Source organism: Labeo rohita, chromosome 5, assembly GCF_022985175.1.
Source record: "Labeo rohita strain BAU-BD-2019 chromosome 5, IGBB_LRoh.1.0, whole genome shotgun sequence".
In the NCBI taxonomy this organism is placed as follows: domain Eukaryota; kingdom Metazoa; phylum Chordata; class Actinopteri; order Cypriniformes; family Cyprinidae; genus Labeo; species Labeo rohita.
The window spans coordinates 13,806,469-13,942,468 of record NC_066873.1 but is presented as its reverse complement, the minus strand read 5'-3'; the positions used below and the strand labels follow the sequence as shown (position 1 = coordinate 13,942,468).

The 136,000-nt window shown below is 35.3% G+C and overlaps 11 protein-coding genes across 14 annotated transcripts; 5 read left to right on the top strand and 6 right to left on the bottom strand.

Moving 5' to 3' along the window:
• Positions 1-8,679: 8,679 nt before the first annotated feature.
• ptrh1 (peptidyl-tRNA hydrolase 1 homolog) lies at positions 8,680-13,091 on the bottom strand. The gene is made up of 5 exons (XM_051108867.1): positions 12,667-13,091; positions 10,399-10,618; positions 10,201-10,300; positions 10,060-10,105; positions 8,680-9,982 (listed from the first exon to the last, which is right to left on the bottom strand). Exons 1-5 carry the CDS (start codon positions 12,838-12,840, stop codon positions 9,722-9,724), a joined length of 801 nt encoding a protein of 266 aa, XP_050964824.1. The 5' UTR covers positions 12,841-13,091; the 3' UTR covers positions 8,680-9,721.
• A 3,080-nt stretch (positions 13,092-16,171) lies between these two features.
• inpp5e (inositol polyphosphate-5-phosphatase E) lies at positions 16,172-26,104 on the top strand. 2 transcript variants are annotated; one of them, XM_051111233.1, is made up of 11 exons: positions 16,172-16,525; positions 18,383-19,229; positions 21,799-21,922; positions 22,007-22,104; positions 22,180-22,304; positions 23,151-23,270; positions 23,387-23,494; positions 23,580-23,741; positions 23,857-23,972; positions 24,056-24,192; positions 25,790-26,104. In XM_051111233.1, exons 2-11 carry the CDS (start codon positions 18,439-18,441, stop codon positions 25,923-25,925), a joined length of 1,917 nt encoding a protein of 638 aa, XP_050967190.1. In that variant the 5' UTR covers positions 16,172-16,525; positions 18,383-18,438; the 3' UTR covers positions 25,926-26,104. The 2 variants fall into 2 exon arrangements, with proteins under 2 accessions (XP_050967190.1, XP_050967189.1); XM_051111232.1 differs by having other exon boundaries at positions 16,172-16,553.
• Positions 26,105-26,900: 796 nt separating this feature from the next.
• On the bottom strand, positions 26,901-34,407 carry pmpca (peptidase, mitochondrial processing subunit alpha). The gene is made up of 13 exons (XM_051111037.1): positions 34,340-34,407; positions 33,835-34,037; positions 33,665-33,744; positions 33,475-33,557; positions 33,283-33,377; positions 31,575-31,675; positions 31,230-31,493; positions 31,062-31,154; positions 30,851-30,969; positions 29,856-29,946; positions 29,723-29,785; positions 28,317-28,461; positions 26,901-27,907 (listed from the first exon to the last, which is right to left on the bottom strand). Exons 1-13 carry the CDS (start codon positions 34,384-34,386, stop codon positions 27,738-27,740), a joined length of 1,554 nt encoding a protein of 517 aa, XP_050966994.1. The 5' UTR covers positions 34,387-34,407; the 3' UTR covers positions 26,901-27,737.
• Positions 34,408-40,312: 5,905 nt separating this feature from the next.
• On the top strand, positions 40,313-59,788 carry LOC127164798 (hemicentin-1). Of its 2 annotated transcripts, none has more exons than XM_051108876.1 (20): positions 40,313-40,393; positions 44,090-44,271; positions 45,246-45,509; positions 47,489-47,640; positions 48,140-48,293; positions 48,404-48,593; positions 48,748-48,842; positions 48,938-49,124; positions 49,671-49,768; positions 50,821-50,974; positions 51,058-51,176; positions 51,382-51,573; positions 51,659-51,772; positions 51,892-51,947; positions 52,184-52,304; positions 52,408-52,888; positions 55,009-55,169; positions 55,281-55,350; positions 55,455-55,653; positions 56,494-59,788. In XM_051108876.1, the coding sequence occupies exons 2-20, from the start codon at positions 44,157-44,159 to the stop codon at positions 56,917-56,919; spliced, it is 3,348 nt and encodes a 1,115-aa protein (XP_050964833.1). In that variant the 5' UTR covers positions 40,313-40,393; positions 44,090-44,156; the 3' UTR covers positions 56,920-59,788. The 2 variants fall into 2 exon arrangements, with proteins under 2 accessions (XP_050964833.1, XP_050964832.1); XM_051108875.1 differs by lacking the exon at positions 40,313-40,393 and adding an exon at positions 43,907-43,967.
• Positions 59,789-61,479: 1,691 nt separating this feature from the next.
• ptgs1 (prostaglandin-endoperoxide synthase 1) lies at positions 61,480-94,165 on the bottom strand. The gene is given in 13 exon segments (XM_051111013.1): positions 61,480-62,722; positions 70,325-70,472; positions 72,674-72,960; positions 79,036-79,078; positions 79,080-79,262; positions 79,265-79,285; positions 83,915-83,998; positions 86,611-86,792; positions 86,973-87,116; positions 90,780-90,920; positions 91,647-91,763; positions 93,646-93,735; positions 93,827-94,165. Coding segments are annotated over 13 exon segments (1,794 nt in total). The 5' UTR covers positions 93,834-94,165; the 3' UTR covers positions 61,480-62,375.
• Positions 94,166-96,554: 2,389 nt separating this feature from the next.
• lhx6b (LIM homeobox 6b) lies at positions 96,555-99,875 on the top strand. The gene is made up of 7 exons (XM_051108839.1): positions 96,555-96,666; positions 96,789-96,920; positions 97,080-97,201; positions 97,643-97,863; positions 98,643-98,737; positions 98,874-98,969; positions 99,057-99,875. The coding sequence occupies exons 1-7, from the start codon at positions 96,664-96,666 to the stop codon at positions 99,201-99,203; spliced, it is 816 nt and encodes a 271-aa protein (XP_050964796.1). The 5' UTR covers positions 96,555-96,663; the 3' UTR covers positions 99,204-99,875.
• A 2,573-nt stretch (positions 99,876-102,448) lies between these two features.
• Positions 102,449-111,995, top strand: krt1-c5 (keratin, type 1, gene c5). 2 transcript variants are annotated; one of them, XM_051108837.1, is made up of 10 exons: positions 102,449-102,551; positions 102,818-103,253; positions 103,343-103,425; positions 103,536-103,692; positions 105,168-105,332; positions 105,467-105,592; positions 108,530-108,747; positions 108,869-108,894; positions 110,818-110,929; positions 111,226-111,995. In XM_051108837.1, exons 2-10 carry the CDS (start codon positions 102,861-102,863, stop codon positions 111,266-111,268), a joined length of 1,323 nt encoding a protein of 440 aa, XP_050964794.1. In that variant the 5' UTR covers positions 102,449-102,551; positions 102,818-102,860; the 3' UTR covers positions 111,269-111,995. The 2 variants fall into 2 exon arrangements, with proteins under 2 accessions (XP_050964794.1, XP_050964795.1); XM_051108838.1 differs by having other exon boundaries at positions 102,474-102,551; positions 102,821-103,253.
• A 1,834-nt stretch (positions 111,996-113,829) lies between these two features.
• On the top strand, positions 113,830-115,618 carry zbtb26 (zinc finger and BTB domain containing 26). Its single transcript, XM_051108989.1, has 2 exons — positions 113,830-113,920; positions 114,257-115,618. The coding sequence occupies exon 2, from the start codon at positions 114,263-114,265 to the stop codon at positions 115,496-115,498; it is 1,236 nt and encodes a 411-aa protein (XP_050964946.1). The 5' UTR covers positions 113,830-113,920; positions 114,257-114,262; the 3' UTR covers positions 115,499-115,618.
• A 3,994-nt stretch (positions 115,619-119,612) lies between these two features.
• On the bottom strand, positions 119,613-123,059 carry zgc:101858 (uncharacterized protein LOC449555 homolog). The gene is made up of 8 exons (XM_051111018.1): positions 122,800-123,059; positions 122,521-122,691; positions 122,225-122,403; positions 121,633-121,726; positions 120,575-120,644; positions 120,099-120,135; positions 119,943-120,006; positions 119,613-119,846 (listed from the first exon to the last, which is right to left on the bottom strand). Exons 1-8 carry the CDS (start codon positions 122,821-122,823, stop codon positions 119,688-119,690), a joined length of 798 nt encoding a protein of 265 aa, XP_050966975.1. The 5' UTR covers positions 122,824-123,059; the 3' UTR covers positions 119,613-119,687.
• Positions 123,060-123,231: 172 nt separating this feature from the next.
• On the bottom strand, positions 123,232-126,426 carry ppil3 (peptidylprolyl isomerase (cyclophilin)-like 3). Its single transcript, XM_051111019.1, has 6 exons — positions 126,315-126,426; positions 125,924-125,998; positions 125,727-125,820; positions 125,487-125,554; positions 124,246-124,364; positions 123,232-123,565 (listed from the first exon to the last, which is right to left on the bottom strand). Exons 1-6 carry the CDS (start codon positions 126,315-126,317, stop codon positions 123,439-123,441), a joined length of 486 nt encoding a protein of 161 aa, XP_050966976.1. The 5' UTR covers positions 126,318-126,426; the 3' UTR covers positions 123,232-123,438.
• Positions 126,427-126,672: 246 nt separating this feature from the next.
• Positions 126,673-133,545, bottom strand: lrrc8ab (leucine rich repeat containing 8 VRAC subunit Ab). The gene is given in 5 exon segments (XM_051111074.1): positions 126,673-128,504; positions 128,506-128,667; positions 130,273-132,394; positions 132,507-132,795; positions 133,384-133,545. Coding segments are annotated over 3 exon segments (2,391 nt in total). The 5' UTR covers positions 132,388-132,394; positions 132,507-132,795; positions 133,384-133,545; the 3' UTR covers positions 126,673-128,390.
• Positions 133,546-136,000: the final 2,455 nt, after the last annotated feature.

The following is a 136,000-nucleotide window of genomic DNA, read 5'->3' as shown; positions in this document are numbered from 1 at the left end:
AGAGAAATAAACAAGATTTTAGTACAGTTATGGATTTTTTTTTTTGTATTTTAGTATGCAAGTTAAAATTCTGTAATGTGTTGTGGTTGCTACCCAAACATTACTGTCATTACCAAAAATGTGCAGTTACGACCAAAACATGGGATGTTTTGTCAAAAATAAAGTATACTGAATTATTAACTAAGATGTTATGATAGTGTTTGGTTCAGTGTATATTCAAACTAGTTTGATATCTGTATGATCAACTTTATGCCTTTGACAAAGAAAGACTGGATTCAAAATACAACAAATCTCATAAATCACACTTGAAATATTGTTAAAATCGAAATTGTCATTGGTTTACTTCTAAATTGTTTTAATAAAATAGCAAAAAAAAAAAAATGTTTACAATTTATAATAAGTCAATGTAACCCTTCGTATTAAATTATTACTGTGTTCTGGTAGTGACAAATTTGGGGAGACGAAAAATATTCCAAAACCTTCTGAAAATACAATATGTGAATTACCTGCGCAATTACTAGAAATGTGTTCCTTGGATATTATACAATTTGCATACATACAAAATTTGAAGAAAAAGAGGATCTTTCCAGCTCTGACTTTGAACCAATTCTACAGTGTCCCATATATGACCATTCCAAGTCCCTTACTGTGTGAACACATAACTGTTGAACACGGACAGAATGACACAAAAGCCCCCAACTCCCTCTGACAGCCCGCCTTCCTCCACTTACCAAAGGATATTAAATGTTTCTCAGCAGGAAATGTTAGCAGGTGTTAGGTGGTCTGGCAAGAAGGACACAGTTACTCTGAGCTGGACATTAAGCCCTTTGAGCCCATGTTGAATTTTAGTGGATAAGCTCTTAAAGCTTTCCCTACCATTTCACCTGCACACAAAGCACTAATACCCACTTTGATGACTTCATCTGTCCCATCCAGTATACAGAGAGGAAGTGTAGTGACGAGGCCCTCACCTTGGGTGGTGTCAAAGGAAGGATTTTCGACTGTTACAAAAAGCAACTAGATAATAACAGACCAACCCCCCTCCCTTCCCCAAACCTCTGCTCTTAGCTTGACCCCCGTGCTCCCGTTCGCACGCTCTCCGAGGCGACTGCCCTCGCTTGGCCACTGGCCCCTTCAATCGGACACCTCTCCATTCTGTCCTAAATCAGGTCTAAAAAGGCACAACATCACCCCCTCTGTCGCTACCCTCTGGTCCGGCTACAATGCCCCCCCTCTCACCACCCCCCTCAACATCTGTGAGCACCCCTCTGTCTCCTCATTTTCTCCCTAACCACCCCATTATTGGCTGTCTTTCACTTGTAAATGTGGCCAGCCACAGTGCTGATGAGGCTTTCATCTGCATGGCCCGGGTCAGGCCGGAGTTAGCGGCCGGCTGAGGGGTGGGACAGAGGATGCGGTGGGCCTTGTGTGGCCCACAGATGAAAAACAATCAGCACACTGAGTGAAGGCCTTTTGAGGTGCATTCAACTGAGACGCTCGGCTAAACCAACTTTTGCCTCTTTCTGGCTGTGCATCAGTTACTTGGTTGCGTTTTGTGTAGGCTGTTTCATATAGTGACTCTATATTGTGGTTATTAACAATATGCTTGTTAATTAAACAGTGTTTTAAGAGAAAGTACAGCCTGAAAAAAAATGTTTCGGCTCAGCACAATAAATTTAACGCAACAGTTTGCATCAGTCTTTTTGAGTTACAAGAACTTCTCATTACACTGGGTTAAAAAACAGTGCTAGGTGAAATATGGACAACCCAGCAACTGTGTTGTTTTGACCCAGAGGTTGGGTTAAATGTTTAACCCAGCCTTCTGGGTAGTTTTATTTAACTCAACTATTGCTTAAAAGTTACTGTATGTCTTGCTTAAAATGAGCTCAATATAGGTTGGAAATGAACATTTATTAATATGTTCCATAAGTGAACATTTATTAATAAGTTGAATAAATAATTAAATTATTATATAGTTCATTTTAAGACAGCCATATAGTAAACTTTAAACAACAGTTGAGTTAAATAAAATTACCCAGAAGGCTGGGTTAAATATTTAACCCAGCCACTGGGTTTGTCCATATTTCTCCCAGCGCTGGGTTGTTTTTAACCCAGCATTTTTTAGAGTAAATTTAGTTTACCAACAAATTTATTTGTGTTTAAAAAGTTAAGTTGTTCCAACTAATTGTCTGGAACTAATTAATCTTATCAATTTCATTTAAAATCAACACCTAGCATAGCACATGCTAAATGTAATTTATTTAGCATGTAAATTTAGCAAAGTAAGATTTGCCAACATACCAGAAACATTTTCAAAAATGTTAAACATAACACTTAAAGTAACACTTTATCAATATCAAACATACATGTAAAATAACACTTAATTTCAATATTTTTTTTCTTATTCATGTTATTTTAGTATCATTGAGATTCTAGTTTTTATACATTTTTAATTTTGGTTTTTAGTTTTATATTTTCATTTTAATTTCAGTTAAATCTTTAGTAATTTTGTTGTATGTTTTTGTCATTTTTAGTAGTTTAGCTTTTTTTGTTGTTGTTGTTGTTGTTAATTTCTTATTTTAGTTTTAGTTATTTTAGCTTACATCAAGTTAAACTAAATTATAATGTGAAATGTTGAAATTAAAAAAATATGTATATATTTAATTATATTTTATTTTTTTATTTTAATTCAGGTATTGTACAAGTAACAGAAGTAACCAAGAAACATTTAATGATGTTGCTACTCATAAAATTTACAAATGGCTGCGCCATTACGGGAAAAAGTAAGGTATGTTTATTTATTATTTTTATTTATTTATTTGTTTGGTCTACGTGTTTCTTGGCAAAGTGAACACATTAAGGGAACGTTACATTTTATAATTTTGCAGACATTAAGGGAACATTTCTGTCTGAATTTTAGCACAAAGTAGCACATATTAATGTTTTAAAAACTTTACATGAATGTCCAGCGTTCCATGAACAATGTATAAATAAGGTTTATGTGAAAACAACACCATGTTATGTTCTTAAAGACCTGATAACTTTGAACAAACAATCTGTTAAGGTTAATGGAAGCTCATAACTTGGAGAGAACCTTGCCAAAATAGAAAAAAAAAACCTCTGAGATTTCAGTTTAAATTACACACCATATTAAGTTAATGTAATGATCAAGTTTGTGTCAACAAAACTCATCAAAGTAATGTTTGCAACTTAAAAGGTTTAATTAAATCAATAAATTAGAATTTTTAACTTTATGCATGGATGCATTTCATTAGGTTGTGGTAACAGGTCCCCTGAATGTCTTTTTAGAATGCAGTTTTACCATCCATGCTAACCATTTAAGATGTTAAATACTCAAATACATCTCACTTTCTGTCACTGCAATTTCAAAAGTCAATATTTGCATCATCTCATGCTCTTGTGAGATTACTTTTGGACTGTGTGTCTCTTCATCTCTGTTTTCAGCCAAACAATGGGTGGTTACCGCAGCAATGGAGTCTCCAGGACAACAGGTGAACAAAGGGCGAGAGGAGGGGGGAATGCTGGGAGAGGGGTGGAGGAGGCACCAGGGATGCCCTTGGCCTCTGTGTGGTCAGTGGGGGACATGGGCCTCTGGAGGATGTGTAAGAAAATGTCTGTCCAAAATCTGTCCTTCTTTGCAAGCATGAAATGATTGATAATCCTCTAACTTACTAAGACTCTGATGCTGACACTGTCAGGTCTTCCCTTCGCATGATGTATGGCCTCATTTGCTTCCATGTGAGGTAGTTGCAATGATAAGTGCAAATTCCACTAACACAGCATATAGTCTTTTATATCAGCTCAGTGACTCCATTCTGAACCTGGGAACATGAACCTCACTCAACAGTGCATGAGAAACACTCTTGGGCCAGTGGATCGCTTTCAGACAGAGGAAACTAAAATAAAATAAAATTGTTTAGGTTTAGCAGGCATACCTTTTCATATTTGGCAGAGGTGTCTAAAAATATGCCTGCTTTACGAAACAACAAAGACTCAGTTAATAAACAAAAATGTACTTGTGCTAATCAGGCTAATATGAATAGTAATATTAGGGTTTTTCTAAATTATATTTAAATTAGATAAATAACATAAGAGTGGGTGCAGCCATTTATAAATGTTATGGGTCTGGCTTCGGGTCTCATTTGTTTCCAGCTATTTTTATCTGTACAAAACAGCTAGTTTTGCTGCTTGATATCGTTTTGCAGATTGATGTGTCTTACTATATTATTTTGATGTATTGTCTTAATTATGAAAACAATGGTTTGTAGTGCAAACAGTTTTACCATTTACAGCAGGTTGTAATTCTTCTCGTTATTTTCCTATAGCAGCTAATAAACCGGAAGTCTCACCTATAGGCTTACTTTCAAGTTAAAGAAAAAGGTGGATAATTATTTTTACATTTTATTTATTTTTTAATGTCAATTTCAGGGTCTTTCAGGATTATATACTATTTAAATAATAATAGCAATTATTATTATTATTATTATTATTTAAAATTCTTTATTGTAACCTTATGAAACCATTTATTTTATTTTATTTTATATGGTTCAAATGTAAGAAAACGGTTTAAATAACCCTTAAACAATTTAACGTATTGTACCAGCTTTTTAAAAATGCGTTTCAGCACATGCACTGATTTCATATGGAAAGTAAAATAAATAAATAAATAAAATCTAATGCAAAAGGACAACAACTATGTATTCGTTTAATGCTCTGCTCGTGCTGATTTTAAAAGATCAAAAGATTTGACCTGTGTGTAAAACTAATCTTGTTTAATCCTATTGGATTAACACGCCATTTCTTTGTTATCCTAAATTCTGTAGCAGACACCTCAGACACTGAGAAGAAATCTGACAAAATCGTAAAATCCTGTCAGATCATTTTAAACTAACAGAATCAATGCAGTCACAAATACAAACTTTATTAAACTTAATCGACAATTCAGTTAATTATTTTGAGAAGCATTTTTCGTTCTGCTTTACTAAACAAAACTGAATAGAATTGTAGAGGTAAAACGTATTTGTGTGACAAATATGTACATTTTATTATAGCTATTATTTGAAACATCTGATGATGTTGTGCAGAATTCACATTATTTTAGATAACATTTATGCTATGCAAACGTGCCAATCAAAGCAAATCTACCAAACACAATTCTAATGTGAAATTAAAACGTAGCTATATTAATAAAACAAACCATAAATTATATACATAATTTCATGCAGTGTTTACGTATAACTAACGTTAAAGCTAAACCATTTTCTATTGTTAATTCATCACATGACAACGAAAAATACAGCAAATGTAATCTTTTTATTGAATTTAAAGCCAATTAAAATCAACTCAACTAAACCGTTTTTTCTTCAACGTTGCATTTTAAATCGTCAACTTTAAACAGCTCTTCATTCATAAAATCGATAATATTAATAAAAGCCACTGATAGAGATGCTGATGGAGACGCGTGGGAGCCTCCAGCAACAGATGTCCAGGCACAATTCTCGACTGATCGCTTGACATTTCACAAGAATTGCGTTTGGACAATCAACTGCTTGAGCTCATATTTCCATAAACAGCACGGATGTGTGAATATTTACTGTATGGGATCCGTGCGTTTGGGTCCTCGTGTGTTTCTGCTCTTCAAAGGCCTTGAAGCACATTGTTTTTTCTTCCCATAATTCAGGCGTGCAGGCTTTCAATATATCGGCCGTATTTCATAAATTCCTTGGCGGTAAAATTACATCATAATATTTTGCGTTCCACTTTTTTTCGTTATCTATAAAAATGTCAGAATAGCACAGGACAAAATTGACGCTCAAAATCCTACTGTCCGTCTGAGGCTGTAATGTTGCTTTAAGACTGTACGTTCTTTTACTAAAAACAATAGCATATTTCCACAGAGCTATTTTGTGCGGTTACTAAAATAACAACAGCAAAATAAAACCAGGTCTTACCTAGCTGAGATTAACCGAAATAAATCATACAATATTATCAATTAATTCGTTCCGGCGAAATATAAATTAGCAATAGTCATTCACAAAATAATCGAGGAATGTGCTGCTCTGTCGATGTGCTCGCGGATCATTAGGAGGTTGTGCTGCACCATCACTAGACACTTTCTTCAGAAGCCACTGAGGCAGCGATTCGCCATGTCTGCACCTGTGAGATGTTTCTGATCAAGTATGGAAGACCAAAAAACGAGCAAAAAAAGAGAAACATCCTGATGTGCGTCAAATTCCTCCAGAGGTCTCGTTCCGCGGTGCTACGGGTCTCCAACTTCAATGCGCAAAATAAATAAAGTTCTTCAGCGTGTTCGAGACGCGACGTGCGTGACCCTCACAATGCACGTTGGTGAGGATCGAAATTCATTTATACACAGCCTTTTATCACTCCCATCCAGGGGACTGTTGTAAATGAGGAGCAAAACACACTGGCGGCGTTTTTGGCTAAAGGATGCGCGGAGGCTCGCCTGACAACTGCGCAGCTTTCTAAATAAACGGCGAGGGCGAGAGTGGGGTCGGTGGACGCTTGGTACGAGATTTGAATAACACACCAGTGAGTGATAAATGGCCATTGTGGTGAGAAGGGGATGAGTATCCACTGTCTCAATCGGCGTACTGACCAACAGCTGCGCTGGGACCAGCGACCTCTTAAAGAAACAACACTCTATTTTTTGCCCATTGCAATTACAATCCAACAGTGTCTACAGTGGCATTACGCATTGTGTCCTCGATGACGTTTCCCTTCTCTCAAAAGCCACTCGTGTAAGGGATTACCTGGCACTTTACCACAAAGGCATCGTTCATTAACACTTCATGAGTAAAATGTTTTTACAAGCTGAAAATACTAAAGTATAGTTAAATAACAATTGCGTATAAAAATAAGAACCACTGTAAATATTTTCATTCGTATGACAGGTTTCTAAACGTATTTTCTACTTCTAATTAAAAAAAAAAAAATCAAGGTAGGTTCATTTCTCTATACCTTCCTACAAAAAAATCTATTGAACATTTATATTGGTATATTTCTCAGGAAAAAATACAGGCGTTTCATGTAAGGCTTTAATTAATAGGCTTATAATCAGGAGACGAAACCTTTTTTTGGCCAACAAATACTGTGTTGTGTAATTTTATATTATTGTTTTAACTATTTTCAGAATTCACCAAAAAAGATAAAAAAAAAAAAAAAAAAAAAGTAAAAAAAAACTAAAATGAGTTTAAACAAAAAAACACTCATTTGTGTGAAATGACTGAGATCTAGTTTAGGCATTGTGTGTTAGGAGGTATTACTTTAAATATTTTTGTAAAACAGGAAAGACCCCCTAGGAGGCTTAGAACATTACCCTGAATAAATTTGCACTTTTATGTGAGCTGTGTGTCCAGCCGTGCCAGTAACCTCTGACCTTAAGTATTGTTTGAGCTGAGAGTGGACCAAGAAATCCTGACCATTCAGAGAAGCTGGGAATGGTCCATTGTAAAGGTTTGCTCAGGGAAAGAGTATTTGTCAGGGTAGCTGGAATGTTGAAAATCTGCTGCAAGTGATATTGTCTTTGAAGTGTTTTTTCTAATACCTCTCTTATCTTCATATGGCACAGCTTTGATTTGTAGTACTGCTTTCAGCTGAATGCTATTATTATTTTACTTTCTGTCCATGTCTCTTTTTAATCAGTTTATGAGTTGGAACCTAATTTAATAATTGTGCTTAGCCCAAAGAAGAATTATGACATGTTTAAGTAATACAACTTTTTGCCTAGACAGCCTATAAAGAGCTGGCAGAAAGATATGAAACACCTCCAGTGTATTATATATGCACTATATATGAGTTGCACTGATTGTGTTTTGTCAATGCAGTGTTCATTCATTATTTGACTAAATAAGTGATTCATTCAGAACTACAAAACCATTGTTCATATCACTATAAAATGTCTACTGCAAAAATGTTAAATACTGTTTTTATTACATTTATATTAACTGATTAAATAATATATTTATAATGAGGTTTAGTTATAATTTGGTCAAATGCTTGTATTTAGATTTTTCTTTCTAATTTAATGCAGCATTTTCATTGCAAATTATATCAGCATAATTAAAAAATGTAATTGAAAAATTAAATTAAGTGAAAAATGTCACTGAAAAATTTAATTAAATCTCAGTGTTGTAGTTTGCAAGTTGTCTTTGATGATAGCAGCACTTGAGCTACATGAACTCCACAAGTTTATGTCCTTTACAATTTGAGATGATCCAAAAAGCATCTGGAGCTTCAGTGGAAGAACATCTCTATAGTCTCTATAGTCAATATAAAATGTTGCTTTATTTATTTATATCATGTTTGTTTGTTTTAAAACAAATACTTTTTTTTTTTTGTTTAAAATGCATTTAAAATGGATTTAGCAGATGCCTTTAACCAAAATGACTTATAAAATATAGAGAGGAACAAAACAGATTTAAGTCCTATTTTTCAGCGTATTCTCATATGTAATATTCAATAAATTTCTGAAGTAACAGTTCTCTGAATCACAAATGTTTGAAGTGTTTGGGAACCGCTGATTGAACATAATAATGGGGAAATATTTTTAAAAAGCAAAACACCACTGAATAATGAATAAATGAATAAATCTAAAAATACCCAATCACATAAAATGACACTATGGAGATCATAGTGAGGTCAGTCTTGTCCAGGTTTTAAACCAGGGTTTTCCAACCCGTTTTTTCACACTGACACAAAGTTATGTGAAAACATACTGATATTTATTGTAATAATAAGCTTTCAAAATTTCAGTACATTGCATTTCTGTTATTTATTTTCTTAGGGTTATTACACTACTAGTCAAAAGTGTTTAATCAGTAAGATTTTAATGTTTTTAAAGAATTCTCTTCTGCTCACCAAGCCAGCATTTATTTGATGCAAAATACAGCAAAATCAGTAATATTATGAAACATTTTACTATGTAAAGTAACTGTTTTCTATTTGAATATATTTTAAAATGTAATTTATTTCTGTGATCAAAGCTACATTTTCAGCATCATTGCTCCAGTCTAGCATTGTAATATGCTGATTTGCTTTTCAATAAACATTGTTTAAAACACAATATTTAAAACAGTTGAGTACATTTTTTCAGGACTGTTTGATGAATAGAAAGATCCAAAGATCAGCATTTATCTGAAATAAAAAGCTTTTGTAACATTATACACTATACTGTTTAAAATAACATATTTAGCAGGGATGCTTTAAATTAATCAAAAGTGATGATAAAGACATTTATAATGTTACAAAAAAATTCTATTTCTGATAAAAAAAACTGGTAATATGCATTTTAAAATTATATTATTTTAATTATCAATTTGACATGTTTTGTTGTTGTTTTTAAGCATTATACATTTTTTTTTTTACTTTATTTAATACAGCATTGATATTCCTATTACAATTTGATGAATTTTCTGCAGTTCCTGCAGGAACCTCTAGGGGTTTGCAAACCTAAATTTGGAAAAAAAAACATAATATACCCAATATACTGAACTTCAAAATATGGCAGAGACCTAACAAAGCTCAAGTCCTTTAGTACAGAGTTATCAAAAATTACTATGCATTTAAGTCAGTTTTGGTTTTGTCCTTCATGACAGAGTCCTTCCCTCTTCCTCTTAACAAAACTCAGCTCCTTCACAAAATAAATTATTAGTTATCAAAAGTGTGTAGTAACAGGAAGTCAGCTCTGTTTCTGCTCTTCTGTGGTGTCTTGAGGCGGTGAAAGTGTCCTTGCTTTATTCTTGCGTGCCGCTCTTCTTCCCTCTGCTGGTGAAGTCTGGGGTTGCAAGTCTGTGATATATGTCAGCAGAACATCTACACTCTGCTTCATGACAGAGTCTAGAACTTTTTGTTCCTCTTGTGAAAAACGTCCCAAAACATAACGGTCGACAGCCGTTTTACCTGACGGTCGCCCAATACCAATGCGCAACCGTGGCATCACCTGCGAGAACAATCAGCATGTGTTGTTATAATCTTTTCCAGCAGATGTATTGCTCTATAAAATATTTGCTAACTTACATCAGTTTGAAGGCAGTCCACACATGATCTTACACCATTGTGACCCCTGAAAATATGGATCAATTACAAATAAACTCAACATACATATTAGGAAGAAAAGAAAATACTGAAACAAAAATCTGATGAATAGTTTTAATTTACCTTGCACTTCCACCATGTTTAATGCCGAATTTCCCTAGAGGTTTGTCAAGCTCATCATGAATCAAGAGAATATGTTCAGGTGAAATGAAATATTTGCTAGCTGAAAAAAATAAAGAAGAAACAATTTCATATTTCCAAAGACTGATAACAGTGGAAAAGTATTACAGTGTTATTATAGCACAATTCAATGCGTCACACCTGCTTTTGCCACACTCACGCCATTGACGTTCATGAGCAATTTGGGTCGAAGAAGAACCAACTGGATATCCTCAAAATGTGTCACAATGACCTCCCCGGAAACTTGTCTGTCAGACCTCCAGCTATCCGGCGTTCCCAAACGTTCAGCTAATGTTGTGAGCACAGCCATACCAACACTATGTCGAGAGCCATTCATGCCAGGGTTTCCGAGTCCGACAACCTGAAACAGCAATACACTATGTGATTCGGTTATAGATTTATATACACACTTAATTCATTAGTTAGTTCCTTTTTTACTCATATATAACGACTCATCAGAATGGCCACTTTATAGTTTAATATAATCTTCTACAACCCCAAATCAGAAAAAGTTGGGACAGTATGGAAAACGCAAATAAAAAAAGAAAGTAGTGATTTCTAAATTTACTTTGACTTGTATGTCATTGCAGACAATATGAACATAAAATATGTCATGTTTTGTCTGGTCAACTTCATTTCATTTGTAAATATACGTCCTTTCCTGTCATTCTGACCCGCAACACATTCCAAAAAAGGTTGGGACAGGAGCAATTTAGAGCTAGTAATCTGGTAAACTGGTTAAACAATGATGTGATTCCAAACAGGTCATGTCAACAGGTGATTGTAATTATGATTTGGTACAAAAGCAGCATCCAAGAAAGGTCTAGCCCTTTAGGAGCAAAGATGGGCCGAGGATCGCCAGTTTGCCATCAAATATGTGAGAAAATTATTGAAATGTTTAAAAACAATGTTCATCAAAGAAAGATAGGAAGACATTTGGATATTTCACCTTCAACAGTGCATAACATAATCAAAAGATTCAAGGAATCTGGAGGAATTTCAGGCGGCACTACATCAAAAATTGTCATTCATCTATAAGCGATATCACCACATGGGCTCAGGACTACTTTGGCAAACCTTAGTCAAGTACCACAATACGTAGTTACATCCACAAATGCCAGTTAAATCTGTACTGTGCCAAAAGGAAGCCCTATGTTAACAGTGTCCAGAAGCGCCGTCGACTTCTCTGGGCTCGGAGGCATCTGGGATGGACCATCACACAGTGGAAACGTGTACTGTGGTCAGATGAATCAGTATTTCAGGTATTTTTTGGGAGAAATGGACGCTGTGTGCTCCGGACCAAAGAAGAAAAGGATCATCCAGACTGTTACCAGCAACAAGTCCAAAAGCCAGGGTCTGTCATGGTATGGAGTTGTGTCAGTGCCCTTGGCAAAGGTAACTTGCACTTCTGTAATGGCACCATTAATGCTGAAAAGTACATAGAGATCTTGGAGCACAATATGCTGCCTTCAAGAAGACATCTTTTCCAGGGACGCGCATGCATTTTTCCACAAGACAATGCAAAACCACATTCTGCACACATTACAAAGTCCTGGCTGCGGAGGAAGAGGATACAGGTACTTGACTGGCCTGCCTGCAGCCCCGACCTGTCTCCAATAGAGAATGTGTGGCACATTACGTGTTTATTTTGAGGAAAAAAAAAAATCATGAGGAACACATTAAATAATGTGCTGTTGTATTGTCTGCAATGAAATACAAGTCAAAGTAAATTTAGAAATCACTACTTTCTTTTTATTTGCGTTTTCCATACTGTCCCAACTTTTTCTGATTTGGGGTTGTAAAATGTTTATTGTGTTAAATGACTAAAGTTGCTTGTAATATAAACAATGTTACTAGATGGCTAACAAATGGAATACTGCCCTTACAAAAATTAACCATGGTTTTACTACAAATAAAGACAAAAAACCCACAAGATTATTGTAGTTAAACTATGGGAACCACAAATTAACCATGTTTTTGCTACACTAGCTATAGTTTAACCATGGTGGTACTTATAGTAAACGTGGTTACACAAATGGTAATAAAATATGGTTATTACACTTTAACTACAATAAAACAATGGGTATATTTAAGTTAGTGTGGTTATATAAGTAATGATATATTTATTACTGTAGATACCTGTCACTACTGGGAAAGCAACTCTCAAATAAAAAAATACTAGTTTGTATGAGTACACGTGCAGTGATCAACTAAAAATAGTCTAATAGTCTACTGTAAGAATTAGCTACTAGAATATAAAATAAGTACTTTAACGAACAACTGTGTAGTGATATTGAAAAATACACTAGAAAACAGGGACTAGTTACAGGAATCTATTTTTAAGGAACACAGGTTAAAACAGTTTATCATAACATGTTATAATAATACGAAGTAAACTATCTGACGTACCATTTTCCTTCTATTACAGGCAGCTATCGTGTGTCCAGCCATCTTCGGCGATGGCAGCGCGCTCATCAACACTCGATTGATCAGTTTTGTTATCATCCGCCTTATAAGAGCCATTGGTAGTTTGAAAGCTTTTGTCACAACCGCCCAGATGTCACGCACCTTGGTGTTACTCATTGTGAGTCATCATGAGGTTAAAGTTTCCATACTGTTACACTGTTTCGAAGGCGACTTTCATCAGACAGATCTCAAATGGTGGAATATATTACGGATAAGCTTATCTCCAAAAGCACAGCTACGGCAATTTATATAACAGTATAACCTATCAAGCATATAAATAGATTTGAAAACGTTTCGTTTGCGATACGATTGCGATTCATTCGTGTGAATCAGTGGACCCTGTAGACAAGGACCTACGCGCTCTCTGATCCACGTGTAAAGCGAGATGCCAGATTTCACTTGTAAAATCCCCCTTAACGAGCACATGATCATGGGAAAGTGTAACATTTGCTTCGGTCAAACCCGCAGCGATTTAAAATATATGTCAAAATGAAACAATAAATGATGTAGGTGGTGATATCAGTTTGTGTCTTAAACCATTTTAGAAATTGCATTCATATACGTGCTTTCATATATTTGGCAACGCTAGGTCGACTGACCATAGAGAAGCGAGTTTTTAGTCATTACAAACCCATAGCGCCATCTATCTTGATAGTGGAGAGAAGCCTTTTACATACAGGCATGTTATACAGTATAAATATTTAATGCATATAGATATAAATGAATATAACGAATATGTCTGAAATTTTCATCTCACGTAGGCCTAGGAATTACTGAATAATAACCCCATGGTTTACAATAAATTATCACCCTCATGTTGTTCCAAACCACTAAGACCTTTATTCATATTCAGATCACAAATAAAGAGATTTTTATTGAATTTGAGATCCCGATAGGACCCGATAGGAGGATCAGAAAGCTCTTGGATTTCATCAGAAATATATTTGTGCTCTGATGATGAATCTGAGGTCTTACAGGTTTGGAACAACATGAGGGTGAGTAATTAATGACAGAATTTAATTTTTTTGTGAACTAACCCTTTAATGACGTTTTTATCTTTGGTCTAATGTGGCAAGTAACGGTTATCGCCTAAAAATGTTATTTTTAATGAATTTTGTATGTTTGTAAGTGTCCACAGTTCAGTGGCTAAAATTTATGTAACAAGTTGTCATTTTCAAAGTATGGTTGAATTACAGTTATGGTCAAATATGGCAAATAAAAGTTTAATTAAAATACTGTGTTTGTGTTTGTCATTTAATTTTGTTATATTTATTGTAAAGTACAATGGTAAATACAATTAAAAATATATAAGTAAAAAAAAAAAGTAAATATAGGATATTTGTATGTACAAAATATAAATTAAATCTCAATTTTTTGTTTCGGATTTACTATTGAATTACTATTGCATTGCATAAAGATTTTAATTATATTTACTCAATTTTATTTAAAAGATTAATTAATCGAATTAGTTGAATCTACTTAATTTGTTTAGTTACATTTACTTGATTCTTAAAGTATATTTCAATGATTTCACAACTTTTAAATTTACTTAATATTTTTCAGTGTAAAAATGTTTCACCAAAAAAATAGATCATAGTAAATAGTTTATACAGTGTACATTTTAAAATTACCACACGGTCTTACTGTATCGTTTCACTTTAAAATAAAAACAATATTTTTTACTCACCAGTTCTAAAAACTTTAATGTGTTTTCAAATCAAACAGACAAATAGACACCAAAAACTATGATGAAACATCTGTATTTTCTAGAGAAACAGTTAAACGGTTAAAAAACAAAAGTTAGCTCACAGAATCAGTTTCTGTTTTTGCATTCCTTCTGTACCTTCTGCACTTTTTATGTCTATAATAATTAAAATAATAATAATAATAAAATACAATTAACCTCAAATATGTTTAAAATTACTAAATGCCACAAATTACTAATTAAGAAGAACTGGAAATTACTATTTAAAGCTGTAAATGAAGTTCAGAAGTAAGTTTAGAAGAACTGATTCAGAAGAAAGAGCTGTTATTCTAAAGATATTATGCTTATTTAATAGTGTTAAAAAATGTGTACAGATAAGTGTACAAAAAGCATTATTGTGTTGGTGTGCAATATTGAAATTGAGGAGGCAGACATTTTCTCAAATTAAATGCTAACTGATGAACAAACTGTGTAGGCTGGCAGATTTTAAACTGATACCTGTAATTTTAAATTATACATTCAGGAGATTAAGTTTTTATTCACATATGAAGAAAAATATGCAAATATAGATTAGAAAAAAATATTATCAGATGACTGTCAACCACAACAAGGAACTTTTAAATTATTAAATGCAAATGCTCAAACCACCAGCGTCTCTCTGTCGGCAGAATCCGCAGGTGTCTTGTTGGGTCCGGTCGGAGGGGAGGACTGCATCATGTCCAGTTAGAGTCAGGTGTGTGTCACCCCATCATCATCTTCTTAAACAGTATTTACAGGAGAATTGTCTAAAGACAGACAGGAATGCGGTCTGTCTGGGACACTGAACCCCAGTTTGCGGTGAACTTCTGAAAGTCTTGTTTGACTGAGGTCGTCACAAGGTCACTGGGTCAAGTGTGCTCTGGTTGTTTTGATCATGTCAGTTACTGGGCTGCACTTGCCAGACTGAATGCATGTGCGTCTGTCTGCACCTATCAACATTTAAACATTGTAAGACCTCTGAGACTATGTACCTGACACCTTTTCGACCAAAAACTATCATGCTGTAATGTGTCACTGACAGTCGCCTGTGCTATACAGTTCAAAGAACACTGCTTGACTTTTTAGCGGGGGATACACATTATTTGTAACCTGTGATAGTTTTTTCAGGATTCTTTGATGAATAAAACGCTTAAAAAACAGCATTTATTTAAAACAGAAATATTTTCTAACAATATACACTACTGTTAAAAAGTTTGGGGTCAGTACATTTTTATTCTTTGATTATTTTTGAAAGAAATTAATACTTTAATTCAGCAAGGATGTGTTAAATTGAAGACTTATATTGTTAGAAAAGATTTATATTTTGAATAAAAGGTAATAACTTTATTCATCAGAGAATCCTGTAAGGTTTCCAAAAAAGTATATGGCAGCACAGCTGTTGCCAAAATTGATAATTCTAATAATAAATCAGCATATTATGAAGACTGGCATAATGGCTGATGAAAATTCAGCTTTGCATCAGAGGAATAAATTATATTTTAAAGTATATTCAAATAGAAACAAGTATTTTATATTGCAAAAACATTTTGCAATATTACAGTTTTTTCTGTATTTTTGAGCAAATAAGTGCTCATAAATTTATGAGCATAAGAGACTTATTAAAAAAAAAAAAACATTAAATATTTTTTATATTATTTTATGTATATTCAGCAAAATATATTTTTTCCAGTAGGCTGCTTTAACTCACTAGTAGTATAATACTTTTCAAACTAACAACACGAGAGCTAATGAGAGCTAAAAGTTTGGATCTAAACACTAGAGGGCAACAGAGCGTTACTGTCAAAAAGATCTGTTTGAATGCCAAACATTTTTAAACTATTTTTTATTTATTGTTATTATTATAATAATAATTATTATTAATACATAACACATCCTTCACAAAAAAATATCAGTATAGTGGGCTGATTTTTAAAACACTAAATTTGGTTTCCACAGTCTTGTTTGTGAAAGAGAAAAAAAAGAAATGCAAGATGGCGCTGTTTCATAATACACTCCCGCTGACTGCCAGCACACCCTCTTGATTAGTTGTTGGTTGCCTGGCGTTGCTAAGGAAGTCAAGTAAGTTTGCTTCTTCAGCGAACTGGAGGTAACGGAGAGCTATTTCAAGCTCAAAATATGTCATTTTATTTTTCACACAAATGTATATTTATGTTTTACGAAGATAAAAACATTACATCATGAGTGTAGCGGTGCCTAACAGATGCGTGACCATCGTATGACATCAGTGAATTTAACATCGCTGTGAGGGGCAAAGATTTCAGTCAGCTGGAGTCACTTATCAGAATAGTTCACTATTCGTGATTTTAGTCTTAGTTTAAGTTCACGCTTGCCCGGAGGTTATTTTTTAATAATAGTTGCGTTGTACAGTAAAGTTGTTAGTAGTAGCCTATTGGTTGTTGTTGATAATATTGTTAATTTACGACGCCCACTTAATACATAGATGTCTGTTGCTAAATAGACATTTTCATAGATGTTTAAACGATTATCAATCCGTTGATGTTTTTCATAGTTTCATGTAGAATTGCAACAACTAACTGTTTATGGATTGTCTGTGTTTCAGTAAAGCAGTCCTCCACTTACCATCTATGAGCTGCTAACATCAAATTGTTTTACTGTAATATTACTTAAACATCTATTAATTATATTAAGCCGAAATGTGTGCTAGATGGTCAGCAGACATGTTAAAATAAATTAGAAATACTTTACAAGATGTATGTTTCTGATCTACCTTTTTCTAATTAAGTACAATGTAATTTAATACAATGTATTAGATTAAATTTATTAGTAATTTAGTACAATGACAAATAAGAGTAAAACTGTATCGTTAAAAAAGTCTTATAATATAATATTGTATGATACGAAGCATGAAAATATGTATACACTACCAGTCAAAAGTTTTAAAAAGATTTTTAATGTTTTTTAAAGAAGTCTGAATGTTTAGCATCATTACTGCAGTCACGTGATCCTTCAGAAATCATTCTAATATTCTGATTTGGTAATCCAAAAAGCATGTATTATTTATATTATTATTGTTGTTGTTATGTTGAAAACAGCTGAGTAGAATTTTCAGATTTCTTTCAATAAAAAGTTCAGAAGAACAGCATTTATCTGAAATAGAAATCTTTTGTAGCTTAATTGTCTTTATTATCACTTTTGATCAATTTAAAGCATCCTTGCTAAATAAAAGTATTAATTTCTATCATTTTGTCTAAAAAATAATACTGAAAGCTTTTTATTTCTAGATCTTTCTATTCCTCAAAGAAGGAAGAAAAAATGTACTCAGCTGTTTTAAATATTAATAGTAGTAAAAATAACAATAATGTTTCTTTAACAGCAAATCAGTATATTAGAATGATTCTGAAGGATCATGTGACACTAAAGACTGGAGTAATAATGCTAAAAAATTAGCTTTGATCACAGGAATAAATTACATTTATAAAATATATTTAAATAGAAACAGTTATTTTAAATACTAAACATATTTTAAAATGCTACTATTTTTGCTGTACTTTGGATCAAATATATGCAGGCTTGGTGAGCAGAAGAGACTTCTTTAAAAAACATTAAAAATCTTACTGTTCAAAAACATTTGACTGGTAGTGCATGTAAAATGTGTATTTAAGGAAGGGATCCCTTGCAGTATGTAAAAATGAAGAAAACAGCAACAGCAGAACAACTTACATTTTTCTGCTGAAATTTAAAATTATTGAGACTTTTTAAATTTGATATTTATAGTTTAACATTTATATTTTAAGCCACAATGCATAATGTAGACCTGCACAAAATATAGAATGTGCATACTGGGCAAGATTAATATCGCTTAATTAAGCAATATGTGAAATATTGTTTAATGGAAATACGTAATTGACTTATGAATCAGAAGTCATCAAAATAATCCCCTTTCTGTCTCAACAGCATGTAATCATCTGAGTACCATGGGACTTGTTCACATCTAAAACCAAGTCAATAGGATGAGTGAGCATGGAGACAGCATCGTCCCGTTTAACCCTACAGAACTCAAATCAGGAGAAACAGCTTGTAAAACAGACATTACTGTTCTAAGTGTAGACCTGAGGACAGACAAGAGCAACAAGGAGGAGCTCAAAGACATCAAGAAGCCATATGAAGGTACCAAACTACTTCAGGATGAGCATAACAAGGATGCCAAGCTTAGTCCGTTTCAGCCTCGTCCTCCCTCTCTTCCGAAACCCGTGGGATTGGGAATGGGGGGTAAAAACATCTCATTTGATGATAAGGTGAGGGGGAGAAGATTAAGGAACAGCCAGGAGAGTCTCACCGACCCGGGCGAGACAGGTTCTTCCACCGATTCGCTTAAAGAAGACATCTCTTCAAATGGCCAAGGCCTTGCATCCGGGCGTCCACTCGATCTCCCACCCATGGAGACACCGTCGTTCAGGATTAGGAACGGTAGCTTCTCCGAGACGGACAATGAGCATAGTGAGCCAAATAAAGAGCGTTTGAAACCGTCCCGAATTATTCTGTCCCCACTGCAGCCCACTGGCACATATCCTCCTCTGGAGAACAACGCAGGTTCCACGTCTTTAAGGACAACTAATCGGATTGACAGGGATTGCTTGGATTACAGTGCGGTGGGGAGAAGGGGGCGGTCGGAGAGGCTTCAGAGGAATCTGAGCGATAGCCGGCTGTTGGACACCATGGTGTCAGACAATGTCTCTGTCCATTCCATGAAGTCCACCTACAGCGTTCTGAACCCCATCAGACCCCGCGATGTGAGGAACAGGTGAGTGTTTTTTTTTTTTTTTCTTAATTTGTTTCTTCTTTTCTACAGCTTGTTTGGATCTCCATCTTCAACTTCAAGATCACATGATCATGGGCTGATGTGGCATCTTCATTACCTCCTAAAAAGAACCTTTTTGTTTATGTGAGCATTTTTGTGTAAATGCATGAACCATATTATGTTTTAAGTTTCACAAGGAAGTAGATCATGATTAATGTTACTGCAGGAATGAGCACAGGCGCTTGCCAGAGTAAGTTGCTACTTACAGAATCACCTGAACAGCTTTAGTTGTGGGAAGTGAAAAGTGAAGCTGGACGTTTATAGAGAGACTGGAGAGGAAGGGTGAAGCAGTGTGAATGCAAAGGGGATTAATGGATCAGTGAGATGCTAGTTCAGCAACTGTCAAACTGCATCAGGAGAACATACATTCAAGTTCTGCTTGAAGGTGACATTATATATGTATGGGCAATATGAAATACAAAATCTAATTATTAGACCATTTATATCTTTAATAAGGTGATAATTCACTCAGAAATGAAATTGCCATCATTACGTCTGTATGTCATTTTTAAACCTGTATGGCAGTGGTTCCCAGCCAGGTTCCTGGAGGTCCCCCAACACTGCACATTTTGCATCTCTCCTTTGTCTGACACACCTGTTTCAGGTCTTGGACAGAGATTGTCGACTATTGGGAGATGAGAGTCTGTATTACTACTGGAGAAAGTGTAATGGCCAACTTGGACCACGTGTGTCTTGATAACCAATCACATTACAGCCTTGATGTCATTGAATTTCAGTTCAGAGTTGTGCGACACTCATTCGCCGTTTACAGATATTATAGGAATGAATGGGAAATGCCGTAAGCTGAATGGCACCTGTCACAAAAAGTCCAAAACCTCTATTAAAACAACCTTTTTTGGTATAAGCTCTAAAAATAGTGCAATCCAAAACTATTGTTTTGTGTAAAACGTGTTGAAGATTAGCCAATAGGCTGTCAGTTTAATAAATGGTAAGCTATTTCCTCAAAATAGCTGTTTATTTAACGTAGTGAAGCCTCTCTTCCATTGACATCTATTCAAAAAAAAAAAAAAAACAGTGTCTGGTCTCCTTTCCTGCACTAGCTGATATGTTTTTTTTGGCTAAAGGTTGCAAGCTTGCCTTCCAGTGGCGTTGTCTTGGAGTCTCTACTAATGAGCTGATGATCTGAATCAGGTGTGTTTGATTAGGAGACATGGAAAATATGCAGTGTTGGGGGACCTTCAGGAATGTGGTTGTGAATCACTGCTGTATGGTTTTCTTCTGTGGAACATCAGTGGAGATGTTTTGAAGAATGTTCTCACTGTTCTTTTCCATCCATGAGATTATATTGTGATTGAGGGAGCATACACAAGACAATTGAAAAATATGGCCAGTAATTGAGGTAATCAGTGTGTAAAAGGGAAATGAGCATGAACGATTAAATACCCAGTCCATATTATCTACTGTATACAATATTAGCTCATACCAATAAATGAAAAATTCTCTAATGTTGACTGATAACCAATAAGTTTCTGATATATCAGGTAACCGTAATTGTATTGTTTTTTTGTTTTGTTTTTTAAAGTAATTGTTTATACCAAATATGAATCTCATGAAGTTAGTGTTTTTAAGCATTTTACATTTATTCCAAAAATAATAACTCAAGGCAGTAACAGTTTAAACTATGTATTTTATTTGTGAACTTATTTTTTAATTTTTTTGGATTATCAGTTATCAGAGCTCAGTAAATATTGGTCACAGACACAGAGACTTACTTTAAATTTTTACCAAGCTGATTACTCACTAAAAACTCCCACAGATCATGTTTTCAGGCCGTGTCAGGCAGGGTTGCCAGGTTCTCAAAACAACACCCGCCTAATTGCTACTCAAAAGTAGCCCAATGGCGTTTTGAGGAGGGTCCCCCGTTAAAAATTGTCTTCTGGGGGGTAAAATAGACATTTTTTTAGGCCGGGTTTCCCTTGTAAAATGAGTGTTCCAGGGACTAAATATTATGTTATTGAGGTCGCTTCAACCCGTGGATATGAAAACAACCAGCGGCAGCAGTGTTAAAGTAGCCCAATTCCATGGGAAAACTGCAGACTTGGCAACACTGATTTCAAGTCTTGTTTTGACATAAGAAAGTGGTTATATGTAAGTGTGTGAGTTGTTTACTTACTTTTTAAAATTAGTCTTCACCTCAACGCCATTATATTGTTTATTCAGACCGAATAGACGAGAGAAATGCGGACTCCCGCTGTAAGTTTACCTGCTGATGTTGCTGTTGGACAGTGTTACTTTAGAAGTGATTGGTACACTTTTTAATGTCGTGTTTTGTAATATTGGTGTTGTTTTACTTTTGTACAATAAATTGTTTTGTCATCCAATATTTTGAGGAGGCACTGCTGCTCTTGCCTCCTTGGAGGAAACGGGATATATATGCCCACACACATCAAAACATTTGATTATGTAACAGATGCTAGAAGGAGCTTGTCTCAAATCTTTTTTTCTTATTTATTGTTTTCCTAAAAAATTTCCTGCCTGCTTATTGTTTTAGGAGCTTTCTGGAGGGCAGTGTTTTGGGTAACGGTGCCTTGCTGGGGGCAGAAGAGCTAGACCGCTACTTCCCGGAGAGACGGCTGGGTATCTACGTCGCCACATGGAACATGCAGGGAGAGAAGGTGTGGACCAGTGCTGTCATTTCTAATGAATTGTTTGTTTAAGTGCATAGCAGCTGTAGCCTTAGCTCTTACTCTTGGTCTCAGGGGCTTCCATACAACCTAGATGATCTGCTGCTCCCAACCGACACAGACTTTGCACAGGACGTCTACGTTATAGGAGTTCAGGAAGGATGTCCGGACAGGTAAGATATATATTTTTCTTTTTTTTTTTGTCTTCTGATACTCAGCCCATTTACTCTCTTCATGTTTGTCCACAGGAGGGAGTGGGAGATCCGCCTGCAGGAAACTCTTGGACCATATTACGTGATGCTGTATGCTGCAGCCCATGGGGTTCTCTATCTCACTATATTTGTCAGGAGAGACCTCATATGGTTCTGTTCAGGTAAAGCTTGTTTTTTTCCCCTTCAAATTAATATGATATATGTTATGAACCTCTGTTCAAAAGTTTCGGGTCAGTAAGATTTTTTTAATGTTTTGAAAAAAGTCTGTCATGCTCACCAACGCTGCATTTATTTGATCAAAAATATAGTAGAACAGTAATATTTTGAAATATTATTAAAATTTTAAATAACTGTTTTCTATTTGAGTACATTAAAATGTAATTTATTCTTGTCATTATAAAGCGGAATTTTCGGCATCATTACTCTTCCAGGCTTCAGTGTCACATGATCCTTAAGAAATCATTCTGATATGCTGATTTGGTGCTCAAGAAACTTTAGTGTTATTATTGTTCAATTATCAATGATAATATCAGTGTAAGTTCAAAAGAATAGCATTTATTTGAAAAAGATATTTCTGTGACAAGACATAGTCCTGTCACTTTTAATTTGATCTATTTTGATTTCTTTATTGTTACTTTGCTAAATAACATTTCTTTTTAACAATATATAATGTAATGTAAATGTAGTGTAATATAATATAATATAATATAATATAATATTATGCAATATAATATTATAGCAATGCATATCACTAATCAAAAATTGTTTTGATATATTTACGGTAGGAAGTTTACAAAATATCTTAATGGCACAAGATCTTTACTTAATATCCTAATGATTTTTGGCATAAAGAAATCAATAATTTTGTCCCATACAATGAATTGTTGACTATTGCTACAAATATACCAAATATGCTGCTTAGAACTGGTTTTGTGGTCCATATAATATAATATAATATAATATAATATAATATAATATAATAATTTGGTCTTTTTCTGCCACTACAGAGGTGGAACATGCTACAGTCACAACTAGAATTATATCTCAGATTAAGACTAAAGGAGCTGTGGGTATCGGCTTCACTTTCTTTGGGACGTCCTTCCTCTTTATTACATCCCATTTCACCTGTAAGTGGAATATTTCATGAAAATCTTAAGTAATTTAATAAATGTTTATAACGACTATTGCATTCGATTTATGCCCAGCTGTTAATAAAACGCAATCATCTTTGTATTTGTTTCAGCTGGAGATTCCAAAGTATATGAGAGGATCTTAGATTACAACAAGATCATAGAAGCTTTGGCTCTTCCTAGAAACCTTCCTGATACAAACCCTTACCGCTCCACAACTTGTGAGTGTTTCTGCACTTGTCATATTTAGATATTTTATTATGTATTTATTTTCTTGTTTATTCTCCCTTCTTTGTTTATTCTCAGCTGATGTCACAACCCGCTTTGATGAAGTCTTCTGGTTTGGAGATTTTAACTTCCGCCTAAATAAAGCCAGAGGAGAGGTGCAAGCCATTTTGAATCAGGATGTGGGCGCAGATATGAGCCCACTACTACAACATGACCAGCTGTTGAGAGAGATGAAAGAAGGCAAGTTAGATGCAAAATTACAGTCCTGCGTAATTAATGCATATGTTTCCTTCAAAGAAAAAATATTCATTCTTTGTACTCTTAACAGGAAGAATATGTGTTTGTGCATTTATAGGTTCCATTTTTAAAGGATTTCAGGAAGCATCTATTCACTTTCCTCCCACATACAAGTTTGACATCGGTTGTGATGTATATGACACCACCACAAAGCAGAGAACACCCTCATATACAGTAAGCTTTCTTGCAGATTGCATGAGAATACATCACTGTATACCCTTTAGTACAGTTATTGATTTTTCCTCATTTGTTGACAGGACCGGATTCTTTATCGAAACAGACAAGCAGATGACATTAAAGTGATCAAGTATACATCTTGCTCGTCCATCAAGACATCAGATCACCGGCCTGTCATCGGCATGTTTCAGGTCAAACTTCGTCCGGGTAGAGATAAGTAAGCATTTTTTTTGCCATGAATTTTACAGTAGCACTTGCACTTGTTTCTTCTAATTGAGTAGTCATCTAGAAAAGTAGTTGTAGGTTGGTTTATCCGAAAATGAAAATTCTGTCATCATTTAATCACCCTCATATTGTTCATCTTCGACTTTTGTTCATTTTTGAAACACAAGATATTTGATACATGAAGATATTTTTAATAAAGCCTGACAGATTTCTGTCCATCCATGCCATTGAAATGTTCATGATTCAAAAATTTCATAAAGACATTGTAAAAGTAATCCATATAAATGAGTGGTTTAATTCCAGTCTTCTTAAGAGACATATAACTGATTTAATTTAGGCTCATATTTACTCATATTTAACCCTCTGAATGGTACGAAACTTAGTAAGATTTTGGCACTTACTATGTGAACACACACACAGACAAAAAAAAAAATCATAGACATGATTTGAAAAGGTTAAATGATTCTGAAAAAAAAAATCACACTTTAAGGAATTGGAAACTAATTTCACCTAGTGGAAATGTGTGGTACTGCGACCAAACAAAACCTTAAAGCTCATTTTTTGATGACGTCAACCTTAAATTTGAAACACATTTTGTTTGGATTTTTGGTTTAGATTTTCCACAGCTGTCCCACAAATTCTTTGGTTTCTCAGCATTTTTGTGTATTTGAACCCTTTCCAACAATGACTGTATGCTTTTGAGATCCATCTTTTCACATTGAAAACAACTGAGGGACTCATATGTAACTATTACAGAAGGTTCAAACGCTCACTGATGCTCCAAAAGGAAACACAATGCATTGAACAGAATGAACGTGTACATTTTTCTAATTTTGCCTAAATATACTTTTTTTTCATTTTGTACTGCCCTTCAGAAGCTACAGAAGATACTTACATGTTTCCCAGAAGACAAAATAAGTTAAATTTACAGATCTTCAAATTCAAAAGCTTTTCACCCCAGGCTCTTAATGCATTGTTTTTCCTTCTGGAGAATCAGTGAGCGTTTTAACCTTCTTTACTAGTTGCATATGAGTCCCTCAGTTGTCTGCAGTGTGAAAAGATGGATCTCAAAATCATACAGTCATTGCTGGAAAGGGTTCAAATACACAAAAATGTTTAAAAAAAAAATCTTATTTTTGTAAAATAATTAACATTTTGCAGATTCTGCAAGGTGTATGTAAACTCACGACCTCAACTGTAAGTTGGAAATTTCATTTTCAAGTCTGTGCTCAAAAAGTGTTTAATGGCTAATGAATGGATCATAACTGTTGCATAAATATAATTTAGTGCCATAATATCCCCTACAAATACAAAACATTAAATTAAAAAAATATTATTTTTATTAATATTAAAATATTATTGAAAAAAATGTGGTTATTTTTGACCTCCTGTTACATTTCAAAGCAAATGACATGTAAAAGGCACACCTACTATCACCCTACAAAACAAACCATGCAATTTATTCTAGTAAACAAGCAATTTATCAATTTACAAAATGGAATGTAATGCTTTTTGGTCTGTTTATGTTTCATGGTACGTTTTTCATGTATGTTTGATAAACCACTAAATCAGTGTATCATCCTCCCCAGCATTCCTTTGGGTGCTGGGCAGTTTGACAGGAGCCTGTACCTCGAAGGAATCCGAAGGAGAATCACCAGAGAGCTGAAAAAGAGAGAAGCAGCCATGAAAAACCAGAATAACAGCACGGTTTGCACCATATCCTGATCTGGGGCCAGTGTGCGACAGCCATAGGGTGCTAAAACTGATCATTTCAAACCGAGGTACTGACTTGGAAAGCTGGACTTTCAGGACCAAAGGATAACTCGGTACTACGGATGTCAAGTGCACAGTCCCTCGGCTGGACGTTTAGCAGCTAGTGTTGGAACTATAAAATATTATATAAATCTGTAAATTATACTGACCGGAGTAAACGAAGTTAACTGTACTGTACATCCGTTATTCCTAATTCGTTTTTTGTATTATTTCATATTCCGGTATTTAACTTGCAAGCCGAAAACAGTCTGTTCTGTGTATGGTTGACAAACAACTGATAGTGTTTCATGGCCTTGTTAAACCATTAGCTCACCTTTAACTGATACTGTAAACACATACCAGTACCAGGTAGCTAATCCTGCTTGTTTTATTGGCTCCTGTGTCTCATTTTTGACAAGTTACCTAACAACATGCTAACAGTTATACTCCTTTATAAAGGGAAATGTACTGTAGCATCATTACCAGCAAAATGAGGGAGAATTTGTGTTAGCAGCGGTTTTTATTTATGGATTGTCATCTATAGGTCAATACGGTATCATGTAGAGTGTGCAAAATCTAAGGAGGCACAGACTATACTTGAGTTCACTGCCTTAAAATAGCAAAAAAAAATCAGCTTACTTGATGTCAAGTGCGATATACGTATGAGAGCAGGAACGACCATAGTATTGGTATTGCTTGCGCATGGATCTCAGTGACTGTGGTGTAATAGTAAGTCACGCATTCACATCATGAATTTCAGTTCTGTTTGTACTGAAAGTGCCTGCGATCTTTCTCATGATTGCCTCAGTGACTTCAAATACATTCTGCTGTTTAAAACCAAATAATAGCCTGTTATAAATGTTTGTTTACTATGTAAAGTAATACAAAAACTCAAACTTGTGGTGTTATTTCTTGCTTTCAATTACACATTCTGGACCAAAGAAAAAATACACAAAAGATCACTTTTATTTTTTAAGGGAAGATAAAGGTTTTTGCTTATGACAGATTCAACCATTGCCATCACAGGCGACAATGAATAAAATGGATCAGTAAACTTGTACACATGAAGTACAAGGGAATAAATATATTCTTGAAGGGTAATCCAACACAAACAGCTAAACATACATTATTTTGAAAAAAAAAAACCCACTGTTAATTAGTCATCAGAGTTTCACGTTAACAGTGATTTAGCAAGAGAACAGAGGATTATTATTATATACACTGTTTTCACTGTTAGGGTAAGGTTGTGTGGAGCTTTCTGAAAAATGACATGATGTGTGGAATATCATTTGGGTTTGTCCAGCTTTACACAGGAAATCAGACTATGAACAACAATGCAGAAATGTGAACAAATAGCATGTAAAATTGTGTGAAATTAGCACATTATTTTTCTTTTAAATGAGAGTTCAACAACATCATGTAAAATAATGCAATGGTGTGTGAATCTACACTCAGCTATCACCCCAGCATTTAAAATTTAAGGGACAGAAGATGTTTTGAAGAACCAAATCCACTGGAGTCCATTGATTTACACTGTATGAACAAAAAAACCCAGCACCTTTCAAAATATCTTCTATGTTCCACAACAGAAAGTCCTACAGTTTTTAAATGACATGAAGGTGAGTAAATAATGACAATTTTTGAATGAACTACCGCTTTAAAGTCACGTTTTAAACGGGTGAAATGCAACCACAGTCTTTCTAACATTGCACTTAAATTCCATTCAGTAATATTTGTTGGGACAGTTCTCATGTTTGCCTCTAGATGGCGCCAGCTGTCTGTCTCCTATCGGAACAGGCGGTATATGCGAGGCAGACGTCCGTCTTTACTCGAGAGAGCGGCTTGAATGTCCTCGTAGGAGGGCAGCTCTGTCAGATCTCCCAGCGCTGCTACCGCAGGCTTACTACGCAGCATTTTTGTTGTAACTCTCTTTATGTCACTGGCTGTAACGTTACCTAAAACAAAGGAAAAAAAAACCTGTTAATTTACATCTTTAGCAAAGAGTCTCCAGGAAAGAACATTTTTTAATGTAAATAACAGATCATTTCACTAGATAAGACCCTTCTTCCTCGTTTACAACCGCATTTGGGATCGTTTGGAGCCGCATTTAAATTGCATTTTGAAAGTTCAAAATTGGGGCACCATATCAGTCCATTATATGGAGAAAAATACAGAAATGTTTTACTCAAAAAACAATTTCTTTACGAATGAAGAAAGACATGACCATCTTGGATGACAAGGGGGTGAGTACATTATATGTGAATCTTTGTTTTGAAAGTGGACATCTCCTTTTAAATGAATAATTTACAAGCTAAAATAAGCGTTTATACAGGCTGTATACTCCGCAGTACCAGCAGTACTTACTGATGAGCTCACACAGTTCATGCGGCAGCTTCCTCTTGCCTGTGGCAAGTACTTGTCGACCTACATCTTCAAAGATGACCGGTCGTGATTCCAGATTCATCATGAGCATGGATTTCAGCTGTGTCTTCGCTCTCTCTAGCTCCATCTGCACAAGTGAGAAATTTCAGGTTATGTACGCAACAAATTTACTGTGAGTAACAACCACGCCCTTTTCACAAACTGTGATGATGTGTGATTACAGTTATAAACATAGTAAATCTAGCAAATTTGTAACATTTTAATTTTTTGAAATGTAAGATACATTAATTATACATAAGACTATACTTTGTTATATTACTTAGTCATTACATTTCAGAAAACAATGTTCAGACCACTCAGTCAAGCTCTTAAACAGATAGTTTACCCAAAAACAAAAATTCAGTCATTAATTACTCATCCTCATGTCGTTCCAAACCTGTAAGACCTTTGTTCATCTTCAGAACACAAATTAAGATTTTTTTTTTGATGAAATCCAAGAACATTATATTATGGTTGAACCACTGATGTCACATGGACTATTTTAATTATGTCTTTACGACCTTTTTGGGCCTTGAACGTGTCAGTTGTGTAAGTGTCTACGCAGGGTCAGAAAGATCTCGGATTTCATCAAAAATATCATAATTTTTGTTCTAAATTTGCATCTCCAGTATATGTATCTTGAAATATTCATTTTTTTTTGCACTGCATGCAGCATTTACTGCCATGATTTGTGACCCTGGACCACAAAACCAGTCATAATGGTCACTTTTTTGAAATGAGATTTATACATCAAATAAATAAGCTTTTCATTGATGTATGGTTTGTTAGGATACAACGATATTTGGCTGAGATGCAACTATTTGAAAATCTGGAAACTGAGGGTGCAAAAAAAAAAAAAAAAAACTAATTACTGAGAAAATCGCCTTTAAAGTTGTCCAGATGAAGTTCTTAGCAATGCAAGTTTTGATATATTTACAGTAAGAAATTTGGAACATGACCTTTACTTAATATCCTGATGATTTTTGGCATAAAAGCAAAAAAAACAAACAAACAAAAAAAAAAAAGATAATTTGACCCATACAGTGTATTTTTGGCTACTGCTACAAATATGACTAGTTTAATAATCCAGGGTCACAGTTCAGACTTTTTGCCATGATTTAAGACTTTTTTTAAGGCCTTAATTTGTGGAAGTGTGGATTAAAACATTTTAAGATCCACAAAAACCCTGTTGTATCATTTGCTATTGTAGAAAATAGAAACAAAAAAGAAATATTGTAGTTTTCATTCACCACCATAGATGTTTACCCAACTATGAAAGCTTTGCTTCTGAGAACCCTGGAAATGTAAAAATGGTCCATAGCAAAGGAAAAACAAAAGGAAGGTCTTACTTCTCCTGCTGTCCCAGTCATCTGAATGAACTCCCTTGTAATGATCTCCACCATTTCTCGCACCTAAAAAAAATAGTTTAAAATAATGCAGTGTATAGTAGTAATATTTAGCACATAAACCTAACTACAGTACCTGTCTAGGGTCTGCACTTGCATGGATACACAGCAGACCACTATCTTCATAGCTGTGGTGGTACGACGTAGCATTGTACATCCAGTGATGCCTGTACAAATGACAACAAATTGCTGAAAACACATTAATTATGTTTTTTGAGGGAAACATTTCAGGATTTTTCCATGGACTGATATGGTGCCCCGAGTTTGAATTTCCAAAATGCAGTTTAAATGCGGTTGTAAACTATTTTCCCAGCCAAAAAAAGAAGGGTCTTATCTAGCGTAACGATCTGTTATTTTCATAAAAATAAAACAATTTACATACTTTTTAATGTTAAGCTCTCATCTTGTCTCACTCTGCCTGGACTGTTTTTTTCGATTCATGACAGTTAGGGTATGTCGAAATACTCCCATCTCATGTTCTCCCTCAACTTCAAAATCGCCCTATATGGCTGTTTTACCTTTTTTGTTAAGGGTGTTTGATCTTCTTTGCATGTTCACTTTGCAAAGACGTCAAAGTGTCAAAACGTCTGCAGTGATGTAGATGATTTTGAAAGGATCGTTTGAAGTTGAGGGAGAAAATACGATTGTAGTTTTTCAACATACCCTAACTGTCTTGAGCCAGAATACACAGTTCAGGCAGAGCAAGGCAAGACAAGCATTTGAGATTAAGAAGTATATAAATTGTATGATTTTTATGAAAATAACCGATCGTTACACTAGATAAGACCCTTCTTCCTCGGCTGGGATCATTTACAACCACATTTGGGATCGTATGAAGCCGCATTTAAACTGCAATTTGGAAGTCCAAAATCAAGGTACCATATCAGTCCATTATATTGAGAAAAATGCTGCAATGTTTTCCATAATTTCTTTACGACTGAAGAAAGAAAGACATGAACATCTTGGATGACAAGGGGGTGAGTACATTATATGTGACTCTTTGTTTTGAAAGTGGACTTCTCCTTTAATAACAGCAGAGCATTTGTAAAGCATGAATAGATGATGCCACACCTGTTGAGTACATTAAGGTAGAGACGGGTGAACATGCCTTTTCCAGGCCCTCCGGCAGAGAAGGAGCCTCCGCCTCCCATCATCATATTGAGGACTGCAAAAGGGATGAAGTCATCCTCCTAAGTCACAAACAAAAAAGACTTGTGTCAGCACACAGCCAGTTACAGCAAGCATGAAATTGAACTGATTTGCTTTAATGCATGTAACAAACCAAAAAGGAACAGCTCTGCAGCCCAATCATGATGTGTGTTAGTTCAGGAATGGGTGTTGGACCCAAACTCACATCTGACATGTCCTTCACCATCTGACAGAAGACAAACAGCTTAGATTAAGCAATTCAGGAATCTTTAAAATACCAAATGATGTCAAATTCACTCACCTTAACAATGCCACCTGTGTATTGTGCTACAGATCGGTCGACGTTGGCAGGTGTGCTCACACCCCATACTGGTTTAACATTTAGGAGATACTTCCGAGCACACTGAACAAGCTGTTCATGTTCAATCCCAACCCCGGCCAGCACCATACGCTCTGGACAGTAATAGCTCTGTAGGTACTTATGAAGCAGCTTCCTGTCGATCTTCTCAACATTTTCAGCAGGGCAGAAGCGAGGCAGGCCCACGGTGTTGCCCCTGTATGCAGCCTAAATATTGAAGAGTTAATCAAATAAGACTTACAAACTCCTTTTAATGACCTGCAGCCAAAAGTATTTAGTCATACTCACAGCATGAATCATTTCTGTTAGTAAAGGCTCAGGGTCAGGTCTCATGTTCAGATCCTCCAACTCAAACCGAACAGCCATTCTGGTCATCTCAATCTCCTCATCTGAAGACATAAATGACAAAAATCTGGAATATAAAAACTTTTCAGTCTTTTGAAGTCTCTTACGCTAACCAAGGCTGCATTTATTTGATTAAAAATACATTAAAACAGTAATATTGTGAAATATTATTAGAATTTAAAATAGCTGTTTTCTATTTTAATATGTATTTAAAACATAATTTATTAATGTAATGGCAAAGCTGAATTTTCAGCCTCATTAATCTAGTATTCAGTTTCACATGGTCCTTCAGAAATCATTCTAATTTGGTGATTTGGAGGCTCAAGAGACATTTTTTTTTTTGTGTTGCTTAATATTTTTTTGTGAAAACTGTACTGCATTTCATCAGCATTCTTCAATGTATAGAAAGGTCAGCATTTATTTAAAATGTATTTAAAATGTAAATGTCTTTACTGTCACTTTTCATCATTTTAATGCATCCTAGCTGAATAAAAGTATTAATTTCTTTTTTCCTCTCACTTACTTGGGGTTTTCAGCACTGATAGCATATTAGAATAATTTCTGAAGGATCACGTGACAATATAAACTGGAATATGTTTTTTAAAAACATTTTTAAATACATACACTACAGGTCAAAAGTTTCTGAACAGTAAGATTTTTAATGTTTTTGAAAAAAGTCTCTTCTGCTCACCAAGATACAGTAGAGTACAGTACATTTATTTGATCAAAAGCACAGTACATTTTCAAATATTTTTACTTTATAAAAATTTATTCCTGTAATTTCAAAGCTGAATTTTTAGTGTCATTACTCCAGTCGCATGATCCTTCACAAATCATTTTAATATTCTGATTTGCTGCTAAAAAAAAAAAAAACGTTAAAAAAAAAAAAAATATTATTATTATTATTATTATTATTATTATTATGTTGTTAAAAAAAATGCAGAGTAGGTTTTTTTTAGGTTTCTTTGATCAATATAAAGTTCAGAAGAACAGCATTTATCTCAAACTGAAATCTTTTGTAACATTATAAATGTCTTTATCATCAATTTAAAGCATCCTTGCTAAATAAAAGTATTAATTTCTGTAATATATATATATTAACGGACTCCAAGCTTTTGAATGGTATGGTGTATAATGTTACAAAAGCTTTTTAATTCAGTTAAATGCTGATCTTTGGATCTTTCTATTCATCAAAGAATCCTGAAAAAAAGTACTCAACTGTTTTAAATATTAATGATAATAATAATAATAATAAATTGTTTATTCAACAACAAATCAGCATTTTAAAATGATTTCTGAAGGATCATGTGACACTGAAGACTGGAGTAATGATGCTGAAAATGTATCTTTGATCACATGAATAAATTACATTTTAAACTACATTCAAATAGTAAAATAATATTTTAAATAGTATAAAAAAATATCACAATATTACTGTATTTGCTGTATTCTGGATCAAACAAATGCAGGCTTGGTGAGCAGAAGAGACTTCTTTAAAAAAACATTAACAGTAAAATCTTTTGACTAATAGCATATATAATATTAACATTACCAATTATGTCAAATGTTTGACCGGTAATGTATCTTTAATGGTTTCAAAGATTCAGTAACATGAACTATTCACAGAATCAGTTGTGTTTCAGATGCTCACCTAATAAACGGGGCTGTAGAACCGCATCTGACAGGAGGTTCACTACAGTATCCAGACCCTTCACTTCAGCTGAAACCGCATACATTGTTGTATCCCTGTAAATGACAGAATGAATAAAGCATGATGAATACAATGAGGTAAACAAAAAAGAAATGGGGGAAAAAAATAAAATAAATTTGTATTTGGACAGACCTGGATGTTTGGCAGTCACATATGCCTCCATGTTTTTCAAGTGTTAGAAGAATTTCATCTTTACTTCCAAACTGGGCTGTAGACTTAAATCAAAGATCGAATTAGATTGGTTTTGTGCATTTAAATCAGTGTCAAAGCAATTTAGTAAAAAAACAATTCACTAAATACAGCTCAAAAAACACTGACTTACAGAAAATGAGAGCTTTTCCAAAAAGTGTGCAATTCCACTGGGATATTTTGCTTCATGACGTGAGCCTGAGTTTACTAAAACTAAAAACAAGCAGGTGACATGCAATCCTCAGTATTCTGTTCAGCTCATTTAAATCAAACAACAGAGCACATGCTATACATTGTACTTACTTCCAACTGTACAGAATTGACCAAATTTGTTCTGAGATGCAACTTTAAGTCCGTTTTCTAAGGTGGTGATTTTAGTCTCGTATTTCTCATGGCCGTCCACAGAGGCGAAGACAGGTTTGGGAATCCCGGGTAGCGGTGTGGACAGAGACACACTGGGATACACATTGCCACTGCTGTACTGCCTGCATACTGCGATGCCATACCTGCAGAAATCACATACAGACTGTACTAACCGCTTCTACAGGTATCTCAGCATTAAACACACATGACAACACTGTTAAATCACGAGCGATAATTATAACATATCCACACCGGTGATTGTAATATTAGCTGTCAACACAGCGTGAAGGAAAGCACGCGAGACTTTGAAGTTTATCACATGTACGTTATCGCTATAACAAACGTACAGACTGAATCTAAAAAGTCAGAGCAAACATGCGGCTCCGGCTCTAATATGTGATGCACATGCTTACAGTACGTGAGTAATAATGACATTAGATCAAACCTCTGTGCTCGGCTCAAGCCCCTTAATCTTGACATGTGAGCAGCCATGTTGGATTCTATTTGACCATGAACGTTACCCGGAAATTATTATTAACACTTCCTACTCTACTTCCTTTGTCGTGTTGCTATGATCTTACAAACAAATGGAAAAAAAAAAAAAAAGGAGTTATCTAAAGTCCGTCCGGTACTTTGATGGTAAATATAAAACAAACTGGTATTTGCACAGTAACAACTATAATATTAGACCGCAAATATTATACATATTACCTTATTATACATACTACATAATAAACATGTAGGGGGAACAGGGTCTAGTTTTTGCAGTCTTACTGCTTTTTAATATTTAATAACTGCTTTCTATTTGAATATATTTTAAAATGTAATTTATTCCTGTGCTCAAAGCTTTTTAGCATCATTACTCCAGTCTTCAGTATCACATGATCCTTCAGAAATAATTCTAATATGCTGATTTGCTCATTATCAATATTTAAAACGGTTGAATACATTTTTTCAGGATTATGTGACGAATAGAAAGATCCAATGATCAGCATTTATCTGAAATATGATGCTTTAAACTGATCAACATGATGATAAAGACATTTATAATGTTACAAAAGATTTCTAGTTCAGATAAATGCTGTTCTTCTGACCTTTTTTTCATCAAAGAAACCTTAACAATTTTTACTCAGCTTTTTGCAACATAGTAAAAAAATATAAAAGTAAATCAGAATACTAGAATTATTTCTGAAGGATCATGTGACTGGAGTAATGCTAAAAATTCAGCTTTAAAATCACAGGAATAAATTTCACTGTTATTTTAAATAGTAAAAATATTTTTTGTATCCAATAAATGCAGGCTTGGTGAGCTGAAGAGACTTTTTTAAACCATTGAAAAACGTACTGTACAAAAACGTTTGACTGGTAGTGTATATATATATATATATATATATATATATATATATATATATATATATATATATATATATATATGTAATAAATAAAATACTTTTCCCTGATGTGTAGTAGCAGTGGATTTTTTGACAACTATTTGTGGCAATGAATGTATTCATACATAACCAGACTTTCAAAAACAAACCTACCAAATATTCACTAAAATAAAAACTACCCTGAGTCTCTAGGACTCACTATCTTACTATCAGTAAAAGCCACTAAAGTACAATAACCAATTTCATGAGATTCATGCCTGACATGAAGTAAATAAGATTATATTTTGAAGATTTCACACTAGTTTAATCTAAAATAGCTTGTGTTTATATAGAACACTGTGTACTTACTTCTTGTAATGAGACCAAAATAAATGGTGCATGAAAATTTGATTGATTTCTAAATGCAGGCATCAGCTCAACCTGCTTTTTGTCCATGGTGACACAACAGTTAGTTCACTGAAAGAAGTGTGCAACAATTTCTCTATTTAGAGAATGATGTTTTTAATGCATTTGATTCTTATTTCACTGAACATATGTTTAACGCCACAAATTACCTATTCATATGAGCTTCAAGATACCATTCACACTCTCAGAGAGGAGAATGCGTACCTACATCACAGACTGAAAAACCTCACGCAGACGCTGCGAGAACTGAAAAAACTTCTGGATCATTCACATGGTGAGAATAATTTATTTCTTCATTTCATGAGCTAATGAAGACCTTTGATAATATATGTGAACGTTGCATGCATTATTTACGTTATTTATGTTGTTATCGATCTCTGTACTTCATTATAAGAGTTTATATTTCCACAGAGTCTGCTGGGAAGCATGATAGTGACAAGTTGCATGCCTGGAATGAATGGATTAAAAATGGTAATATATGACTCCTTTCCAGCACTGTTGAAATCTGAAAAGCTTTCTCATGTTAGGCTGCAGTTTTGATGAACAGCAGTTGCTCTCTTCTGATATAATAGTGAATCAGTGCAGACTGAACACGAGTTTAAGCAAATTGGCAGCTACTGTACTTGAGCCCATGTTATGTATAAAAGTATTGTCTGTAAATGTTGTATCAGAGTAGACTGGTCCTTGCTCAAATGTTACGAACTGAGATCCTGTGTGGTGTTTTTCAGGTATCAGCGCAGAAACTCATCTCATGTTAGAACAAGCTTTCTGCTTACCAGATCTTCATGCCAGTGCTGACTTATATTTCCTAGAAGAAATTATTCTTGTTCTGTCAGGTCTCATTTGGTTTGGGATTCTTCTGATGTAAATACGATTGTAATATTGGAACCTAGCCTTCTTTTCTAACCTTTCTGTTGAATTCTGTTTTCATCAGAAAAGCTCATGCTAATTAAAACAGAATTTGCAAATATTAATGGTAGCAAGGTTTCATTTATAACATTAGTTAACTACATTAGTTAACACAAACCACATTTAGTAACACTTTACAATAAGGTGCCATGTGTTAACATTAGCTAATGTATTAAGTAACGTGAATGCATTCATTACAGTATTTATTAATCTTTGTTAAAGTTAGTTAATAAATACAGTTGTTTATTGTTAGTTCACAGTGCATTAACTAATGCTAAACTTTTGATTTTAATAATGCATTAGATTACTAAAATTAGATTAGATAACTAGGATTATCAAATGCCGTAGATGTATTGTTCATTCCTAGTTCATGTTTACTAAAGTAGTTAACTAGTGTTAAAGGAGAAGTCCACTTCCAAAACAAAGATTCACATATAATGTACTCACCCCCTTGTCATCCAAGATGTTTATGTCTTTCTTTCTGTCTTTTTTTCAGAAATTATATTTTTAGAGGAAAACATTTCTGTATTTTTCTCCATTTAATGGACTGGTATGGTGTCCCGATTTTGAACTTCCAAAACGCAGTTTAAATGCGGCTTCAAATGATCCCAAATGTGGTTCTCTTATCTAGTGAAATGATTATATTATTTTCATTGTAAAAAAATGCAATTTAAATACTTTTTCATCTCACACGTTCATCTTGCCTTTTTCTCCCTGAACTCTGTGTATTCTGACTCAAGACAGTTAGGGTATGTTGAAAAACTCCAATCGTATTTTCTCCCTCAACTTCTAAAATCATTTCAAAATCATCCTACATTGCTGCAGACGTACTGACCCAGTCTTTGCAAAGTGAACATGCAAAGAAGATCAAACACCCTTAACAAAAAAGGTAAAACAGTGATATAGGGCGATTCTGAAGTTGAGGGAGAAAATATGGTCTGAGTTTTTCTACATACCCTAACTGTCATGAACTGGAACAAAAACAGTTCAGGCAGAGTAAGACAAGATGAGCATTTAACATTAAAAAGTATATAAATTATTATTTTTACTAAAATAACCGATCATTACGCTAGATAAGACCCTTTTTTCTCGGCTGGGATTGTTTTACAACTACATTTAGCATCGTTTGAAGCCACATTTAAACTGCGTTTTGTAAGTTCAAAATCGGGGCACCATATTAGTCCAGTAGAGAAAAATGCTGAAATGTTTTCCTCAAAAAATATAATTTCTTTACGACTGAAGAAAGAAAGTCATGAACATCTTGGATGACAAGGGGCTGAGTACATTATATATGAATCTTTGTTTTGGAAATGGACTTCTCCTTTAACTTATAAACCTTATTGTAAAATGTTATCCACCACTTCTACAGCATATATTAATCTTAGTGTACTAATCTATTTTTACTAATCTAATTTTAAATCATAAGTAGTATTTATAAACATTAATTAACACAAATAAAGAAGAAATGTATTTTATTAATAGTATTCATGTACGTGTTACCTAATGTTAACATGTGACCTTATTGTAAGATATTACCATGTAAATAAATAAATAAATAATGCTTTCATATTATGTGTAATCATCTCTATTAAATTGTAATTTCATCGATTATTCATCTGACTTACACTTATTTTAACTTACACTTGTGACCTTATTTAGGTCACAGACCTTTGTGAAATCAAAAAAATAATATACTATAATAATATAACTGTTTATAAAATAATATGACGTGTGCAAATAAAACTGGTTCACTGAGATGTCTACTCACACAACAATTTATATTTGGCACTCAAGAAACAATTTTTATTATTATCAATGTTGAAAACAGTTGTGCTGCTATATCTTTGTGGAAACCATGATCCACTAACATTCAAAAGTTAGTGAGATTGTTTTTTTTAAAGAGAAGTGTAGGCTTAAACCAAATGTCAAACCATTGATTTTCCCCACAAGGAGTCTAAATGCCCCGGATGTTGAGTGAAATCCATGCTAAGAAACTCCTTCAGTGGCTGCATCGTCATGACAAGCATCGGCATGTTTACATCCTGCCAGGATGGCATCTAGCGTTTCTTGACTATGCCGTTTGTATGGCTGAAGTTTCTGAAAAAGATTTCTGGAAAAAAAAATGTTTCCACAAAAATATGATCTAAATAAATCTAATCTTGCATTGATTAGAAATCAGGCTTTACTTTTAGTATTTACTTTTAAACAATTTTCAATTGCTAAAAAAATTCACAAATAATTATGAAAAAAAAGTAAAAAGTAAAACACTGAACAAAACATGGATTTTTTAAAGTAGAAACACTGAAGTAGTATTTTCTAGCAAGACTCCAATAATCTTTACAAAAAAAAAAAAAAAAAAAAAAAGCAACTGCTGAACTGGATGCTTCAGCTGTTTTAGGCATTATTAATAATAAGAAATAAGAAATGTTTCTTGAGCAGCAATCAGCATATTAGAATGATTTCTGAAGAATTACATATTTAAATATATTAAAACAAGAATCAGTTATTTGAAACAGTAATGATATTTCCCAATATTATCAAATAAATGGTGAGCAATTATATTTATTTAACACAACACTTGATTCTGTTCCTGTAGCTGTTAACAAGAAGCTGTTAAGACAAATGTGATAAATTTGTTGCCATCTTGTCATCTTAAGATGATTTTTCGGATTTCAGCTTGTCCATTACAGGTCTTTGTGATTGAAAACGTAAATAAAGAATTAAACCACAGCTTGTGGTCCTGACAAAGATGTTTTCTCTGTTGATTCTGTTTCAGCGCATGAAGAGATTGCTTCTCGCTGATAATTACTGTAGCAACATGAAATGATTCGAAGCCATTCGCAGACTTTGTGTGTTTGATGTTCCACACTGCAAATATCACATTAGCCAACAGAACTGGCCTTTGTTCAGTTAATTAAAATCACCCTCTTGCATAGATTAGAAATCAGGCTATTTGTACTTTAATTTACATCTGATTGTGCTGAATTGATAAAAGAAATGAAGTCGATTTACATTTGCAAAGACTTGCTACATTTTGCCCGAAACATCACTAACTTTCTCTTTATATTCCTAAAATCCTGCCAAAACACTTTACTGTTGTTTCTGCTACCTAACTTATTATGGATTTTATTAGAATAATTATCTGATCTTAAATTATTTTGTTATTTTATTATTGGATTATATTATATTTTATTACATTGATCTTCAGCATGTTTGTTCTTTGATTTTTGAACCAGTTCTAAACATACAGTATATATGGAATGTAAAATTAAATCAGCTAATTTTGAATCAGCTAATTAAACACATGTAATATAAAACATATGTATAATATAACAAATGACTATTTTTATACAAGTAATGGGTATAAACAGAGCCAGTGCTATAATTAATAATGTCACTTGCCAAACACACATACAGGTGTGAAATGATTTATGCCAATGTGTACAACAAACGCTATTAGACTTGTGGACACCTTTTATGAATAACCATTACAGGGGAATTGGAACACAATTGTTCTCGTTTTTCTCAAACTGCATGTTTTAGTTTTTTATTTGTGGCCTCATTCATTTTGCCCAGTGTCTGAACACATGCAGAGTGGTGCTTTAGTCCTCTCATATTGTTCGTGGCGGTGGAGGGGTGGTGCTCCGCCACAGAGCCCATCTGTGTGCCGTATGTGTGTCTGATGCTCCGTCATTAGATCAAACCTGTTGCATTGATAAAGCAGAAGACACGCACTGGCAAACGCTCTCTGACAGAGATGCTGCACTGAAGCTTAACACTTCTGCTTTTCATGGGTGAGTGCAGTATTTTTGCAATTGTTAAAATAATTACATATGCCTATGTAATTGCATAGTTAATGCAAAATAGTTCCATTAATTTATTTTACATTTTGTATGATGGTGTATACAAGCATAAATGCACTCATTTTCAATGAATCAATACGTATCAAGTCTTCTTTTGGTACTGTAAATGTAATAATTTTTCATGTGGATATACAATTATTGAACACATTTAACACAATTACGTGCACAGTTACGTTATGTTTTTTTTTTTTATTATTTATTTTTTACATTGACAGTGAACACAACTCAAATTAACTGTTTACATCTACACTGTAAATTGTTGTTGTTGTTTTTTTCTCAATTTTTTTCAAAGTTTATTGTACTATTGCTAGAAAATACAATTTCAGCATTTCTACTTAAACATTTCACTTTTAATTCAATGTCATTGTTGCTTGTCGTTTCTTCGTAAATATTTGTGAAATTTATTAGCAATTGAAAATTGTTTTACAGTAAATCCTAAAACTTTTTTTAGTGTATAGACTATGAAAAGGATATTAAATTAGAGATTCAATATCAATCAAACTGGATAGATAGATAGATACTGATTGGATACTGAATTCTGCAAATATGTTATCGGTCACTAAACCTAAAGATAGAGCTATATAAATTGGTAAACTATGAAATGTTATTCTAAAGTTTTCTCTATACTTTTTCCCACTGTGCCCTCATATGACTAACGCCAGACAAATTAAACTCCTTCTCTGGAGTGCTTAGATTGTATTTGCAAAGGGATCAAGTATTCAATACTTTAATGAATTGCTAAACTGCTTCTTCATTTAATGGGGTGTTGTTTGGCTAAAGAAAACACACCCCCGGCTCCTGGCATTAGATCCCATTAGCTCACCCACCTGCTGTCTATGGGCCATGCCAGATGAGTCATAAGGCTGAAGCACTCATTGATGGGATTTCGGTTCACCTCTGAGTATTCACCTGCTCTCCCAATATAAAACACTGTCATAAATAGACTAGAGCGTTTACTAATTTCAAATGCAATAGCAATAATAACACAATATGTAATCTTTTAACCTCTATTAAGATGCAAAATCTTCAGATGCACATCAAAAAATATGAAACAATAATAATAATAATAATAAAAAAAAATACCAGCACACTTTTGCTCCAGATTTGTTCTTAGTCTTCTTATAAAGAAACAAAGAAACAAATAAATAAATAAATAAAAAATCAGAAGCGTGGGCGGAGCTTAGCCTTTCCTTGGTCAGGGGTCGGAAACGCCCCTGCACAAGTAAACAACGTATTACGGCTAACGCGATTAAAATAAAATGTGAAAATGAAAAGTGTAATTTGCAGAATTACATTTACATTCACTCACACTGCACCAGATTGCTTGGGCCTTATAATACAACCAATTAAACGCATTCCTGTTGAACTTAGGAATGCATTGGCCAATCAGAGGTGCTTAGATTAGTCAGCGCTGACAACACCGGAGCTGCATGGAGTGCGCACACTGGTGAATTACCTCATCATAAACAACACAGTGCAGATACGATGTAAATAAAAGATTCATTTCGTAGCTTCAGTGGTTATGGGTAATTTTTGCATAACTTGTGCTAGACTTAGCTAATGTTTGTCTGTGAATCCAAAATATGACGTGCCCTAAATGAAACAAAAACGTTTTATATTATTTTCTATATCAATATTAATTATCATTATTACCTACAATAATGATTTTTGTCATATAATACGTGTATAATTTAGATTTACAATTTTACAATTTTAGGTTACAGTTTTAAACATTCTATTGTTGTTAACAGCTTAAATTATTGATTAAAGTAATTGGGTACATTTAAGCATTTGTGACCCTGGACCACAAAACCAGTCTTAAGTCACTGGGGTATATTTGTAGCAATAGCCAAAAATACACTGTATGGGTCAAAATTATAGATTTTTTTAATGCCAAAAATCATTAGGAAATTAAGTAAAGATCATGTTTCATGAAGATATTTTGTAAAATACCTACTGTAAATATAGATAATAAATATAGATATAGATACTGCAAACCATACATAAATGGAAAGCTTATATATTCAGCTTTCTGATGATGTATAAATCACAATTTTGAAAAATTGACTCATGACTGGCTTTGTGGTCCAGAGTCACATTTGACATTAAAGACAACATATGGTTTTTATAATAATAATAAGGTGATTATAAAAATTGTATTAATAAAATATAAAATATTTGTAATAAAATATTGCTCTTCAGTGCAATATTTTAGTGCACAGACAGTTAAACTAACTCCATGACTGCTGTTGCGAGTAAAATGTTAAAGAAACAAAAAGTGTTTATTGCAGCATTAAATTTAAAATGTGTTAATGTTGCGTCATAATTCTTTGTACGCGTTTTTACCGCGTTGCGCATTTTAACCAATCACACACGACTTCGTTGAGTTTGTGAATGCAACGACCAATCAGAAGATGTCTTATGACATGACAACCATATCTGGTAGCATTACTTACCTACCCTGGAGTTGGTTGATCACTAATATTCTATGTAAGTTACCATTTCATTTGGTTGTCTCTTAAATCATCTATTTTATCAAAATATTTAAGCACATTATCATCCTCTCCCCCTAAAACCACATCCTCTCAGAGCATAATTTAATATGAAATAATTCAGTGTTAAAATATGTATCTATTAAAGAAACACTACTAGATTTTAATAAAACATTTCACAACTTTAGCAGAATGCAGCTATTTTCTGTCTGATTGTGATATTTCAATAGATGGTCCTGCAAATCAGTTTGAAATCATTTGGAGTCACAATTCATTCATTCACTGAAATTAATGTTAGATTTGCCAGTATTTATAAATTGTAATAGATATATAAACAAATTATCTGCAAGTCCAAAACCCACATTGAGTAATATGTGTGTGAAAAAATGTAAGAAGCAGAAGGCAGTCGTAAAACAGATGAAAATTACTGAACATGTTCCAAATTCCTATTGATTCATACAGATTTTTTCCATAAATGTTCTCTGTGCACATTCATGCAGTTCAACTGCTGCTATAATAAGCTTCTAAAGTCTAATTATGGATGTCTTCATGACACTGAACTCATATACTGAGGCCTGTAGGGAAATAAGCATATACAGCATCATAGCATCACTCCTATGTACTGGCCATATTAGGGAGGCAATAAACTAAGACCGCCGTACATGGACACAGTGGCAATGAAAGCTTATGTGATCAAGTACAAACCTTTCCTTACAAGCTTTCTAACTGATCCTCTAAGTACAAAGCGTCCCTGCTCTTTTCATGTTACGATCAGTAAATGGAGGGTTTGCTGCTGTGTGGTGTAAAGTGGCCAGTCTATTGAAGAGAGTAAAGAGGTCTGTAGTATACAAAGGCAGGCTGTGATGATAATAGTGGTAATGAAACACAACCAAAATAGGAATATGCAGTGAGAAAGAGAGAGAGAGAGGAGGTGCTGCTGCGCTGTGTGAGAGTTGTGATTTGCACTCGTTCTTTGAAGACACACTCACACCATTAAATGAGGCATAGCACAAGTATGTATGTTTTGCAATATTTGATATTTTAGCTACTTTTTGACTGCCCTCTGGTTATTAAATCTTATGAAAGATGTTGAATCCTGCATTAGTATGAAAACCTTGGACTGTTTGTTTTGCAGTGCATGAATGCATTTGGTCAGATGAGGAATGATGCTATGGACCATTATCTTCATTTGATTGGCACAGATGAAGAGGGCTAGCATGTCTCGTCCTGTATGGAGCTCACTTCAGATGTCCTGTTCTCTCTGGCTCCTCCTTCTGTCCTCTTCTATCAGGTTTAATCCTGCTGTATCTGAATTAGGTGAGTAGAACTTGTGTATTTTGGCTGCAAGTGTGTTCATGTTATTTTACGGGATTTTATTCTGCTGAACAGGCCCATAAAAATGCATGTGTGCCATGCAAATGTTTTATACGCTTGCATAATTTGACAAAAGGCTTGCCAAAACATTGTGCTGCTCCACGTGTAGCCTAGCAACGGCGGACTTCAAACTAGCCCTGCTTCCTCAAAGTGATGCCCATTTAAAATTAGATTTAATGTGCTGAAAGATACACTGAATATATAGAATAGCTGGCTATTACTTTGCAAACAGTAAGCAAATGCTAATGCAATATAAAATAATTTATGCTACAGATGATGCATAGTATTGTACTATATTCTTAAATTCTATATTCAGTACTATATTCTAAGACATACAGAGGACACCTGACACCACATTGAAATTTGGGATTGAAAATCTAATTTAAACATTTCACGATTTTGATAAATAAAAAACAGAACAAAGTGATGTAAAGTGCATAAAACATATTTGCACTTTTCTTTTGACTCAAATTGCTAGGTTGATAATATCACTTTTTTTTATCAAATTCTAATTAATGAATAGCAAACAAAATAATTTTCACTAAATATGTGGAAACACATTTAATGCAAAATGTGAGAAAACTCCTCTTAATCATGTTAATCATGTTGTAAACTGTATATTTTTCCTCTGTCAGAAAATCCAAACCATCTAGCTTCTAAATCCAATCTTCAAAGTCAAAAATATTATTTAATATGTCAACCTGACTACGTTAAGGGAATTAGGATGTAACAACAAAAGCAATTTTTAAGAGCTGGTATATCTCTAAAAAAATCATTATATTATAATCTTTAATTGATTAATAATATAAATAAAATAATATAAAAATGAATAATGATATGAATAAACAATTATTTTTTTCTTCATCATCGTTGTATATTTATTTTATTTTTCCTGCACACTTTTCTCTTTTGCTCAGTATTTTCAGTGTTACCTGAAGATGGCGTTGGGATTTTAAATAGCTCTCTGATGCTGCATTGCACAGTGTTTGATTCTGGCCTGAAGGCTCCTCTAACAGTCAAATGGGAGAAAGACACTGGAGGTCTGGACAGCAGGATTCATCAGTTGGCCAATGGCTCCCTTTTCTTCCCCTACCTAAAAGAAGAAGACTTTGGAAACTATTCTTGCAGTGCAAAGAGAGGCAACAAACAGATTCAGACCACTGTCATGATCAGCAAAGCATGTGTGTATTGCTGGTATATAATTCTATTAATTAAAGAAATTATGGTATAACAGATATTAAACATGATAAGATGTTAAAGAGATGTCATTATTTACTCACCCTCATGTTGCTCCAAAAGGGAACCAAAACTGAGTAAATGATAACAGAATTTTCTTTTTAAGTGGACTATCCCTTGAAAGGGATCACCTGAACATCAAAATCTGTCATTAATTACTCACCCTCATGTTGTCCCAAACCTGTAAGTCCTTCGTTCATCTTTGCAACACAGAATGGGATATTTTTGATGAATTCAGAGAGCTTTCTGACCCTGCACAGACAGTAACGCAACTACTACGTTTAAGGCCCAGAAAGGTAGTAAGGACGTCGGTAAAATAGTCCATGTGACATCAGTGGTTCATCCATAATGTTATGAAGCTATGAGAATACTATTTGTGCGCAAAAAAAATAAAATAAAAAGAAACACCTTTATTCAGTAATTTCTTCTCTTCTGTGTCAGGGTGTACTCACACAAGGCATTTGAATTTTGTCTGAGCACGTCTGATACCTAAAGCCCAGTTTGTTTGACTAGTGTGAGCACTCTGTGCCATGCTCTGCCGCAGTTCGTTTAGGTTCACGCTCGGGCTCAGTTCAAGGCAACCGTGCCTAGTGTGAGTACACCCTCAGTCTTCCAAGTGCGTTCACGAGAGTATCACAACATATGTGTGTGGTGCTGCTGACACAGTCGGTGTTCTGACGTAGAAACCAGATGCCCTGCGCCTTGTTTACAAGCAGAAGACACATGCTGTACATAAAACATTAGTAATCATGTCTGAAGATGTCGACAGATTGGATGACTTGCAATTTTTTACCCAGCCTTACTTATTCGGAGTGTCTATTTACACTAAGTGCAAATAGCCCGCCTTGTTGGCAGAGGCTATTTACACAAACTCCATCCACCAATGTGTGATTGAGCTAGTCAACACTACAAAAGACAGCTATTGCTCATCAGCTCCAGTGGCGCTGAAGATAAACAGCGAGTTCTACTCTTTTCGACATGATTGACCCGGATTCGAATCCACAACTCTTTTTTCTCCCTTTTCAAATCTCATAAGTATCGGTTAGGGTAGGAGTAGGAAGGGATTATTGTCCCAGTAAGGCAGCATCCATTTAATAAATTATATTAAAACAAAAATTTACACTCAATACGTAATTACTGCATACTGTTTTAATGTACTACAATACTGAGGTGCAGATAATTGTGTCTGTTTGCAATAAGTATTATAAATAGCAGAAAACCCTGCAATTTTAACATAGTGTAAATAGAATCTATGGCTATTTGCACTTAGTGTAAACAGAACCATTGTTATTTGCACTTAGTGTAAATGCCATCTATCATTAAGAAAATATGCTATTTTCACTTAGTGTAAATACCATCTATCGCTGATTGCACTTTGTGTAAATAGCATCTCTTGCTAAGAAAATATGACATTTTCACTTAGTGTAAATAGCCTCTATACTGCAAATAGCCACTGCCTTGCCTATTTGAACCAGAATATACAGAGATGGACATTCTACATCAGAATGCCGGCTGTGGTACTTTTGTGAATGCATGTTGATGACTGACATAGAAGATAAGAAATTGTTGAATAAAGTTGTTTCTAAAGTCGTAGTAGCTTCATAACATTACTGTTGAACCACTGATCTCACATAGACTATTTTAATGATGTCCTTACTACTTTTCTGGGCCTTGAACATGGTAGTTGAGTTGCTGTCTATGCAGGGCCAGACAGCTCTTGGATTTTATCAAAAATATCTTAATTTGTGTTCTGAAGATGAATGAAGGTCCTACAGGTTTGGATCGACATGAGGGTAAGTAATTAATGACAGACTTTTCTTTTTTGGCGCACTAACCCTTTAATGTTTACACACAGAAACCTGCATAAAGGATGAGTCAGGTGTGTATTACAAATTGTTTTTGATTGTAATCTGCTTGTTTGTAGGCCTGGAGGATGTGTTCTTTCACCCTCAGTCCATGAGAACTGAAGAGGGACGTGATGTTTTTCTTCAGTGTGTTTCTGGTGATAGTTCTCCACCCGCTCAAATTTCGTGGTTAAAAAATGGCAGAGTTCTCACTAAAGGAAACCAGATTCAGGTACAGAACTACAAAACACTTTATGTAATAGCTACACACAGTGTTAGCCCATCAAATAAGGACTATAATAAAATAACATACAATAAAATACAATCGAAAGCTAGTTTTAGTTTTGCAGTTTTTAAAAATTGAGTAAACAGACATTGTTTAGTTCACTTAAAGATATGACAAAATAATATATTGTTTGGGTGCCATCCCAATGGCTGATAAAAACATCACATTTTATTTTTGTGTGAACTACCACTTTAATATCTCCTTGTAACTTATTACTACTTAACTAATCAACTAATCTTTGGTTAGATGAAGAGTGTTGATGATTGGTTAAAATGATTGGTTAGTGCAGATTCATGAGAGTGCATAGAGATTGTGGTTTTTGTGCAGTCAGATCTGATACCTTGTCATACCTTGTCATCAAATTAGAGACTATATAGGACTCTGTGATTTTAAACTTTGTGAGTTTAATAATCTTTCTTTCCTAAATACTAAATATTACCACTAGGGACAATATGGAGGAGGGAGTCAAAGGAAGACTTCTGGCACTTTGCACATGGCTAACATCACCAAAGCAGACCAAGGAGTTTATATCTGCATCACCCACAATTCTCTGCTGAACATAAGCAAAGGAAGTCAAGCAGCAACTCTGATGGTGCATGGTAAGACACAGAGATATACAAATCTGATATAGTGTGCATATTCAGCAGCTCTGACTTTATTACTCAGTTACTGATTTATTATTTCATGTGTCTTTATATCTATTGCACAGGATCCAATGTAGATGTAAAGATTATTGAAGGCCCCCAAAATGTCACTGTACCTGTTGAAATGGAAGCTGCACTTCACTGCTTTGTTGAAGGCTTCCCCATTCCCACAGTGCAGTGGTTTAAGAATGGACATCCATTACTTAATTCTTCTAGATGGGATCTGCAGAAGGATGGACAACTGCTGATTTTTCAGTGAGGTTTTTCTATGGCAAATTATTAATACACAAGTGTGAAATTACAACATAATTAATAGGTTGAGTAAAATACAGTCCTATGACATCAGAAATGATCAGTGCAACAACCTGAATATTTACAAAATAAGACATTGTGAACATTTTGTTCTTAGGAGAGTTTTGTCGGAAGATGAGGGCCTGTATTTCTGTGAAGCTCACAACGAGGGGCAGAAAGTGATGTCCGAACCAGCCTACCTCCTTCCTGCAGGTACTTCCTTTTCGGATGAGTACACTTTTGTTCCAGGTGGTGGCTGCTCACACCTGTCCTATATTTAGCATGTCCTTTCATTCCTTCTCACACAGTTATGGATTGGATCTTTGTTCTTGAACCTGCCAACCTAACAGTGAGGAAAGGTGAATCTGCGACACTTTTCTGCAGGCCTCCTCGCAGCAGACCCCAAGCGCAAGTGTCTTGGTTTAAGAACAACAGACTCCTCCAGACAGAACCGCATTACACTTTTGATCCTACTGGAGACCTGGTCTTCCACAGGTCAGTGTTGTGTGGATTTGTTTGTTATCCTGCAGTTCATTCTTATCTAACCGTCTCTGAGATGTTTGTTTATATGGTTACACTTTATTTGGTGTCCTTTTCACAGTGCAACTACATGTATGTACTATATGGTTAGGGTTAGGATTAGGGTTTGACTTATGGTAACTTGCATGTAATTATGCATAATTAATTGTTATTATAATAGTAAGTACATGTAATGTGTAACAAGGAAACGTTAAAACAAAGTTTTACCGTGTATGTTTATGTGCGTAATAGAGACCAGCTAGTAAGTGCTGTCCAGGTAAATGTCACTCCCCTGATCTCAACAGGCACAATAGTGACTTATGTCATTAGCGTCCGCATATCTGCTTCCCATGCCAGAAACACCATTTCGAATCCTGCTCAGAGTGAGTGAGGGGAGAAGGTGTTACATGTGCACATCCTTATTTTAACTCGGATAGTACTATCAGTAAATTAAATTTTGTAATAAGAGAAAACAGTCAAAATGTAAAATATATATTTTAACTGTGAGTCTCTGTGTTTCAGTGTAAAGGACACAGACAGTGGATTGTATTTCTGCAGAGCATCTAATTTCCATCTCAAAAGGGCTCTCACATCGAAAAAAATCTTCCTGAATGTTCTTGGTAAGGAATTATTTAGCATTCCTGAAAGATACATTCTATTAGATCTTATCTGAGAAAGGTTTAGTCTGAATTAAGAAATCATAATGAAATCATAAACACCAGGGTCTAATGAAATCAGGCCCAGACAGAATCTGCAAAATGACTTTTAATAATGTAGTTCTACTATGAACCAGTGGAAGTTCATTAACCCATAAAAACCTGACTTAAAGGGCTAGTTCACCCAAAAATGAAAATTTTGTCATTATTTACTTGTGGTGCTCTCCAATTTTTTTTTTTTTTTTTTTTTTTTTTTTGCACATAAAGTATTCTCATAGCTTCATAAAATTACAGTTGAACCACTGATATCACATGGACTATTTTGCTGACGTTCTTAGTACCTTGAATGTGGTAGGACTGTCATCAAAAATATGTGACCGTGAACCACAAATCCAGTCTTAAGTAGCACAGGTATATTTATAGCAGTGGCCAAAATACATTGTACGGGTCAAAATGAAGATGATTTTTCTTTTGTGCCAAAAATCATTAGGATATTAACTAAAGATCATGTTCCATGATGATATTTTGTAAATTTCCTACTGTAAGTATATCAAAACTTAATTTTTGGTTTGTAGTATGCATTGCTAAGTACTTCATCTGGACAACTTTAAATGCTATTTTCTCAATATTTGGATTTTTTGCACCCTCAGATTCCATATTTTCAAAGAGTTGTATCTCGGCCAAATATTGTCCTATCCTAACAAACATACATTAATGGAAAGCTTATTTATTCAGCTTTCAGATGATGTATAAATCTCAATTTCATAAAATTTACCCTTATGACTGGTTTTGTGGTCCTGGGTCACATATCTTAATTTGTGTACTGAAGACGAACAAATCTTACGGGTTTGGAACGAAATGAGGGTGAGTAATTAATGACAGAATTTTCATTTTTGGGTGAACTATCCCTTTAGGAAACCGATAGGCTCATTATTTGTGACTTTGTATTCCTCAATATGTTTGCTCAGCTCCCATAATTATTTTTTTCTCCGGTCAATCTGACCTTATTGTTTCAGAACCTCCATCCGTGACTATCTGGCCGACTGTGGTGACGTCTCCTGTAGGAGCTGAAGTGGCGATTCACTGCCAGGTGTTAGGACACCCTGCTCCTTTCATCAGGTGGTCAAAGCAGGGCCAGTCTATCCAAACTGGAGGAAAAGTTATCATGGGGTACGTTTTGCATGATGAGTTTATGAGCAATGATTGTAGTTATTGTTTACCAGATGGTGCATGTGAATTAATTTTGTTCCCAGGTTAAGAAACACAACACTCTACATTTCATCAGTGAGAACGTATGATGAAGGACATTACACATGCACAGCATCCAACACACTGGGTCACGATCAGAAAACCATGACTCTTCGAGTTGCTGGTAAATCTCCCTTTGCAAAAACATGTTTTTTGGACATGTACAATGGTATTCTTTAAAGTAATAGCATGTTTAAATACATTATTGTGCTAATCATTTAGTACCATGGGCTGCTTTTTAGATCACTAATTCACATTTTATGTGGCAATGTAAAGTTATAATCTGTTTTCTAATTTAGATCTAACTTGACATATCTTCTTGTTTTCAGTAAAACCAGTCATTGTTTCCTTCGTTGCATCGCTCACTGTCTCGGAGGGATCACCTGTCAGTCTCCCTTGTCAAGCTGTTGGAGATTTTCCTGTCAAATACACTTGGATTAGAACTGCGTCAATACAAAATTCTCTAAAAATGCCTGGTCCGAACTCTCCGGTCTCACTCCCGCAACAGATACACATTGATGGTTTGTTACATATTGTACAGATTGTGGTTTTACCATATGATGCAAGGTTTTCCTTGTTTTTTCAATTTAAAATGTAATTTTACAGATAATGGGACATTAGTCATCTCCAACATCCAGCGGTCTGATGCAGGAGAGTATCACTGTACTGCGGAAAACAGAGTGGGTCAGGATATGAGAAGTGTCATCATAATTGTAACTGGTGAGCAAAATGCATGAGAACTAAGATTGTTTTAGTTCTCATAATTCCAGTAAATATGCATCAGTTTCATGTTTGCACATCTCGGTTTTATCTAACCAGCCAAATGCTCTAACTTAAAGCTGTGCATGATGTCCCACCTGATAAGGAAGCGCTGAGTGAAACAATTATGCCCACTGTGAGTAATGCATTATGCAGATAGTCATGCTGGTACCATCTGTGACATTAGCCTCATAATGCATGACTGACTCCATGTCCTTGTTTTGTGAGTATTTTGCCATTTTCATCACCGCTCTTCACCATTTTAACCATTTTCAATGGTTTAGTCCATTTAATTGGTTGAATAATACCTTGAAACACATGCATCTGGTAACAATCATGGATTTGAGATAATCTGTGCTTCCAACCTTGCAGGTTCCAGAGAATGAGCAAGAGATATTTACTAATTCCATTCTATCTGGTTCAAAGCTTCTGAGTAATACAGAGATAAATGAATCCTTTCAGCAAGCAACTGAAGATTACACAAAGATATCCTGTAAGTCCTAATCAACAACAGGATAATAACTCACTTTAGAGAATTTCCTTCATCTTTTTACGCAAAACTAAAAAAAAGTTCTTCTTCTTTTTTTTTGGTGCAGTGTTAAATGCTTTTGTGGAGGACTCACCAACATACTTGAATCTTGAATCTACCCAAGACACTACAGAGTTTATTTCACTTAAGCCAACTGGCATTAGCATAGGAATTAATGAGAAAATCAAACAACCCATTCCAACACAAAAACCAACCCCTGTGCCTGTCAAACACATAACATTTCCCCCACTCAAAGACACTTTTATACAGGATACATATGAACATATGCATCTAACAGAGCAGGTCACTAAACATCCAGTACTGAACTCAAATACAAACAGCCCTTTGCCACCAGACTCATATTCTCAAAGTGTAATGGCTGTAGAGAATTTCACTGCCTCTGCTCCTGTGGAACAGCATCTAAATCAGAGTCCAATCATCAAGCAGTCTGGAGGTACCAAGTCTGTGACGAACGACACAGACCTTGTTGAGTCACTCAAGAAAAATACCTCACAGGCCCCTATGAGGACCACTGACAATAATAACAGGTTAGTGATCAAAAGAGCTTCTTTTGCCACTTATAGCAGAGAGGAAGTATGATTTTTGCTAATATTAACACACACACACACACACACACATATATACAGTTGCAATCAAAATTATTCAACCCCCTAGAGACTGCAGTGATTTACAAATAATAATCAACCCCTATTCAACATTGCTGTTTTAAGACTAGGGAACAAAATTGTCTTAAAATGTAATTAAGCCTTTAAAAACTCTATTAAAAAAGCAGAATTAGCTTGGGCTGTTACACATACTTACAGTTAGCCCATGCATGAGTTGAAGTTGAGTAGCAAATATGGTACAGTCAACAGAGCTCTCACAAAAGCTATAGAGAAGAAGTAGTTCCTAGAGACACAGCTGGCAGCCTTATTCCTTAAACCTTAAAGCCTTTGAGGGTGCTGAACAAAAAAAGCACAGTCTGATCAGAGCAACTGAGAAAAACCTGCAATGTACAGCCAAAGACTTGCAAGATGACCCAACTAAAATATTTCAGTGCCGTGAATATGAAGAACACTAGACAAGCATGACTTTCATATTGGAGCATCTTGCCGAATACCACTCTTGACCAAGAAGAACAAAAAGTCTGACTTGAACATGCTAAAATTCATTTGGATACCCCTGTGGAGTTCTGGGAGAATGTTTTATGGAGTGATGTGACCAAACTGAAACTTTTTGGACTTTTCTGGATCAGCAGTATGTTTGGTGCATAAAAGGTAAGCTTATAAGCAGAAGAACACCATCTCCATCGTCAAGCATGGAGGTGGATCAGTCCTGTTATGGGGTTGTTTTACTGTAACAGGAAGTGGAAAGCATGACCGTTTGAAGGACATCATGGATTCTTTGAAGTATCAAGCCATTTTGGCAAGAGTTGTAATGCTTTTGGTGCAATGACTGAAGCTGATGATCAATGGACTTTCCTGCAGGACAATCATCCCAAAGTATACACCTAAATCTACTTACGCTTGGTTCAGGGATCAGTCATAGAATGTTCTTGAGTGGCCTGTTCAGTCTCAAGATTTAATTCTCATTGAAAATATTTGGTTGAATTTGAAGAAGGCAGTGGCAAAGTGAAAACCACAGATTATCAGTGATCTGAAAGCTTTTTCAGAGGAGATGTGGACCAAGACTGCAGATGAGAGGTGACAGAAGCTTCTAAGCACTTCCAAGCAGCGTTTATTGGTGGTTTTAAAGAATAAAAGATTCTGCACCAAATTTTGCTTTTGTGGGTTGAATAATTTTGAACATGAACGTTTAGAGCCAATCAGATTTTTTTTTTCATTATTCATCAACTTACGTTCACACTGTGTGATTTGCAATTTCAGAAGAATTATTTTAGGGATTTTTATACCATTTTCTTCTTGGTGTAAATAAGCATCAATATATTTTTGACAGCTTGAAACTTGACAACGTTTCATCAGCAGTTCCTGAGTAAACATATTCTCATGAGAAAGCATGGCTTGAGAAATTTCGATTTAGTTCATTTATTTCTTATTTGAGAAATTGCTGAAGCATGCTTTGGTTTCAGGATGGTTCCTTCAGGCAATGCATTGTATAATAATTAACAATGAGCAGAAAATAACTGACTGTTAACAAAACACTTTATTGCACTGGACAGGGAAATGTAAGACCATCTGAAATTATCTTAGTATCTATATCCACCTTATTTTTCCCGTAAGAGCGGGCATGGCCATTTGTAAATTTGATGGGTCTGGCTTCCGGTCTTATCCGCATCCAGCATCCAGCATTTTTAGCTGTACAAAAGAGCTTGTCTTGCTGCATGAGGTTGCAAATTGGTGTGTTTTACCATATTATTTTAATGTATTATCTTAATTATAAACATACTGGTTTGAAGTGTAAACAGTTTTACTGTTTACTGCAGTTATTCTTCTAATTATTTCCCTATAGTGGCTAATGAACCAGAAGTCTTGCCTAAGGGCTTACTTCTGCGTTGAAGAATAAGGTGGATTGATTCTATGATTTAATCATGGTATTGCTGCTTATAGATTTATTATGTTTCAGTGTCCTGAAATAATTCCTTTGTAATAAACTACAGTATAATAGTTTGAGTTGTGACTTTCATATAATATTGCCTTGTTTTTCTCAGAGAAAAGGAGAAATCCCAAACTTGGTTGCCTGTGATCGAGAAGCATGATATTCCTATTGTCGTTGGAGTTGGTGTTTCGTTAGCATTCATCTTTATTGCCATGGCCTTTTACTCTCTGGTTCAGAAAAATGATCCTGCAGCTGTACCTACAGGGAGGGCAGGTGATATATAGTTTATATACTAAAAATAACCTTATACTCATTTTACTCACAGCCTGTGTTGACCATGTTCAAGTGCATTGAAAAATGTAATATAATTTGTTTTTCTCATAGCGTTGAGGGGAATTTGTGGGCCTTGCAGACATGGGGAACGTCTTGCAATGGAAAGGACATATGATAACAAGTTAGTCTTTTTGAGAGCACAAGTAAATTGTATAATGCCCCTGTCAACATTGCATTAACTGAATATAGCAGTTTTGTAGCTGTTTTAATGATGGCACATTTCAGGGCATTTGAAGATGACAATTTGGTGGCTGTTATTGAGCAAAGCCCCAACACATCAGAGACAAGAGCACTCCCAACAGAAGGCAGCCCATCCACCTTGATGATGGAGCCACCGTCCGATAATTTGCAAGAGGGTGTCCAGTCCAACCAGGACCTGCCAGTTATTGTGGAGACTCACCCAGAGCCTAGAGAAGAGGACCAGGTCAGAACCTTTGTGATGTTTTTCATCTCTTTAACTTTTTTTTTTCCAAATATATGAAGAAGAATATCTTGATACCTGACACTGAATATTCCTTATGCTCACCGAGGCTGCAGGGCTTGATCAAAAATATGGTAAAAAGTAACGAAAGTATACTACTGGTTTCTATTTCAATATATAATTTAAAATGTAATTTATTACTGTGATGGCAAAGCTAAATTTACAGCCATTACTCCAGTTTTCAGTGTCACGTGATCCTTCAGAAATCATTCCAATAGGTGTTTGTTCTTATCAGTGTGAAAAACAGTTGTGCTGCTTAATATTTTTGTGGAAACCACAATTTGTTTGACCAATTTAAGTCTTAGATGAAGAGAAAGTTAAAAAGAGCAACATTTTTTGAAAATAGAAATCTTTTTTTAACATTATTAACCTCTTAACTGTTGCTTTTGATCAGCTGAATGCATCTTTGCTGAAAAAAAAAGTATTCATTTAAAGAAAAGTTTTTAATGAAAAGTAAAACTATAATATGACATGTGCATAGGTCACATGAACACTTTTTTTGGCAGCTTTTTGTCTTTTTTGGAGCTTATCAACCCCTGGCCACTATTCACTTTTGTTTTATGGAAAAAAACATCATTATCATTCTTCAAAGTTTCTCCTTTTCTGTTAAATGCCTAGATTCACTTCAAATTATTTTGAATTTTTTTTTTTATTTCCACACATACAACATTGCAGTCTTTGGGACTCCAAACATAAAGAACTACTATAAACAGCTATAAAAGAAGAAGCAACAGTTACTTGTTTTCTTTTTAACAATATTCTGTTTTTTCCATTCTAAATTAGTTGGAGACTATATTTGAGGAGGGGAAGGTCACTCCCTCACCACTTTCTGACATTCAGCTTCAGTGCATGGAGGACTGGAGGAGCAGAGAGTTCGACCCTGGTCAGGACGCCCCCTCACCTCCTCCAGCCAATCCAACACCTGCCCAGGAAGAGGGCCTCCGCTCTTCCCTGACCCTTCAGACCAGCGATCCCTCCTCAACTCCGGTGCGCCACAGCATCAATATCTCCCATGCTTTCTCTCCCCTGCTGTTGTCCCACTGCGTGTCCCTGGGCATGACCTCTGTGGCCGTGGATGTGCACTTCTACCCTTCGGCCACATCAGCAGCCGGCCATCCTCCATGCCCTGCCTTTGGACCCCCAGGCCAGCAGGTGAACACCAGGCTGGAGCACGAACTGAATGCACCCTCTGCTAGCCACAGTAAATAACAAGAGTGTGTGACAAACGTTGAAGTCATGAAAAAGCTCTTTTTTAAATCGCTCACTTCATAAGGCTGCTGGCAGTTAGGTTAAAGATGGTGCTGATGCTTTTTTAAATAATTGTCATATTTCCTATGATGTTGGTTTAATGAAAGGCAGCATGAGCTCATATGGAGTGATGCATTAGAATGACTGCGTCTGAATTCCTGTACTTTCACAGTATAATTACTTTGCATACTACATCTGCCATACTGTAAAAAAAATGTCCTATTAAATTTATGGTGGAAATGGCAATAATTAACCCTAAAAATGCAGTGACGTTGTTTCCGATATTATGGGATGGCATATATATTATTGGTGGTAAATTACTGATTATAAAAAGAAATATAGCTGCAAGCAGCGTTTATTGGGGTTCAAGCGTTTTAAGGCATTTAAGCACATATGAAAAAAGACATTATTTAGCAAGCTTGTAACCACCTAAATCAATTATTTAAAAAGCATTTTTGGTAAATCCATAGCTAATTCATCATAGAAATATTATGTTTTTTAACAGGTAAGACTGTGAGCACCAGCTGTGGTCTGATCACCTTAAATCTTTGCATGCTAGTTTAGAATAATCTGTTGCATGTGCTCAGCAGGTTTCGTAAAGTTTTGTGTTTTTTTACATCTTCTCAATCATTTAACAAACACTTTGATTGACAGCGGTGATTCTAGAGGCAAAGTTGTCCAGAATGAGGAGTTTTATCGCATGATACGAATATCACACGTATGTGCAAAAACCCACCCGACGCACAATCATTTGCGCCCTTAATAAATGCGATATTGTCCTCCCAGTGGCTGATTTCTTTCAAAATTTTCTCAGATTTTTGTGGCCGTGAGTCAAACAGGCCCACCTCGGTTTTGTTCTGATCAGCCTCCGTTAACCTTGTCTAACAGGTGCTCAAAATTCGTTGGCCCATGGCAGCCATGTTTTTTGAGATACACAGATGTTCTTGTAGACACATGTGGCACTTCAGACCAAGACTGCACACCAATTTTCATGTTGATAGGACTAATGGTTGTGCAGTTGTAGTCAATTTTAGGTTTTTACCCTCTTATACCACCACCAATTGGCCAAGCTCCACAATATTTTTTTCCCTGTGGCCTTAGATTGAGCTCTTACATAAGTGTTCTTACATAAGAGCTTGGCAGAGATATCTCATTTTGTTCAGGAGTTATAGGCATTTTACTAAAAGTGGCCCTGGCCCTTTCGAAAGTTTTGGCGCCCCTTTGACGGTGAGTCAAAAGTTTTTTTTGATAATAATTGATATTCACGCTCCAGAGAATCTTTATGCATTGGTTTGGTTCCAATCGGGTGGAAAACACCTAGGACTAGTCAGCAAAAGTAGGTTTTTTGGAAAATGCAGAATACACAAAAAATTCGCCAAGCTCACGATCGAGCCAAGGATTCCAATGACATAAGACTGCAACTGATGGTTTAGGAGTTATGAGCAATTTTGTAATTTTGATCACTGTAGTGCCCCTGTCAGGCTGATTGGGGCAAACCTTGGTCACATTATAGGCGGTGTGAGTACTACCAGAAGTCTCTACAAATTACGGTTTGGTCGCTGATCCGTGACCATTTTAATAATTACAATAGGCTTCAAGCGCGTAGAAGAGAAGAACCAAAACTATTTAAATAAACCATTTTTATATATGATATGCCACACATAAACATCTGGGAATGTCATTTTTTTTTTTTTATTTATTTTATAGTAAAATTACATATTTTTTACAGTATGGCATTAGGACAGGGTGATATAACTAAAAATTTTTAAATATTTTTCAGTCTTTTGACAAAATTTGCTAAGTGTGTTTGATCTCAAAATGTATGAATTGGCTTTAAAAAAGTATCATTTTTAAAAATGTTTAATGCTTCATAAAAAAGTAAAAATAAATAAAAATCTATTTTGAATAATAAACATTAAACGAACATAAAGAATATTAATATTTAAAAAATTATATCCATCAATATAACAATATATGGTAACACCGATACAGTATTAATCTTCATATATTTTTACTAAGACATTTTAATATATGAAAAATGTCATGCATTCATTTGCATGTACTACTACCAACCATGAAAACGTAAAGAGCCACAGCCTGAGCTTTTGTGGTCTACATATACATATATATATATATACACTTCACATACAGTTTTTTCTTTTACACTGTACAGAAGGAAAGTACAGGAAACAATTGCAGGTAACATTTATTATTCATCAGGTTTATATACACTGTCTTTCCTCTAATGCCAAGGAATTTATAATACTGTAATTATTATTTAAGAGTAATGTATATATTAATGTATTTCTGAAAATTAGATTAGATTTTTTAAACAATTCAGATTTTAAGAAATGACTTCTACAAACCTAGCCATGGCATTATGTCAAATATTCTTGGAAAAGGTCTCCACAGTAATGGAGAGTAAATGCAATGAGATAATGGAACTTATAATTATAAAAAGTTTTATTTGTCCAACAACTCGACTGTTACTTCTGCTCGTGCCAAAGGTCAATCCACCGTACTATCAGTTATTTCTGTGACTTGTAAACATTAATCTTAAGATATTGGGAGTATTGTACAGTACTTCATGGGCAACCAACTGTTGAGTCTTGCTTGTACATAGAAGTTGCAAGTTAATACAATTAATAAAACTCGAACTTAAACTCATAAGTCTCTTGCTGACTTTTTTGAAGTTATAAGAAGCTGAGACACAAGTATCGTACCATTTACATAATTTTATTCAGAACAGGTCATAGTCTGATTAGCATAATTATTTTATGTGAAGTGTTATTGTCTTTAAGAAGTTCACTTCCAGTAGGAAAACATTACAGAATTTTTCTCCACAATGGGGATCAATGATTGAAGGTCCAAATTGCAGTTTCAATGCAGCTTCAAAGGTCTCTACAGTCGAGGAATAATGGTCTCATCTAGCAAAACGATCTGTCATTTTCTAAAAATATTTTAAAATGTATATCGTTTTTGACCACAAATGCTCGACTTGCGCTAGTTTGACCTAACATATTATGTAATCACGCAGGCGTAATATAGGTGGAAATACCGACCCAGTGTTTACAAAGCAAACGTGTAAAGAAACTCAAACGGCCTTTGCAAAAAAACAAATGTTGGACGGTTTTGAAGTTGGAGGAGAAAATGAGATGGAGTTTTCGCCCTACCCTACCTTTAGTAAAGGTCATCGGATGCAAAGTTCACTTTTATATTTTGTTTGAACATTAATGTGTGTTGGCAGTGTATGATACAAATCCATGCAGTAGTTTTTACTGTTAAAAATAATAACATTCCCTTTTTCAAATTGAGTCATTCTCAGATGCCTGTCGTTGTGGCGTCACACCGACAGAGGCCGCTCCCAATACTTCAATATGTGCTTTAATAGTTGATTGACATGAGCGCCTTACCTAAGATCAGCTGTAACAGTCCGACCTCCATTGTTTTGATGCTGGAGCAGTGATGTAAGTTAGACAAGAATATTTCCTATATTCTTCCTAATAACGTGCTAGATAGCAAGTTTCGCGGCTAAATGCGGCTAAAGTAAACAGGCTCGTCACTCCACAGAGAGAAGAGAGGGGCGGGGTGAGCAGAGCTCATTTGCATTTAAAGGAACAATCCCTCAGAATGAGATTTTTGCAGAGCTGATTTTGACAAGGTAAAAAGGGTGTTGTTTTACACTACCATTGAGAAATTTTAACCAAAGTTTATTATAGACTTTTCATTAAGACCCTAAAGAATCATATCAACTTGTGGAAAATGGGCATCCGATGACCCCTGTAACCAAAGTACACAAACTACCTGTGTGTGACTTTTCCAACATGATTATGGATACACATCACAGAGCTAGTGCAAGATGAGCATTTGAGGTTAAAAAGTATATAAAATAGATTTTTAATTTTGAAATGACCGATCGTTTGGCTAGAAAAGACGCTTATGCCTTGGCTGGGATCATGTAGAGCCCTTTGAAGCTGCATTGGAACTGCAAATTGGACCTCCAACCTGTTGATCGACATTGAAGTCCACTATGTGGAGAAAAATCCTGGGATGTTTTCCTCAAAAAAAAAAATTTTGTAGCTGAAAAAAGAAAGACATCTTGGATGACATGGGGGTGAGTAAATTATCAAGAAATTTTAATTCTGGAAGTGAACTACTCCTTTAATGGCCACAAACTAATGTTTTTTGTTGTTGTTGTTGTTAAGATTGCTGGAAATGGTAAATAACCAATAAAACACTTTTGTTGTAAAATAGATGATTTGCAGTTTTATTTCTTCTAATTCTTTTTTATTTCTCTTACATCTTTTGTAAATAATCATCATTTATAATCAGACATACCAGTGAATTTCTTTCTGACAAACGAAAACATATTGCAGAAAAATCTCATAGTAATGGTGTATAATTTGCTTGGCAGGAAAGGAATATTATAAGGTTACATTCATTCATATCAAAGATCATAAATGAATACAACAGTGAACACTCTGTAATCAAAAAACAAAACAAAACTGGCCATCACAGATCCACAGTTCAAGGCAAATTATTTATTTCAAGTTGAACAGTGCATTCGAATTTACGTAACAGAACAGACAGGCAGCAAATACAATTAATGTTTCAGCATCATATAATGGACGGAAATCTTTTGACTATGAATTAAAGCTAAACGTTTATTTGGCCTGTAATGGACTGTTCATCCGTCCAGGGTGTTTCCATGGAATAAACTGCAACAACCATACACAAGACAAGCGGTTTGAAAAAAGGATGGATGGTTGTTTGGCAATATGAGTGGCAGTTTACAGTAAAAAAAAACGGATGATATAAGGTTACAAAATCAACCGGATGATATAAGGTTACACCATTTTTAAGGTTTAGATCAAGTAGGTAACAAAAAAGTCAACAAATGCCCATATATTCACTGTTTATAGTGAATTGTCAAGAATACTAAATCTGTGGAGCAAGAAAACACCAATCTTTTCGTCAGTTCTCTAATTCATCCTTTGTTAAACTCCACCCCCTTTAATTATGAGATGACCATAAACAGCATGATTTTCAGTAAAATATACTCATAAAGCAAGCAGGAATGTATTGTGGCATTGTATTATAAAAGAACAGAAGCAACAGTTGTTTATGTAGGATTGGTCTGTAATCTGTTTTTCATGGCGGGGTTTAGCAAAGGTTCAGTCATATCCATTAAAAAGCTCCTGTGTTGTAATAAACATTCTTTCATAATCCAAAAAAGTTACTCATATTGTAATACTATGAAAGTTCATTCTTCAGTCTCCTTGTTACAGGTAACTACTCTAATCATTCTAACTACTAATTCATTTCTGATTTACAAGATAATTCATTTTCATTCACATCTGTAATTAGAGTCAAACGTTTGCTCAGTGATTTTAAATGGATTCCAGAAGTATACTGTGCTAAAGTTCACCGTGAGATGTCCTCTGTTGTTTATAATCTGGTGGAGGAGTATGGAAAGACACATATGGACACCATTTTGTATTAAGACAAACCAGTTTCTTCAAACTAGCAGAGTTTACTATATCAAAGCCTGTCTTCCCCCCGAATGTACTGGGCTTCCAGTACTCAGGGGAGCAAATAGGATTTCCCATGAGGCCTTTTAGGGAAAACGGGGCCCCCATTTCCACCATGCTTTGGCCAAATATGGCACCAGGTCGCGTCTTCTCTAACAAAAGAGCGGGGTAGAACTCCAGAGCATCAATATCTCCATACAGCTCCTCGAGTTCTTTAGCCATCTCTTCATCTCCTGTAAAACACAAATACGTAAATATTAATGTGGCCTGGTGGGTAGTTCATGCGTTGTGTGATAACCACCCACTCACGTTGCTTAAACATGAAAGGAATAGTTCACCCAAACATTAAAATGAGATGAAAATGTATTTACCCTCAGGCCAAGATCATCAGAACAGATTTGGAGAAATTTAGCATTACTCCACTTGCTCACCAATGGATCCTCTGCAGTAAATGGGTGCCGTCAGAATGAGAGTCCAAACAGCTGATAAAAACATTACAACAATGGACAAGCAATCTACTTAACTCCAGTCCATTAACTAAAGCTGTGTGTTTGTAAGAAACAACTCCATCCGTGGGGCGTTTTAACTTTAAACCATCACTTCTAGACAAAATACCACTTAATGATCCATCATAATAACGCTTCCTCCAGTGGAAAAGTCCATCTCCTGTTGTCCTCTCACATCAAAATTCACCAACATATTTGTTTAGGACTGTTTGGACCATTTAAACTTATAAACAGTTCTTGGTCTCTGTATATTTCTTTCCTGATTATGGATAGAGAAGCAATGGTGTGAATATAAAAACATCTTAATGATGGATTTGTTAATGACAAGCACACAGTCTTTCATTTCACTGATCGACTGAAGTCATATTGTTTAGATTGTTGATTATTGTGATGTTTTTATCAGCTGTTTGGACTCTCATTCTGACGGCACCCATTTACTTGCAAGGGACCAATTGATGAGGAATTGATGTAATGCTAAATTGATCAAAAATCTGTTGAAATTAGGAAGCAAAATCTAAGTGTTGGATGTTGGAAAACTTGACCCTGAATTTTCAGCATGTTCTTATTTCTCTCATTACACCATTAAAAATAACAATCAGTTAAGTTCAGAACTTCAAAAGTTCTTAAAACAGGATTCGTACAAACACTGTAAAATGAAATTCTAGGACTTTCAAGGACTTTTCAAGCACTATTTTTTTGATTTTCAAGAACTTTAAACAGACTTATCAAATAATGCCTTTTATATTTTAAAAAGACAAACAGATAAAGTCTGCAAAAAAAAATTGCAAGCCATATTTTCAGATCGTGAATCGTTCAGTTTGCAAAATGATTCACGAACGCGCTTCGAAGTTCCGATCTAAATCAAATGATTCACGATATGTGCTCCAAAATTCCGATCTTACAGTTTTTCTCGATCGCTAAAACACTATAACCAGTCTTTTGAACTAAAATTTCAAAACCATAATGCCATTTTTCAAAAAGCACACCCATTTCCCTGAACTATAAACACTATTCCCCTGCTTTAATACATGAGTCAGATTTGGTGAACTGTTACTGCAAAACTCTGCAAACAAATCCCTACATTTCTCAGTGCTTACACCATGTGATCATTTAGAAAGCACTAGCATTCAATATTGTTCACTCGAGTCTGCAAAGTTTGAGCTCAATTAGCACACAATTACCCAAGTGGAAACACTAGGAGTCAAAATCTATCACACACCAATCAGAACCTTCGATGGAGATAAAAGTGCCAAAGTCAGCTTAGTTTGGTGCATTTCTCAGATCAGAAATGAAATTCTCAAAACTACTTGTTCAACCTCCACATCATCTAGTCACTTGTGCACATTGTGCAATTTTTTTTAACAAGTTGCGTTTGCTTTGGTATATTCATGCAGCTGATTATGCAACTGATTTGTCTGCGGTTTTCTTACATTATCAGTTCCTATTGTCATGTTGCTATAGTCTTTCCCCTCAAAACATCAAGTCATTAGCTCATTGTATATGTCTTTGCAGTAAATGCTACATTTTTGATCTAGCTGTCAAGCATATTCTACACATTTCTATTAGACTTTTTGTAAATTTGCCATGAATTGTTCAAGTGAATACTGACTTTCACTAATGTAGAGACTACAGATCAACTGATGATAAAGCAGTTCTCTGTAATAGCTCAAAGGTACATCTCAACATCTCATGAACCTTCAGTTGGGAAGCATATATAGACAGAGGACAACACAAGAGTTACAAATTCTGGACTTTCTAATTTATATTTCGGCCTTTGCCCATATTTCTCTTTTCTATTTCACAATGACTTTGTAATGTATTTATATTTTATTTCATTTTTTTATGTTGATTTTTTTTTTTGTCAGACCACTAGTAAAAGTGTAACTGTGTATCCTATCCGGTCTTTTTCAATCAATATCCCGCATACAGTAATATGCAATTTCGAAGACAAAGAATAGGAGGTGAAAGAGGAAGAGGAGGAGAAGAAGGAGGAGGACGACAATAACAACATGGAAGAGAAATAGGAAGGGCAAGGGCAAGAAAACAAGCAGTCTGCTATATTTTAGCTGATGCGTGCCAGGGTTATAACCAATTAGAGTGTGATGTTGAGGAGGTTGTTTGGCCTGTCCCAGACCAAAGACAGGATGCTGGGGTAGAATAATTATTTTTGTTGTTGTTTGCTGTTTTGTGCTGTACTCTACAGTACAATAAATTAAGGATTAAAACACTTGCAAATGCATACATTTGTTGTATTCATTATTTTTTTTTTCCAAGCAACAGTTATTACCAGTTTTCGTAGTATTGTTTTCAATTGATCTCATCAGTGTGTAAAACTGTGTTGTAGTGTGTGTGTTTTTGAGGGTTTGTGTGTCATGTCTAAGAGAAAAGTTTGTTTTTTTCAGCAAGATTGAGTTGTTTTGAGTGGAGAGCTTCATTTTGACCTGAATATAGTAAGTTCGGAGAATTGAGTTAGAAGTTACGGATTTGTGTTTAGAGTTTCGCAAAAGCGAGGCATAATTTCAAGAAATGTGTTTAAGCAATTGAGAAAAACTGTAATAGGGCTGCACGATTATTCGAAGGTGACTGTCATGCGCATTTTGTCAATAAAGCCGGTTGTGTAATCAGTAGTAAATCTCCAGCAGGTGCTTTCAGATGTAGCAGCATTTAGTACACAGAGCCGCAGTTCACTGACAAGCTATGCTATATCACGTTCATTACGCGTTCAGACGATTTAATCACGCGATAATGAAATTGAAAGAAATCGTTCTGCAATTATGACAGCTGCATTGGCTCTGTGTAGTAAATAGTGCTACATCTGAAAGCATGTGAAAATATCATATTTAATAACATGTTTTTACTCCAAACTCAGTTCATAACGTCAGTCGAGTGTTTGAAATGAATCCTTCTGTGAGGTGATGTGGCTTTTTACACAGAATAAGGCATGCATAGTATTCATAATATTCTAAGCAGTGATAAAGGCATTGCATTATTATATACTGTATTATCAGTGTTGGGAAGGTTACTTTGGAAATGTAATAGGTTACAGATTACAAGTTACTTGATTTAAAATGTAATAAGTAGTGTACCTTTTCAATTACTTTATTAAAGTAATGTAACATTACTTTTAAATACTTTTTGATTACTTTTCTAAATTTAATTCTAAATTTAATAATAATAATTTTTTCAACTGTTAATCATTTTGAAACATTTAAACCAGGCAGAGTTAGCCTTACAGTAGCACTCAACACTGATTACTGTCAGACTTTAAAAATTCTTTATCACTTGAATTAAGATTATAATAAGTAAGGGATAATATACATCTTTATTTTGCGATAACAACTGGCTGAATGTACATTATCCCACTTATTACACAGCTGCTTGATAGATTATTAGATGTTTCGTGTCAAAATTATTAGATATATTTGTACGCTTCCAGCTTCCATGAAGAAATCAGTTACTAGCAAACAGCAAGTTCAAACTAGACATTTTAGGGATACAGTACAGTCATACCAGTTTTCTTACACAACATTTCACCACATAAATAATTAAGTAGTAGTACTAGTTTGTTAGTTATCTTATAATCCATTACAATGTACAAAAAAAAAAAAAAAAAAAAAAATGGCAGCAGCTGCGTTTGTATGAAACAACAGAGCAAGTCCACGATACCAGGATGACAGAATTAAGAAACTGTACACATAATATTGAATGAAGCTTTAATATTTTATTAGCTAACAAAACGCTTTCTCCAAGCTTCCGCCAAGAAAAATTATCAAGCATATAGCACTGACTTTTTACTTATATTTTTGGGCTTTTTATGCCTTTTATTGTGATAGGACAGTAGAGACATGACAGGAAAGAGCTGGGAGGAGAGAGGGGAGCGGGATCGGCAAAGGATCTCGAGACGGGAATTGAACTCGGGTCACCGTGAGCGCAGTTGTGCTATATGTCATAACAAGATCATAATATAATTAACATCATAACAAGAAATAGCTATGATACTGGGTTTGAAATCAAATGTTTGCATAGTTATGACAGAAAACACTAGCATCTAACAATGCCTTGGAAAAAACAATCTTAAAAAAGTAAAGTTTATGCATAAACCCAAATAGGAAATAAAACAGTTATCGAATAAGCATGTGTCCTGTTCTGTGTCCTAAACTCCTGAAACACTGGTGTCTCATTTTACAGCAGCCAATGCAATTTAAAAGAAGTCAATTAAATCTGTAAGTGGGGGTGGGTGTGTGAAAAAATTCAGATGTAACCCCCCTTTGTAATCACTGGCATTTTTCAAAAGTAACTGTAATTTAATTACATATTTTTTCTCAGTAACTGTAACTAATTACAATTACATTTATTTTGTAATTAAATTACGTAATTCCGTTACATGTAACTAGTTACTCCCCAACACTGTGTATTATAAGGAAAATTATAATAAGAACTTAGATAAACCATACATTGTCGTAGTCGTGTGTTTATTAGTCACGTTACATCAGTGAAAGCAGTTAAATCTTCTGTTTATTCAGCAGCAGCGATTGTGATTTCCTGGGTTTCTTCTTCGGGTGTATTTGGAGTTTCCACACGATAGCGCCCTCTGACCTTTAGATGGAGATTTACTACTGATCACAGAAATCATGTTTCCCTGACAAGATTTTTTTTGCTTAAAGTGCCCCTATTATGCTTTTTCAAATATGATCTTTCATGTAGTGTGTCATGTAGCTGTATGTGAACATAAACTATCTGCAAAGTTGTGAATCCGACAGTACACGATAAATAAAGTTATTGTCTATTAAAAAAAGAGTCGGCTCACATTTGCCTGAACGAGTCGTCAGGATTTCGAATCTTTTTCTGTTACGGCCACACGTCAGGAAGTAACACATTTGCATAATGTCCACCCACGTTCTACGTCGCGAACAACTTGCCCGCCCATACATTTCCATGTGGTTTACGTCACATGGAAATTTACACGTACATTATATGGAAGACGCTGTATCCTGCGCTGTGAGTAAAATTGTTTTATATTCACTTCCAAAAGATGATGAACCTACAAAGATTGTATTTTCAAGCGATCATTCAAAATAAGTAGTTGTGTATGTTATGTTGTGTAACAACCCTGCACATGTCATGCTAACCGGCTAAATCACGCTTCTGTAGTTCTGTTGTTCAGCTGTGGACCCACTATAGTCTGACAGAGGTGCACGAAGGATGGCGCACGAAGCGGCTTTCACACCGAATGTGGAAAGCGCTGTGCTATGAAACCCATTCATTTTAATTGCTTCCGCCCTGCGAGGACAGCTTGTTTCTGCCTTGACCAAAGCGCACATGCAGTGGAGCGTGCACGCTGCAGAGAAAGTTCAAATGAGTTGTTCAAATGAACTTTTGCCGCTGCGCTCTGTAGGGCTGCACTGAACCCAGCGGCCAGCACAGCTCTTTCCGCATTCGGTGTGAAAGCCGCCTTAATGCATTATACAATGTTGAAGTTTACAACATAGAGGTTTGCCTGGTTCGCTTACATAAGCAAATTGCAAGCACTTTCCACGGTAGACCGTGCTATCTTGTCGATCAGCCACTTCAGCCGTTTCATCATCAGACTCTGGCTGGAATTGTAAAATCGATGCCATCTTTTCTATGTATTGACAAGTCTCTGGGGCTGTCAGTCAGTTATAGCAATGGGCGTTTCGTTTTCCGACAAGCGCTGTACGCACTAGATCAATCATAAAGGACTGCGCCGTCTGACCAATCACAGCAGTGAGGGCTCACGGAAAGGAGGGGTTTAGAGAGTCTGATTCTTCGAACTGCTTTGCACGAGTCATAAATCATTTAGAAATAGGGTCAAATTAAATCTATTTTTGGAGAAAACTGAAGTGTTTTTTGACCTTGCATACATGTAAACCTGTTTTGGGAGTCTTTTAAAACAATATTAGCAACCTTTAAAATGGCATAATAGGGGCACTTTAATCATGATTGCGATTTCATTTCAATTTATCGTGCAGCCCTATAATAAAGATTTGCAAACCCACTGCGAAATTCCGATTTAAATCAAATGATTTGCGATCCGCGCTTCGAAGTCCCAATCTGAATAATGATTTGTGAACCATCGTTTCACATCAGCGGATCGCAAATCAGTGATCATCTTTTCATATCAGCGCAAATCATCTTTTCACATCAGCGGATCGCAAATCATTCAATTTGCGAAATGATTCACAAACCCACTCTGAAGTTCTGACCTAATCAAATGATTTGTGATATGTGTTCCGAATTCCTGATCTGAATCAAAAAAGTCGTGCTCCGATGTTCCGATGTGAATAATGATTCATGAAAATGCTGCCAAGTTCTGATCTAAATCAAATGATTTGTAATTCGCGCTTCGAAGTTGAACCATTTAAGATCAGGACTCTGAGCGTTGATCGCGAATCATTCAATTCACAAAATGATTCACAAACCTGCTCCAAAGTTCTGATCTAACTCAAATTATTTGCAATATGCACGATCTGAACAAATGATTCACGCTTCAAAGTGTAATCTGAATAATGATTTGCGAACCTGCTGCGAATTTCAGATCTAAATCAAATGATTTGTGAGCCACACTTTGAAGTCCTGATCTGAATAATGAGTCACAAACTATCATTTTTGATCAGGACTCGGAGCACAGAAATGATTCATGAACCTACTCCAGAGTCCCGATTTAAATCAAATGATTTGCAAACCTGCTCCAAAATCCTGATCTAAATAAAATGATTTGCGATACACAATTTGATATCCCAATCTGAATCAAATGATTCGCAATAAGCGCTTCAATTGGAGCACTTCGAAACAGTGAACACTGATTCTGAGTTTCCAGTCCAGGCAGAGTAAGACAAGATGGGCGTTTTTCATTAAAAAGTATATAAATTGTATTTTTTTCTTTATGAAAATAACTGATTGTTACGCTAGATTACGGCTGGGATCGTTTACAACCACAATGGGATCGTTTGAAGCCGCATTTAAACTGCATTTTGGAAGTTCAAAATCGGGGCACCATAGCAGTCCATTATATGGAGAAAAATCCTGAAATGTTTTCCTCAAAAACATAATTTCTTTAAAGCTGAAGAAAGAAAGACATAAACATCAAGGATGACAAGGGGGGTGAGTACATTATTTGTAAATTTTTCTTCTGGAAGAAGTCCTCCTTTAAATTTCAAAAAGTCAAATTCAAGTACTTCAAGCACTTTAAGCACCTTGTACAAACCTTGTTAAAAACAAAGTCCACAGTGAATTCAAGAAATCACAAGAAGCTTTTTACAGGCATCAATAATGATGATTTGTCTTCTTTTGTGATTTTATATTACCTACCTGTCAATTCTGAGAACGACGTGTATGGTTTCAGATTGAATCTCTTGCGATATTCATTAAAGGGCTGAAGTCGAAGCTCCCTTGATTCAATGATGACCCCCTCAGCTACTTTGCACACCACTGGGTGAATATTATAACCACCTCCAATCTGTCACAACACAAAGAGATTTATGATTAAAAATACAAAAAAGCCCTCTTTAACCCTAGTTACTTACAAAAATAATATATGCTATAAAAATAATATATACAATAAATTCAGTAGTACAATCATACTTGAATCCATTAAAGTGGCCTGATTTTGAACTTCCACAATGCAGTTTAAATGCAGCTTCAAACGATCCCAAATGCAGTTGTAAATGATCCTAGCCAAGGAAGAAGGGTCTTACTAGCCAAACGATCGGTTATTTTCATAAAAATCATACAATTTATATACTTTTTAAAGCCAAACACTCGTCTTGTCTTACTTTGCCTGGACTGTTTTTGTTCCAGTTCATGACAGTTAGGGTATGTTGAAAAACTCCCATCTCATGTTCTCCCTCAACTTCAAAATCATCCTATATCGCTATTTTACCTTTTTTGTTAAGGGTGTTTGATCTTCTTTGCATGTTCACTTTGCAAAGACTGGGCCAGAACTTCTGCAGTGATGTAGGATGATTTTGAAATGATTTTTGAAGTTGAGGGAAAAAAATACAATCAGAGTTTTTCAACATAGCCTAACTGTCTTGAACCAGAATACACAGAGTGAATACACATATAAATTGTTTTTTTTTTATGAAAATAACCGATCGTTTCGCTAGATAAGACCCTTCTTCCTTGGCTGGGATCGTTTACAAACACATTTGGGATCATTTGAAGCCACATTTAAACTGAATTTTGTGAGTTCAAAATCATGGCAACATATCAGTCCATTAAATGGAGGAAAATGCTGAAATGTTTTCCTCAAAAAACATAATTTCTTTACGACTGAAGAAAGAAAGACATGAACATCTTGGATGACAAGGGGGTGAGTACATTATCTGTAAATCTTTGTTTTGGAAGTGGACTTCTCCTTTAAAGCAGAAATAACACACAGTTTCTTCCAATCTGATGTTAATCTTGAGTACCTATAGAGTAGTATTGCATTCTTCATATCTTTAGTTTTATCCGATTTATAAAAAATAGACACAGCTGTCCGGGACAAGTGCCCACACAAGAAATTCTGCCCTTTATGATGTCATGCAGGAACATAATTGAAAAAAACTTATACAAACCCTGAAAGAGTGTATCTGGCACAGAAATATTCCGTCATACGTCCAACTTATTTTTTTGAGAATTTGATCATGTGCATTAGCATGAGAATCCAAAAGTGTAAACAAGTCACAAAGCATGAAAAAGCATTAGACCTCCCTTTAAAAATAGGTAAAAATTTCTAATAATGAAAAATATATAATGCCATGTATGTAATGCGTATTGTATGAAGAAATTTTGGAATGTGGAATTCAGTGTTGCCCAACATCAGTTCAGGTTCTGCAGAGTTTTGTTGATGTTCTGCAGGCTTATATTTGGTGTGATCCTACTAATAAGCCTGATTATGATATGAAAAAATGCTCATAGTTTATCGTAACGAAATCACCAGTTCATCATCAGTTTCTCAATCAGAGTAAACCACATACTTTTATTGTAAACACTGCAAATATTTCTGCCTAAACTTGTTCAGTTAAACTCTAGTCCACTCATTGCTCTCCCAGATGTATAAGGCATTCTTTCGTGAAAACAAACTGAGGTTTTTGGACAAATAATCCATCTTTGTGAGTCAGTTTGTGATGACCGCATAAAACCAACACAACTGTACTCTAAGACAATTCTCGCTGGTTAATCAATTTAGCCAACGGGTGTGTGTGTAAGACAAAGTGAGTAATAATATATGACATCTGAGACTTATATTACATTGTGTAAAAAGGGGCATATTAGGTCCACACTTCACAATGTACTTACACAACATACTCACAAAAATGGATTTTGTAAATAAAAATCTCCACAGACGACAGAAAGTGTTATACATTTGGGATGGCATGAGGGTAAGTAAATGATGAAAGAAGATCTATGGAGAACTCTTCCATGTCCTTCCTGCAAAAAAAAAACACTCACAGATATGTTTCAGTCGATGAGGGTGGTAAACTCATTGGAAGTGATGCTTGAAATGTTAAAAACAGACATAAGAATTTACAAACTCCATTAAGAAAATGTAGCCCAGATGCAGCCTCAGTGGAGTCACTGCACCTCAATTTAAAACAGTGTTTCTTTGTTTCTTCTTTGGAACAGATGTTAAAGTCATTAAATTATACCCCACAGTCCCCATGGTGCCATTACCTGTCCTGCGGGTTGGGTTGAGAAGGCCTCCACCAGCTTCTCCACTCCGTAGTGGGTGAGGAGAGAGGTGTTGAAAATGAACTGAGGGTAGTGAATCTCGTCTCCATCAATGTGGAAGCTGTCAGGCATCAGTGGGTGCCAGTGGTAAAGCTGATTGAACTCCACAGCAATGCGGTTCTGGTACTGGAACTGTGAGGTAAACAGCAGTGTGGGATCAAAGCGGAGCTTCAGCCGGTAACCGCTCAGATGCTGCACATAGTCCTCGATCACGATACGAATAGTCTCACCTGGAGTAAATGAAGTCAGAGATTTTACAGTTAAACTGTTTCATGAATCAGTAAATACAAACATTATGTAAATAGAGAACTGCACTCTTGATAAACCTACAGTACATGGAATAGCATATAAGATATTAATTGTTTAAAAAAATAACATATTTGAATATCATATAAGACAACGGGGTTGGGAGAAATTCAGAATTTAGGAAGTGTCTCTTTCCACACACACAGAAAAAATCAAGTTAATCATTTTTATATATATATATATAATATTGCATATACTGCTGTTCAAAAGCTTGGGATCAGTAAAATTTGTAATGTTTTGTCTCTTATGCTCATCAAGTCTGCGTTTATTTGATCAAAAATACAGAAAAAATGTAACATTATGAAATATTATGATTTAAAATATAATTTTTCTATTTTAGTATATATTAAAATCTAATTTATTCCTGTTATCAAAGCTAAATTTTCAGCATCATTACTCCAGTATTCAGTGTCACACGATCCTTCAGAAATCATTGTAATATGCTGATTTATTATCAGCACTGGAAACAGTTAAATATTAATTGCTTCTTTTTTTTTTTTTTTAAACCTGTGATACTTTTTTTCAAAAATTTTTGGTAAATAAAATGTATTCAATTAATACTTATTGATAAAAAGTGATAGAAACGACTTATATTGTTAGAAAATATTTATATTTTGAATAAATCATGTTCTTTTTATTTATCAAAGAATCCTAAAAAAAAATCTTTGGCAGCTCAACTGTTCTAGATAATTCTAATAATAATAACTTATGGCTGATGAAAATTCAGCTTTGCATCACAGGAATAAATTATATTTGAAAGAATATTAAAATAGGAACCATTATTTTATATTGTAATAACATTTCGCAATATTACTGTTTGTTTTTTGTATTTTTGACCAAATAAATGCATCCTTGATGAGCACAAGACGACATGTCTCTAAAAACATTATACTGTAAGTTTTTGAACGGCAGTTTATAAAAAAAAAAAACATATTTATTATACATTTTGCATAGTTTTATATAATTTCAATATAATATAAACATGTTATACATAATAATTTTCATTTTTTATAGAAATTATAGAAAAACTCACTTCAAATATAAAAATGTTAAACAAATGAAATATTTAAAAACAACACTTAGAGCAATTAAACTTTTTTTCTGTGTTTACTTCAGTGTAATTCCTATTCCTTATTTACATTTTAATTACAGTTCAGCATCATATTAATTTTAATTCAATTCAAATTAAGGAATGGAACTGGAATTTACATGGAATTCTCATTTAACCCTTTAACTGTCACCGTCCCCTCTGTGTTTACTTCACCTCTCCTCAATAGATATTTAGATATTTTAATAGATATTTTACCATATTTGTGTATTACAAATTATGTAGGAATTATTACGTAGGAAAAGTAATAGATTACAGTTTTTCTTGATTGCTAAAACACTATAACCAGTCTTTTGAACTAAAATTTCAAAACCATAATGCCATTTTTCAAAAAGCACACCCATTTCCCTGAACTATAAACACTATTCTCCTGCTTTAACACGAGTCAGATTTGGTGAACTGTTACTGCAAAACTCTACACACAAATCCCTACATTTCTCAGTGCTTACACCATGTGGTCATTTAGAAAGCACTAGCATTCAAAATTGTTCACTCAAGTCTGCAAAGTTGAAGCTCAATTAGCACACAGTTACCCAAGTGGAAACACACCATAAAATGTTTCTAATTTTTTTGAACAAGTTGTGTTTGCTTTGGTACATTCATGCAACTGATTATGCAACTAATTTGTCTGCGGTTTCCTACATTATCAGTTCCTACTGTCTATGACTATGACTACTGTCCTATCAGTTCTCTGAAATAGCTCAAAGGTACATCTCAACATCTCACAAACCTTCAATTGGAAAGCATGTATATAGACAGAGGACAACATAAGAGTTACAAATTCTGACAGTGGATTTTCTAATTTATATTTCCGCCTTTGCCCATATTTCTTTTTCTTTTCTGTTTCACAATGACTTTGTAATGTATTTACATTTTTTTTTGTCAGACCACTAGTAAAAGTGTAACATTGAATCCTATCCGGTCTTTTTCAATCGTCTTTTTCAAATCATACAGTAATGTGTAATTTCGAAGAGGAAGAGTAGGTGAAAGAGGAAGAGGAGGAGAAGGAGGAGGAGGGTGACAACAACAACATGGAAGAGAAATAGGAAGGGCAAGGGCAAGAAAACAAGCAGTCTCATAGATTTTACAGTTTTTCTCAAATGCTAAAACACTATAACCAGACTTTTGAACTAAAATTTCAAAACCATAATGCCATTTTTCAAAAAGCACACCTATTTCCCTAAACTATACACACTATTCCCCTGCTCAGTCAGATTTGGTGAACTGTTACTGCAAAACTCTACACACACACATACCTACATTTCTCAGTGCTTAAAGTTGGAGCTGAGTTAGCACACAATTACCCAAGTGGAAACACTAGGAGTCAAAATTTATCACACACCAATCAGAACCTTCGATGGAGATAAAAGGCCCAAAGTCAGCTTACAGTTTGGTGCATTTCTCAGATCAGAAATGAAGATCTCAAAACTACTTGTTCAATCTCCACATCATCTAGTCACTTGTGCACATCATAAAACGTTTCTAAATTTTTTAACAAGTTACGTTTGCTTTGGTACGTTCATGTAACTGATAATGCAAGTGATTTGTCTGCAGTTTCCTACATTATCAGTTCCTATTGTCATGTTGCTCAAAATGTATTACATGTATGTAGTTCTCTGTGCTATAGTCTTAGTCATTAGCTCATTGTATATGTCTTTACAGTAAATGCTAATAGTTGCCATAAACTGTCAAACATATTCTACCCATTTTTATTAGACTTTGCCATGAATTGTTCAAGTGAATACTGACTTTCACTAATGTAGAGACTACAGATCAACTGATGATAAAGCAGTTCTCTGAAATAGCTCAAAGGTACATCTCAACATCTCATGAACCTTCAGTTTGAAAACATATAGACAGAGGACAACACAAGAGTTACAAATTCTGACAGTGGACTTTCTAATTTATATTTCTGCCCTTGCCCATATTTATTTTTCTTTTCGATTTCACAATGACTTTGTAATGTATTTTCATTTTATTTATTTTTTTTAATCTTGATATTTTTTTTTGTCAGACCACTAGTAAAAGTGTACCTGTGAATCATATCCGGTCTTTTTCAATCAATATCCCGCATACAGTAATGTGTAATTTCGAAGAGGAAAAGCAGGAGGTGAAAGAGGCCAAGGAGGAGAAGTAAGAGGATGAGGACAACAACATGGAAGAGAAATAGGAAGGGCAAGGGCAAGAAAACAAGCAGTCTCATATATTTTAGTTGATGTGTGCCGGGGTTGGATCAGGCATGCTAGAGGATTTTACCCCCACTGCCTGTCCAAGGCCAATTTAGTCTGTGACGTTGGGGAGGTTCTTTGGCCTGTCCCAGACCAAAGACAGGATGCTTGGGCAGAATAATTATTTTTGTTGTTGTTTGCTGTTTTGTGATGTGCTCTACAGTACAATGAATTAAGGATTAAAACACTTGCAAATGCATACATTTGTTGTGTTCATCATGTGAATTTTTTTTCCCAAGCAACACTTATTACCAGTTTTCGTAGTATTGTTTTCAATTGATCTCATCAGTGTGTAAAACTATGTTGTAGTGTGTGCGTTTTTGAGGGTTGGTGTGTCATGTACAATCTGAGAGCAAAGTTAGTTTTTTTCAGCAAGATTGAGTTGTTTTGGGTGGAGAGCTTAATTTTGACCTGAATATAGGAAGTTCGGGGAATTGAGTTAGAAGTTACGGATTTGTGTTTAGAGTTTTGCAAAAAAGAGAGCGTAAATTTCAAGAAATGTGTTTAAGCAATTGAGAAAAACTGTAATTGATGCGTCCCAGGGTTGGATCAGGCATGCTAGAGGATTTTACCCCAGGGCCTATTTAGTCTGTGATGTTGAGGAGGTTCTTTGGCCTGTCCCAGACCAAAAACAGGATGGTGGGGAAGAATAATTGTTTTTGTTGTTGTTTGCTGTTTTGTGCTCTACTCTATAGTACAATAAATTAAGGATTAAAACACTTGCAAATGCATACATTTGTTGTGTTCATCATGTGAATTTTTTTTTTCCAAGCAACACTTATTACCAGTTTTCATAGTATTGTTTTGAATTGATCTCATTAGTGTGTAAAAATGTGTTGTAGTGTGTGCGTTTTTGAGGGTTTGTGTGTCATGTCTGAGAGCAAAGTTTGTTTTTTTTTTCAGCAAGATTGAGTTGTTTTGAGTGGAGAGCTTAATTTTGACCTGAATATAAGTTAGAATTGAGTTACAGATTTGTGGTTAGAATTTCGCAAAAAAGAGGCATAATTTGAAGAAATGTGTTTAAGCAATTGAGAAAAACTGTGATAAATGTCAAGGGTGCAACAAAAAAATTTACATCATAACATGAGTTCTGACCTTTGTCACAAAAGACTTTCTTCATTGCCTTTTTCCCTATTACGCTTTATAAATCATAAGACATTATATATCAGTTCAAAACTTAAAATCTCAAAATTAATCAGCTGAAAGGCATTTTTAAATCAGACATTGCATTACCACAGAAAATGTACATTAAAATCATATTACAAAATGTTTTCATTCATGCATTATAAAAATTTAGGTCTGGTGCATTTTTATGTCTGTGTTCAAAAATGGGAGTGACAGTTAAAGGGTTAAATGATGAATGACGTGATGATGAAAGTACTCTCTCAAGATAGTTATATACCTATTTTAAAATTATAGGGATCCTTTTATGCTATCCTTTTGCAAAGTCTTGATTTTGTTTTAGGGGTGTACTAGAACATGCTCTCATGCTTGGTGGTTCGAACAACGCATTATTTTTCACATAATTTACATTATTACAATACCTTTCTCCCAGCCTGGCACAAATAGCTCGATTAGTTCTAGGTTTAATAAAGGCCAGCCTTCAAGAAAAAGGCGATGTGTTATGATTGGTTAACTATCCCAGTGCGTTGCGATTGGCGAACAGCTTAGACGGTGTTTCAGTACTGCCACGCCCCTTGTCGAAGCAGTTAGCACAAGCTAGATTAATAGTGAATCTTATGTTTTAAATATGGATATTTTTCTTACAAAAATGCATCGATTCTCTACAGGAGACCCCCGGGAGCCATGTGAGACACTTTTTATTATGGATGGATGCACTTTATTAGACTTTATTAGACTCCGATTGCATTTGTCTGAAAGAAGGAAGTCATATACACCTAGGATGCATGGAGGGTGAGTAAATAATACGCTACAGTAGTGATAAGTCCTATCCTCAGCCTGCAAGATCGCCAATACATGATATTATCGTGCTAATTTATTTAATTATTTCACATACTTAGTTTCATTGTCCGAAACCAGCTCCAGCATAAGGCTAAAAGCAGCTTAACATTATCAAAAAACATCATCACTGATTAGCCTAGTCTATTCTAGTGCAAGTTTATGCATTTTAAAAAAAACACTTGTGCAACCGTGCGGCAACCGAAGTAGATCGCGGCTTTGGCATGTGTTTCGACCCCTGTGTTACTGCTCTGAAGAGGCCACTCTAGCCAATGCTTGTGTTTTTACCCGCTGCGCTGCGGCTCGTTGAAGTGGCTCACTGCGCTGTATTGCTAAAGTTTGGCTAATCCCCCACCTCATCCCTACACACCCCCAACACTTCGAATTTTCGTAGGCGGGATTTATTTTAATGATATTCTAATGGACCGCGTTGTGACATCATTGCATGTGGAAAGCAAACGCTGTAGTCCAAAGGAGCTGTTCGTTGTAGTTCTTGGAAAGAGATTTTTTAAAAATGAAATATCTCCCTTTGGAGTGGACTTTGAGATTTGTAACTTTGTAGATCTTTTTTATGCCCAAAGATACACACCACACACTGACTAAAATTCAAAAAGTGAAAAAGCATAACAGCACCCCTTTAATTATTGCAACAGTCAAATATTATATAAACTAAAAGTTCCCATGCAAGCAAAGAAAATCTTTACCTATAATAATGAGCCTGGTGGTCTGAAACAGCTGCTCATCCCCCCCAGGTTGGATGTTCTTGTTTCAGGATATCACACACACGGTTGTGCTCACGCAGCCACAAGGTGGCGTACATACTGAGACCCGGCAGCAGTCCATACACTTCTTGCCCAATGGCCAACTGTTGCTCCGACGGGACAGATGGTGGGTAGCTCATTTTGACCGGTGCATGTAGCACCGTGGGGGGGGGTATATCTCACCATTGACTACCTACATCAGAGACAAACAGAAAAATTGTAGTAAAATACAAGACTGCTTTGAATTTCTTTTTGAAAATGTTTGGAATTTTTTATTTATTAGAGAATCTGGTAAAATGTATTGTGGGATTACGAATTTAAGAATCTGTTTAAAATATGCTGATCCTATACATATTTGTTATAGGTTCCAATATAACAACATGAACTGAAAAAGTTATGTATATTGTGACCGTCTAAGAGCAGGCAGCCCAGGCCCTGAGACAGTAACCTTTTGTCCTTATGCAGTTCCTGAACCTCTAAAAGGTTTCCTAAGTTAAGTGTGAATTCTAAGCTCAAGGTACAACTGTGCCTTTTGTTTAGCACCTATGCATTTGAATGACACTTGTATGCTAAATAGATCAAGGCTGGGAAAAATCTTTTACTGAGTTGTTTCCCTGTACCACATTTGCATGCTGTGTTTAGACTGAACAGTTTTGGTGCCGTGACCCGGATAGAGCTTCTCGCCAGACATCGTTCCAGACTGAATTCCAGAAACTTTTTCATCTAAATAATGATTTGGTGAGTGTTACTCTATTCAAAGAACCACTACAGACCAGTACATGTGGTTAGCCTCTGCGTCATCAGAGAAGTGTTAACAAACAGCTGCAGGGTTTGGTTAACAGACTAGTTATCCTCTATTCAGGTAGAGAAGATTAGCATTATGTGCTAATATCTGTTATCCTCTGTTTCAGGCAGAGAAGTTTAGCGTAAAGTGCTAGTAGCTTATGTTCAGGAATCCTCTGCTTCGCCAGAGAAGGTTGAATACATGATAATGTGTATTAACTAGGTTTTCCTCTGCTTTGCCAGAGAAGGTTAACAACAGCTGTTCTGTGTTAACAAATTTATCCTCTGCTTGCCAGGGAGGTGTTAAAAGTGTATTGTTGTGTCAGAAAGACATTACAAAATGTTGAGAAGGAATGCTAGGTTGATTCCAACAACTGAGAAAGGTGGACTAGCTACCCCTTTATGGACAGACAATGAGTTCAAATCATTGTTAGGAGAGCACATGGACTCAATAGTGACAGAGTCAGTCAGATTGGATTTAACAAAGAAATTCGGCATTGATCCAGAAAAAGTATGGTCAGTTGAAGAATGCAAAAAGGTACTTGGAGCATGTATCAGAAAGAAAAACATTAAAGGCATTATCTGCTGCCACAGAGAGTTTACCTTATCCTTAGCACAAGAACAAGCTCAGTGTATTGCTAAATTAAAAGAACACAACAAACAATTACAAACTAGAGTGTCCTGTCTCACTAAAAAGGTGGGCCATAACAAAGCCTCAACCAAAAGTGACTCAAACGACCAACAGTCAGATGAAAGCTATCCTGACTTACAGTCTTTGTGTAGACAAGAGGACAAATGCAATACTAGAATAATAGAGAAAGATGCAGCAATTTCAGTTGAAGTATGTGGAGCAAAACAAAGGGCTCAGAGTAGGGTAGAAGGTGTTGAAACTGTTCCATTTGCAACCCCCATACTCCAGTTACAAGCAGTCCATACAGGGCTAGGACCTAAAGATATAGAGAGACTATCCCAGAGCTTACCCTCAGCACGCACAAATTTTTCTGAATTTAGAAGAGCATTGACTAGCAACATGCGTCTCTACGACATGTCGTTAGCAGAAGTCACACAGCTGATGTCACAAATTCTAACTGAATCTGAATTCAACAGTTTTGAGTCTGCTGTTACTTCTGAACTACAACATGCCAGTAAAGCGGATTTGAGAGAAGGTGTTTTGAAAATTCTAAAGAATATCATGGGACCCAAAATAGACTGCTCCAGAATCACTAACTGTGTGCAAAGGAAAGAAGAAACTGTGAATGAATATACTGTAAGGTTCTGCCAGACAGCTGTAACTTACAGTGGAATAGTTGATGATTCTGAAAGTGTGCTAGATGACAAGGGACCCCTAGTCCACATCTGGTCAGATGGCCTTGTAGCTGAATACAGAAAAGCCTTGCTATTCCTAGATCTAACTTGGTCTAACAAAACTTTTAGAAGTAACCTAGACATGTTAGCTATTTGGGAAAGAGACTCTGATGTTAAAGCAAGAGTAAAGATTGCAGCAGCATCCTTTTAGGTCAACACAAAGAACCAACAGAAACGTAAATGTCCTAAGAGGGAGGGCAGTTGTCATTACTGTGGTAAACTTGGACACTGGATGAAAGAGTGTAGGAAAAACAAAAAGTATGTAAGAGAAATAAACAGTGTAAATCAGCTCCTACTCAGTCTGCTTGCAACTCTGAAGCAGACCCTCCCCACTACACCAAACTTGTGGGGCAGCTTGCTGAGGTGCTAACTGTTAAGGCTGTGAGTTCTTAATTACCCCAGTAATCTACAACAAAGATGAAAAGATTCTTTGTAAATAGAACAAAAGAAAGTTGATTTCCTCCCACTGGGGGACTCTGGTTAAGTACACTCACAGCCAAAACAATACTACAGCACACTTCAGTCACTCACCTATTCTCTATGGGTTATGATGTTTGCTATGACTGATGTTTCATTAGAGGATGGAGTGATTGCACAGTTAAGTTCGCACACAAACTACAGGGACAGACTAGGACACACACAGACCAGTGAGGAGCCCAGGGAAGAAATGCAGAATGCAGAAGTGCAATAGGCCTCGGGGGCCAACCCTGTGGTGAAGATTTCCTCATAGGTTTTTCCCCTCATCAGTTTGTCCCCACCTCACTGGTCCATAGGTGTCAAATGACTTAAGACTAGGTCAACAAAACACTATACGATCACTAGACTTAAAACCACTGTACGATCAACAGAAGTCTACAATTGTCTATGCATGAATACTGCTGGTCTGCTGTTTCTCTGTTTTCTTGTGTTGCAGGTATGTGTACATGCCATGATGTCTTCAAAAGCAGCATCCTGGAGTAAAGCATCACCTCAGACATCCATGAACAAGCTTCATGAGGACAAAGAGTCATCTGAGTGAATCTACGTGGGAAATTGACTACAGAAAACTACACAGCTATTCAGGCACCATGGACGTCAGGACTTCCACTCTTACCCTACATGGTTTTCTGGGTCAACATGTAGCTTGTACGACGTTACCATCCATGTCGTATGTGTCAACAGTTATGGTTCTGAAAAGAACTATTACACCTAATTAAATCTAGGACAAGACACAGAATAAGATATATGTGCATGTAACTATTTCAAGTTACATGAATGGAAGATGGGGCTTAATGTTAACAAACATAGGCTATAGAATGGATTTATGGAGGTTTAAATTTGAATAATGTGAGAGTTATTAGAACTCTCAAAGGGGGGGACTGTAGGATTACAAATTTAAGAATCTGTTTAAAATATGCTGATCCTATGCATATTTGTTATAGGTTCCAATATAACAACACGAACTGAAAAAGTTATGTATATTGCGACCGTCTAAGAGCAGGCTGCCCAGGCCCTGAGACAGTAACCTTTTGTCCTTATGCAGTTCCTGAACCTCTAGAAGGTTTCCCAAGTTAAGTGTGAATTCTAAGATCAAGGTACAACTGTGCCTTTTGTTTAGCACCTATGCATTTGAATGACACTTGTATGCTAAATAGATCAAGGCTGGGAAAAATCTTTTACTGAGCTGTTTTCCTGTACCACATTTGCATGCTTTGTTTAGATCGATTCCACCTCTATGTACTCCTCCTCCTTCAAACCTATATACTCTGCTGTGCTGAGCTTTTGTCAGACGACTTTGATGACTGCAGCGCCAAGCAGCGAGTATCTGAATAAAGAGAAACTTCCGCTTCAAGATATCCAAAACGTCTCCTGGTCTCTAAGAAAAAATTCACAACAGTACCATGCTTTCCACAAAAATACTAAACAGCACAGCTGCTTCCAACAATGATAATAATAGGAAATGTTTCTTCAACACAAGAACTACCAATCATGTGACTGCTGAAAATTCAACTTTGTCATCACAGAACTTAAATTAAATTTTTAAAATATATTAAATCAGAAAACAGTTATTTTAAATTGTAATGTTTTACTGTATTTGATCAAATATATGCAGACTTTGTGAGCAGAAGATACTTTTTATAGTGTGAATTCAGGTTAACTGGGACATTTTCAAAGAGAAAAACTCTCCCAACCTATATACAAAAAGTGTCCTGAAATCTCTTTAAATAGTTTAAATTATTGAACTATATGCCCACACTAACTGACTAATCCCACTAAAGACTGACTGTTACTAGACTAAACAGTGTGCAGTATCTTAAATGACATCACTGAGGCTTAACAAAAACCACATGTTCACACCCACAATTCTGCGGCCACACTATGAGGTTATGCGCACAGTCATTCAGAAGAAAATACTTGCACACATCTGTGAAATGAAGCAACTGAACACGCACAGGACCTCATTCATTAAACACGAGCAGAGAGAATCTCTATATATCATTTGTAAAACAGGTAAATATGATTCAGAATAATTTGTTGTTTTATGATATAAGAACGTGTTTTATAAATAATATATACAAATTAATTCTGCTTGTCTTTCTTGAATGAGAAATGAACAGTATGGCATATCACATTTACTTGGAGACATGCTCAGCCTAACACGACTGATGACTGATGTTTAACTGGTGAACGGTACCTGGTACTTCAGCTTCCCATCTTTGTGAAGTCTGAGGTCTAGCTGGCGATCAAGCGTATCTCCATAAATGTGTCCAGCATCCACCTAGTTTTCAATATGCAATTAAACACAGACACTCTAATAAGCTGATACTGTACAAAACTTTAAACATTATTCAAAATTGTTTAGCTTTCATTGCATACAGAAACGTCACTGGTGCAAAACCATTTCAAAAGATACTAAAATGCACTTTTAAAGTATTAATATATCGATGTGTACCTTCAGGGTATTAATATGCACCATTTAGGGTTAAATAAAGTACAAAGACATATTTTAGCTTTTGTACCTTGTCCCGTTTTTTTTTTTTTTTGAGGGTGTACCCTTCCCCCATTCCTAACACTATATGTAACATGAGTATTAGTGTGGTTCCTGCATATCCCACTGTGTAAAATCAGCATTAAGTTGCCAAAAAAGGTTTTTAATGGACATAGATTCAGTGTCCAAGAGTAATATTTTATCCTCTCTCTCTCATACAGACAAAAAACACCTGCACAGATTTTTTTAAAAGTACTTTCCCACAGGTACAGCCATCAAACACTTTATTTGAGTTGTTTGTTATTGGGATAGTCACCCAAAAATTAAAAAAACACCTCAAATTTTTACTTCAGCCATCATAGGTGTATATGTCTTTTTTCAGAAAAAAATACAATCAGATTTATGCTAAAAAAATGTCCTGGGTCTTCCAAGCTTTATAATGGTAGTGAATTAGGGTTTGAGACTCTGAAGCCCAAAAAACTGCATCCATCCATCATGAACACTGCTCCACACACCTCCAGAGGGTAAATAAATTGATGAATGAGTCGATGCATTTGTGTAAGAAAAATATTCATATTTAAAACTTTATAAACTGTAAACTCTAGCTTCTGCTAACTGTCATATGTACATTCACGAGAGAGTGGCTCACGAGGATGTAGGCAAACATAGTGATGAATGTGGAAGTGATGAACATGGAAGTGCTGTGGAGAGAGCAAAACAAAACAGCGGTCACGAATTAGTGAGGATAAAAAGAGCACACTGGTTTTCCTTTGCTGTAAACGAAACCTGGTTCTCGTGAGACTAGCCTGAGCTTACGCTTATGGATTTTTTAGGCTGCCCCCTAATGGTCAACTAACCGGTTGACAAGAAAAGGCTTTGTCAACCAAAATTTGATTAGTCGCTTAGTCGCAGAAAAAAAATCCACAGGAAATAGCGAAGTCACACAGTCTGTGACGGACAGATTGTTAACGGCTGGTCTATGTGGTAATATAGTATACTGGGCAGAACATCCAAATGCTCACCTTTTATTCATCAAAATCAAATATGGCTTTTCATCTGAAAGATGTATGTAGTAGCAACTTTACATGGCCACTCAATCTAACGTTAATGTTGAAAAATGTGCGCTATTGAAGTGTCTGTGCAGAGTGTGGAAGCTGCATGACAGATGGAGGTGCCAGTGCAATCATTTGCTCTTAAAATACTCCGTCATTTTTGCTCATTACAGATATGAGTAATAAATCTTTCGAATCTGTAAGGACTCTACGTTTATAGAACAACAATGAAACGTTGCGCTTTTGTAAAATAATGAAATCAAACACGATGCGCTTTCTGCCATCTCGGACTCTGTGAACTTTAGCGCGAAACTTTGTGTAAACTTGCCTTACAGACATGAAAAATATATCTATAGAGAGTGAAATGTCTACGTTTAAGTGAACCAATTCACACAGAAAACAAATATTCTTAGATTATGTAATCCATATGAAAAATGCATACAGGTGCATCCACTACTGCGGACTACTCTCTTAAGCCAAAAACAAAGAAAGCACTAGTTTATCAATAAATTGTTAAAATGTTAATGCAGCCTTTCTTGCTGTTTTTCTCTTACACATTCAGAATTGTTATATCTGTGCTGTGGCAAGCATTTTTGCATGCACTTGAGTGCTTATTAGGCTATATATGCCATTAAAAGCTTATTATTATTATTATTTATATGGCTTATTCATAAACGTGCGACTAATAGTCGACTAATGCCTAGTTGACAAGAAAAATCTTTAGTTGAGGGCAGCCCTAATTTTTTCTTACCCAAACACATCGATCCGCTTCAGAAGGCCTTTATTAACCCCTCAGAGCCGTATGGAGTACTTTTTATGATGGATGGATGTAGTTTTTTGGGTGTCAAAATCTTAAACCCCATTCACTGTCGTTATCCACCTTTTTCCTGAATAACCAATGAACGCCTCCATGATGGATTCTAACTTCCGTTTAGATGATCTCATGTTTCAGTCTCTATAGAAATTCATGTTAATATGGGGTAAAAAGATTGAATGAATTAATTAAACTAAAGTTTCAATATAACTAAATATAAAAATAAGTGCAGGTTTAAGCTGTGGGTTCATTGGACTAGAAACATCAGAGACCAGAAAAGTAAAGCATCTTTCGATTATGAGGAGGACGAGACTTCCACATTCAGGAAAAAGGTGGATAAAGCTTGGAAGAGCCAGGATATTTTTGAATATAACTCCGATATTATTCATCTGGAATAAGAAAGTCATATACAACTAGGATGGCTTGATGGTGAGTAAATCTTGGGGTACTTTTCAGGTAAAATATCAAATTAAATTTTTTTGGGTGAACTATACCCTTAAAAGATATAATGTTCAATTGTAAAAACTTTGACTCACCCCATGAGCCAGACCTTTTGTGAACCCAAGTCCAACACGGTTGTGAGTCTTGAAAAACTGGTGTGTGAAGTGCTGAGCGAAAAAGGCAAACATTAAATTTGTTCCCTGAGGGTCCGGTCTGAATTTCCGCCTTAACATGAACTTCTCCACCAGAAGCTTGGGGTCTGGAAGCTTCATTTTTCCTGAGAGACACATGGAATGATTTTACCATTGCATCACACAATAAGGTATTTCCGGTGACTTTAGTATACTGGTATACTTGGAGCATTTTAACATAATGAAAAATGCATTTTTAGATTATGTGTTCTCCAGAAGGAAGAGGCACGACTGATTTGGGGTAAACTTTGATTACAGTCTCTTACCTTTGGTTCCCAATGGCATGGGGCAGTCCTGAGGGACTGGTGGAAGAATTCTTGTGTAGTAAGTGATGTTGAAATACGCTTCCCAGTTCAAGTAGTCATATCTGGAATTGTATGTCGGGGGACTTGGGATTAAGCTGGCTCTTACTGTGAAGGGAAAGGATATATAAAAACATCATCAGACAAATTAATATCTAGAAACACACCAGGCCAGAAATGATGCATGAATTTTATTCGCTAATCTTAGTCAACCACTACACCAAACCTTTTCCCACTATTTAACAGTTATTTTCTCTGGTTGAAAGCCAACAGCCTAAAAACATCAGGGTTTTTACTGACTCTGGACTATGCAAATATTTATGTGATAGATTTCTTACACATTTTCCACAGCTGAAATTACTTAAAGATACAACATTGCCTAATCTTCTCATACAGCTGTGGTTCTCAAAATGAAGGGCGGAGGTACTGTAAGGGAGCAAAAGAGAGTCCTAGTTGCCAAATTTCATTCACTTTCATACATGTGTCAATGATACATGTAAGAACCAATGAGGTTTGAGTGCAGTATCGCCTGCTCCGCCTTCTACTGCTTATATGGTGTTGAACGTACAATTCAGTTTTTTTAGTGGATGACAAAATTACATTTCAGTCTGTTTTCAACATAAAGCAATCAACTGACTTCAGAAGACTTTGAATAATGCACACAAATCGATAACACATGGGCTACTTTTATGGTACCTTCATCAAGTCAAGTCTCCTTAATTTATATAGTGCTTTATACAACACAGTTTGTTTCAAAGCAGAAACTTCTATGTATTTCCAATCATCCTCTCATCCCACATCAAAACATTTTTTAATACAGCATGAACACAAGTGCATAAAAGTTTTACTACTTCAAAAGGGAGGCATCAACAAAAACTGAGAAATACCATCATACAGGTACCCTTAGTCTGAGCTATGCTCTCCATTACACTTTCCTGGAACAATACCTTAGGATATTCAGTATCTTGGCTTACACAGGGAAATCTTTTGGCCCACAGCGGTGTGAAGGACATGAGGAATTTGAGGGCCTCTTGCAGAGCACACAAGTGTTGCCATGGCAATTCGCGCTCGTTGAAATGAGCGCAGATTGAAATGATAGCCCCCTATGACCCTGGTGTATCTTGCCACCACATTTACATTAAATAAAGCTTAACTGACTTTAATGTCTTTACAGGAAAACATTACAGAGTGCCATCTGGGAGGAAGTGATAAAAAAAGGGCCGTATGTCACAAAAGGGGCCATTTAAAACAAAGCGGTGACTAAATAAATAAGGGAAGGACGCTGATAGAAAGGAGACTCCCTTTATAAGAAAAGAAAAACAACTAGATAAAATTCATTCTCACCCTGCGATTTGCTCTGACAATAACCGCAGTTTACGATAAAACACAAGAACTGCAAACCACCATCTGAACTACATCCAAGCTACTATAAACATCAATTTTAGATGTAATCTAGAAAACAGACCACTTCTAATCTACCGACCCAGACTTTAAACAGAAATTCTGTCTAAACTACACATGGAAATTACTCAGCCAAAGACTTCAATGTCTGTGCTGATAAAACATTGATGTTTACATTCTCTTGAGTGAATTTATTCTCCTCTTCCCCTAAAAAGACTTGAAGACCAAGCTTAAGAATTTTTTTAACTGGACCAGTGGCTGAGTAAAGTGAAAGCTGGAGTTCGATCACCCCATGCAATGTATTTCGCCATTATGCTAACCTGTAAATGAGTTAGCATTTTGCGTAATCCTAAGGTTAGTGGGTTTTCTGAACTGGTTTTTGGTTAAATTGCTAAAATAATGTCTGTGGTTAACACAAGCTCAAGATATTTTCATTTTTTTTTTATCGTATGACATAAAATACAAGAGTAATACCGCACTTTTGCGAACAGATAAACTGATCTACCCACTAGGCTGTTTTTACAACTTTGTGGTAGGGATGGGTGATGTGGTACAAACATCATTTCAAGGTTTTTTTTTCCAGGAAACTAATTTTTGTCGTGTTGGTTTTACTGTTTTGCAAGTCATCTGAACAGTACAGCCAAACTAATTTCCCTATTTTAAAAACAAACCCTTACAAGGTAACAAAATGTAAAAAAAAAAAAAAAAGATATTTAGGCCAAAGTGGGTGAAGATAAAAAATCTTTGTCATTATTTTATCTTTGTTATTAAAAAATAAGAACAAAGATACACATTACAAATACACATAATGTACAAATAAAACAAACAGTGCTTTATTTTTCAGTTACATCCTGTAAAATACAGTGTATTTATCAGTAGCATTTAAGAAATTATGAACAAATGAAAAAAAAACAAAAAAACAATACACTTCACTGTATAAATAATCATTGATTCTTATTAAAGCAATTGTAAACTTTAAGTTCTTCAGTCAAGAGCAGTTTTATTAACCATAAAAAAATTGTTCATTCAAAAAATGAAATTCTGTCATTATTTACTCACTCTCAAGTTGTTTTAAACCTTCTGTTGAATATAAAAGTTATTTTGAAGAATGTGGGTAACCAAACAGTTGCTGCTCCCCAGTGACTTCCATAGTATTTGTTTTCCTACTATCAAAGTCAATGGGGACCAGCAACTGTTGAGTTACCCACATTCTTCAAATGATCTTCTTTTGTGCTCAGCACAAGAAAGAAATCAATACAGGTTTGGTACAACATGAGAGTGACTAAATAATGACAGAATTTTAATTTTGGGGTAAACTAGTTCTTTAATGACAAACGGCAGCATGTTTAGTACTATTAGTCTGCTGTCACTTTAAGAGTGGCACGCATCACGCTTCAGGTGTACATGCTCAGAAAAAGCGCATGTCAAAATGGCATACAAATGAAATGTTTAACCGGCAAGACTTTCAAGCACATGCAAATAATGTACTTTTGTGATTGCGAATAAGTACGGTGTCCCATGAGTGTAACTGCACCACTGAGTGTATGTCGCGTTCTGCAGAATACTGAGAACCGCAAGTATAATAATACAATATTTCTTCAAAAGCACATTGTGGAGACATTTTAATCGTCCATGACCAAAAATCATGATATCAAACACCCCTAACTTCTTGTGTTCATAATCATGCTTTTGCAAATTCGATTCTAACTCCAACATTTAGATTTTAAATAAAGAATCAGCTTACGGCCTTATCATTCATCCTTGCCTGATGCCCAAATTGCATTTTTTATTGGACAGGTACGGACAGGACATGAATTAAATTGTGTAGCAGTATCAGTAACTGTATGTCAGTGTAACTGACATAAAACTTACAGACATTCATCCCCTTTAACAAATGTCTTGACATGCCTGCAGCAACAGGGACACAGGGCATAACATACTAATTTCTGCATTACACAAGGGACAGATTGAACTTAACAATAAGCCAAATAAATATTTGCACTTTGTTTGCCATCTACTAACACACATTATAAAACTCATTTCTCAAAACGCAATTCTCAGTTTAATTTTATGTTTACATGTTTAATTTTATGTTTAGGTTTAATACGTTTATGCCTCACAATTCACACTTAAGAACTCGCAACTGAAGTTTTTAGCACACAATTCTGACTTCTTTTCTTTTCTTAGAACTGACAGTTTGTATCTCACAATTCTCTCACAAAGGTCAGAATTGTGGGTTGTAAACTCTCAATTGTGAGAAAAAAAAACTGTGAGATAAACAGTCACAATTTTTTTTTTTACTTAGTGGCGGAAACGGGCTTTCATAGAACACTCAACCCATGCTGAGTGTGTGTAACTAACAAAACTAACCTGTGAGCACTTTGTGCATGAGCCAATCTCTGAGGAACGTCCTGTTGATGATGCTCCATAGCCAGTCAAAGTGGGTGAGGATATAGTGGACGACATTAGGATTAGGCTTCAGGAGCAGATAGACTCGAGTCCAGAACTCAGCTAAAGAACAAAGAAGGAAAAAACAGGTGGAGAGTATATGTTAAAAAAAAAAGAAGAGAGAGTGCAACTGTGTGGGATTTTGAATCATCCTACACTGGTACAATACATGTGCATGAGATGTGCTGGAATTCCTTTGAAAACGTGTACACAAATTGCACTGACACTAATTATGTAATCTAATTATCCCAGAATACAAAGCTCTTTCATAACACAAGCGTCATTTTGTTTTTGCTTTTTTCATGTTTTATTTAACACAGTCACAACAAATAGCTTATAGCAGCTTCACTGGAACTTTCTGCAAAACCTTTTATTACGCCAGTTCATTTGTGCCAACAAGTTGACAGAGACAGGAAATAGAAACTGAAAAAAAGAAACGGAAAAGAAGAGAGACTGCGGGGCTGCCTGACAATGACGTGGGGATTTGTGGGAGAGTGAAAATTGGTCCTGAGCCTTTTTCCCTTTGCCAGGAATAGGCTGGCACAGATGTTGGACTGTTTCTAAAGAGGCGTCTGCTTCCAAAACATTTTTTTTGTTCTGTTTAAATATTTCAGCAAATTTTTCAGAGGCCTTTGTACGACCAGAAATATTAGCCTAAATTTTAAGGTTAGGGCAAAACATTATAATATGCTATAACTCAGTATTTTGTCTAACATATTTTGACATCATACAGTCAAAGACTACAGTACAAACATGCAGTCGGAATGAGATAAAAGACAGGATACGTACGTATAGTGCAATTTTCTCCATAGAAGCCTGTTCTGGTGCAGTCACATTCATATCTGTCCAGGCCATATCGGACGCAAATCCCTCGGTTTTGGCAAGGGTAATAGCAACAAGGATTGACTAGAAGAAACAAGCCACAATACACATATATTTGTAAAAGATTTCATTGGCGTTTTGACTTTGAATGCTTACATTAACATCCTCCCCAGCATTCCCTGATGTATTCCACTACAAAATTTCAGGCATAGTTTAGATGTGAGATTATATCTCAGAATTACACAACCATTATGACAAGCCTAATCAGGGTAATTGCATCATGTGTTTTTGTATGCAGCTCTGAGGATTTTCATGACTTTGTTTTTTACTACATTTTTACACTCTAACTAAAATATACAATGTATACAGTGATAATAGATGATCATGTAACCATGACTGAAATACCATGAACTTCCCAATCATTTCATTTCAATAACTACCAGCGTTGTACAGTGGTTTGTTAAACAATGCTTTTGAATACATTTCTCATAATACCAGTCATTTATTCTTAACAGGAATGAGACAACAGGCTAACCCTGATAAGGCTTATTCATAAATACAAGCCACTTCATATCTTTGCTCATGGTTGTCAGTAGCATGACCCTCTACTTCTTTTGACATTAGTATGACAGACACAACCCAAAAATAGAGGAAATGTTGAATGAAATGTGGTTAGTGTGCACAAATTGTGCAGCAGATAAACAGAATCCCCCACTCTCTCCAGTACTTTACAGCATTGCATTGTACAACAAATTCCCAGCAAGGGTAAAATCTTCTTAAGGGTAAAACCTGCCACTCAACCCGCCACCGCTATATGCGCCTGCCACTCCACATCAGTCGGAGTGTATACACTGGAAATGTTGAGGCAGGCGCGACGCTTCGGTGCTGCGCGCGCCATTGTGGATTTAAAGGGAGGACTCAAACATAAGTTAAGGTAGCAAATATGTAAATAAATGTAAACTTGCACTGTTTGTTTGTTTATATGCATCAATCGGAGTGTATACAGTCAGAGATGTTGAGGCAGGCGTGATGCTTCGGTGCTGCGTGCGCCATTATGGATTTAAAGGGAGGAAAACCTAAAGTAACGTAACAACTAGGTAAATAAGTATAGAATTGTTTACTTACGTGCATCAACCTAAGTGTAAACAGTGAGAGGCAGCTGCCACAAAACCTGCCATAACTCACCTTGTTTTATTCCTTGCTGCCTTCTGCTTCATTGGCGCGCGCACAGCGCTGAAACGTCGCACCTGCCTCAACAGCTCTCACTGTTTACACTCCGGTTGATGCATATAAACAAACAGGAAGTGCAATTCTACTCTTATTTACATGTTTGCTGCCTTAACTTATGCTTTATTTCTCCCTTTAAATCCATAATGGCGCGCGTGGCAGGCGCATTCAGTGGTGGCAGGTTAAGTGGCAGCTGCTCCTGCCACGCAAAGATTTTACTCCCTCTCCAAATTCCTGAAGCGCATACACATGCTACTGTGAGCAGAGAAACACATTACCATTACCGGACATAACTGTAGGGCATCGACTAGCATATTTATTCCTTAATCTATTTACCAAACATAAAATCCCTACAGTTTAGGCACTCAGTAAACTAAACTATGTAAACAGAGAGGCTGACGCAAAGATAACATACACAACTTCCTAACCAAGATCAGACTTGTTCATTGCTGCTTACGCATACCTCCACGAGGAGCAAAGGAAAAGAAGAGTCATCCTAGAGAGCTCTGCTCTTTGAGCTTGATTTATTGAAACTTATGTTTATGCTAACATAAAATCAGTTTTGGATATACAAAGAACTTTTGTGACAATTAATCTGAGAGAATATGCTGAGGAATTAAATGAGAAAATCACTTCTGAATCTCCTGAAAGCACCACAATGAATGGACTTAGTTCAGAAAACATGACAATCTATGATTTTTATTTATCTATTTTAAATAATTAATGGATATATACTTACCAATGTTTGATGAAGTTGGGCTTTCTTCACCAACACATAAGGAGAGACTCAGCAGCAGGATAAACGTCCACTTCAGTAAAAAGCTAAACACTACAAAGCGAAATATCTGATAGGACTTGTCACAAAAGTTGATACAGGTTACACAAATCTTACAGAAGTACTAAAGATGTTTATTGCTCACCTGTCATTGTGGTTTGGAACACAAAAAGGATAAAATACAAAATATGATTATAATGCGAAAGAATTCAGAAGTGGTGTTAAAAAAGGAAAAAACTCCAAATAAATAATTCCATGTCGTCTGTCTTCACATGCAAAACACAGATGCATGCAAAAGCCTGCTCGTCCAATTGCAGAGACTCGCGGAGGCTTTTTGCAAATTGACTTGCTCAATAGGAACTTCAGTTTTTAGAGTAGAAGCAGCAAACCAAACCCACGTACGCACCAGACCAAGCTCACGATTATAACCACAACAGAGAAGAGAAAATGATCTCGTCTTTTAACAGTGGATCAGTTTAGAGAGCCTGTTGAGACGAAAAAATGAGTCAAAAACTCCTGGGGCGCCACCGTGTGTCTGAATCTGCTGAGGAAAACTAGACGCACTTGTACAGATAGACGCGGCGTTTGGCCTTTTATTGTGTTTTTACTTCGAATACACGTGTAGTCGCTTCCTAAGATGGCCTCAGTAAATTTCCCTCCTAAAACAGCGTTTTTATCAAGGAACAAGGATTCTTGAAGACGAATCAGCAACATGACAATGACTTTTAATCACGGTAATGAAGATGAACTGCTTTTATTTCCGTGCTCTGTCCAAACAAAATTTAATGACTCGTTTCAAAATGATGGAAATTCTTGTTAATAAACCTCAAAGTCCATATTTATAAATGTTAATCCATGTTAATAAACCTCAAAGTCTACAACAATAGTTCCAAATATAGTAGAATTAGAATACTTTGTAAGTTCTAAGAGAATCATTATTTGGTCAAAGTACTGTATAAAATTACTTAGAACAACAACATAGGCCAACACTATGCTATGGTATCAACAAATGTATCAATTTATATTATAATCATTGTAATAATAATCGTTTTTCCATAGCTTATTGTGAATACAACCAACAAGATAAACTTATTTCATAAGTTTTGTAAATGACGCAAAGAAACCATGCATTGCTGTAAGGTCAAACTGGAAAAAGCTAACATCTTTATGCAAATCATTATGCATTTTTTCCAGCAGGCGGATGCTTTTAAATTAGCATGATTCAAGATTATTGCTCATCATTCTGGCTGAAGGCCCCGTAGGAGGCTTAACTTCAGGAGAATGCCACATGATTGAATGACGCAGAAACTGCCCTCTTTTCTAAAAGGAAGAACATGGAATGCATGTAAAATTAAATGATGAGTTAAGCAATTAGAGTATGCCTGATTAAAAATGGGTTATATAAACTCTAGTATAAAAACACAATTGGAGCAAAATAGGTGTGAACATGTTCACACACTTATCAGTTTTGGAACCAACTAACACATTGTGAACTACTGAAAGAATTTCCCCACTAAATGGCTTCTAGCTGCTTAAAAAACACCCTCAAATAAAAAGCCTCCCTAAGTTTTACAGTCAGACTTTTTACGATCTCTGGCTGCTCCACTGCCCCAGCTCTCACACTCTTCTTTCCCCCCAGGGTTAAATTTCTCGTAAATTACTCTATTGTAAACATTTCCCACACCTCCCTATACCGCAAAATCACAGAACATGTCTTCACAACCATCAGTTCAAGAGATTTGAACTTTTCTTTTTTTTTTTTTTTTTTAGCATTGATCAAAGCATCTAATACTCCTGCACTTCAAAATCTAATAGCCTCATCATGGAGACAACTTCATGCAGTTTTTCTAAAAAAACATATCTGTAGATGATGCTTTATTTATGCAGCACCACAACATCACAAGGACCAATGGGATATTACTGTTGAATTGTAGACTTGCGTTTACAACAATAATTTTAGAGCTGCTACATTAGACATCTTTAGACCCATGTGTTTGGGAATAACTGACTCTGATCTGATCAACAGGAAACTATATGCAAACAACTCTCTCTGCTATTTCCTCAATAGTATGGACATGGGTATATTTGCAGCAATAGCCAACACTGTATGGGTCAAAATTTTTGATTTTCCTTTAATGCCAAAAATCATTAGGATATTAAGCAAAGATCACATTTCATAAAAAAATTTTGTAAATTTCCTACTGTAAAAATATCAAAACTTATTTTTGATTAGTAATATGCATTGCTAAGAACTTAATTTGGACAACTTTAAAGGTGATTTTCTAATTATTTTAATTTTTTTGTACCCTGATTCCAGAATTTGCCAGTTTTTTTTCCTCAGCGCCACTGGTAAAATCATGCATGACCTGATCACATACCCAGACAATAAATATCATAGATAAAATATATAGGCTAAATATATACACATGTACACAGACAGACAGATGAAAATCTTTTTAGATAAAGATCTTTTTTTTCAAGAAAAGTTGTGTTACTGTACTGTCTGTACATCTGTGGTATCAGATTGCACATTCCTTTGTTCCTGATATAACATAAGTTTGCATGTTCTTAAGAAAACGGTAGCATACAGTATGCAAAGATTAAATAAATAAATAGTATTTTTTTCTTCCCATTTTACAGCACAATTGCACGAATTCTGCCTGTATTGAATCATATAATGTGTTTTGATGATGGCTTTATTGCCTTTTGACTGACAGCTAAAATTTACACTCTGGCAGTCTGCAGTCCGAGCATTTTAAGTCGTCCTAATTATATGGACTTTCTCTCTTCTCTTATTATATGGCACATGATAACAATTCTGAAGGGCTTAGAGGTTAAGAGTGTAATCGATAATTCTGTTATAATTGGACCTAGTTTTATAAAAGTGTAGCATAGCCTCAGGAAGATCACTGTAAGTATCCTGGTTGCGTTTAGTGACACGGGTTGTAAATCCCATCGCTTGAAGTGTCCTCACGCACAGCAATGGTAAGTAGACTCGCTGAAATTATTTTTTTCTTTTATTTTAAGCTATTTGACTACTAAACCAGATGCAATATAGGTTATTAAAAAATAGGTTTTAACTTATTCGAAATGTATGTTTCCCAAAGTCATCCCCGAACCACCACTGTCAGAGTTTGAGGGAGAAGAGGTCTGTTTTGAGCTCAAGATGTTCCTCGCTATCATCTTTATTCATATGCGCCCACTGCGCGACGGAAATTGTGGACCGACAAGTGCTAAAGGTGACAGTGACGAAAAACGAAACAGAAAGAATTTAATAATTTTATTTAACAGCACATTATGTACATCAAATATTGGTATAATAGCGAATTAATATGACGAATAACAATATATTTTGAGCGTAAAAACGATATTTAACGGGTTTTTTTTTCGGTTCTCAGGTGAATGGATTAACGTGGCATCTGAAATGTTTGCAGTGCTCGGTGTGCGCGGTGTCTTTGAGTCAACATAACAGCTGCTTCATCAGAAATAAAGAGATTTTCTGTAGAACCGATTATAACAGGTAAAATGTTTAAGTATTTTCTAAATTTCTAAGGATTTTCATAGTATGTTTACATTTATGCTGCCAGTGTGGCTTAATACGTTGTAGATTTATTTGCATAATTTTACAGTAAACAAAAAAATTGCCAGTTAAAATATTAGTTTGTAAAAGGAAATGGTTTCATTTTATTATGAGTTATTATGAGACCTTATATCTGAATGTAATGTTATAATAAGACATTAACATAAGAACTTTTGTGGATGAAAGTGCAGCCAAAGTTACAAACTTTGAATTAAATTACTCAAAAAAATTTAGTTAAACTAATTGAATCAACAGTTTACTATTGTCCTCCTTTGACACAATCTAAGGTGGTACAGGTTGAAGAGAAACATTGTTCTGATGTGATTACAAAATGGTGAAAAATTTGTTGCCAGCAAGAGAATAATATATTTTTTTATTCAGTACATTTGGTACAAAATGTGCTCGATGTGGCCTTCAAGTCAGTGCAAATGACTGGGTTCGGAAGGCGGGAAGTGATATATATCATCTCGCCTGCTTCGCTTGCTTCTTCTGCAAAAGGCAGCTTTCTACAGGAGAGGAGTTCGGCTTGATGGATAATCAGGTTCTCTGTCGCCTTCACTACGACATTATGCTGCCAAACCTACAGCACATGTCAGACAAAGGTCATTTCAATTCTTTCTTTACTGCAACAATCTGCTTTTGATTATTTTATACATAATACCAACTGAAAAGTCCCCCTGTAGAGAAAATCAAGATTTTTATGTTGTTTATTTGTCTATGGGGTGTTTTTAATATGCTTTTAAACAAACCATGTCCAAGTCCATTAATCATCACCATTGAGTATTTTCTCCTTAAAACTGTAGTTTTTCAAAGGCTGTCCCAGAAATGCGGTTTCAAACAGCCCTTTTTTGCTACGTCACAAAATAAGTAACCAATCAAGTCAAAGGATAGATTACTATAATTAGCCTTCAAGCCTTCAAGGCATTCTGAGGGCACAGCATTGTCAAGTACGTAACTTTAACAAATGTTACAGTATCCACCGTAGTTGTCCGCTAGTAAAAACAGTTTTATAAGTCATTATCCGTGTTTCGCCATTATATCGCGTTTACGGCAGTTCAGTTAATGGATCACTGGGGTCTGGCTGGTGTGACTGCATGAGGGCGGTGCTAATTTGCATATTCATAGATCTACCTATAGTAAATGAGGCAAGGGTGTAGAGTTACATTCAAGCTGTTATAAGGCATTAGAAAATTATTTTACAAGAAAAAACATTTAAATATGTCATTTTGATGATCAAAGATCAGTTTTAAAGGATAAAAAGTTTGACTACAGGGGGACTTTAAAACATTTTTATATACATGTTAACTAGTAACAACCATTTCTCATTAATACACTAGTATGATGAACATTTAATAATAATCGGCCATTTGTATCATTACAGGAAATGTCATACATTTGGATGGAGCTTTACACATACAATACCTCCCAAAGCCATCTAAAAGACCTCGTACATCATTCACCTCGGAGCAGCTACAGGTATGCTTAAGATCCCTTTAAGATGTAAATATTTATGTGCTTTGATATGATTATTATCTAAAACACAAACAAATGTTTACTACTAATAAATCCTTACATACTGGAATGGGCTTGCATGTGTGTTGAATTTACACAGATTATGCACACACACTTTATTCAAGACAAGAACCCTGATGCACAGACGTTGCAGAGGCTGGCAGACATGACTGGACTGAGCAGAAGAGTCATACAGGTGCAGAACATTTATAAGCTGAAGCTTAAACAGTGACTCATTGGATGCTAGAATTTTATTGTAATCACTCATACTGAATTCTTGCAGGTTTGGTTTCAAAACTGTAGAGCTAGACAGAAGAGGAACCCACTTCATGACAGCATTCCTCTACGGGACAGATACCAGAATCCTGCAGTGCCCTTTCTGTCAGATAACCAGTACTTCTTGCCCTTAGGTAGACCTGAGACTCACTGAGACAGTCCACTATTTAAACATTACTCTACTACTGTACAGTTTAGGTGCTGAAATGTAAAGTTGCTGTATATTTAAATAACAAATGTGTTTGGGGTAAATAAGATATAGACATACCTTTCAGATTTTGTACCTTAGGAAACTTTTTTTTTTTTTCCTGTGAGAGTGTATAATATGCTCCTTTATATTGAGATATTTTAATTTACAATAATTGATGTGGGGAGTGTTTTAAGGATTGATATACTATTGTTTCAAAGTTTGAGGTCAGTTTTTTTATTTGTTATTTTTTATGTAAAGAAATTATTATTTAGACATTTGTAATGTGACAGAAGAATTCAATTTCAAAAAACTTTTGAACTTTTTGTTTCCGTAACAAATATTAAGTAGCACAACTAATATTGAAAATAATATTAAATGTTTCTTTAGCAGCTTTAGCAATTTCTTTAATCAGTATATTAGAATGATTTATGAAGGACCATGTGACACTGAAGTAATGATACTGAAAATCTGACTAATAATATTGTAATAATATTTCACAACATTACCATTTTTTACGGTATATTTGATCAATTATTAGCAGTAGCAGGTATGTATTTACCACTATATAATGTTTATAAGAGGTGGAAAGGATTTTAAAAGGTATCATATAATTGACTGGAAGTTAGTACAGTGTATAAAGGGGGTCTAGTCTATTTAATAAAACTGAACACATCTGTATTTAACATCTTTAATGTATGTCCAGTGGTAATTTGATGCCAAAAGTTATTCAAAACAAGTGAGATGGATAAACGAGCTATGAAACACTGTCACATGACTCGAGAGTGTTCTTTTCATTTTGCGGCAAAAACATAATGCCAAGCTTGACATTTCTCGTCTGATTGCTTAAAACTGTGACAGTTCTCTGACAGCCTAATGGTATTTGCACTCTTGGAATAATTGTCAATTATCTGTCAGTTCATCTAATGGCCCAATATAATCCAGTCATCAGGGTCCTTTATTCACTCATGTTCATTGGTATGTAATAATTCTAATGGAAGTTGAAGGCCTCCAATTTGGTCTGTGTGTGTTTAATGGCAAGCACACTTTATCAAATGCCCAATAAAATAATGACCATTAAGCTATTCATTCAGTGAGCAATTCAACAAGCGGTAACAGGCCTTGAATAGTGCATGATTTATTGATTCACTGCGCTGTCCATTAGTGTCACCATTTCTTGAAATAACCTCTAAGTGTTGTATTGATTTGGACACACTTAAGCTTCACAATAAGTCACAATGGCCAAACACGATGTAAAAAGGTTTGTCCTTCCTAGGCATGTATGGGTCTTTTCTTTCCTGCACTGCACTGTATACTATATACAGTCCAGGTGTTAAACTCTCAAAGAAAAACAATGTTATTTTTTGCTGTAGCATACAATACCATGTTGAAAGTAATGTTTAAAGTCTCTTATGCTCACCAATTTAGGTTGTTGACGTGACTTGGCATTTTCACTGTCCCACAGGATAAAAATTAATATAATTAATATTGACTTTATTAAAAATGCAGTAAATAGTTAAACATTTCTTTGTCCTACATATACCTGATGTTATAATCGCTGCTTGATTTTTTACATTTTTGAGCCAGATGTCAAAATGGTCCTATGGTGTGACTGTCTCAAGCATGGTTAAATAAATTATAACTTTTATAAATTAAAAAGAAAAGCATAAAAATGTTAATAAATACCTCAGACAAGTTGTACAAGTGTCTATTTTAGTAAATGGCAATCATTTTTTTCATCCATATATTTTTCAAAGCATAGGAACTTGATACATTTTGTGTCTTTGTCACAATATGCTGATTTTAATATGAATTTTAATACATTTATGGAAACTATCTGTATTTCTATTCTTAGATGAATAGAATATTCAAAAGAACAGCATTTGTTTAAAATAGAAATCTTTGCAACATTAAAATGTCTTTAATGTCACTTTTGATCATTTTTAATGCATCCTTACAGAATAAAACTACTAATATGTTCAGTGTTATTCACCCTCAACTTTTGAATGGTAGTGTTCATAAATATATACATTTATATACAAATTGCTTGTTTACCAAGCTTAACTCGTTTTTAGTTTTAGCTTAGATACAACATTTTATCAACATCAGCATGCAATTTCAGTTGTGCCCACGTGATGGTGCTGACTCTATTTATAATAGTGAGTGTTATTTATGACAGAGGGGTCAACTTTACCTATATGCTTTTATTTGGTCTACTTATATAAAGGAGTCAAGATGGTACTTTGATATCTGCATGGTACATTAATGTGGCAATCAATTAGTTCCATGGTATACATGAAAGTACCATGACCGTCTTATGCATTATGTTTTTTATACTGTACTGGTATATGCATATAACCCAAGGTATAATGTTCAAAAAACATGGCAAAGGTAAGTAGTCATACAAACTACAAGAACCATAAAAGGTTTAACAAAATAAAAAACAAAGTATTATCTTAATTCAAAAATTCAGATTTTCAGTCATAGTGTGCGTTAACTAGGTGATTAGGTCAACTTCCTCCCAAAACAGAAGTATTTCTCATAGGTTTTGCCTTTCTGCTCTCTCTCGGTCTCTTCATTGTTTGAGCTTCTTCCTGGCTAGTGAGGCTTTGGAGGACCGTCTCCCTGTGAAGCTCAGTTCTCACATTACAGGTCATTGTACCCTCACTGAATAGTGTCAGTGTACAGAAATGGACTTTTCCCCTTCTCTAAAGCAAATCAGGTTACACCAGATTCAGAAAAAAATGGGGTTATGGTTATTACAGTACACCCTGTCCCATAGTGGATATGAAGTCACTTCTTTTATAAACTATAATTGTCAGTGCTGTTATTTATCTTAAAGGGATTGTTAACCCAAAAATTACAATTCAGTCATCATTTACTCACCATCATGTCATTCCAAACCTTTCTTGTATGGAATATAAAAGAAGATATTTTGGGGTCAAAATAACAATGGATGCTATTGAATTTCATTGTATTAACTTCCTAAAAATGTTTGAAATATTCTAAGTCTTTGAGCAAAATTTTCATGAAATAAAACATCATTTGTCACTGACAGTTTCAAAAACAAATGTTCAATGTAATCTGTATATGGTGCCTTGGGAAATTTCATTGTGTTTTATCGGTTTCAGTCAGGAAATATCCTTTCACCTGTGGAGGGATGTGATTGGCTGGCAATAGACTTCTATAGTCAACAGCTCTTCAGGAGGAGCCCGTGCATAAATACTCTGACTCACCTGAACAAGTACAAATAAAAGCCACCAGTTCTTCCCTGGACTAAACCACACTCAGGTGCTGAATTTGGACACAATCCGTGTAAGTATTACATTCCTTATTCACAAAGGCTTCTTTTTTTGCAACCAAATGACCATTTTGACCAACAAATTTAGGGTATTTTTTCTAAATCCAGTTATTAACTGCAGTATCATTTTAAATAGCATTACATAGATGTTTAAATGTTAAACATCCGTCTAAGCATATGCAAATTAAGGGTGGAAAGCAAAGTTTTCACGGTTTTCATATGGCATAAGTGAACAACAGTCTGCATTCAGACTAACAACCAATGAATATTTCTTCACCAGCAGTGCACATACAGTACAATAACTCTCTGGTTTTGCGAGCACCATGACCTCCAGCTTCTCTATGCACAGCCACTCTCTGGGACGGCAGCCGTCTTTCTCCAGCATGTCTATGCGTGACGGGGCTCGGGGACGCTCTAAAGTCCCAGTGTCGCTCTCCTCAGCCAGCACTCTGTCTCTGTCTCGTTCCACGTCTCTGGGAAATGGCTTAAACATCCTAAGCAACCTCTCACTGAATGGTCTAGGAGTTGGCGCCAGTGAGAAGGAGACCATGCAAGGTCTGAACGACCGACTTGCGAGCTATCTGGAGAAGGTGCGTTCTCTGGAGAAGTCCAACGCTGACCTGGAGCTGAAGATTAAACAGCTGATGAAGGAGCGAGCACCCAAGGGTCACGACATCGAGGGACTGATGGCTCAAGCGCATGCGATTGGACAAGAGGTTTGATGATCTAGTAGAACTAAGAGTTTTGTTTATTGCTTTGCTTGTAGTTGTTTCGATAGTAGCAGGAATGTTCTTCTGCTCTCCAGGTGAGGAAAAAGACATTGGAGAATGCTCGTATAATGCTGGAGATTGACAATGCCAAGCTTGCAGCTGATGACTTTAGGGTCAAGTGAGTTTTGCTCTTTTTGTTCCTTCCTATAGACCCTAAGAAACATCTGTCATTGTACTATTTTGTACTAATTTCTAGGTTTTAATGGTTTATTATTTGTTCATAATCAGATGGGAGGCAGAAGCTACTCTTTGCCAGTCGGTTGAGAGAGACTGTCATGCTCTGAGAAGAGCAAAATCTGATCATGATCAGATCATCGCTACCCTTCGAGGAGACCTGGACAGTCTGAAAGAGGAGCTGTATTTCCTCAAGAAGAATCATGAAGAGGTTAAACACATAACTGACACAAAAACAACAAATATTGCTAATATTTTTAGGAAATTACATACCTTATTCAGCTAGATCCCAATAATATTCATAGGTATTCTAAAATTTTGCACATACATTTTTACATATTTATATGCTGAATGTAATTTAACAGCACTTATTTCAGTAATATTTACGTATACACAGATTTAGGGATTGTTTATATTAGATTTATATAAATAAAAATATTTGTAGTAACATTCAGTGTTGGGGGTAATGCATTACAAGTAACGTGAGTTACGTAATCAGATTACTTTTTCAAGTAACTAGTAAAATATGCATTACATTTAAATTTACAAAAAAGTTACTTTTTCAAATAAGTTACTTTGTTCTCCCATTTATTCACTGACATCTCCTTGTCCAGTGTTGTAAGAAATTGGGAATAAAGGTCCTTGCACATAATTCCATAAGTCCATAATTCTCATTCAAAATTTTCTCACGTTAAAAAAACCTTCCTTTGTGTCAATCATGTTTACACACTGCCTCCGAAATTTTCATCTGTCACAAAAAAAAATTGTATCGGGTTCAATTTTCTGCGTTTTCACATCCGTAGCAAGCATTTTGAGAGCTGTTTTGACACCTTGTTGTTCTGCGATGAATTTTGACGAATATGAAAAACCGCATATGAACATTTTGGACTCAGTGTGCAAGGACCTTAAGACACTTCCTTCAGTCGGAGGCTATATCTTTTGGGTTTTTTGTTATTAAAAAACGAATATGCAAGCCCAGCTTAGGTGAAAAAAGTAATGCAAAAGTAACATAATGCATTACTTTCAATAAAAAGTAACTAAGTAATGTAATTAGTTACTTTTTCATTGAGTAACAATATTGTGATGCATTACTTTTAAAACTTTTCTCAACACTGGTAACATTTTACTAGTATGAAGATATATTTTAGCCCCCAACCCCATCACTACTCTAAACTTAACCACTTTGCAACCATATTAAAAATGCAATAAGCAATTTATTTTAGCAAGATCATGTCTTATTTCTCACGGTAGTCAAATATCAAACCTCTGAGTGGTGCACATATAGGAACACCCTTTTTAACACACTTGTTTTCTTTACATAGATAGAGTAATCGGTGTGTCAAAACACACACATTAACACACACACACCCATATTCACAAACAAATAAGATAGGTGAGGAAGTGTTTGGAAAGACAGGTGTGGCTCCACTCAAATACAGCATTTAACCACAAATTAATTACTTTACAATAAGCATCTGCAGACTATTAAGAGTGCAAATAGGCAATTGCACAAAAAATATTAGGACACCATGTGACATCAGTGGTTGAACCTTAATTTTTATTTTTAACTACTGATGCCACATAGACTATTTTATCAGTGTCCTTACTACCTTTCTGGCCCTTGAACTTAGTAGTTCACAAATACGTTCTGGTAAAATTGTAAATGAATTGTCTGTCTCCATAAAGGAGAAGAACACAATGAAGACCCGTCTAGCCAATGAGCAAGTGAACGTGGAGGTGGATGCAGCCCAGGGCCCAGACCTGGGAGCCATCATGGCAGAGCTAAGGGTGCAGTATGAGAGCATTGCACGCAAGAATAAAGAAGACGCTGAGATGTGGTACCTGAAGAAGGTTAATGTACAATCCAACACAGACTCCACATCAAACACACCTGATCAGCTGTTTATAGACTGATGATTTCACTGCAAACACAGGTGTGTTTGAACGAATGTGTGTTCTCTGTGGTGTGTGTATATGTGTGACAGCTGGAGACCGTGCAGTCAGAGGTGAAGGAGAGTAACGAGGCTCTGCGATGTGCTCAGAGTGAACTCAATGAAAGACGACGCTTCCTGCAGGCATTAGAAGTGGAACTGGACAGTCTGCGCAAACAGGTGAAATGATAGAATGTTTATCCTAAAATCCCCACTAGAGTTGGAAAAGGCATGACTTTTAATCATACTGAGACAAATCAAGAAGTAACAAGTTAACAACAGATGCTAGTATATGCTTCAGAACACTGGAACATTGTGGATAGTTACATTCCAGAAGTTCCAGGAAGTTTTTCTTAGAGTGGATTGGATGGATTGGACAGAACTGCTGCAAAATAGACTTTCACCCACCTTATTTTTCCCGTACGAGTGGGCATGGCCATTTGTACATTTTATGGGTCTCATACGCGTCCAGGTGTTTTTAGCTATACAAAACAACCTGTTTTGCTGCTTAATATTGCAAATTGGTGTGCCTTACCATATTATTTTAACATATTATCGTAATTATGAACACACACGTTGTTACTGTTCTCATTATTTCCCTATAACAGCTAATGAACCGGAAGTCTCACCCATAAGCTTACTTCCGTGTTAAGAATAAGGTGAATAATAAAAAATATTTTCACTGCAGTGGACATCAGAACAAATTTTAAATCAAATCAACAAATACGATCAAAAAAACACAAATACAATTATCTTTTACAAACATCTGTCAAAACCAGAACTCATCCTATTTGTTGCAATTTTACTGTATTTCTGGTGTATATTTATGAAGTTTGACAAGGATTTCAAACTTTATGATGCCAAGGAACCCAAAATATGATAATCCCCTTTCTAAAATAAAAAGGCTTTGTTCGTATTTTATTGTTTATATTTTTGTTTTGGACAAAATTGAATTTTTTAATCTCTTTAATCTTTAAGCTTAATAAATTAAAAATTTGACTTGCCTTAATAATTGACACTGCCATCACACTAAAGATTAAAGAGATTAAAAAATTCAATTTTGTCCAAAACAAAAATATAAACAATAAAATACGAAATTATATAAATTTAATAATTGACACTGCCATCACACTAACACCAAATTGTTAAAATATTACCTGGATCTTTTTTTTTTTTTTTTGGTTGACAGTGTTTCTGTATCTGAGATTAACACTTTACACAATTCTTTACGCATCAGTAACAGCACTTTTGGCAAGATAGATAGATAGACAGATATTAAAAATACATTTATTATCAAAATGACATATATTTAAATACCTTCAGAGACTTTTTATGGATCCTTATGTGCTGCACCCCAGTTTGCAAATGATACATCTCATATGTTCTTCTATTGCAACCAGACTTTCGATCCCTGGAAAAAGAGAAAAACAGTCTTTAAAGGAGAAGTCCACTTCCAGAACAACAATTTACAAATAATGTACTCACCCCCTTGTCATCCAAGATGTTCATGTCTTTCTTTCTTCAGTCGTAAAGAAATTATGTTTTTTTGAGGAAAACATTTCAGCATTTTTCTCCATATATTGGACTGATATGGTGCCCCGATTTTGAACTTCCAAAATGCAGTTTAATTGCGGCTTCAAACGATCCCAGTCGAGAAAGAAGGGTCTTATCTAGCGAAACGATCGGTTATTTTCATAAAAATAATACAATTTATATACTTTTTAATGCCAAACACTCATCTTGTCTTACTCTGCCTGTACTGTTTTTGAGAGTTAGGGTCGAAAAACTCTCATGTTCTCTCAAAAATCTCATGTTCTCCCTCAACTTCAAAATTGTTCTATATTGCTGTTTTACCTTTTTTGTTAAGGGTGTTTCATCTTCTTTGCATGTTCACTTTGCAAAGACTGGGTCGGTACTTCTGCAGCGATGTAGGATGATTTTGAAATGATTTTTGAGGTTGAGGGAGAAAATATGGTCTGAGTTTTTCAACATAGCCTAACTGTCTTGAACCATAATACACAGAGTTCAGGGAGAGAAAGGCAAGACGAGCTTTTGAGACTAAAAAGTATGTAAATTGTATATTATATATATACATTTCATTAGATAAGCCCCTTCTTCCTCGGCTGGGATTGTTTACAACTGCATTTGGGATTGTTTGAAGCCACATTTAAACTGCATTTTGGAAGTTTCAAATCGGGGGAACCATATCAGTCCATTATATGGAGAAAATGTTGAAATGTTTTCCTCAAAAAACATAATTTCTTTACAACTGAAGAAAGAAAGACATGAACATCTTGGATGCCAAGGGGGTGAGTACATTATGTGTGAATCTTTGTTTTGGAAGTGGACTTCTCCTTTAAAATGTTCTAAAATATATTCGAGAGGTTTATATACAAGATCATAATTAGGATTCCAGATGAATTGCTTACCTACTTTTCTATTAAAGAGAAAGTTATTTTTTCCAAATGTCTTCTAGAGCAGGCAAGGCTGAATTGTTTGAAGTCAAGAGGGAATGGAAAAAATGCATCTTTCCAACCTTTTGTTTTTTTAACACGATGAATTGCTTATGTTATATTACTCATCCGTAAATCTTTTTGGATAAACATTCTTTAAATAGTCAAATCCTCTATCCTGTGGTTAAATGTCAATGAATATGTTAGTGAGCTGTTTGAGGCATCATATTCCAGCTGTGTTTCTTTTGACATTTTTTGGACTTTTTAAATTAGATCTGCAATAATTTAGCCCATAGTCTGTCATCAAATATCCGGAGAACGTGTCAAGGTTAGCTCTTCAGCACAGGAAAGCACTGTCCCCTCCATCTGCTGTTCGTCCTTATGCAAACAATGACTATATATGTTTACTCCTGTATAAAAAATCACTCTGTAATACATGTGATGACAGTCTAAAAACACATTGCATCCTCCTGGCCTGGACAGGTAATACAGACCTTTCAACAGGTTGTTTAGCTAGTAGTTCACACATACTGGTTATAGATCAGACATTATAAGAGGAAGTTCATTCTTGATGGTACTAATCTCTAATAATGGTTTTAAACTAATCATACTACAGTCGTGATATTTTGAGCACTGAAAATGTTATGAATGTTATGTCCCCAAGGTTGGTGTTCTGGAGGGGAACCTTGGAGAGACGAATCAGAAGTACACGCTTGAGATCGAGCGTCTGCAGGGCTCGCTCACACAGCTGGAGGACGAACTCTCACAGCTGCGCCTGGACATGCAGAGAATCAAGACTGATTATGAGCAGTTACTGCGTATCAAACAGAATCTGGAGCTGGAGATCGCCACCTACAGGAGGCTGCTGGATGGAGAGGACGTGTAAGAACTGGGAAAGGTTTCTTAAAGCTGAACAATGCTGATTTTTGTTGATATACTGAAATTATACACAGATAATGCCAAAGGGAAACAACTCTGACATTTGTTTTCCTTTGTTTTTCAGGATAAAAGAGACACCCACTCCTAAAAGTAAGTCTGTTCTGAATGGATAGGTCTAAGACTAAAAAACTAAAACTGTATTCAGTTTCTATAATACATGCAAATACTGTATAATGCTTTAAGGTTTGTGTTGTTTTAAAAACATAAACCCACCTCAGAAACATTCTATTCTAACTAGCCCTGCACATCTCTGTAACAGTACAATTAAAGGGATAGTTCATTCAAAAATGAAAATTCTGTCATTAATTACTCACCTTCATGTTGTTTCAAACCCATAAGACCTTTGTTCATCTTCAGAACACAAATTAAGATATTTGTGATGAAATCTGGGAGCTTTTTGACCCTGCATAGACAGCAATGCAACTGACACGTTTAAGGCCCAGAAAGTTAGTAAGGACATTGTTTAAATATTCCATGTGACATCAGTGTGTCAAAGACTAACAGTGAAGAGAAGAAATTGTTGAATAAAGTAGTTATTTTTGTTTTCTTTGCACACAAAATGTATTCTCATACAGTTGAAGTAAAAAGTTTACATATACCTTGCAGAATCTGTTAAATGTTAATTATTTTACCAAAATACTCATAATTATAATCATACAAAATGCATGTTAATTTTTTATTTAGTACTGACCTGAATAAGATATTTCACATAAAGACCTTTACATATAGTCGAAAATAATAGTTGAATTTATAAAAATTACCCCTTTCAAAAGTTTACATACTTTTGATTATTAATATTGTGTTGTTACCTGAATGATACACGCTTTTTTTTTTTTTTAGATGATAGTTGTCCTTTGCTTGTCCTGAACCCTGAACAGCTTTACCAATTACTGCACATTGTTATTCTTCTCGTTATTTTCCTTCCTATATTTCCCTTCTTGTAATTTCCCTGTAACAGTTGTCCTGCATTAAGAGCCAGGGGGTGAAAACTTTTGAATTTAGAGATCAGGGTAAATTTGACTTATTTTGTCTTCTGGGAAACATGTAGGTATCTTCTGTAGCTTCTGAAGAGCAGTACTAAATGAGGAAAAAAAAAAAAAAAAAAAAAAAAAGATATTTAGGCAAAATAAGAAAAAAATGGAAAAATCTACACATCTTCATTCTGTTCAGATGTTTACACCCCCAGGTTTTGTTTTTCTTCTGGAGCATCAGTGAGCGTTTGAACCTTCTGTAATAGTTGTATATGAGTCCCTCAGTTGTCCTCAGTGTGAAAAGATGGATCTCAAAATCATACAGTCATTGTTAGAAAGGGTTTAAATACATATAAATGCTGAAAAACCAAAGAATTTGTGGGACCTGAAGGATTTTTCTGAAGAACAGCAGGCAGTTTAACTGTTCAGGACAAACAGGGATTCATGATCAACTATCACTAAACATGTAAATGGATTTTATGTGAAATATCTTATTCAGCTCAGTGCTAAATAAAAATATAATATGCATTTTGTATGATCCCTCTTATTTTAGTAATATAATTTACATTTTGCAGATTCTGCAAGGTGTATGTAAACTTTTGACTTCAACTGTAGCTTCATAAAATCAAGGTTGAACCACTGATGTCACATGAACTATTTTATTGATGTCCTTACTACCTTTCCGGCCCTTGAACGTGTCAGTCTACGCAGGGTCAGAAAGCTCTTGGATTTCATCAAAAATATCTTAAATTGTGTTCTGAAGATGAACAAAGTTCTTACTGGTTTGGATCAACATGAGGGTGAGTAATTAATGACAGAATTTTCATTTTTGGGTGAACTACCCTTTAAGTTTACTTATATTGTAGTTGTCAACAACACTTTGACAGAGTAACTCAGCACAGTAAATTAGTTACAGTGATACAGTGATCCTAATAAGATACCTGCAATAACTTAACACTAAATTTAAAACACTGAACTTGCATAAATTCTCTGAGAATTCAAATGCTCATAGACTTAGCATTGTTTTTTCTACCTTTTGTAGAGGAGCCTGAAGTGAGAACCAGAAAGATTGTGAAGGTGGTCACCCAGACCATGGTAAATGGAAAGGTGGTGGATGAATCCAGTGAGGTTGAACAGATTGAAGAACGAAAAAAGTGAGTCTGGCTCACAAGTGACACCTGTATTCTTGTGCTTTGTCAGTGGATTCACTTATCACAAGATATCACAAGACTATTCTCAGTGATCTGTTCATCATTTTGCCAAAAAGGGAATAAACACTTCAGATATTACAAAGTAGTGTCGTGTCAACTGTCTTGATTTTTTTCTACCACCTCTTTAACAACTTATAAGACTATAAGCTATAAGTCTTTACATCCTCACATTCTCTCATAATTATTTGAATGTCTTGCATTTCCTTTCACTGACGTTATTTCTTCTTCACTTTCTTTAGGTCTGAATCTGTAAGGCGAGTTGCAATAGAGCGGGTCATTTAAGAGTAGCACAGACCGAAAGTCACACAGTGAAACTAAATACATACGATACTAGCTGATTTACTGAATGAATTAGGCCTACTAGTTTTAGAGACAGTGGTAGGAAAATGATATGTAGCTGTGGATGTGAACCTGTCTGGTCACAGTGTGAGAAACCGAGCCAAAGGACGAAATCAAGAAAGCCTCACTTTGAGAACGATGACCGAAAAAGCCCTGACACCAAACCTGTGTAGTGTCAAATGTCTTGCTTTTGTGAGGCTTTCTGGGTGAAACAACTGCTATAGTCCCAGCCCATCATAGTCCTGGTAAACAAGAGTCTTTACTTTCGTTTGCTCCACTGTTATTGCCAGATATAAAACAATTTAAGCCCTTAACAAACATTAAGGCCATAAACAGCCTTAAGCTTTCAGTAAACACATTAAATAATTCTGGCAATCTTACACAGGTCAGATTCATATATCAAAAACATTCATGTTTCACTGAATGAAACATACTATATCCAAAATACTACATTCAATGCCTGTGTTTATCCTGTTTATATGTAGGATTTAATCTACAAACCATTTATCTAGACAATTAGCTCATTTAATGAAAATGTAACACTTAGGACGAGACCATTCAGTTATGCAATTTTCAGTATGGGGCACGTCATTTACAGCACTTTTCGTCCTCTTTTTTGATGTTTATGGATGTGGAGTGCACATCTGACAAATAAAGGTGTGTGTAGCACCTTGTGTTTTATCCCATCAAAATCATTGTGCAAATAAGTAAATATACTGATACATACAATAACACATTTACAATAAACTTTACACGGAGCAGCCACAGACTCTTGTTTGGTTTCTGTTATTCATAAGTGACTGGTGAAAGATCAGATGACTTTTTTCCTGCCTTACCATTGTTTGTATACCACAGGCATTATTATTGTGACAAATACCATTACAAGCCGCTATATTACTGACAATAAAAGTCACATGGCGTCCTACCACTGCCTTTGGCAAACGAAGAGGGTTTCTGTCTTAAGTGTATTCAATATCACGATCCCTCCATTCACTAGAAATCTCTCAAAACTATTTGTTTTTACATGTTAAAAGCCCCCCTCCCTTCCACAGGTGGCCATAACAACAATGTTGAATACTGTTGTACTGTACACGTATAATTTACTTAACTAACTGAATCAGAATATGACATAAATGAAAATTGCATGAAGCAGCTTTTTACAACACTGCCTCCTTGTGGCAGAAAGCAAGGAATTTGGTTTGAGAGCCAATCGCACTTTGAAAGAGTTAATCGTACTCTCGAAATCACAATCATCATCAAAATGTTATTATTTTTTAATATTCACCGGGGTTTCACCAAAAAACAAACAAACAAACAAACAAAAAAAAAAAAAAACAAAAAAAAAAAAAAAAAAAAAAACGCAAGAATACAAGAATAGCCACATGGACGTTGACAGCCTTAATTGTACTCTAGAAATAATAATAATAAGAAGAAGAAGAAGAAGAATGAGGACTGTTATATGAAATCTTAATTTAAGAAATACTACTAATACTAATAAAGCAATATTTTGTTACATTTACATAATATAATAATAATAATAATAATTAAAATTTGTAAAATTGTATCTTAAAAAGGTTAAAATTATTATTATTATTATTATTATTATTATTTTATTTGTAATATTGCAATAAAAAACTATAAATCGAAAACACTGTCACAAGTGACACGAAACCCTAAAACCTAAAATGCAGTCTAGAAATAATAATAATGATAATAATAATAATAATAATAATAATAATAATAATAATAATGGGAAAGTGGACTGTTATATGAAAACTTGAAAGCCTTAATTGAAGTAATACTACTACTACTAAAGCAATAATATATTACATTAATATTGTAATTTAAAAAATTGAATGGGAATGAATGAATGAATGAATGAATGGGAAAAATTGTACTAAGTAGTATTAAACTAATAGTACTACTGTAATATACAAGTAGCCTTCCTTAGAAATCTAAAAAAACAAAACAAAACAACAACAAAAAATAAACAACACCACCAACTATTATTAATTACTATTATACTATTAATTACTATAACTATTATAAATACTATTATTACAACAGTTTTATTTATTTCAATTTGTGTTTTTCAATTCAATTTGTTAAAAAACATGAATGCAAGAGTTTACTGTCTCAGCTGAAACCTTAAGGCTAATCTGTAGCCTAGAAATAATAATCATTACAAAAACAGCACGAAATAAAGGTGTCAGCAGGTAAAACAAGCCTTCAGATAAAGTGGGTCAGAGAAGGCTGTAATGTTACCGTTCTGTACGGTATCTAATCACTGCAAACTATTTAAAAAAAATGCTGGATGACTTTTTTTTTTTATTGTACAGTCTAATTATAAATAAATCGTTTTTTTCTGCCGTTAAAAAAAAAAGTCAAATCAATCTTAATACACACGACACGAATGTAAGGGTTTTCACATTTAGCCACCTGTATTTGTGTCCTGCCCCTTTAAATTCCACTGACCAATCGGGAAAAGCGGAACATCCTTTTCCGTCTGAAGCCACACACTAAAAACACAGGCGCTGTATGCTCATCCCCAGGACAACAAAATACCCAGACTGAAAAAAACACTAATTGCTGCAGGTATTCATATTTTAAACAAACACTAATATTTACCTCATTCCTGTTACGACGTGTCTTCGTCGTCAGTTTTCCTCCATTCTTTACAGTCGTGCATCCAATGTTTCTGCTTTAGCTCTGTAGTTTCCAGGCCTGTACTAACCACACTAACATCATCGTGTACACTCAAAACATTTGTGCTATCACTACACCAGCATCTCCATTTAATTATCATGATGTTTAAGTGCCTTTTAAGTGCGTTTTAGCTAAACGTGCGTTTTGAAACTAGACAATTGCAGACAGGAATGCATAACATAGTTATAATAGGTTGAAATCTGTTTTGTTGTGTATATTTAATAGTGCACCATGGCTCAGGACGGGGTGATACTGCAGTTCAACTTTCCCACATTTGGGGACTCCATGCTTCAAAAGATGGACGCTCTTCGGCGAGACAGACGTTTCTGTGATGTTGTGGTCCGCATCAATGACTTGGAAGTGCCCGGACACAAAGTGGTCTTTGCCGCTGGCTCCCCTTTCCTTAGAGACCAGTTTGTGCTTCAGGACTCTCATGAAGTACAAATATCTACACAGCAGGATGCAGAAGTTGGACAGAGGCTTCTTCTGTCCTGCTACACTGGGACACTGGAGTTCCCCGAGCTGGAATTAGTACACTATTTAACAGTTGCGAGTTTCCTGCAGATGGGTCATATTGTAGAGCAGTGCACCGAAGCGCTAAACAAATTCATTAAACCACACGAGGTCAAAGACGAGCGTGCATCATCTCGACAGCCGTCGGACTTCAGCTCACAGCGTGGCCAACCAGCTGTGGAGACAATATGTGATGAAGAGGATGAGGTGGACAATGATGGAGATGACTTTGATGATGACGATGACGATGATGATGACGTGATCATCCAGCCCAAGTCTCCGCCTGTGTTTAGAAACTCTCAGAGCAACAGCAGAGGAGAAGAAAGTCCCATTAGCATCGTTAAAGTGGAGTCAATAGATGAGCGGATGCCTGATAATTTCCAGAGTCGCTCAAGTCGTTCGCCAACACTTCGCTCACCCGAGCCACAACACTCCTTGATAAACTCCACAGTGGAAACCCGGCCTGCCGAAATCGCCACCAACCCCACAGCTGAATATTCCATGTCCCCACCTGGACCCAGTGGCTCCGGAAAAGGGAATCTTTGGGGATGCTCAAGGAATGCCGATAAGGGTATGCAATGGTACCACCAGTGTCCGAAATGTGCTCGCGTCTTCCGTCAGCTGGAGAACTACGCCAACCATCTGAAGATGCACAAGCTGTTTATGTGCCTCCTGTGTGGAAAAACTTTTACCCAGAAAGGAAACCTGCACCGGCACATGCGCGTCCACGCCGGCATCAAACCCTTCCAGTGTAAGATATGTGGAAAGACGTTTACTCAGAAGTGCTCGCTGCTAGACCACCTGAACCTTCACAGTGGGGACAAACCACACCGTTGTAATTACTGTGACATGGTGTTTGCACATAAACCAGTTCTCCGTAAACACCTGAAGCAGATCCATGGAAAAAACAGTTTTGATAATGCCAACGAAGGCAGTTTGCTTGAAGGACTTTAAATTTTTATTTAAACAATTAGTTCACTCCTGAATTTAAATTTCCTGACAATTTACTTACCCCCCATGTCATCCAAGATGGACATGATTTTCTTTCTTTAGTCATAAAGGAAATTAAGGTTTTTGAGGAAAACATTCCAGGATTTTTCTCTCTATAGTGGACTTCAATGGGGATCAATAGGTCGAAGGTCCAAATTGGTTTCAATGCAGCTTCAGCTGAGGAATTATGGGATTATTTTTGTGCCAATAAGAATGAACGTAACTTTATAAAACTGAACGTAACTTTCCAAGAAACGATCAAAAATATGCCACTGCAAAAGAAGAAAAACACAATGAAAATGAAAAAATGAACTCAGTCGCACGAAATTAACATGCTCTTCAAATATGCTTCATTCTTTGTTAATGATTTTCAAAGAATCGTTTTCGCGAATCATGGATTCTGAATGCGTTGCCACAGCTTTCGCTTACGCTTCGCAAATTTTCGTTTGCTGTTTTGGCACAAACCTCTCGTGGGGGCGGGCTTAACAGCGATCTACTCTGATTGGCTAATGAGCTTTTGATGGACAGTTGCTCTCTGACCTGGAAGCACAGACGGTGACGTCAGTGGCGCGCATATTGGAAAGTTGTTGCGGTGTGCAATACGTCGTGCTTTGTTTATAGAAACTATCAGAACTGTTGCACACTGTACATGAATAAAACTTTTATCGATGTTATTGATTAACGTTACTTTAGCAACATGAACTTACTTCAAGCTGCCCTGAGGGACAAGCTGAGGTGGAAGATGATGCCGCTCCGTGTCTCTACTGGAAGCTCATCTTTAGAAACTAAGAGACGACCGTAGGTGAAATACTAATAACATTAATACTTAATATAAACAAAGCATGACGTATTGCACACCGCAATATGCGCGCCACTGACGTCACCATCTGTGATTCCAGGTCAGAGAGCAACTGTCCATCAAAAGCTCATTAGCCAATCAGAGTAGATCGCTGTTAAGCCCGCCCCCACGAGAGGTTTGTGCCAAAACTGCAAACGAAAATTTGCGAAGCGTAAGCGAAAGCTGTGGCAACGCATTCAGAATCCATGATTCACGAAAACGATTCTTTGAAAATCATTAACAAAGAATGAAGCATATTTGAAGAGCATGTTAAATTCGTGCGACTGAGTTCGTTTTTTCATTTTCATTGTGTTTTTCTTCTTTTGCAGTGGCATATTTTTGATCGTTTCTTGGAAAGTTACGTTCAGTTTTACAAAGTTACGTTCATTCTTATTGGCACAAAAATAATCCCATAAGGAATAAGGGTCTTATCGAGTGAAATAATCGATCATTTTCTAAAAACAAAAGTGTATGTACTTTTTAACCCCAAATGCTCATCTTGCACTAGCTCACTCACTAAGATGCGCGTCTACTACAATTTCACGCATTACATAATCATGCTGGAGAGGCCATGTGTGGTTAGTTGTTTGCTGTGCACTTTGGTTCAGTAAGTTCAGGAAGGGTAAAAAAACTCCAACTCATTTTCTCCAAATTCAAAATTGTCCAACATCGTTGTTTGACTTTCTTTGCACGTTTGTTTTGTAATCACTGGGTCGGTACTTCTGCCTACATCACACGTGAGTTTTCCAACGTGACAACGTAATGTGTGAGGTCGAGCTAACGCGAGATGAGCATTTGTGGTTAAAAAGTATACAAATGTTTCTTTTTCTTCGAAAATGACTGATCGTTTCACTAGATAAAACCTTATTCCTCGGCTGGGATTGGAAGCTGCACTGAAACTGCATTTTGGACCTTCAACCTATTGATCCCCATTGAAGTCCACTATATGGAGAAAAATCCTGAAATGTTTTCCTCAAAAACCCTAATTTCTTCTTGACTGAAGAAAGATATGAACATCTTGGATGACATGAGGGTGCGTAAATGGTCAGGAAATGTTTATTCTGGAAGTGAACTAATGGTTTAATATCTAAATAAATGATATTAATATACATGACGCAGACACAACTTTGTCTTGCAGACACAGTTCTGTATAACAGCGGTTCTCAACCCAGAGGTCAAGGTCCACTAGGGGGCCTCAGCAAAGCCCCAGTACAGGCCCATTCACTGCAAGCATGATAATTATAAAGTTTATGATAAAAATATAGTTTTAAAAATCATACTAGATGTAAAGGAATAACTGAGTGCACGAATAACACCACGTCAATAACAATACTGTTGACGACAGAACTTCAGCATGCGCTTACAATTAACATAACATTATTGTGCGCTGGTGTGGACCATGACAGAGGGTTTGCATTTACGTCACAGTTTGGTCAGTTAACTGGATGCGTGGCCATATTGGAGATACTCAAATATAAACAACAGCATTGATTGCACGGTTAATGTACTACTGAATACACTGTTCAGATAAATTATGGAAGATGCTAAATCATATAGAGAAGGACTAAGTAAGCAGGAAAGGGCACGATATTTTGACAGACTAAATTTACTTGGTGGTAAAGGTACGTACAAGCAGTATTAATTAAGATATTAAGTTTATATTTCACCTACCTGACCGGAAATGATAAGAACAAACATGAATGTTGTCAAGATTCTTGCCCTGGAAATCCTGGTTCAGTTTGGCCAACCACAAACGCCTTTTGTTCCTCAGACAGTTTTTTGCACTCTTCTCCTTGATTTGTTACAACTTTTGCAGTATATAGTACTCCAAATGTTTTTCCTGATTAGTACAACCCAGAACATGACAATAATTGACCATTTTCAGCCACAATAATCTGCAAATTTGCAAGTTCCATTCGGTTCAGTGGCATTGTTTACGTTCTGTACTGCCAATATGGCCGATTGATGATGCGTCGTGAAAACACTCTATAGTTATCATTATGGGTATCTTTATAAGTTATGTCTTTATGTGAACAAGATTTAAGGGGCAGTTCACCCAAAAATGAAAATTCTGTCATTAATTACTCACCCTCATGTCGTTCCAAACCTGTAAAACCTTTGTTCATCTTCAGAACACAGATTAAGATATTTTTGATGAAAACTGAGAGCTTTCTGACCCTACATAGACAACAACACAACTGACACGTTCAAGGCCCAGAAAGGTAGTAAAGACATTGTTAAAATAGTCCATGTGACATTCGTTCAATCTTAATTTTATGATGCTACAAGAATGCTTTATGTATGCAAAAAAAAAAACACAGCTTCATAAAATTACAGTTGAACCGCTGATGCCACATGGGCTATTTTATTAACGTCCTCTCTACCTTTCTGGGCCTTAAACGTGTCAGTTGCATTGCTGTCTATGCAGGGTCAGAAAGCTCTTGGATTTCATCAAAAATATCTTAATTTGTGTTACGTAGGTAAACGAAGGTCTTACGGATTTGATACCACATGAGGGTGAGTAATGACTGACAGATTTTTTTATTTTTAAGTGTTACAATAATTGAAATGTCTTTATATTAGGTTAATCTTATTTAAAATTCTAAAAAACAGACAAAATGAAGATTTACAATATTAAACTAACTCATTAATTTCATTTTTTTTTTTTCTATTTTTAAAGAGGTACCAGAGGTACATAACATCTTAGAAAGTATGGCTTTGGAATATTGTTCTTGACAAAAGGGAGATTGGTGTCAAAAAGGTTGAGAACCACTGCTGTAAATGAATGAGTACACTAAATTACAAGAACTAAATAAAGTGTCTGCTGATTGGTAGATACATGTACAGTCAAAGTCAGGTTTAATGTCATTTTGTTTTTGCATATTGCAGGTTGAGGGAGATAAGTTGATTTTGAATGCTGCTGTGGCATCATTTGGCTGTGTCTTATCTTTTGTAAAGATTAAAATATATTGTTAACGTATATCTGACCAGAACATATTTCAGTTTTGAATGCTAATGTATAACTTCCTCATTTGCAGACAGCTGTATTGTGCAACTATTGGTCTATAATAATGTTTCCATGCTTCCATCTGTGCACACATGCCAGAATTTAGAGAAAATTGCTGACTCACTAATAAATAACTGCAGATTCTGCAAGAAACGTACACTTCTTTCTGTTAATGTGTATCATGTTATCTAAAGATAAAAGATGGCATACATAAAGGATTTCAACATTCAGACTGATTCCAACTATGTTTATTTTGTTTGCTTTTATGACACAACACTATGACAGAGCTGTATCACAATGGTGGAGCATTACCGTGGACACATAGCATGTCGACCTCCGTCCACTGGCAGATTGACACCTGTTATAAATGTTGCAGCATCAGATGCCAGGAAGGCGATAGCATGAGCTACTTCCTCTACTTCACCCGGTCTGCCGAGAGCATGTGTCACCTTGCACTTCTCAAGGAACTGGAGCAAAGCAGAAAACACAACGTGTTTTTAATTAGAAACATGCATTACAGTGAAATAAACATTAGATAAAGGATTCGATTGGCGACTCGTCACCTGAGCGTACTGGTCCTCATCAAGTCCTGCACGCTTGTGAACTTCTGTTATAATTACTCCTGGGCTGTTAAGACAAAGCATTTCAAGTCATTTTGCATTACCTCATTGTAACAATTATTCAGCATGTAAAACATCAAATAACAGACAGAAACTTACCAGACTGAGTTGGCACGTACTTGCTTTGATGCTAACTCTACAATTAAAATAAGATGAGAAAAAACTTGTTTGTAGACTAATAATAATCAAACTCTTTGCATAAATTACAAGTGGTAAAGGATACTTTTTACTCTGATAAATTTCACAGGGCAGTAAAACAATAGTGAAACCAAACAATTCAAAACAAATTAAAAAAAAAAAGTATAAGGCAACATGCCAAAACATTGTTCTGGCAACAAGTATTGTAATTAGTGTATGTACATCTTATAATATTGAATGTGAAACTAGTGACAACCTGCCCCAAGCTGAAATTTATAAAACAAATACTCTTTTATTGGGAATACAGTTAATCATTTTAGTTAAAATTTACTGTCAGTTGATAGAATAAAACTTTTGACTCAAGACAACTTCCCTGTGTGACAAATAGCTGTGGTCTCCTGTAAATAACATTAGAGATTCTCGAGATATCACTTTACCAAGAGCAATGCAGCGTGTGAACTGGTCGATGGCTGATTTGGACATACAGTAGGCAAGTACACCAGGAAACTGTAATGGACAGAAAAATGTGTAAGATCATCAACCAGGGCCAACTAGAATAAAACAATGAGCAATTATTTTATATTTAAATACTTGGCTTATTTGGTGCTGATACACTACCAGTCAAATGTTTTTGAACAAAGATTTTTTTTTTAATGTTTTTAAAGAAGTCTCTTCTGCTCACCAAGCCTGCATTTATTTGTTCCAAAGTACAGCAAAAACTTTCGAAATATATTTACTTTAAAAAATAATTATATTCTATTTGAATATGTTTGAAGATGTAATTTATTCCTGTGATTTTAAAGCTGAATTTTTAGCATCTTAACTCAAGTCACATGATCCTTCAGAAATCATTTTAATATTCAGATTTGGTGCTCAAAAAACATTTATTATTATTATTATTGTGTTGAAAACAGCTGAGTTTTCAGGTTTCTTTGATTAATAAAAAAAGTTCAGAAGGACAGCATTTACCTGAAATAGAAATCTTTTGCAACATTATAAATTATATTATCATCACTTTTGATAAATTAAAAGCATCCTTGCTAAATACATACTTTTAATATATAGATAGATAGATAGATAGATAGACAGATATATATATATATATATATATATATGTACTGACTCCAAGCTTTTGAATGGTATAGTGTATAAGGCTACAAAAGCTTTTTATTTTAGATAAATGCCAATCTTTGGATCTTTCTGTTCATCAAAGAATCCCAAAAAATGTTCTGTTTTAAATATTGATAATAATAATAATAATAAAAATGTTTCTTGAACAGCAAATCGGCATATTAGCATGATTTCTAAAGGATCATGTGACGAAGACTGGAGTAATGATGCTGAAAATGTAGCTTTGATCACAGGAATAAATTACACTTCAAAATATATTCAAAATATTGACTTGGTGAGCAGAAGAGAGTTCTTAAAAAAAAAAAAAAACATTTTTAGTGTTCAAAAACTTTTGACTGGTAGTGTATAAACTGATCGAACTTACTGATCGTTGCCCATTCACACTGGACACATTCACAATCGAGCCTTTTGTTTTGATGAGATGTGGCACACAGAGATGCGTAAGATGATATACTGATCTGAAAGAGAAGAAAATGTGTTAAATGTGGTTTTCCTCTCATTATAAAGTCAAATACCCACATCTTTAAATTATCTATTGCACCCAGCAAGCCACAAGGGTCTGTAGGATATATAGGAAAAGTTTAGAAAAAATAGTGTAAAAAATGTAAAAATAATGTTAAAAAAAATAAAAAAATAAAAATGTGATAAAAATAAATAAACAAGTAGATAAATAATACATTTAACAGTTTAGTGCTATAATAAATAGTGCTATAATAAATGTAACTCCTTTTAAACAATAGTTTAGACATTTATAATATTAACAGTATTTATAATATTTAATATTTATAAATAAAACACAATATAAGTATAAAATGTTACATTTTATGTAGTGGGATGGGAGTCCCTCACACAAGGATGATCATATTTGGGGCATCTGCTGCATCTGAATGATTGAAAAACCCTGATCTATTGAATCCAGTGCACATTTCCCTAACTTAAACTAATTTTGTTTTTACCTGACATTAACAGACATGACCTTGTCATACTGGGCCATGTCTGTTGTCTCTATACTGCCCATGGCGAGGATTCCTGCACTGTTGATGAGGACATCCAGCTTCCCAAAGTGAGCGATGACCTCTTCCACTGTCTTCTTCACAATGTCCTCATCTGTTAAGTCTCCTGGCACTAATAAGGGCTAAAGACATTGGACAGGAGCCATAAGGACATAGATGAAATTTATATGTAAAGCATAAAAGCCTATTAACATCACTGAGACAGTTTTTGGCAGTCTGAGGAAATGTCAGCGTTTTACTTTATCTGCCCCACACGCTTCACACTCTTTGGCGATTTTGGTGAGATTGTCCACATCTCGTCCATTCAGCGCCAGCCGGGCGCCCAGTTTGGCAAAGAGCACGGCTGTGCCCGCTCCTATTCCTGAACTTGCGCCGGTGATCAGCGTGACTTTGCCGTTTAAAGAGCCAACCTACAACGCCAAATCGTCGTGTTTGTTTAATGTGTAAATCAGAAGCAACCAGCATATGTGAACGAAGTTTTTGTGCTTTTCGGTGAGTATAAACGGGGATCAACCTACTTTGAATGCATCTGGAGTTGACATTTTGATGCAAATGATATTCACAGCTCTTGAGTGGCTCAACTTTTATTTTTTCCTTTTGCTCACATGCAATAGTGAGCGAGTTAGTTAACGTTACGTCACTGTGTACGTAATAAGAGTATTTTAAGCGTTCATTTCGTTATTTAATTTCGAAATAAAGTCAGTAAAATATTAATTGCATTGTTCAGTTTTCTCGTAACAGAGTATATTTATATACTTTCAATATCAGACTGACTGGAGATTTAAGTTATTTTATTGAATATACTAGCCTATATTTCCGGGTCACTAGCATCATAATAATTTCAAAATTAAAGTCAATTTTTTTTTTGCCTTTCAAAATCGTAGTTCATACAAAGAAAATGCAGAATAAATACAAAGTGTATTGAAACCACTTCGGAAAACAGTGAGAAATTCTATCAATTAAATGTTTTATTTAAAAAAATACCATACATAAAACACAATGAAAGAAGATTACCAGGCAAAGAGGCAAGCCTGCATGTACAAACTTATGAAATCGGATAAAACTGACTGATGAATTGGGGGAAAAAAAGATGCACAAAATATTTATATTTACAACACAATGTATTATCCGTTATGAATGTTTTACAAAGAAATCAATCAACCAGCAAATGGGTTTGCATGGATTGTAACATCCTTAACGTGGACATCATTAAGAGGACGGAAAGTCTTTTCATTCACTGGGACTTTCTCTAGCTCGTCCAGAGTTTCTAGTCCATCTATAATTCTGTAACAAAAATGAGCCTGTGTTACAATTCATTACCATCAATACAATTATAACAACATTCAATACACAAACAACCATTAGCTTAAAATGTGAAATTATGAATCAGAAGAAAAAATACAAATAAAACACACTAGCAAAAGGTACGGAAGGCTGTTTCCACCACTGAATAAAAAAAAAGAAGGTTATTGCAACTTTTTAATCTCACAATTCTGATTTTTTTTGTTTTTATTTCGAACAACTGTGTGATACAAACTCAGAATTCTCTGACTTTTTGCTTCTTGTGAGATATAAAGTCACAATTCTGTGAACATAGTCATTTTTTCTCCTCAGAACTGGACTTTATGACTCGCAATTTTTCTCACAATTGTGCAAGATACAAACTCGGAATTTCGAGAGAAAGTCAGAATTGCACGTTTATATCTCACAATTTGGACTTTACAACTCACAATTGTGAGTTTACATCTCATAATTCTGAGAGGAAAATTCAGAATTGCAAGTTTGTAACATGCAATTGTGAGAAAAATGTCAGAATTGCAAGATGTAAACACAATTGTAAGGAAAAAAGGGAGAATTGTGAGATTAAAAGTCGCAATAACCTTTTTAAATTTTTTATTGAGTGGCGGAAACAGACTTCCATAAAAAGGGAGGTCATTAACAAACAAACAAACAAACAAACATACTTTCCAAAAACCGTGTACTTCATGTCCAGATGAGGCTGTTTTGCATATGTGAAGTAGAACTGTGATGCATTTGTGTTTGGTCCGTTATTGGCCATGGCCACCACACCCCGGACATTGTGCTACATTACACAGACAATAAAAAAAAAAAATAAAAAAAAAAGGTCAAGTTAGATAAGACTAAAAAGATGTTTAAATTGCTGTTCAAGTCATTCTGGTCCATAGACCATTCTTTTTGCACAGACTTGATATTTAATGGGAGATTTTCTTGCAACATAAACTGACTGATTTTTTTTTTTTTTTCTCACAGAAACCACTGCATCCAACATAAGAAGCAACTCAAATCTTGCATAAATCATGAATTAAAATCATAAATAACTGTGAAAGATCCTCAAGTTCCTCACTCTTCCATTTTTAATATTAAAATTCATGTCTAACTTTAATACAAGTTTTTAAGTTCATATACAAGTATAATAATGTAACATTGTAAAACATTGTAAGACTTCAACTTCACACAAGTTACATGGTCAGATTTTTTAAGTAACTAGTAAAGTAATGCATTACTTTTTAATTTACAAGGAAATATTTGAATTACATTTTCAAATATGTAACACCAGTTACTTTGGTTTTTTATTTATTTATTTCTTCTTTTATTTATTAACTGAAAAGTCATGTGGAGAGAAATCGGGAGTAAGTGTGCGCTGTGTAAACAAGATACTTATTGCAGTACTAGACTAAATGTAAACATGCAAATAAACATGAATAAAAATACTGAAATGCAAACTCAGAATATGATGCAAACCTGCAACAATTAAATATGTTAAATAACACAAATATCTTTAATCCCATTTTATTAACAAATGTCTGCTGCTGACCTATGATGAACCAATTCAAGCATACTAAATAAACAGAAATTGCTAACATTTGTGCTTCACTTTTTTTTTTTTTTATTGCTGATGAGTGTTGAATTTTTTTCTCCTGTGCCCTACTGTACAGATGTGAATTTACTTTTCCTTCAGCCTGAGACTTATTAATTTCACTTTTGGTGTGAAAGGACTTTTACATTTGTCAAAAATGTAACTTTCCTTAATTAAAAACAAACAAGCAAGCCATGCCCAGCTTTAAAAAGTAACCTTCCCTAAATAATAACTAAGTAACATAATCAGTTACTTTTTTAGGGAGTAATGCAATATTGTAATGCATTACTTTTAAAGTAACTTTCCTCAACACTGATCAATACATACTTTTAGATGTTCACTGAATTCATCTTCAAACTTTCTTCCCCAAATACTGGTCCCTCCTTTGCCTGTACCTGAGGAAAACATTTTTTATAAATCAACCAAATAAAAAGTGACTGGAAATGATGAAGAAAAGAAAAAAATTCAAAACATGAACCTAGCATTCATTCATTTTACAACTTACAACTAAAGTTGTGAGACTTGGGTTAAAGGTTAAAAATAAAAAAGAAATCCAGGATCAGTTACCTGTTGGGTCTCCAGTCTGGACCATAAAGCCCTTTATGTTTCGATGAAAAATACATCCATTGTAAAACCCACTAGCGCAGAGTGCAATAAAATTCTATGGTGGGAAAAAGGAAAAACAGAGAATTAATGTATTTATAAACAAAACGATCACCCAAGTTATTCAAAATATGTGTCTGTGTGTTAAAAAAGCATCTTACTTCACAACTTTTTGGGGCCTTCTCGCAAAACAACTCTATTTTAATATCACCAAGGTCTGTGTGCAAAGTAACAGCCTGTGGGATAATGAAAAAGTTCAGCTCATTAATATAGCAGAATTACATAATTATAACAATTGCCAATAAAGAGTTACGAATGACTCATTTGGAATACAATATAATTTCATTCATAGTGCTCAAAGGTAGCCTACCACAGAATATCAAATTCTTCACTAACTGTAATTTTGGCCAGAATATTCCACCACAATGCTAACACAAAACAGATAAAGCGTTAAACTAATGTATTCTATACAACATATAAACTAAAATATAAGATTTAAAATAAGTTTCTCGTAAAGTTTAGCATCTATATGGAAGTAAAGAGCAATCTTACCATCTTCTAAAACACAAGGCAGAAACTATATGGGTTTACATGGACACTACAGTCCAGCATTGCAAGCAAACCGCCTTCGGTGAGTGTTTCACTGAATAACATCCGACTCAACTCAATGACGTTAAAAATATTGGTTCCCATTTATCACTATAAAAACGACCTTTTCGCTGCGCGTCTATAAATAAAATACGGTTAAACAATAGTAGTAACAATTCTAATAATGTAGAGTAAATATTTTAAACGTAACCTGTTACTACTGTACTGTTGACCAAAGCCGACAAATCGAAATCCAATAATTCTTTATATAAATAATGGTATTCATTATAAAAGAATGGACACAATCACTAAACTACTTCCAGTGGATTTTATTGACACATTAAGAAAACCGAGTGTTTATTCACTCTGTATGGCTTGATACATTTTATGGCATTTACATGTCTATTTTACATTTACATAAAAAAGAAACAATATTGGTTTTACTGAATACAAATATTCAATGAAGTCGTCAACCATAAATATATTAAATGGTGACATTAAAAAAACGTTTGACAAGCTTTAGATGTACAAAGTTGAACGGCACTTACCTGAGTAACTTCTAAAATTCTATTAGCTTAGTTTCCAAAGTGTGCGTGTGTGTATATACAAGAAACACAAGTTTTCTTCAAAAATTCTACACCGTTTCATATTTGAGGTAAAATAGTAAACATGCAACAAGCTATGTTCAATAACCGACCAACAGTAACAAGTTTGTTAACATATCAACAGATTGAATATGGCTATTACAATGGCGAGACAAAACAGCTGGTAATCCTACAAGAAGCTAACATGAAGTATTAACCTTCATTACACAAAGTTACAATTCAGTCAATGTCAAAATTATACTCCACACAACACTTCACTAATTACTTCTGATTGTCGTCTTCTGTCACAAACTGTCATGAGAACAGCATGAGTGTAAATGGAACAGAAAACATTTAGTGCAAAGTTGAGGGTACTCTATTTGGATGTGAATGTTTACATGTCTAAATAAAACGGATTCATTAGAAATTATTCACTGATAATTCTAAAGGCATTTCAAAGTGAGCAGACCGATGAAAATAAGGTGCTGTATTTGTAAGTATAATGTAATCAAGGCTTTTTCTAACCTCTTAGAAAAAGTTATAGCGATAACACTCATACAGTAATAATACTATTATGCATTTATACAAAAGAAACACATGTAGATAGTGATTCAGACATCACATCTCATTGTACATTTTATAAAAGTACTTAGCCTTCATTTTTGCATCAGCTAAATAAATACTGGTAACATGCACACATCAAAAAATAGGTGCAATCATAAATATTTCATAATAAACTTCAAATAAAGGACTGTAGATAATTGCAACTTACTTTGAGGTGAAAGATAATGAATACTGAATTATGCATAATTCTAAATCCTTAAAAAGAATAATGATTCATGCAACAGAGATGACTGCCATTATCAGTCAAAAAGACTGTACAGCATAATATTGGCTTACATAAATGTTAAGACATTTGGTCTTAAAGTTTCAGAAAATGTTAACCAGTTATCACATATTAATAGGAAAGCAATTTGAACAGCTTTGCCAACAATTTCAAATAAACAAGTAGTATTTTAGCAGTAAACAAAAAACTGTAAACCCTAATCAGGTTGAATTTGAAGTCTTGAAGTCTAAGCAACAGTACAGTGATTTTACACACACACAGTAACACTTACACAGTAACACTGATATAAAATGTAGTCAAAATGTTTATAATACAATATCTGAATAGTGTTGTGGATATTAAGGCAAAAATGCACAGCACATTAATCCTGATGTAATATTTGGTCTGCTCACTCCTCAGTGTCTATCAACAGAAATGCCACGGCCGTCTGTTTTAATAAAACATGACATACCATAATGTGAATACTTACTTTTTTCCCTTTTTTCATTCTAATGAACCCTGAAATATTTAACAAAAATGTATCATTTTCTATTATGTGGATTGAATTCCTTTCCTCACACCATTTAAAATCTTCACACAGGTAAGTGCTCTCAGGTTTATGCTTCTGCTTCAGGAAGCCTCTTTGTCAGTTCTCCACAGCTGCGCTTTGACCTCTGAAGGTAAAGTGTTGAAAATATTGTCCTCCACAATTAGGCCGCTCCTCTTCAGCAATCTGCACTCCCCCGAGTTCTACAGGAAGGCCCTCCAGCCTGTTGCCCCTGAGCTCCAGCTGTGTCAGACTGGTGAGCTCCCCGAACCGTGAAGGTAGGGACTGCAGGCAGTTGTTTCCGAGGTTCAGTGTTCGCAATTTCTTACACTGAAACAACTCAGGGGGAAGAGCCTCAATCTAAGGGGGAAAATGAAAGCAGGAAGAGGACAGAGATTAGAAAACCAAACTGAGTGAAAGTACAATCAACATTACTCATTAATTTAATGGGATCTGCAAAATAGCACTTTATCTTCATCCTTGAACTTCTTGTATTATTTATTATCTATTGCTATCTAGTAGTTACTCTTTTTTTTGAATAGGCCTGTTTTTAAAATAAATAAAAATAAACTGATTACTGTGCTAGAAAGAGTAAACAACAAAAACAACAAATCTACATCAGTGGCAATTACACAAGCTATATAAATACAAGCTTATAGCAGCAATATTATCATTAACATAAACTAAACCAAAAGCAGCAATATTATCATTAATATAAAACTAAAACAAAAGCTGAAAAAAGTAATTCTTGTCAACTTAATTCAAATTAGAAACCAAGCTAAAATACATTTTCATGACTCCAAAACTAACCAAAATAAAACAAAAGAGTCAACAAATTAATATTAATTTAAGTTTTGATACACAATATATTGTAAAACATGAAAAGTGCATTATACGTGAAAATGCTAGATACAAATTCAATGCTGTTAAACATTTTTTAAATTATACCAGGTGAAGTTTTACCTTTGGCAGTCCTAAAAATAAAAGAAACAAATAATAATAAAAATAAAGTAAAATAAAAGTACCAGTAACATAAAAAACTAACAGAAAGAAAAAAGTAAAAACAACAGACAAAAGACAAAATTAAAACTCAAAGCAACACCGCTGTTCTAAAGTTTGGGATTAGTAAGATTTTTATTTATTTATTTATAAAAATGCACATCAAGGCTGCATTTATTTGATCAGTAATATTGTGAAATATTATTTCAATGTAAAAGAACTGTGAAAATATACAATTTATAAAATGTAATATATTCCTGTCATGCAAAGCTGAATTTTCCGGTCTTCAGTGTCACATGATCTTTCATAAATCATTCTAATATGCTGATTTATCATCAATGTTGGAATCAGTTGTGCCACTTAATATTTTGTTGGAACCTCTGATACTTTTTTCAGGATTCTTTAATAAAAAGTTAAAAAGAACAGCATTTATTAAAAATATAAATGTTTCTAACAACATAAACTACCACTTAAAAGTTTGTGGTGAGTAAATTTTTATTCTTTCTTTTTTTTTGAAAGCAATTAATACTTTTATTCACCAAGAATGTGTTAAATTGATAAAAAGTGATAGCAAAGACGTATATTGTTAGAAAAGTTTTCTATTTTGAACAATTGCTGTTCTTTTTAACTTTTTACACATCAACTAAAACTTAAAAAAGAATTACAAAAAATAAAAGTAATAAATTAGCATATTAGAATGATTTCTAAAGGATTGTGAAGACAGTGAAGCTGATGAAAATTTGGAATTGTATCACAGGAATAAATAATATTTTAAAATTTATTAAAAGAGAAAACTATTATTTTAAACTGTTATAATATTTCACAATATTTCTGTTTTTTCTGTATTTTAAAATCAAACAAATGCAGCCCTGATGAGCATAAGAGAATTCTTCAAAAAAACATTAAAAATCTTACTGATCCCAAACTTTTAAATGCCAGTGTACATTCATCCTGGCTCTGACTTACCCTATTGGCAGTAACAGCAAGGTACTGAAGGTTGTGTAGAGTTCCTATTTCTGACGGGATGTCAGTCAGATTGTTATGGCTCAGATCAAGAAACCTCATCTTCCGGCAGAAGAAGAGCTGGTGTGGTATCTTCTCGATCTTGTTGCGGTTCAAATACAGGCGCTCCAGGTTGACCAAAGTCCCTATCTGAATAGGTATGTACGCGATCTGATTATACCACAACTTCAGACAAACAAGTCGATGAAGATGCTGAAAACTAATGATCTCCTCAATGGTTTTCAGGTTGTTGTCCTTAAGATCGATCTCCTGCAAATTGTGCAGGCTAAAGATGGAATGAGGTATGCGCTCCAGATCACAACGGACAAGCTCCAGCTCGGACAGGTTCACCATCTTCTTTAAGCTGTTGAGCACCATCAACTTAGTGCCTTCGTTGTTGATGGACAACTTCTGGAGGTGCATCCCAACATCCGTGACCACCTGAGGCAGCTTCGTCAGGTTGCTTTTCAGTCTCAAAACCTTCAGTCGCTTCAGCTCTCGTAAGCCGTCGATGACGATGTAGCGATTGTTATCAGCGCTGAGGTTCCCAGTAAGGTGCAACTCGCTTAGGTTCTTCAAGCTGTAGATCCACAGAGGAATCTCCTTTATGTCCGTGAACTTGATGTGCAATGATTTCAGGTGCTCTCTCAGAAACGCAAGAGCTGGAGCTTCTATCTTGGCTGGTGTGTGGTAGAGCCACATCTCTCTGAGATTAGTAAGCTGGGCAATGATTGGTGGGATGGTGACATCAGGAATGAGCTCAAGCTTTAAGACCTCCAACTCCACTAAATCAAAAACTGTATCTGGAATCCCACTGAGCATAAACAAATGGAGCTCTAATTTCTCTTGGGAGTTTTTGGTGATTCGCTGTCGAAGCTTTTCCAACGTCCATTCGTTGTTAAGGTTCAGCTGGCGGAGTTTGTTCTCGCTCACCTCCGAGAGGAACACCGCAAATCGCTTAGAATATAAAGGGTCGTACTGGTCAATCATATGCAGCATGAAAGCGAAGTCGTTTTTCACGTCTGGGATGTCGCTGTAGCTGCTCTCCTCTCGGATGGACTCAAACGAGTACTTCTTGAGAGAGCGCCGTAGCATCCAGCTGAGGGTGTACACGCAGATCATCCCGTACACGATAACTAGACTAATGTAGAAGCAGGCTAAGATCTTGAAGAGAGTGGCCAGGGGATGGGCACAGTTGTACATGCGATAACCAGTGAGACTCTCAATGTCCACATTGCAGTCGACGCTGAATTGAATATTGTGAACATAGTAGCCAGTATAACAAATAATAAGAATAAACTTAACAACTTTAATGATAGTCTGTCGGATGTAGAGTCGATAGACTATATCACCTTCTTCAACATGAGTTCGAAACTTCTTCACCTTCTCAAACAATGCTTTCGCTTGTTCGCCTTCCTTTTTGTCCAGGACGCCAGTTTCTGAGTGATCCACGATTCCTTGTTCAATACGAGATCTGGTTGTCGACAGCATGGGAACGCTCGCCTCCACATCTTCGCTCACATAAGAAGCCTTTTTATCGAAGGAGCCGTTCATTTTCACCAGAGCTTTGGGGTCGCTTTCCTCCACGACGGTTTCGGACAAAGCTCTCGTGGTCCAGGGCGAGTCAAAACACTTCAGCAGGATAGACACAAAATGCTCCAGTTTCGAGCTCGTCCAAGGGAACTTGAACCAGAAGTTGCTGCAAGCCAGAAAGATGAGCGTATGCAGCAGCACCAAATATGGGAAATACTTAGCGAACCAGTGAAGCTTGTTTTCATAGCAGACAGCGTCGACATAGTTGTACTGGTGCCGATCGAGGTCGTACTGGATTCCTTGAGGCTCGAGGGTCAAGGGCACAGAATAGGTCGCATTGAAATACTTCCTACAGGTCTTGTTAACTACCCACTTGCAGGGCAGGCAGATCATCTTGTCCTGCGTGACCTGAAGCGTGCCCCCGAATACTGCGATCATCAGCATTACGACCGATAAATAGTCCGTGAACACGTCCCACCATGGCTTTAGGATGCGATACGTAGGTTGCGTATCCACAAAGTAGCGCAGCTCAGTTATGGGAATCATGATTTACCTGCAATTCAAATAAATGGCATGTCATTACTCATATATACTATTAATGTCCATGCAATGCATAAGCAGATATTTAAAACTCTCCTAACATAAACATCTGAAATATGTTTTACCGAAGTCGAGGACGTCTGGCTTCTCCGGCTGCTACACAAGAAGACTCCGCCAAAAGAACGCTCTGGCTTTCTTGTCATCTATTATTAGCCATTTCCGATAATAACACTGAAGAATGGTCTCCTCTGGCTATGGAGAGTCCGTGACCCCAGGGTTCAAATCCTGTTTGTCTAAGGCAGGGCAGTGTCTGAAGCAGTGTCTCCTCAGTTGGATCTTACCTAATACTCCACATGTCCAGTCAGGAACTGGCACTCATCACAGTCTTTTTTGTCAGGATGGGACACAGATATCCTGTCGTGATAAAACAGCATACAATACAATGTCCAATATGTGCACTCTGCATTTTCTGGGAGCCATTTCTAAGCTTTTTAAATCTTAGTTTTTCCCTAAGGAGAAAAGGAACAGGTTGAAAAGTATTTCCTCTCTATTTACTTTAACCATTTAGGTTAAATGACATAATTGACTTGTACACTTAATGGTTAGCTGACGCATCCTCATAACAAAGATTTAAGAGACAACATTATTATAGATAGGCTGTTATATTTTAAAGAAGATGATGAGATAATAATAAAGATGCTGACCGACTACTAAGAGACTAGACAACTGGATTAAACCAGTTCATTTCTGAATCCTCTCAGCTAGATATGGCGAGTCTCCCACAGGTTACGGTCAAAATATTGTTTATGCATTGTAAACAATAATAAACAAACAAACAAACATGCACCGTACTGTTCTGTGTAATTATAACGAGACACACCGCTAGGCACATGAATGACTGCATGTGTTATTATTAGTTTGCTGCTTGTTTTTGAATAGAAGGGCAGAGTGTCTTTGTGTTACTCGTCGAGGGAAATGCATTTGACAAGATCATGTACTCACCCAGCTGTGTGCTGCCATCTCTGTTCCGTGTGCTTGTTGTCGGACTGATGAGCTTGGATGGCCAGAAATTAAAGTGGCCGAACCAAAACAGCGCAAATTGCAATCTCAGCTGCAGGGATCAAATGTATTTTTCATAATCGGTTCATTACACTAGAGGGCAGTGCGAACTGAGTTTTGGGGTTTGCCCTCAGCTTCATTATACGTCTCGTTATCGCCACTCACTGGACTGGAGCGGGAATCACAACGTGAATGCTCAAAAATGTTTTGCTAAGGACTTTAAATCGTATCTAAGCAGTCTTGTTGACCCAGCAACCCATCTCATGGTTTAATGGTTATTTATCATATGCATTATGATTTAGGTGTGTATAGCTCTGAAATAACAGTTATATGATTTTACATGTATCTGTCTTTTGTCTGAAAGTGGATAAAACAATTCCTCACCAGTTTTATGTTTCCTTGCATTAATAATTTCAGTATGTTTATTTGTCATATTCCTATCATATTGTTAAAATTATGGATCTTTTCTGTAAAGCAGAATCAGACATTAATGGATTTATTTGTATAATATGAGCACATATTAATTCATAACATGCCTTCGAAACTAATTCTTCAAACTTAAAACCAATCTTATCCAGTGAGAACATCTCATATTACTGTTGTTAGTAGTAGCAGTTTTATTTTCCTTCTAATAGATAGATAGATAGACAGATGGATAGATAGATGATTATGTATCAAATCCATGGTTGTATTCAGTGAAGATAATAGATTTATTTATTTATTTTAATTTTACTTTATTGCTGTTCAAGAAACATACATTTGCATTGCGTCACTAACTACCAGATAGGATCCTTTTTTGAATCTCAGTGCAATAAAATTGTATACGGACAGGAATATGATTGGTTTGGGATTGTGTGTGTGAAAAAGAAATCTTTTTTGTCTAAGCTAATTAGTGCTATCAGATAATTATTGATTTTGTTCACAAGCTTTAACAAATACACTACCAGTATGACTTGTAAGATTTTTTAAAATGTTTTTTTTTTTTTTTTTAAAGAAGTCTCTTCTGCTCACCAAGTCTGCATTTATTTGATATATGAAGTACAGCAAAAACAGTAAAAAGTCTGAAATATTTTTACTATTTTTATTTGAATATATTTTAAAATATAATTTATTCCTGTTATTTCAAAGCTTAATTTTCAGTATCATTACTCCAGTCAGATGGTCCTTCAGAAATCATTCTAATATTCTGATTTGCTGCTTTAAAAAAGAAAAATAATAATAATAACACTGAATCCAAGCTTTTGATAATGTTACAAAAGCCTTTTCTTTTTTTAGATAAATGCTGATTTTTGGATCTTTCTATTAAAAGAATCCTGAAAAAATGTACCCAACTGTTTTAAATATTGATACTACTACTACTACTACTACTAATAAATGTTTCTTGAACAGCAAATCAGCATATAAGAATAATTTCTGAAGGATCATGTGACACTGAAGACTGGAGTAAGGATGCTGAAAATGTAGCTTTAATCACAGGAATAAATTACATTTTAAAATATATTCAAATAGAAAACAGTTATTTTACATAGTAAAAATATTTCACAGTATTACTGCTTTTGCTGTATTTCGGGTCAAACAAATGCATGCTTGCTGAGCAGAAGAGACTTCTTTAGAAAACATTAAAATCCTACTGTTTGAAAACGTTTGACTGTTAGTGTATGCAATTGGTGACATAAATTTTTGTCATTTGCCCTTATACGGAAACTAATCAACAACAGAATATATGATTTAACAAATGTATATTAAATGGGGAAACAAAGGCAATGTTTAACGTAATATGCCAAGGCTGCAAGACCCAAATTAGCAACAAGAAAAATTACGATCTATATAATAGATGAATGGTTGCATTCCATCAATTATGTTTATACTGCACTATTACTTTGCTTACTACACATAGGTAATAACAGGCCAGACCTGCCACATACAGCTGTGCCTGTGTGTTCTTTATTAACTGTTTTTATGTGGGTACAGGCTCCCTTTCACACAGATCCAGTACCGGTGTCTTCTTTCAGACCTCAGTTCAATACATCACAAATGACACCACAATCTGATCTTCTCAGATCAGCAGTAAGCAGAGCATCTCACCAAAACCTTCATCAACAGTAAGTGCCAGGCAAAAGCAGACTTCCATGTGTCACCGTTTACATTTCCCACAGCAAGAGGCTTAAACAAGGACCAGTTCATCCAGAAAGGCTGCAGATTATGTCAACAAAGCTCCAATCTCTGCTTGGCTCATCTGTTGAACATTCTGCTAGTGCGTTTGCAGACACTTTAAAGGCTGATTTAAAATTAAAAGTGCGATCACTTACCGTTGTTTTGCGAATTTTTTTTAGTAATTTCAACAGGAATCCACACGATTGGGTACTTTGCATGAGGGCGAAAGATTTTCCCGTGCGGATTTTACATAGTTGGTCTTACAGATTAATTGGTTTGAAAGTGACTTTTAAGTTGGCTGTGCTTCATACATCGCTATATTCTTTACAATAGATAATGGATCATTTTTTGTCAGCAAAATTTCAATGTGACTGCACCTCTCACACTAACCATAACCACTCCTTCC

Coding starts and splice junctions, on each gene's coding strand:
- pmpca (XM_051111037.1), bottom strand. CDS start 34,386: ATGGCTGCTCACATGTCAAGATTAAGGGGCTTGAGCCGAGCACAGAG. Junction 31,676..33,282: donor TCTACAGCCCCGTTTATTAG/GTGAGCATCTGA, acceptor TTATGTCTTCAG/ATGAGGAGATTGAGATGACC. Junction 29,947..30,850: donor TACCTTAATGTACTCAACAG/GTGTGGCATCAT, acceptor TCATTTGTACAG/GCATCACTGGATGTACAATG.
- ptrh1 (XM_051108867.1), bottom strand. CDS start 12,840: ATGAGTAACACCAAGGTGCGTGACATCTGGGCGGTTGTGACAAAAGCT. Junction 10,619..12,666: donor CCTGTAATAGAAGGAAAATG/GTACGTCAGATA, acceptor TTGCTGTTTCAG/GTTGTCGGACTCGGAAACCC. Junction 9,983..10,059: donor TGGACTGCCTTCAAACTGAT/GTAAGTTAGCAA, acceptor TTGTTCTCGCAG/GTGATGCCACGGTTGCGCAT.
- inpp5e (XM_051111233.1), top strand. CDS start 18,439: ATGAGTGAGCATGGAGACAGCATCGTCCCGTTTAACCCTACAGAACTC. Junction 19,230..21,798: donor CCCCGCGATGTGAGGAACAG/GTGAGTGTTTTT, acceptor TTATTGTTTTAG/GAGCTTTCTGGAGGGCAGTG. Junction 23,973..24,055: donor AGAGAACACCCTCATATACA/GTAAGCTTTCTT, acceptor ATTTGTTGACAG/GACCGGATTCTTTATCGAAA.
- krt1-c5 (XM_051108837.1), top strand. CDS start 102,861: ATGACCTCCAGCTTCTCTATGCACAGCCACTCTCTGGGACGGCAGCCG. Junction 103,426..103,535: donor GCTGATGACTTTAGGGTCAA/GTGAGTTTTGCT, acceptor GTTCATAATCAG/ATGGGAGGCAGAAGCTACTC. Junction 108,895..110,817: donor AGAGACACCCACTCCTAAAA/GTAAGTCTGTTC, acceptor TACCTTTTGTAG/AGGAGCCTGAAGTGAGAACC.
- lhx6b (XM_051108839.1), top strand. Junction 97,202..97,642: donor TGTAGAACCGATTATAACAG/GTAAAATGTTTA, acceptor TTTTTTATTCAG/TACATTTGGTACAAAATGTG. Junction 98,970..99,056: donor TGAGCAGAAGAGTCATACAG/GTGCAGAACATT, acceptor GAATTCTTGCAG/GTTTGGTTTCAAAACTGTAG.
- zgc:101858 (XM_051111018.1), bottom strand. CDS start 122,823: ATGTCAACTCCAGATGCATTCAAA. Junction 122,692..122,799: donor CAACTCCAGATGCATTCAAA/GTAGGTTGATCC, acceptor TTGGCGTTGTAG/GTTGGCTCTTTAAACGGCAA. Junction 121,727..122,224: donor GTCATGTCTGTTAATGTCAG/GTAAAAACAAAA, acceptor CTTCTCTTTCAG/ATCAGTATATCATCTTACGC.
- ppil3 (XM_051111019.1), bottom strand. Junction 125,555..125,726: donor CCAGACTGGAGACCCAACAG/GTAACTGATCCT, acceptor TGTTTTCCTCAG/GTACAGGCAAAGGAGGGACC. Junction 124,365..125,486: donor AATTCAGTGAACATCTAAAA/GTATGTATTGAT, acceptor TGTGTAATGTAG/CACAATGTCCGGGGTGTGGT.
- LOC127164798 (XM_051108876.1), top strand. CDS start 44,157: ATGAAGAGGGCTAGCATGTCTCGTCCTGTATGGAGCTCACTTCAGATG. Junction 44,272..45,245: donor TCCTGCTGTATCTGAATTAG/GTGAGTAGAACT, acceptor TCTTTTGCTCAG/TATTTTCAGTGTTACCTGAA. Junction 51,773..51,891: donor TGTCATCATAATTGTAACTG/GTGAGCAAAATG, acceptor TCTAACTTAAAG/CTGTGCATGATGTCCCACCT.
- zbtb26 (XM_051108989.1), top strand. CDS start 114,263: ATGGCTCAGGACGGGGTGATACTGCAGTTCAACTTTCCCACATTTGGG.